We start from the raw sequence: 135,899 nt of genomic DNA, 5'->3' as shown, positions 1-135,899 counted from the left end.
TTTTTTTTTTTTTTTTTTTTTTTTTTTTTTGAGACGGAGTCTCCCTCAGTCACCCAGACTGAAGAGCAGTGGCATGACCTCGGCTCACTGCAACCTCCACTTCCCCCGGGTTCAAGCAATTCTCCTGCCTCAGCCCCCTGAGTACCTGGGACTACAGGTGCGTGCCGCCATGGCTGGCTAATTTTTTGTATATTTAGTAGAGACGGGGTTTCACCATGTTAGCCAGGGTGGTCTCGATCTCCTGACCTTCTGACGCACCTGCCTTGGCCTCCCAAAGTGCTGGGATTACAGGCGTGAGGCACTGCACCCAGCCTGGCTTTGTTTTTTTGTTTTTGTTTTTTGTTTTTGATTTTTCAAATGGAGTCTCGCTCTGTCAACCCAGGCTGGAGTGCAGTGGCAAGACCTTGGCTCACCGCAACTTCTGCCTCCTGAGTTCAAGAATTTCTCCTGCCTCAGCTTCCCGAGTAGCTGAGATTACAGGCGCCCGCAAACGCCTGGCTAATTTTTGTATTTTTAGTAGAGGCAGGGTTTCACCATATTGGCCAGACTGGTCTCGAACTCCTGCCCTCGTGATCCACCCGCCTCGGCCTCCCCAAGTGCTGGGATTACAGGTGTGAGCCACCATGCCTGGCCCCTTATCTGTTTTTTTTTTGTTTTTTTTTGAGATGGAGCCTCATTCTGTGGCCCAGGCTGGAGTGCAGCAGTGCCATCATGGCTCACCACAACCTCTGCCTCCTGGGTTCAAGTGATTCTCCTGCTTCAGCCTCCCAAGTAGCTGGGTTTGCGGGTGTGTGCCATCACGCCCAGCTAATTTTTGTATTTTTAGTAGAGACAGGGTTTCACCACGTTGATCAGGCTGGTCTTGAACTCCTGACCTCAGGTAATTCACCCACCTTGGCCTCCCAAAGTGCTGGGATTACAGGCTGAGCCACCACGCCTGGCCCAGAAAATACTTCTGAAAAATATAGTTCAGTTATTTTCTGGACCACCCCTTAATATGGATTTGTCTTGTGATTTCTCATTATTAGACTGAGATTATGAGTTTTGGGCAAGAATGTCATGGAGATGATGTGCCCTTATAATCACATCATATCAGGGAGTTCATGATGTTGATAAGTCCTATTGTTAATTACATGAACATGAATCAGTTGGTTAAGGTGTTCTCTACCAGGCTTCTCCACTGGTTCCATTGCCTGCAATGCAAACTGTCCGTGGTGGAAGTGATACCCACTTCCTAAAGCAGCTGCCTGAGGCAATGTGCGCAATGCAGCCTTATACACACTGGGACAAGAGGTCCCTGAAGGAGTTTTGCTTTTTGTTTTTAAGCAAGAGTTCCTAGGAAAACCTGAGCGTTTTACCTTTTCAGCTGGTTCACACTTTGTCTCTGACTTGTTCTTGATATGTATCATGGAGATTACCCCAGCTTAACCTGATCCTGATGCATTTTTTTTTGAGACAATTTTGCTCTGTCACCTAGGCTAGAGTGCAGTGGCGTGATCTTGGCTCACCGCAACCTCCATCTCCCGGGTTCAATCTATTCTGTCACAGACTCCCGAGTAGCTGAGACTACAGGCATGTGCCACCTCGTCCCACTAATTTTTGTATTTTTAGTAGAGATGGGGTTTCACCATGTTGGCCAGGCTGGTCTTGAACTCCTGAGCTCAAGTGATCCACCCGCCTTGGCCTCCCAAAGTGCTGGGATTATAGGTGTGAGCCACCGCAGTAGACCTTGATGCAAAATTTTTGGTGGTGAAAATATAATGGTGGTTCATACCTGTAGTCTCAGCTACCCTGGAGGCAAAGGTGGGAGTGTTGCTTGTACCCAGGAGTTTGAGACCAGACTGGGCAACATAGTGAGATCCTGTCTGTAAACAAAAGAATAAAAATGAAGGAGGAAGAAAAAATATATAATAAGAGAAAAGATCTTTGTTTCTGTCTTTACTTCATACTGAAAAACTCAGGAGTAACATTTAGAAAAGTATTTGCTTACCATATAATTAAGGAAGACCATGTCCAAGTTTTTTTTTTTTTTTTTTTTTTTTTTTTTTTTGAGACGGAGTCTTGCTGTGTCACCCAGGCTGGAGTGCAGTGGCGCGATCTCGGCTCACTGCAAGCTCCGCCTCCCGGGTTTACGCCATTCTCCTGCCTCAGCCTCCGAGTAGCTGGGACTACAGGCGCCCGCCACCACGCCCGGCTAGTTTTTTGTATTTTTTTAGTAGAGACGGGGTTTCACCATGTTAGCCAGGATGGTCTCGATCTCCTGACCTCGTGATCCACCCACCTCGGCCTCCCAAAGTGCTGGGATTACAGGGTTGAGCCACCGCGCCCGGCCAACCATGTCCAAGTTTTACAAAACCAGCCATTTATTCTTTTGTTCATTCAATAATCATTAGTTGAGTATCCACTCTGTTAACAGGTCCTGCCTCCAAGGAACTCATATGAGATGGGAAAATCAGGGATTACGAATGTGTCTAAGACCTCAGACACAGAGGGCTGTAGGGAAGGGTGGTCAAACAGACAAAATGGGGATTAATTGTGCCCAGCACTACTTCCAAAATGGACTGAAGACTGAAAAAGGATTGTGAAGCATGGCAGGAAGTGAAGTTGGAGTGATGTGCAGAGGCTAGGTCATGGATAGCAGGGAATCTTAGGACTTTGCTGGGGTAATGAGGAAGTCATGAGAAGGTTATGGGACATGACAAAAATTTGTATTTTATTAAAAAGTATTTAAAAAAAAAAAGTAGAACAGCCTGGGCAACATGGCAAAACCCCATCTCTACAAAATATCAAAAATTGACCTGGCGCGGTGGCTCACACCTGTACCTGTAATCACAGCACTTTGGGAGGCCGACGCGGGTGGATCACGAGGTCAGGAGTTTAAGACCAGCCTGGCCAATATGGTGAAACCCTGTCTCTACTAAAAATTCAAAAATTAGCCAGGCATGGTGGCGCCCACCTGTAATCCCAGCTACTTGGAAAGCTGAGGCAGAAGAATCGCTTGAACCCGGGAGGTGGAGGTGGCAGTGAGCTGAGATCGCGCCACTGCACTCCAGCCTGGGTGACAGAGTGAGACTCTGTCTCAAAAATTAAATTAAATTAAATTAAATTAAATGTAAAAATAAAAAATTAGCAGGGTATGGTGGCAGGTGCCTGTAATCCCAGCTACTCGGGAGGCTGAGATGGGAGGATTGCTCGAGCCCAGGAGGTCAAGGCTGCAGTAAGTCAAGATCGTGCCACTGCACCCCAGCCTAGGCGACAGAGCAAGACCCTGTCTCAAAAAATCCCCAAAAAGTAACATGCATAAAACATACAGGGTCAATATCCCCAAAATGCAAGGAGCTCCTCCAATTCAATAACTATAAACTGCAGGAAATCCCTGACTGAAAAATAAGCAATGGACATAATCAGATATTTCATAACATAAGGTATACAGGCCGGGAACGGTAGCTCATGCCTATAATCCCACCACTTTGGGAGGCCAAGGCGGGCAGATCACCTGAGGTCAGGAGTTCGAGACCAGCCTGGCCAAGATGGTGAAACCCCATCTCTATTTATTGTAAAAATACAAAAAAATTAGCTGGGCGTGGTGGAAGGCACCACCATGCAAGGCCTGTAATCCCAGCTACTCGGGAGGCTTAGGCAGGAGAATCGCTTGAACCTGAGAGGCAGAGGTTGCAGTGAGCTGAGAACACGCCATTGCACTCCAGCCTGGGCGACAAGAGTGAAACTCCATCGCATGCACGCACGCACGCACACACACACAGAAAAAGAAAAGAAAAAAAGAAAAGAAAAAAAGAAAGAAATACAAATCACAGCCGGGTGCAGAAGCAGGAGAATTGCTTGAACCTGTGAGGCAGAGGTTGCAGTGAACCGAGATTACGCCACCGCACTCCAGCCTGGGGAACAACAGCAAAACTCCATTTCAAAAAAAAAAAAAAAGAACTAGTACACTTTGGGAGACTGAGGCAGGACAATCACTTGAGGCTGGGAGTTCGAGACCAGCCTGGGCAACTTAGCAAGACCCCCCCCCCCATCTCTCTAAAATTAAAAAATTAGCCTTGCATGGTGGTGCCTGCCTGTAGTCCAAGTTACTGGGGAGACTGAAATGGGAGGACTGCTTGAGCCCAGGAGTTGGAGGCTGCAGTGAGCTATGATGCCACTTACTTTCTCGATAAATAAGTGTCTTAGACTGTTTATGTTGCTATAAAGGAATAACTGAGGCTAAGTTATTTATTTATTTATTTATTTTTGAGACAGAGTCTAACTCTGTCACCCAGGCTGGAGTGCAATGGCACAATCTCAGCTCACTGCAACCTCTGCCTCCCGGGTTTAAGTGATTCTCATGCCTCAGCCTCCAAGTAGCTGGGACTGCAGGCATGTGCCACCATGCCTGGCTAATTTTTGTATTTTAAGTAGAGATGGAGGTTTCACCATGTTGGCCAGAATGGTCTCGATCTCTTGACTTCGTGATCCACCCACCTCGGCCTCCCAAAGTGCTGGGATTATAGGTGTGAGCCACCGCGCCTGGCCTTTGCCAGGCTCTTTTCAACAACCAGTTCTCCAGGGAACTAAGTGAGAACTCATTCACTCCCTCCCTGAGAGATCCACCCGCAAGATCCAAACACCTCTAATCAGGCCCCTTCTCCAACACTGGGGATCAAATGTTAACACGAGGGTTGGTGGAGCCAAACCATATCTAAACCATGGCAGTAAGCTTTTATGTGTTATTTGTGACAATTCATCAATCTATATGCTTATATATCAGTGTATGCGATACCGTGATTAAACAGGTTTAAAAATTCTTCTAGAGTGACAGGGAACAATAGCTAGAATACTTTGTTAAGTAGAAAAAGCAATTTCAGAAGTGTGCAGGCGACTTCTGGGGAATTGGTCACAGTCTCTTTTTTAACCTGGCAGGGGTTACACGTATATTAATTTTACAATTCATTAAACTGTTTATGTACATTGTATGCATGTTCTTCTCTATTAGTTATATATCACCATTTTAAAAGCTAGAGAGAGAAGGACTTCCAGAATGGTGGGACGAGGAGCTTGGTGGACCTTCTCCCCAACAAGGCAAGCATAACTGGTGGAAATTATTAAAAAATAAAACAACAACCCCCTGGGAATTGTCAAAGGTCATGTCGCAAATGGAGACACATTTATTCAAGAAAATAGGCTGGGTGCGGTGGCTCACGCCTGTAATCTCAGCACTTTGGGAGGCCGAGGTGGGTGGATCATCTGAGGTCAGGACTTTGAGAGCATCCTGGCCAACATGGTAAAACCTCGTCTCTACTAAAAATTAAAAAAAAAAAAAAAATAGCTGGGTGTGGTGGCACATGCTTGTAATTCCAGCTACTGGGGAGGCAGAGGCAGGAGAATTGCTTGAACCCAGCAGGCAGAGGTTGCAGTGAGCAAAGCTCACGCCACTGCACTCCAGCATGGGCAACAAGAGTGAAACTCCGTCTCAAAAATAAAAATAAAAAATAAAATAAAAAATAAAATAGGCCGGGCGTGGTGGCTCACACCTGTAATTCTAGCACTTTGGGAGGCTGAGGCAGGTGAATCACCTGAGGTCGGGAGTTTGAGACCAGACTGGCCAACATGGTGAAACCCCATTTCTACTAAAAATACAAAAATTAGCAGGGAGTGGTGGTGCACGCCTATAATTCCAGCTACTCGGGAGGCTGAGGCAGGAGTATTGCTTGAATGTGGGAGGCAGAGGCTACAGTGAGCTGAGATGGTGCCACTACACTCCAGTCTGGGCAACAGAGCTAGACTCCGTCTCAACAAAACAAAACAAAAACCCAAAAAACAATAACAACAACAACAACAAAACCTTAAGGGAAGGGGAAGGTATGATGACACTATTTCATCAAATAGAGAAGATTAACAAAGGAGTAAAAATTACAAAAAACCCACAAATTGCCAGGCGCAGTGGCTCATGCCTGTAATCCCATCACTTTGGGAGGCTGATGCAGGCAGATCACGAGGTCAGGAGATCGAGATCATCCTGGCTAACGTGGTGAAACCCCGTCTCTAATAAAAATAGAAAAAAATTAGTCTGGCATGGTGGTGGGCACCTGTAGTCTCAGCTACTTGGGAGGCTGAGGCAGGAGAATGGTGTGAACCTGGGAGGCAGAGCTTGCAGTGAGCAGAGATTGCACCACCGCACTCCAGGCTGGGCGACAGAGTGAGACTCAGTCTCAAAACAAAACAAAACAAAACCCCACAAATCTTGAAGTTGAATAGTACTGTATAATAACCCAAATGAGAAGAGAGAAAAGAAAAAAAATTCACTAGAGGGGATAACAGTAAATTAGAGTTGGCAGGCGAAAGCACCAGTGAACTAGTAGAGAGAACAATATGGATTATGCAAACTGAAGACCAGACAGTAGAAAGAATCAAGAAAAATGAACACAGCATCAGAGAAATATCGGACACCATTAGGTGCACCAACACACAAGTAACATCAATACCACCAGAAGTGGAGACATGCAAGATGAAAGGGGAACATTAAACATACATACATACATATATGAAAGAAGTGGAGACAGGAAGTATCATGGCTGCGAGTAGCTGGAGCCTGTGTCACAAGCAGTAAAGGAACTTACCAAGACAGTCGTAGCTAAAGAAAAGCAGATTTGGCTGGGCGCGGTGGCTCACGCCTGTAATCCCAGCACTTTGGGAGGCCGAGGCAGGCGGATCATGAGGTCAGGAGATTGAGACCATCCTGGCTAACCTGGTGAAACCCCATTTCTACTAAAAAATACAAAAAAAAAAAAAAAAAAATTAGCCGGGCGTGGTGGTGGGCGTCTGTAGTCCCAGCTACTTGGGAGGCTGAGGCAGGGGAATGGCGTGAACCCGGAAGGCAGAGCTTGCAGTGAGCCAAGATCACGCCATTGCACTCCAGCCTGGGCGACAGAGCAAGATTCTGTCCCAGAAAACAAAAACAAAAACAAAACAAAACAAAACAAAAAACCCCAAAAAACAAGAAAAACAGATTTAGGCCAGGCACCGTGGCTCACACCTGTAATCCCAGCACACTGGGAGGCTGAGGTGGGCGGATCATTTGAGGTCAGGAGTTTGAGGCCAGCCTGGCCAACATGGTGAAACTCCATCTCTACTAAAAATACAAAAATTAGCCGGGCATGGTGGTGCATGCCTATTATAAAATACCAGCTACCTGGGAGGCTGAGACAGGAGAATCGCCTGAACTCAGGAGGCGGAGGTTGCAGAGAGCCAAGATTTCGCCACTGTACTCCAGCCTTGGCAACAGAGGGAGACTCCATCCCCCCCCCCCAAAAAAATAAAAATAAAAAAGGCCAGGTGCAGTGGCTCATGCCTGTAATACCAGCACTTTGGGAGGCTGAGGCGGGAGGATCATCTGAGGTCAGGAGTTTGAGACCAGCCTGACCAACATGGAGAAACCCTGTCTCTACTAAAGAAAATACAAAATTAATTCCAGCTACTCAGGAGGCTGAGGCAGGAGAATTGCTTGAACCTGGGAGACGGAGGTTGCGGTGAGCCGACATCATGCCATTGCACTACAGCCTGGGCAACAACGGCTAAACTCCGTCTCAAAAAAAAAAAAAAAAAGAAAGAAAGAAAAAAAGAAAAGCAGATTTGTTAGAGAAAGTATGAAGATACATTGCAGGGTACAACAGGCAGCAGAGAAGGGGCTGTCTGCTAAGAGGTGTGGGCTGGAGGTTCAAGCTGGAGGGGCCTACCAGGTGGAATGAGGTCATTGTGCCAGCAGGTTGCTTGTGATTAGCCATCTCTCAGAACAATTGTTCATTGTTCTTCCCAGCCTGGGGCCCTTCCTGAACTAGGGCCCCTTCCTTGTTGCTTAGTTATCAGGACTCCACAGGAAGGAACAGAAAAAAATCTCCAAAGAAATAACAGCTAAAGACTTCCCACATTTGACAGAGAAACTTTTTTTTTTTTTTTTGAAATGGGGTCTCCTGTCACCAAGGCTGGGGTGCAGTGGCTCAACACAGTTCACTGCAGCCTCGACCTCCCAGACTCAAGCGATCCTCCCACCTCAGCATCCGAAGTAGATGAGACTACAGGCACACACCACCATGCCCAGGTTTTTTTTTAAAATTATTATTTGTAGAGATGAGGTCTTGTTATGTTGCCCAGGGTGGTCTCAAACTCCTGGGCTCAAGGGATCTTCCATCCAAGGCCTCTAAAACTGTTGGGATTACAGGCATGAGCCACCATGCCCAGCCTGATGGAGAAACTTGCTTTTTTTAAATTTTTTTTTTCAGATGGAGTCTCCCTCTGTCAACCAGACTGGAGTGCAGTGGCTCAATCTCAGCTCACTGCAACCTCCACTTCCCTGGTTCAAGCGATTCTCCTGCCTCAGCCTCCCAAGTAGCTGGGATTACAGGTGCCTGCAACCATGTTAGGCTAATTTTTGTCTTTTTCTTTCTTTCTTTTTTCTTTTTCTTTCTTTTTTTTTTTTTTTTTTGAGACAAAGTCTCGCTCTGTTGCCCAGGCTGGAGTGCAGTGGCATGATCTGAGCTTACTGCAACCTTCACCTCCTGGGTTCAAGCAATTCTCTGCCTCAGCCTCCCGAGTAGCTGGGATTACAGGTGCCCACCACCACACCCAGCTAGTTTTTGTAGTTTTTAGTAGAGACAGGGTTTCACCATATTGGCCAGGCTGGTCTCAAACTCCTGGCCTCAGGTGATCTGCCCACCTCGGCCTCCCAAAATGCTGGGATTACAGGCGTGAGCCACCGTGCCTGGCCTTTTTGCCTTTTTTTTTTTTTTTTTTTGAGACGGAGTTTCACTCTTGTTGCCCAGGCTGGAGTGCAATGGTGCAATCTTGGCTCACTGCAACCTCTGCCTCCCAGGTTCAAGTGATTGTCCTGCCTCAGCCTCCTGAGTAGCTGGGATTACAGGCATGCGCCACCATGCTCGGCTAATTTTGTATTTTTAGTAGAGACAGGGTTTCACCATGTTGATCAGGCTGGTCTCGAACTCCTGACCTGAAGTGATCTGCCCATCTAAGCCTCCCAAAGTACTAGGACTATAGGCGTGAGCCACCACGTGGGTCCCTGATGGAGAAACTTTAATCTACACTTCCAAGAAGTTCAATGAACAAATAGGATAAATGCAAAGAGGTCCACACCCAGTGTAGGATCCCTGAGTTCCACCTCCTTTCTTTTTGTCTTCTGACCTAAAATCAGAGTGCTTTGGCCATTCTTCCACCCAGTGAGCTGTAGGTTTTTCTCAGCAGGCTTGAACCCAAACCAAGGCCTTGAACATTCCCAGGCATTGATAAAGGTATCTGGGTTATTGCCCAAACACTGAAAGAAACTGACCCTAGCCCTGAGCAAATTCCTTAAAGCCTCATATAAACTCCATACCGTGACCCTTTGGCTGTGGACATACCTAGGAAGAACATCCCTTTTCTTTTGCTGTCCCTCATAAGGACAGAGTGTGGTCTCTGTCTCTGCAGCACTCTGCATGTAAATTCCCCCAATATGCATTTTGGGCTTATCACCCTGGCATTTAGTGCTTCTTTTTTTGGAATCCCAACTCATGCTATCTCTGGATGATTTTGTAGCAGGATGAGCCACAAGACAAAACCCCTCAGACACTGGGTTAAAGAAGGAAGAGGCTTTATTCGGCCGGGAGGATCAGCAAACTTGCATCTCAAGAACCAAGTCCCCGAAGAAAGAGTTCCTGGCCCTTTTAAGGGCTTACAACTCTAAGGGGTTTATGTGAAAGGGTCGTGATAGATTGAACAAGCATGGGGTACGTGACTAGGTGGGGGTGGTGAGCAAGGCAAGTGTTTCTCCATACCATTGTCTGTGATCTATAGATAGCACAAGTGGTTAGGGTGTGGGTTAATCTTTAACCTACAGGCCTGGCCAGTGGTGCCGATCAGTCTGTTATTTTTTAGTTTGTACTTCCTCCTTTTCTTTGGAGACAGGGGACAGTAGGAGAAATGGCCTCGCTCCTCATTCCCCCCTTTGAGAACCTCACTTACTAGTGGGAGTTCTCATTCTCATCCTCACTATCTAGATCTTCCTGTGAGACAGATCAATAGTGATTCATGTAGTATACTTGTGCTGAGGTCTTTTGATGAACTAAGGTGATAACGATGCCTCTTAGTAACTGGAGAAATACAGGTAACATACAGGGGAGTAACATGCAGGTTCCTAACACTATTATTATTCCCATTGTAAGAGTTTTAACTCCTAGAGCTGGAAACCATTTTCCAAACAGGGATCCAGGATCAAACCTATGCCAAACCTGCATGGGTACATGTGCCAGCTTTGTCATGTCTCTAACTATAGTTTCGACTACTTGTCCTTGACATCTCTTTGCAGACAGCAATTGGTCAAGTTGAATTTTTCACAGACTCCTCCTTCAGCTGCCAGCAAATAGTCTAAGGTCAATCTATTCTGATAGATGGCATTTCTCATGTGGGTTTCCTGCTGGGCTAAAAGAGTCAAAGCTCTGTCAGTTGCATTAGTGATTATTTCTAAGATGGCCTGTAACTGTATGATCCAGTTGAGCATGTAGACGATGTAGATGGGGGTACAGTATCCCCATGAGCCATCTTGTGCCCTTGTGGCAGGCCTATAGTACTATATGATCCTTTTGAGGCACCACACATCATCTTTTCAATTTCCTATAGCCATGCTCCTCTTTTCTAGGGAGGCATTGACAGGGAAACCTAGGAGCTCACCTATTTTTACAGGCAGTAGGAAAAATGATGACTTAATGGTGCCAATGACACAACTACCTGCCCATTGATCAGGTAACTGAGTGTAGGCTCTGTGCCTACATATGCAGTATAGTCCAGCAGGAGCCGTCCAGTCTTGATGAGATTCTGGATGGGCCTAAGCAGTCTGTAATTTAGGAAATTTACTGAAGGGATTCTTTTCAGTATGGTTTAGACCCCACCAGGTGACTGTCCCTGTGTCCCTGTTGTGCTGTTATACAGCTTCTGTCCTAGACAATTCAGCCTTCCTACAGGGATGGTGAAGTCTTTTCCTTTTCTAGCTATGCAGTATTGTCCAATAATTGAGGTTTTCAAGACCCAGAAGTTGCTAGTTTGGGCCTTCTGGACTGGAATTATATCAGGAACTGGATCAGTAGGCACCAATTCTTGGGCTTCCCAAGGTTATCAGTCTCCCATAGCGGTTCCCCCACATACATAACAGGAAGTAACATTGAGGGAATGAGCTACATTTTCTGCTAACTGGAGAAACAAGTTCTTTGTCCTTTTTTGTGGAGGCTCTGGTGCTGGCAGATTCAGCTCATCATAAAAGGTCTGAAACACTGGTTTGGGAGATCACTTGTGGACTTCCCCTTGGACTAAAATATTTACTTGGGGATCCAGTCCAGTTCCATCAATTCCTAGAATTACATGTTCTCCTGTTTTCCAATGGGGATGAAGGGGATTGGTAATTAGTAGTTCTAATGGGTTACAGTGACCACTAGTGCAGGAAGAGTTACTCTTTCCTTTTTGAAGGCAGACAGGGTCCTTCTCATCTTTTTTTTCCAGGTGGCCTAAATGACACAGGACCAGTAACTACATTCATCACTACACAGTCCTAATTCATGACAAACATACTTATTTTCTACTATATAGCCCCGTTCCCAATGTAGAGAGCTACATCTTATTCTATTTCCATATGGGTCACTGTTGATTGTCACACAGGCATAAAATTTTAAGATAATTTGTTTAGGGACTCCTTTATTTTCTGTTCTAATTATTACTTTACTCGTATCAGCTTTTCCCCAGCTGCCAGTCCTCAATCTTATTTCAAAAACAGAAGTCATAGGGGGCTCAGATGGGTTATAGTACACATCAGGCTGGTCATTCCTGGGCAACATACCTTGTATATAGCCTTGTATATACATACCTGGGCTATATACCTTGTATAGCATTATACAAACAAGTTCCTTTTAGAGTCCCAGTACACTCATAATAACTATAAAATAATAGGACTGCAGCAACCTTTTGTCCTACCTTAGTGACTTGATTTTGTCCTACCTTAGTGACTGGGAATAGTCCTCAGTCTGAGGAAGGTCAGTTGAAGTCCTTACTGTACAAGTCCAAACTTTAAGGAAAATGAGTCCTATGATGAGTTTTCTCACGCTTCGGCCATACGTGGACCAGTCAGCTTATGGATGTGACTGGAGCAGAGCTTATCATCTTCTTCAGAGTCACTTTGCAGGGGTTGTCTAGGCTTGGTCTCACCTCCCAGGTCTCCTGTGCTGCAGGTTTTACCCGGCTGTGTTGGATCCGGGCTGGGATTCCCTCTACCTTTGTGGCTCTGGGAGTGATCAAGACGATGGTCTGGGGTCCTTTCCACCATGGCCACAAGGGGCCTACGTTCCAATCCTTGATCCATACCTGATCACCTGGGGAGAAAGGGTAAACTGGGGAGAATAAGCTGATGGGGCACCTTTCATTTACCCAGGCTGAAATTGTTGTGTAATTTTCCCTAAAGCCTGTAGCTGTCGCTGTAACTCAATTTCACCTAATTCTCGAGGAGTGCCTGGGAGTCCCCGTAGTATGGGAGGAGGCCTATGATATAATATTTCATAAGGGGAATATCCTGTTCTTCTAGAAGGGGTACATCTAATCTTAAACAATACCATAGGGAGATCTTGTACCCACTTTAATCCTGTTTCTTGACACACTTTCCCTAAACTATTTTCGATAGTCCGATTCATCCGCTCCACCTTTCTGAAACTTTGTGGTCGGTAGGCGGTATGTAGTTTCCATGTGATCCCCAATACCTTTGCTGTCTTCTGTACCAAGTCAGCCACAAATGCTGGCCCGTTGTCTGAGCCGATTTGTAAGGGCAGTCCAAACCTAGGGATGAGATCTTGGAGAAGCACACGGGTTACTTCACGAGCTTTCTCGGTCCGTGTTGGATAGGCCTCCATCCACCCAGAGTATGTACACTCTAAAACTAGCAAATACTTGTTACCTCCACATTTGGGCATCTCGGCGAAGTCTACTTGGAGATCTTCAAAGGGTGCTGCTCCATAAGCTTGTATGCCGGGGGGACAGTTGGACCTTGCCTAGCATTGTGCTGCCGGCAGGTGACACACTGCTGCGCCACTGTTTTGGTAAGGACTGAAAGATGCAAGACGTAGAAGTACCGGCCTAACAACTTTTCAAGTGACTCTTGGCCTAGGTGGGTGGTCTCATGCACAGCCAATACGGCTGTGGGTCCTAGCAGTTGTGGCATGGTTATTCTTCTGTCCGATAACCGGATCCATCCGTCTTCTATCACCTGCCCTCCCTCTGCCTGGAGAAAGTCCTTCTCTTCTTTAGAATAAGTAGGTACAAGGTCAGGTGCCTGAGGGAGCAGGGGGGCTGTGACTGACGCCCGGTATGGGGTGGATGCTGCTTTTTGAACCTCTGAGTCAGCTCGAGAGTTCTCCAAGGCAATCGAGGTGGAAGCTCATTGGTGTCCTCTGCAGTGCATGACTGCCACCTTTTGAGGCTTCCACACTGCCTCTAATAATTGCAGGATCTCTTGCTGATACTTTATGTCTTTTCCCCCAGAGTTCAACAGGCGTTTTTCCTTGTATAATGCCCCATGCACTTGGAGAGTTAAAAACGCATACCGAGAGTCAGTGTAAATGTTTACAATCTTACCTTCACTTAGCTCTAAGGCCCGAATTAAAGCAATGAATTTGGCCTTCTGGGCTGAAGTACCCTGGGGCAACGATTTGGCTTTAATAACAGCATCCAGAGTTGCCATATTCCGCACACCTCTCTTCTTGTGGGTTGACGAAGCTGCTCCTGACCATGCACAGCTCTCAGTCTACTGCTGTCCAAGGATGGTCTCAGAGATTGGGTCTGCTAGAATAAACTGACTCCAACACCTCTACACAGTTATGTTCAACTGGGCTCTCTGATACCAGGAGCAAGGTGGCGGGGTTCAGGGTGTTGCAAACTTCAATGGTTATGCGGAGATTCTCACAGAGCAAGCTTTGGTATCTAGTTAGTCTAGCATTTGTTAGCCAATGATGTCCTTTGGTGTTCATTAGTGTTACCAAAGCATGGGGGGCCTTTATTTTTATTTTTAAGTTTTTTGAGATGGAGTCTCGCTCTGTTGCCCAGGCTGGAGTGCAGTGGCACGATCTCGGCTCACTGCAAGCTCTGCCTCCCGGGTTCATGCCATTCTCCTGCCTCAGCCTCCCGCAAGTAGCTGGGACTACAGGTGCTCGCCACTAGGCCTGGCTAATTTTTTGTATTTTTAGTACAGACGGGGTTTCACCGTGGTCTCGATCTCCTGACCTCATGATCCGCCCGCCTTGGCCTCCCAAAGTGCTGGGGTTACAGGCGTGAGCCACTGCACTTTTTCTTCTTCTTCTGTGTGTTTTTTTTTTTTCTTGAGATGGAGTTTCACTCTTATTGTTCATGCTGGAGTGCAATGGAGAGATCTCTGTTCACTGCAACCTCTGCCTCCTGGGTTCAAGCAATTCTCCTGTCTCAGCCTCCCGAGTAGCTGAGATTACAGGTGTGTGCCACCATGCCCGGCTAATTTTTGTATTTTTAGTAGAGACGGGGTTTCACCATATTGGCCAAGCTGGTCTCAAACTCTTGACCTCAGGTGATCTGCCCGCCTACGTCTCCCAAAGTGCTGGGATTACAGGAATAAGCCACTGTGCCTGGCCAGTACTTCCTCCATCTTCAAAGCCAGCACTGCATCATCTTCAGATCTTTCTCTATTACCCTTGCTTCACATTTCCTTTTCATCCTTTGTCATATTTTCTTCACTGATTCTCCTGTATCCTCTTTTATTTTTTTATTTATTTATTTATTTATTTTTGAGACGGAGTCTCGCTCTGTCACCCAGGCTGGAGTGCAGTGGCCGGATCTCAGCTCACTGCAAGCTCCGCCTCCCGGGTTCACGCCATTCTCCTGCCTCAGCCTCCCGAGTAGCTGGGACTACAGGCGCCCGCCACCTCGCCCGGCTAAGTTTTTGTATTTTTAGTAGAGACGGGGTTTCACTGTGTTAGCCAGGATGGTCTCGATCTCCTGACCTCGTGATCCGCCCGTCTCGGCCTCCCAAAGTGCTGGGATTACAGGCTTAAGCCACCGCGCCCGGCCATCCTCTTTTATTTTTAAGAACTCCTTTGACTATATTGCCCCCTCAATAATCCAGGATAATCTCCCCATTTCAAGATCCTTAATCACATCTGCAATGTATTTTTTGCCAGATAAGGTAACATATTCACAGGTTCTGGGGATTAGGAGATGAACATCTTTGAGAGCTTATTGTTCTCCCTATCAAAACGTATTTATCTAAAGCATGTAAAAACATAATTATTTATTAGGAAAATGAAAATCAACCACAATGAGATGCAACCTCACATCCACTAGGATGTTATATTAAAAAATACAGACAAGGGGCTGGGCACGGTGGCTCACGATTATAATCCCAGCGCTTTGGGAGGCCGAGGCAGGTGGATCACGAAGTCAGGAGATCGAGACCACGGTGAAATCCCATCTCTACTAAAAATACAAAAAGTTAGCCAGGCGTGGTGGTGGGCACCTGTAGTCCCAACTACTCAGAGAGGCTGAGGCAGGAGAATGACATGAACCCGAGAGGCGGAGCTTGCAGTGAGCCGAGATTGCGCCACTGCACTCCAGCCTGGGTGACAGAGCGAGACTTCGTCTCAAAAAAACAAAAACAAAAACAAAAACAAAAACAAAAAACAGACAAGGGGCCAGGCACAGTGGCTCACACCCGTAATCCCAGCACTTTGGGAGGCTGACGCGGGTGGATCACTTGAGGTCAGGAATTTGAGACTAGCCTGGCCAAAATGGTGAAACCACATCTTTACTAAAAGTACAAAAATTAGCTGGGTGTGGTGGCATACACCTGTCGTCCCAGCTACTCGGGAGGCTGAAGTGGGAGAATTGCTTGGACCCAGGAGGCAGAGGTTGCAATGAGGTGAGATCGCACCACTGCACTCCAGCCTGGGCCGGAGCAAGACTCCGTGTCAAAAAAATAAATACAGATAAAGCAGAGAGTGGTGGCTTATGCCTGTAATTCCAGCACTTTGGGAGGCTAAGGTGGGTGGATCATTTGAGGCCAGGAGATCTAGACCAGCCTGGCCAACATGGCAAAACCCTGTCTCTACTAAAAATACAAAAAAAAAAAAAAAAAAAAAAAAAAAAAGCCAGGTGTTGTGGTGCATACCTGTAATCCCAGCTACTGAGGAGGCTGAGGTGCAAGAATCACTTGAACCCAGGAGGTGGAGGTATTTTTTGCAGTGAGCTGAGATAGTGCCACTTCACTCCAGCCCGGGCAACAGATTGAGACCCTCTCTCAAAAAAATATATAGATAATAACAAATGTTAGAGATGACTTGGAGAAATTGGGAACCTCATACATTGCTGGTGGGATTGTAAAATTTTGCAGTGACTTTGGAATATAGTTTAATAGCTCCTCAGAATGTTAAACTTAGAGTTACCATATGACCCAACAATTCTACCCCTAGGTATATACTCAAGATAAATGAAAACATATGTCTGCTCAAAAATTCATACACAAATGTTCAGGGCAGCATTATTTAGAATAGCCAAAAAGTGGAAACAATCCAAATGTTCATTTACCAATCAATGTATAAATAAAATATGGCATATCCATATAAGACATATTAATTGGCAATATAAAGGAGTGAGGTACTGGCACAGGCTACAACATAGAACCTCAAAAACATAGTGCTTTGTGAAGGAAATCACAAAAGACCACATATTGTATGATTCAATTTTTAGGAAATGAGAATAAGCATATCCATAGAGATAGTGTGTTAATGGTTGCCAAGGGCTGGAGGAGTAGAGCTAAAGGTTGTGGGGCAGACTCTGTGACCATGCCTGCAGTCCCAACTATTCGGGAGTCTGAGGCAGGAGGCTCACTTGAGTCCAGCAGTTCTGGGCTGTGTGCTACGCTGATTGGGTGTTCACACTAACTTCACACTAACTTTGTGATCAATATGGTGACTTCTCAGGACCGGGGACCACCAGATTGCCTAATGAGGGGTGAATCTACCCATGCTGGAAACACAGCAGGTCAAAACTCCCGTGCTGATCAGTAGTGGGATCGCGACTATGAATAGCCACTGCACTCCAGCCTGGGCAACATACCAAGATCCCATCTCTCTAAAAAAAAGGCTATAGGGTATAGGGTTAATTCATTCATTCGTTCATTCATTCATTCATTCATTCATCCATCCATCCATTGAGACAGGGTCTTGCTGTGTCACCTAGCCTGGAGTGCAGTGGTGCAATCAGGACTCACTGTAACATCCACCTCTCCCGCTCAAGTGATTCTTCTGCCTCAACCCCCGAAGTAGCTAGACTACAGGTGTTTGCCATCATGTCGGGCTACATTTTTATTTTTTATTTTTATTTATTTATTTTTTGAGATGGAGTCTCACTCTGTCACCAGGCTGGAGTGCAGTGGCGTGATCACGGCTCACTGCAACCTCTTGGGTTCAAGTGATTCTCATGGCTCAGCCTCCTGAGTAGCTGGGATTACAGGCATATGCCACCGCACCCAACTAATTTTTTTTTTTTTTTTTTGAGATGGAGTCTCGCGCTGTTGCCCAGGCTGGAGTGCAGTGGCACGATCTCGGCTCACTGCAAGCTCCGCCTCCCTGGTTCACGCCATTCTCCTGCCTCAGCCTCCCAAGTAGCTGGGACTACAGGCGCCTGCCACCTCGCCCGGCAAGTTTTTTTTTTGTATTTTTTAGTAGAGACGGGGTTTCACCATGTTAGCCAGGATGGTCTCGATCTCCTGACCTCGTGATCCGCCCATCTCAGCCTCCCAAAGTGCTGGGATTACAGGCTTGAGCCACCGCGCCCGGCCAACTAATTTTTGTATTTTTAGTAGAGATGGGTTTTCACCATGTTGGCAGGATGGTCTTGATCTCCTGACCTTGTGATCTGCCCACCTCGGCCTCCCAAAGTGCTGGGATTAAAGGCGTGAGCCACAGTACCCGACCTTTATTTTTTACTTTTAGGAGAGACAGGGTCTCACTATGTTGCCCAGGCAGGTCTGGAACTCCTGGGCTCAAGTGATCCTCCTGCTTCAGCCTCCCAAAGTGTTGGGATTACAGACATGAGCCACTGCGACTGGCATGGGGTTTCTTTTAGGGGGACAAAAATGTTCTAAATTTACAATGGGATGATGATTGCACAATCCTGTGAATATACTAAAACCAATTGTATACTTTAAATGGGTGAATTGTATGGTATGTAAATTATATATAATATCTCAATTTATCTGTTAAAAAGTTATTAAAAGGTTACAATAGATTATCTACCCATGACCTCGTGTATTTCAAACAAAAAGTCTGAAAGTTGTTCCAGAAAAATACAGGTTACATGGTTTTGTTTTGTTGTTGTTGTTGTTCTGATTCTTAACATGAAAATATATATTTTGTTTACATTCGAGTAGCTAAGTTTTTCTTTCTTTCTCTTTTCTTTTGGTATTTTTAAAAATTTTTAGTTTCAGGGGTGGCCCAGCGCAGTGACTCATGCCTGTAATCCCAGCACTTTGGGAGGCCGAGGTGGGCAGATCACAAGGTCAGGAGATCGAGACCATCCTGGCCAACATGGTGAAACCCCATCTCCACTAAAAATACAAACATGAACTGGGTGTGATGGTGGGCGCCTGTAATCCCAGCTACTCAGGAGGCTGAGGCAGGAGGCAGAGGTTGCGATGAGCCGAGATGGCACCATTGCACTTCAGCCTGGGCGACAGTCTGAGACTCCATCTCAAAACAAGGAAAAAAAGTTCAGGGATACATGTGCAGGTTTGTTACATAGATAAACATGTGTGATGGGGATTTATTGTACAGATTATTTCATCCCCCAGGTATTAAGTCTGGTAACCATTAGTTATTTTTCCTGATCCTCTCCCTCCTCCCATCCTCCAATCTCCAATAGGCCCCAGTGTGTATTGTTCCCCTCTATGTGTTCATGTGCTCTCATCATTTAGCTCCCACTTATACTGAGGACATGCAGTACTTGGTTTCCTGTTCCTGCATTAGTTTGTAAAGGATAATGGTCTCCAAGTCCATCCATGTCCCTGCAAAGGACATGATCTCATTCTTTTGTATGGCTGCAGCTAAGCTTTTCACAAAGAGCTTAATAACATACTGAAGGTGAGGACGCTGGTAGTAGCAGTCAGACTTGAACCCAGGCTGCCTAGCACCAGAGTTTGGAGTCGTACCCAATTCTCCACATTGGCTCAGGGCTTGTGCTATGTTTTCAGCCTAGCTTTGTCCACTGCCCTTCTTCACCTTCCATCCTTCCCCATACCCTTGCAAGCCTCCTGCCCCCAAGGTTCATTAAGGCAGACTCCAGAGTCAGGTACTGTTCACAGTTCCCGAAAAGTACCCAAGGGTTTTCATGTCTGGCTGTATTTGCCATGATAGAACCTCTGCATGAAAGGTGAGGGGGTCTGTGGGGCAGGCGACTATCCATGACATTATTGTCCTTACAGCCCAGAACGATAAAGGCTAGGGGATTGAAGAGGCAGGCTAGGGGATTGAAGAGGCGGAGAAAGCGGCTGGGACTCTCCATAGAAATTATCTCAGTCCTGCCCTTTAAATTCACTTTCTAGCAGCAGCTCCTTGAATTTACATCCGAGCCACGTCTCCAATTAAATTGTCTCCGCACCCTCATCTCAAGTAATCCCCAGAGCTCCACCTCCTTAAATAATCTTGGGTCCTGCCATTTGAACACCTTACCTTCCTATCTCCCTCTAATAAAGCGCAGAAAACATTTCTCAAATAACACCTTTAGGATTATCTCCAAATATGGTCACACACACACGCAAACTCCATTCGGCCCACCCTGGAGAATGTTACTTCAAAATTTGGCTCTTGTGGGGAACATCACACACCAGGGCCTGTCGTGGGGTGGGGGGAAGGGGGAGGGATAGCATTAGGAGATATACCTAATGTAAGTGATGAGTTAATGGGTGCAGCACAGTAACATGGCACATGTTGTATGTAACAAACCTGCACGTTGTGCACACGTACCCTGAAACTTAAAGTATTAAAGAAAAAAAAAATTGGCTCCTGAACCTTCCAGAGCACACCCTTTAATTAGCCTCTAACCGTCATCCCATTCCTGACATCGCAAGCCCAGCCCCCATGGGCCCCTAGGCTCCATCCCCGTGACTCACATTTCAGGCCTGCCCCTTCGCCGCGTGCTCGCCCCAGCACTCTCCAGGCCTCGCCTCCTCGGAAAGAACCCTCGAAGCCCCGCCGGCCAGAAAGAGGATCCAGCTCCGCACTCTCAACTAGTCTGGCCCTCGCCTACTGCGATAACCCTCAAGGAATATTCTAGGATAACCCCAAGGCTCCTCCCCTTCGAAGCACCCTCCGATCTCCGCCCTCCCAAATCGCGCCCCTTGGCCCCACCCAAGGCAAGGCAGTAGCTGCTGACCCCCCAGGCCTGCTCCTCTCTGAACCCAGCTCCTCTCCGAACCTGCCCCCTTGGGAGGCCCAGTCCCAGTCACGCACCCTACTTGGGGCGCAGGCGCAATGGCCCGCCCTGTGCACCAGCGCCGCCACGTCGGTCGCAGCTTCCGCCGCCAGGAGGCGCGCGTCCAGCCGCGCCAAGCGCTGTCGGGCGCTGGGGCCTGCGGGCAGAAGGGGCCCAGGCCTGCGGGGGAGAGGGGACAGGTCAACGCCGACCCTCGGCCTCGGCCAACCCCCATGCTTCCGGACGCTTGAAGACTAGAAATGCCCCTCAGGATACCCGGCGACCCCTGGCCACTCCCTCGATAGTTTCGGAGGTCGCCGCTGTTCCTCCCCTCACGCTCCATGGCCAGTTGTCGGCCGGGTGGACGCAGGGCAGTCAGCGACGAGTTTTGTGCTCTGGGGCGCGCTCACCTGGTGATCCGCTCAGACCTTGGAAACAGGCTGGCGGGTCCCGTGCCTGGCTCCTGGATCTGCGGGGTGGCCTATCTGGCGGCCAGCAAGGAGGCCTAGCTCCGTTAGCTGAGGACGCTGGACTGGCTCCTTTTTCCACCCCAGGATGCTGTTATTCCAGCACAGGAAGGGCAAGTCGAAACCCAGAGAAATTAGGATACTGTCTGACCTCTGACAACTAAAAGCAGGGACGCAGAACTGGACCCTGAGTTTACTAGGGAATTCTGCAATCTCCACCAGAGCTTTGCACATAGTAGGCACTCAGTGTATTTGCAGGGGAGGTTTATCTCCCACTGTCCCTATTGGGAAACTGGAAATGTGTGGTGGGACTGAGTACTGTTTGAGCTTTTGGAGCCAAAGAATGGTTTGGTGCTCTGAGCATTATGAGGTTATGGGACTCAAAAATTGGAAAGGGCAGGCTGGGCACGGTGGCTCATGCCTGTAATCACACTTTGGGAGGCCAAGGCAGGCGGATCACTTGAGGCCAGGAGTTTGAGACCAGCCTGGCCAACATGGCAAAACCCCATCTCTACTAAGATTATAAAAATTAGCTGGGCATGGTAGTGGGTGCCTGTAATCCTAGCTACTCGGGAGGCTGAGGCAGGAGAATCGCTTGAACCTGGGAGGTGGAGGTTGCAGTGAACTGAGGTAGATCCACTGCACTCCAACTTGGGTGACAGAGCAAGACTCCCTCTCAAAAAAGAAAGAAAGAAAGAAGAAAGAAAGAAAGAAAGAAAGGAAGGAAGGAAGGAAGGAAGGAAGGAAGGAAGGAAGAAAGGAAGGAAGGAAGGAAGAAAGGAAGAAAGGAAGAAAGGAAGAAAGGAAGAAAGGAAGAAAGGAAGAAAGGAAGAAAGAAAGGAAGAAAGAAAGAAAGAAAGATTGCAGAGAGCAGGTCCCTTGGAGAGTGAATGAGAGGTGGGACCCAAAATCAAGGAGGCTCTGAATGAATGCATTGGAGTTAGATAGGACACTAGCTGATGTCAGTGGAGGAACGAGGCCTCTTCTGTGTCTGGAAAGGGGAGTGTCTGGAGACATAAGCCCTAAGCAGGGAGCATGCGGACACAGTGTGACTGTAGTGGAAGGAGGAATGGGATTGCAGTGAGAGAGGGCCTTTCACCACTACTTTGCCAAATAAGAAATGTAAGGTCTGAGAGGCTCAGGGACCTGCCCAGGTCCCTGCAGCAAGCCAACACCAGTTTCAGGCAGCTTACCTACAACACTCACTTGGTCAGTGACTATTTCACTATGGGCTGTGGATACACTGTGTCCTAATGTCCATTCTGGCTGGTTGTGCAGCCTCTCTGGTTCACCTTTCAGAGGCCCAGTATCCTCGTAGGTGAAAGGGGCTGAACAGTTACTGCTTTCATTCCACCTGCAGTCCCCTGCCTCTTTCACCTCTGACCTGACCTTTTCTAATGGGGGACACCCTGGACCTCCTTCACTACTCCTCCTAGTTCTTGTTGAGACTTCCACACCTGAATCTGGAGAGGGCAGCTTCCAATCTGGGGCTCCAGGTTTTAAGAACCTGTGGATGTGAGAGTGAGGTGCTTACACACTGTGAAGGAGAACTTGAGGCTCTGTAGCTCCATGAATGGGAGGGTCTTGCAGACTGGGGCATTGTCCAAGGGCTGAGGACAGATGGATGGTGAGGGGAGGCATCCAAGCACCAGGCAGAATCTACTAACATCGATCAGGGAGCTTGCCAACTGGATGGGAGACTCAAAGGTCTGGGGATGGGAAACTGCTTTCAGGCTTGGAGGTATTCAGGCTTGAGGAATCATGAAGGAATGAAGGGATCCAAGGATGTCCTCAGGGGACGTGAATTACAGGGGTGGGGGCTCAGGATGCTGGATAGGTGTTCACTGAGAGAGCTGACACCAGCAGGGCGGAAATTCCAGGGGCAGGGGCAAGGACTGGGGCGGAGAGAGTAGTGCATATGTCACCAAGGCTGCTGGCAGGGTTGGGGGTGTAGAGAGGATGCAGACATGAGGGAGGAACTCCAGCCACTGCATTGTCTGACACCTCAATGTACCCTTCTGGGAAGTGGGGGTGATGAGATATGCATGGTAAGATTGTCAAGAGAGTTCGGAACAAAGCTTCCAAATTGCTGGTGTTGTGCCTAGTCAAGCTATTTGGTAGCAGTGGAGGTGCTTATCTTTAATGTTGATTACAATCACACTATGGGAGAGCAAACTCTCACTTAGCCCTGCCCCACTGTGGATTCAAACCAATGCCCCTCTTAGCCTCGTCCATTTATGAATACAACCCAATTACCCAGCTGGGCGCAGTGGGTCACGCCTGTAATCCCAGCACCTTGGGAGGCGGAGGTGGACGGAGTTTGAGACCAGCCTGGCCAACATGATGAAAGCCTGTCTCTACCAAAACTACAGAAATTAGCCGGGCGTGGTGGTGGGTGCCTTTAGTCCCAGCTACTCGGGAGGCTGAAGCATGAGAATTGCTTGAACCCAGGAGATGGAGGTTGTAGTGAGCTGAGATCGCACCACTGCACTCCAGCCTGGGTGACAGAGCGAAACTCCACCTAAAAAATAATAATAATTATCAGCATCATTTTTTAAAAACCCAATTACCCCTTTTAGCCTCACGTCATTCAAGGATTAAGTTAATTTCTCTCACAGTCCCACCCAATTCATTAATTTAACAAAATATTGTATTTATTTATTTATTTATTTATTTATTAGAGACGAAGTCTTGCTACATTGGCTAGGCTGGTCTCAAAATTCTGGCCTTAGTTATCTTCTCACCTTGGCCTCCCAAAGTGCTGAAATTACAGGCGTGAGTCATCATGCCCAGCCTGTTTTCAGAATTTATATTTGATTTTTCAAAAGACAGGGTCTTGCTCTGTCACTGAGAGTCGAGTGCAGTGGCATGATCATAGCTCATTGTAATCTTGAAGTCTTGGGCTTAAGTGATCCTCCTGTCTCAGTCTCCCAAGTAGCTGGGACTACAGGTGCATGCCATGACACCCAGCTATTTTAAGTTTTAAGGGGTTGAGCTATAATTGACTTCAATTTTATAGGTTTTGAATATGTTTATATCAGTGAAACAATCACTACAGTGAAGATACTGAACAGGCTGGGTGTGGTGGCTCACCTCTGTAATCCCAGCACATTGGGAGACAGAGGTGGGAGGACTTTTTGAAGCCAGGAGTTTAAGACCAGCCTGGACAACATAGTGAGATCCCCCTGCCCCAGTCTCTACAAAAATGTAAAAAATTTGCCAGGCATTGTGGCACATACGTGTAGTCCTATCTGTTCAGGAGGATCCCTTGAGCCCAGGAGTTTGAAGTTACAATGAGCTATGATTTGCCTGCAATCCAGCCTGCATGTCAGAATGTGACCCTGTCACTTAAAAAAAAAAAAAGAAAGAAAGAAAAGAAATACTGAGTATAACTATCTCTGCCAAAAGTTTTCTCCTGCCCTTTGTATTTCCTCTTTCCTGCCCTCTTGGCCCCCTCCCTCCAGGCAACCACTAATCCACTTTCTGTCACTGTATATCAGTTTGCATTTTATTAGATTTTTATATAAATGAAATCATATAGCATGTGCTTTTTTGGAGGGTGGGTCTGGCTTCTTTTACCATACTTATTTTTGAGATCCATCCAAATCCTTCATTGTTTTTTATTGCTGAGTTGTATTCCCCTGTATGAGTATACCATAGTTTGTTAACTTATTCACCTACTTTTTTCATTGAAAATTGTTTTCTTTTTAAGAGATGGGGTCTCACTATGTTGCCCAGGCTGGTCTTGAACTCTTGGGCTGAAACAATCTCCTGCCTCCACCTCCAGCCTCCCAAAGTGCTGGGATTACAGGCATTAGCATTTTAAAAATAGAGACAATGTTTCTACGTTTTAAAAATAGAGACAATGGTTCACTATGTTGCCAAGGCTGGTCTCCAACTCCTGAGCTCAAGAGATCCTCCCACCTCAGCCTCCCAAAGTGCTGCAATTACTGGCCTCATTCAACTATTAATGGGCATTTGGGTTATTTCCAGTTTTTGGATATTAACAAATATTATGAACTGAATTGTGTCCACCCATAAATATGTATATATATTTTGTTGTTGTTTTGTTTTTTTGAGAGAAGTCTCACTCTTATCCCCCAGGTTTGAGTGCAATGGCTCGATCTTGGCTCACTGCAACCTCTGCCTCCCAGGTTCAAATGATTCTCCTGCCTCTGCCTCCCAAGTAGCTGGGATTAAGTCACCTGACACCATGCCCGGCTAATTTTTGTATATTTTAGTAGAGATGGGGTTTCACTATGTTGGCCAGGCTGGTCTTGAACTCCTGAACTCAGGTGATTCACCCGCCTCAGCCTCCCAAGGTGCTGGGATTACAGGCGTGAGCCACTGCACCCAGCCATAAATATATATATGTTAAAGCCCTAACCTCCAATGTGACTGTATCTGAACATAGCTTCTTTAGGAGGCAATTAAGGTAAAATGAGGTCATTAAGGTGGAGCCCTAATCAGACAGGACTGTGGCCTTGTAAGAAACAGAAGAGAGAGATCTCTGCCTCTCTCTGTGTGTGTCTCTCTCATGCCTTTACTCTCCTTCACTCTCTTAATTCCATGTGAGGACACAGCAAGAAGGCAAGCATCTGCAAGCCAAAAGGAGAGACCTCAACAGGAAACAAATTAGCTACCACCTTGATCTTGGACTTTCCAGCTTCCAGAACTGTGAGAAACTTATGTCGTTTAAACCACCCAGTCTATGATATTTTGTTACAGTAGTTCTAAATGAATAAGACAAGAAATAAAGGTGCTATGAATATTTGTAAGACAAGGCTATGTAAATGTATGCTTTCTTTTAGATAAATGCGCAGGAGTGGAATGGCTGGCTCATATGTGTATGCTTAATTTTTAAAGACACCACCAAACTGTTTTCTAAAGTTGCAGGCTGGGCGCAGTGGCTCACGCCTGTAATCCCAGCACTTTGGAAGGCCAAGGCGGGCCTTGCCTGTAATCCCAGCACTTTGGGGAGTTCGAGACGAGCCTGACCAACATGGAGAAAACCCCTCTGTACTAAAAATACAAAATTAGGGGGGCGTAGTGGTGCCTGCCTGTAATCCCGGTTACTCAGGAGGCTGAGGCAGGAGAATCACTTGAACCCTGGAGGCAGAGGTTGCAGTGAGCTGAGATCGCGCCATTGCACTCCAGCCTGGGCAACAAGAGCGAAACTCTGTCTCTAAATAAATAAATAAAGTTGCAATATCATTTTACATTTCCACCGGCGGTATAGGAGTTCCATTTCCTTCATATCTTCAGCAACAGTTGGTATAGTCAGGCTTTTAAATTCTAACTAGGACCTTCAGCTGACAGAGTGCGGTGCCTGCAGCAGAGTGAGGCCAAGCACTCCTGCTGGCTCCCACAGCCAGGCCTCCTTGCTGGCCGCCAGGTAGGTCATCGCACGGGTCCAGGAGCCAGGCACGGGACCTGCCAGCCTCAGCCTCCAGGGCCTGGGCGGGCCGCCAGGTGAGCGCGCCCCAGAGCTCAAAATTCATAGCTGGCTGCCCTGTGTCCACCCAGCGGACTACTGGCCATGGAGCCGCGCACAGGGGACGCCGCGGACCCTAGGGGCAGCAGAGGAGGTACAAGGATCAGAGGTGTTGGGGAAGGACAGGGCGAGTCGCCGCCACCTCTTCCCGCCTGTCTGCTCCACACCTTTTCCTTCTGACAGGTGGTAAACAGAGCGGCTCTGGCGCCTAAGTGGCGGTGGCAGGGGGAAGGGGCCCAGCGATGGAGGCTGGGCTCGAGGTCCCCAACCCACACGCACACCTGAGCGAAAGGGCCGCGCACCAGAGCAGGGGAGGGGATCTCAGAAGTCTCCAGGGAGATGTGCAGATGTGCGGGGAGGGGTCTGCCCGTGGTCACTGGGGACACCTGGGCACTCAGGGTCTGTAGTGAACTGGGAGGAGGGGAACTGGGGTCCCCTGGGGACCTGTGGAGGGGACTCTGGAGGTACGTGGGCCATGGGGGAACAGGCCCTCTGAGGGAATTCATGGGGGAAGCAGGGGTTGCCTAGGATACTTAGAGGGAGAATTGGGGGTTCCGGGGCTACGGGGTCAGGCCGTGTTCTCCCAGGATATCTGGGGAAACGGGGTCCCCTGAGATATCGTGGGCAAGGAGTTGGGCATCCAGGGTGATTGGGGGCAGTCGAGGACCTCACATGGTGTTCGGAGGAGTCCAGGACTGTTGCAGTCAAACAGCGATCTCCAGGGACACCGTGGGAGCAGGCGGGGGTGCACCGGCTACCCGCGATGGTAGGGGATCGCGTGAGAAGGGAGGGACAGCAGTGACCTCCGGAACTAACGAGGGAGTGGTCAGGGGTCGCCGGATATCCTGAGGGCATTTCTAGGTCTTCGAGCGTCCGGAAGCGTGGGGGTTGGCCGAGGCCGAGGGTCGGCGTTGACCTGTCCCCTCTCCCGCGCAGGCCGCGGCCCCTCCCGGCTCGCCGGCCCCAGCGCCCGGCAGCTCCTGGCGCGGCTGGACGCGCGCCCCCTGGCGGCGCGAGCTGCGGTCGATGTGGCGGCGCTGGTACGCAGGGCGGGCGCCACATTGCGCCTGCGCCGGAAGGAGGGTGCGTGACGGGCGCTGAGCCTCCGCTGGGGGAGGGTTCGGAGAGGAGCTGGGTTCAGAGGGGCAGGCCTGGGCGGTCAGCAACTACTGCCTGCCTTGGGTGGGGCCAAGGGGCGCGATTTGGGGGGCGGGGATAGGAGGGTGCTTCGAGTGGGAGGAGCCTTGGGGTTATTCTAGAATATTCCTTGAGGGTTATCACAGTAGGCAAGGGCTGCATTAGTTGAGAGTGCGAAGGTGGATCCCCGTTCTGGCCGGCGGGGCTTCGAGGGTCCTTTATGGGGAGGCGGGGCCTGGAGAGTGCTTGAGGGGTGGGGACGCAGCGAAGGGGCAGGCCTGAAATGTGAGTCACGGGGGTGGCGCCTATTGTGACATGGGGGCGGGGCTTGAGATGTCGGGAACGGGATGTGGGTTAGAGGCTAATTAGAGGGCTTGCTATGGAAGGTTCAGGAGCCGAATTTTGGAGTAGCATTCTCCAGGGTGGGCCGAATGGTGTTACTTGAGGGATGTGTTCTGCGTGTTGTTAGAGGGAGATAGGAAGGCCTGGAAGATTATTCACATGGCTGAGCCCAGGATTGTTTGTTAAGAAGGTGGGGTCAGAACAGTTATTTGTTTGGGCTGAGAGCCTTTAAGATTACTTGAGGGGATGGTGCGTAGTTAAATGGTGGGCCAGTTTGTATATGAGCTGCAGGGGCGAGGCAAGTAGATGGGGCTAGAATGTTAACTCAGGGAACAGGTCCTAGGTAGTTTCCATGGCATGTCCCCCGACAGCCCTCTCCACCGCTTTTTTCCCCCAGTTGTTAGCGTGCTGGACTCTGCGGACATAGAGGTCACAGATAGTCGCCTGCCTCATGCCACTATTGTGGATCACCGGCCCCAGGTAACATCTTATCCTTCTATTGGAGGCAACCTGCCTCAGGGCAAACTATGTACACCAGTGTCCTTTATTCCAGCACCGTTGGTTAGAGACACGTAATGCGCCTCCCCAAGTGATCCAGGGTAAGGCACGTAGTGCTCCGAAGCCATCCCAGGCCTCTGGTCATTTCTCTGTGGAGCTGGTCCGCGGTTACGCAGGCTTTGGCCTCACCTTAGGTGGGGGCCGGGATGTTTCTGGGGACACTCCACTGGCCGTGCGCGGGCTGCTAAAGGATGGTCCAGCACAGCGCTGTGGTCGTTTGGAGGTGAGCCCTGAAGACTCTTCCATTGGTTGGTGCTATCCCTGCCTTTGTTTGGGTGCTCTCCTTTTGCTTTTCCAACACGACTGCGTTGCACTCTTCCAGGTCGGGGACCTTGTGCTCCACATCAACGGAGAGTCAACGCAGGGCCTCACCCATGCCCAGGCCGTGGATCGGATCCGAGCTGGAGGCCCCCAGCTCCACCTGGTTCTTCGTCGGCCTCTGGAGACCCACCCTGGCAAGTCTCGAAGGGTGGGAGAGCCCCAAAAAGGAGTTGGTGGGTTTCCCAGGGGAGAGAAGTCAGAGATCAGTGAGGAGAAGAGAGAGGTTCACAGAGTGGAGAGGCTGAGATTCTGGGTGGGAAGGGTTTGGTGATCTCTTTGGGGAGGGTCTGCAGGAGGTCATGGTATTCTCACAAGTAGGGGCAGGGAGGGGCACAGGGTCCCAGGATAGGAATAAAGCAGGGGCAGGGAGGGGTGTCAGTCTCAAGGATAGGAATTTCAGAGGGTGGGCTTTCCAGGTACTGGGGAGAGAGAAGGGAAGGGGTCTAGGATAAAAGCAAGTGTTTGGAAGGAAGGGTCTTAGTTCTCAGAGGGGAAGGCAGAATGGATCTTAGCGTTCTGATCCACTGGGGTTGGGGGGGGAACTGGATGGGGATCCAGAGGGTAGGGAGTCTAGTTCTGAAAAACAAAGGGTTGGTGGTTTGGGAGTCAACGGAGGTGGGATGAGAGAGGAGAGAGCAAGGGATCCTAGATGAGAGGCGTTTGATTTCCTTTGGAGATTGTGGGAAATGATTTCTGAGGGGCATGTTCTGGATCCAGGAGGGGAGGGGTCTCGGGAAAGGAGGTGTCGGCGTTGTGAGGGGTGGTGCCGATCCCAGAAGGCCTCGAGGGGAGATTTCTCTAAGGGCCAGGGTCTCATCTCCCGCAGCCTTTGGGTTCTCCTGTCTACCCTCCGCCAAAGGCCCGAATTTCCCTTCCCTACTTCACCACCCAGTCTAATCCGTAGTCCCGTCATGGCTAGATCGCAGCCCAGATCCTGGAGGGCCGGAGGTAACGGGGTGTCGCAGCAGCAGCAGCACTTCCCCAGTTCAGCACCCTCCATCCCGGACGACGCTCAAGAAGACCCAGGGCAGCCCAGAGCCTAGTCCAGAGGCGGTCGCCGATGGCCCCACGGTTTCTCCTCCTGAGCGCTGCACTGAGGATCCCAACGACCAGATCCCGGGTTCCCCGGGGCCCTGGCTAGTGCCCAGCGAGGAACGGCTCTCGCGGGCCCTAGGGGTCCGGGGGACAGCGCAGCTCGCTCAGGAGATGGCAGCCGGAAGGCGGAGGCACTGAGCCTACCTCTGACGGCGCGGGGCTCACTAGTTACCGCCCAACCTGGATCCGGCGCGTGTGGCCGCCGGGCACTTGGCACTTCCCCAAGAGCTTCCACTTGGTCTGGTCCCCCCTCCCGCTGCGCAGTGGCTCTGCCCGCACTCCCCTTGCAGCGTCAGTGGTACGACCCTTCCAGCCCGGCTAGCCTGCGCTTCTGGTTCTGGGAGGGAGAGGTAATAAAATGGTTCGATCTGGTCTTGACTTGCCAGGCGCTCGAGGCGGGGTGGGGCTGCCCAGGCCACTCTGTAAAGGAGCAGGTGGGTTGATCCTGCTTCGAGTAATCGCTAACTAGCTTCATGCTGCTGCTTTCCTGCTTGCACATGGATCTTTGCTTCCGCTGGTCCTCAGCCTGGCGTGGTTTGTTTTTCTCTTCCCCGTCTCCTGCTCCTCTCCTTATTCATCAATTTCACCTTTTTGGAGGTGTACAGGGTCTCACACATAAATTATTGTGCATGGCATGGAGAATGCAGAGGTGAGCCTGTCGTGGCGGGACTGCACCAATGTATCCACAGTCCTGTCTCGGAATCATCCAGACCCTCAACTGACGTCGGGATAGCAAGGCTAGAAGCCTAGAAGCAGGGCGGCTTCCTTCGCCAGGGACCTCTGGTCTCCCATTTCCGGCCTAGTCTGCCAGCTTTTGCTGGCACGTAGGCTACCACTCTCCGGGCATCGGCTGGGGCCCTGGATCCCCCTTTGGGGCGGAGCGGGGAAGGTGTGAGTCAGCGCCCCTGGGCGGGCCGGGCTAAAAAAGGTTATTAGAACCTTTGGGCCGTGCCCCCATTTTCCGTACATGGTGAAGAACTGCAGCCGGGCTTGTGTGCACTCGCCACATACTGGGCGTTCCCCGCACGGGAGAGGCCCAGAGTTTCCTTCACCCTGCGAACAGAGCCCCGCAGCCAGGGCTTATATGGCCAGCGGGACTCCAACCGGGGTAGCCGCAAGGAAGGCACTGGCAGAGGACAGAAATGTCCAGTCACCTCCGCTGTCACCACATCCTGAGCACTCAGCCCCATCCCCCCCCCAGGAGGGAAGCTGTGGTCTGACGGAATAGGCAACTTTCGCCCCTGTGGGGAGGGGACGGGGAAGGAAGAAATAATTTAAAGGATCCGAGTGCGAGAGTCCAGGTGGCCTTGGAGAGGAAAGAGGAACGGTGAAGACAAGCTGCGAGCTGGAGAGTGAAGAGGTGAACACTTGAGTGGTTAGAGCTGTAGATAGACATTGTGGGGAAGTGTGCCAGGGTGGCTTCCAGCTACCCCTGACTTAGAGCCTGGTGGAGATGTGGTTCTTCAGAAGTTAGCATAGGGCTCAAGAGCCCCAGTCCTATAAATACAGTCACACCCAAGAGACTAATAATAGTAACCCCGGCCACCATGTACTTAGTTTTATCCCTGTTACTGGCTCTATTGCAATATTTATTTTCATCTACAATAGTTGCACATCTACTCAACGATCCGAATATGTCCATTTCACAGAGGAGGAAAGTGAGGCCCAGGGAGTGCAGATAGCTTGAGAGAGGAGGATCAAAGCAAGATTTAATCAAGGCCTGATTCCCAAGTCTGTCCTCTTAATTTCACCTGCATTGAAACCCAACTGTATACATTGCACTGTGCTAGGTACTGTGGAGATGCTGGAGGAACAAGACATACAATTTGTCTTTGTGTAGCTGATGTATGTAATGAGGGTAGACAGATGTCAGACAAAAAAGACAAGAAAATGAATAACTAAAAAACCAGGTCAGTCATGGTGGCTCACACCTGTAATCCCAGCACTTTGGGAGGCTAAGGCTGGTGGATCACAAGGTCAAGAGTTCAAGAGCAGCCTGGCCAAGATGGTGAAACACCATCTCTACTGAAAATACAAAAATTAGCCGGGTGTGGTGGCAGGTGCTTGTAATCCCAGCTACTCGGGAGGCTGAGGCAGAGAATTGCTTGAACCCAGGAGGTGGAGGTTGCAGTGAGTCAAGATCACGCCACTGCACCCCAGCCTGGGTGACAGAGCGAGAATCTGCCTCTAATAATAATAATAATAATAATAATAACAACCAGACATGGTGGTTTGTGCCTGTAATCCCAGTACTTTGGGAGGCTGACGCGAGTGGATTGTTTGAGCCTACGAGTTTGATACCAGCCTGGGCAACGTAGAGAGACCTTGTCTCTACAAAAAGCTTAAAAATTATCTGGGAGTGGTGGCTCATGCCTGTAGTCCCAACTACTTGGGACTCTGAGGTGGGAGGATCACTTGAGCCCCAGAGGTCAAGGCTGCAGTGAGCCATGATTGCACCACTCCACTCTAGCTGGAATGGCAGTGAGACCTAATCTATAAAAAAAAAAAAAAAAAAAAAAAAAAAAAAAAAAAGCCAGGCATGTGGCTCATGCCTGTAATCCCAACACTTTGGGAGGCCGAGGCAGGTGGATCACCTGAGGTTGGGAGTTCAAGACTAGCCTGACCAACATGGAGAAACCCCGTCTCTACTAAAAATACAAAATTAGCTGGGTGTGGTGGCGCATGCCTGTAATCCCAGCTACTCAGGAGCCTGAGACAGGAGAATCGCTTGAACCCGGGAGATGGAGGTTGCAGTGAGCTGAGATCATGCCATTGCACTCCAGCCTGGGCAACAAGAGCGAAACTCCTTCTCAAAAAAAAAAAAAAAAAAAAAAAAANAAAAAAAAAAAAAATTAAATAAATAAATAAATAAATTCAGAGAGAAGTGAGAGTCATGAAGCTATGAAGCTAGCAAAAGGAGGTTATATTGTGGGAGATAATGGTGGGCTTCTGGCCTCTGAAAACATAACTCTTGAGCTGGAACCTGAATGACTAGAAGCCAGGTATATGAAGCACTGAGCGAAGGGCATTGACAGCAGGGGGAATAGCAAGTGCAAAGGCGTTGAAGCGGAACCAGGTTTGTCTTGTTTCAGAAATTCAGACGTGTCCTCGCAGAGTTGGCAAGCACATATTTATCACTGGGAAAAGTATGTTTCATCCCTTCCACTATTCATTCACTCTTCAGGCAAGCGGGGCTGAAAGAGGGGAGCTCTTTCCTTAGTTTTGAGGGGCCTTGTGTTGGCAGAGAGAGCAGGCAGGCCCTTGGGTTGAATCCTCCTGGCCATCCAGTTATGATTCTCCCCCACATCAAATGAGATGAGAATAAAAACAACATCTAGTCTGGAGAGTGTGTCCCTCAGGGTAACTCTGGGATCCTGATTCCAGGAGACCAGATGCATGTCTTAAATGCAGAAATTAAGGCTGAGCTGGGGGAAATTACTTGCTCAAAATAACACACTTAGCCAGGTGCGGTGGTTCACACCTGTAATCTCAACACTTTGGGAGGCCAAGGCAGGAGGATTGCTTGAGATCAGGAGTTCAAGACCAGCCTGAGCAACATAGCGAGACCTTGTCTCTACTAAAAAATAAATACAAACAAAGTGTCTACAAATGTCACTCAGCCTTGCACCCCAGGAGCCATCCATTCATCTTGCCAGTCCCCCAGAAATAAACTTTCCTATTCCTCATGTACAATTGTGCTGACTGGCCCCTCTCTTCAGAACCAGGAAACTGAAGGCCAACATTTAGGGCTAGGACTTCCTTGGGATTGCAGAACACAGAATCAGACCTTGGGCTCTCTGGGCTCTAACACTATTACAAAAAATGTTTTTTTAAATAGAGACAAGCTCTCACTACGTTGCCCAGGCTGGTCTCAAACTCCTGAGCTGAAGTGATTCTCCCACCTCGGTCTCCCAAAGTGCTAGGATTACAGGCATGAGCCACTGCTTCTGGCCTCGGGCTCTAACACTAGAAACAATGCTTGCCCTATTTCTGAGCAACTCAGTGCTCACCAATCCCTGTTCTCACACAGCCTTTACACTGGCAGGGTCTTATCCTTATCACTGCTCAGAGGTTTATTCCACTGTCCGCAATCCATTATCCAAAACTCTGGAGAACAAAAAGCTCTGGAAACTGATGGTTTTCCCACAAGATAGACACTATTTGGTTGCAAAACCTGACCTGATCTAATGAGGAACAATTTTCTTTCTTTCTTTCTGTTTTTCCTTTTTTGGAGACAGGGTCTTACTCTGTTGCCCAGGCAGGAGTGCAGTGGTCTGATCATGGTTCACTGCAGCCTTGAACTCCCGGGCTCAAGCAACCCTCCCACCTCAGCCTCCCGAGTAGTTGGGATTACAAGCACGCGCCACAATGCCTGGGCTATTTTTTTTTTCTTTTTTTCTTCCTTTTTTTTTTTTTTTGAGATGGAGTCTTGCTCTGTCACCCAGGCTGGAGTGCAGTGGCACAATCTCTGCTCACTATAACCTCCACCTCCCGAGTTCAAGCAATTCTCCTGCCTCAGCCTCCTGACTAGCTGGGATTATAGGCGCGCACCACCACACCCGGCTCATTTTTTGTGTGTTTTTAGTAGAGACGGGGTTTCGCCATGTTGGTCAGGCTGGTCTCGAACTCCTGACCTCGTGATCTGCCTGCCTCGGCCTTCCAAAGTGCTGAGATTACAGGCGTGAGCCACCGTGCCCGGCTGCCTGGGCTAATTTTTAAAATTATTTGTAGAGACAAGGTCTCACTATGTTGCCAAGGTTGATCTCTAACTCCTGGGCTCAAGCGATCCTCCTGCCTGAGCCTCCCAGAGTGTTGGGATTACTGTCATGAGCCACTGTGCCCAGCGGAGGAACACTTTTCAATCCTTACCCAGTTATTGTGAACATTCATACCTTTTCTTGAAGACATACCATTTTGTTTCTTTGTTTGTTTTTGCTTTTTGTTTTTGTTTTTGTTTTTTTTTTGAGACGGAGTTTCACTCTTGTTGCCCAGGCTGGAGTGCAATGGCGTGATCTTGGCTCACCGCAACCTCTGCCTCCCAGATTCAAGCGATTCTCCTGCCTCAGCCTTCCAAGTAGCTGGGATTACAAGCATGCATCACCATGTCCGGCTAATTTTTGTATTTTTAGTAGAAACGGGGTTTCTTCATGTTGGTCAGGCTGGTTTCGAACTCCCGACCTCAGGTGATCCACCCGCCTCAGCCTCCCAAAGTGTTGGGATTACAGGCGTGAGCCACGCGCCTGGCTTTTTTTTTTTTTTTTTTTTAAAACGCGACAGCTCCAAACGCCGCTGAGAGTATATGCACGGGAAAACTTTCTGAAATCAAAAATATTCTGAATTCTGGCAACACACTGGGCCACAGGTCTTTCGGATTTAACTCTGCCTAGGCCGTTTTATTCAGTTAAGGAAACTGAGTCACTCCCTCCCAAAGCCAGATTCCCGCGGTTCTAAGCTGAAGCTGTCTCGGGTGCATTTGCATTCCAAAAAGGCGAGGGGTCCCTCTATTACTACTCCTGGTACCTGGAGCTGCCAAGTACCCTGGCGACGGGGCGCCTCGGGGGCTGTGCGCCGGGCTGGGAGTATCCTTGGCGGGCGGGGCGAGGGGGCTTCCGGGGCGGCAGCCACCTGGCCCGGCTCCGGCCCCGCCCGCGTCATCTCTGCGCGGTGATTCACTCCCTCCTTCGCCCCGGGGCCCCCTTCCCGGCCAGACGGCGGGCAAGACAGCTGGGTGTGCAGCGTCCTCGAAACCACGAGCAAGCGAGCAGATCCTCCGAGGCACCACGGACTCCAGCCCATGCCATGGCGGATTCTGAGCGCCTCTCGGCCCCTGGCTGCTGGGCCGCCTGCACCAACTTCTCGCGCACCCGAAAGGGAATCCTCCTGTTTGCTGAGATTGTGAGCGACCTGGGGCAGGCGCGTGGGCAAAAGCGGGATGGGGTGGCTGGACCACGCGGAACTGGATGGTCCGGGTGAGGCAGGCACTTGGCCGGGGCGCTCGGCAGTGGGGTGCAGGTGGGTGGGTTCACGGTGAAGGCCTGAAACCCGGGGCGCAGGGCGAGTCGGTGGGGTTTGACGAAGGTTGTTGAGATCTGGTAGCCCCCGGGGTGAGGCAAGGAGCCTATAACGCATACGGAGGGCTACATGGGGGGAGCTGCGTTAACTCATCAGTGGACTCATCGAAGGGGTCCCAGGGTGCTGGGAAGTCGGGGCCTCCTGCGGCAGGGCGTGGCGCGGCCTGGACACAGGAGGGCGGGCTGGCAGCTCGCCCAGGGGCAGGGCCTGTTGGGGTGGGGCCCCCCCTCGCGCTAGTCCCGCGGTGTAGAGGGCCCCGCCCTTCGCCAGTTCTTCCTTGCCCTTCTGAGGCCGGGCGGGATGTCCTTAGCTTTTCGGGGTTTCCACCCTTCTCAAAGTGGGCGCCGCCTTTGAGTCACTTGTAAAAGGGGTGCGGCGCCTTTAACGGAGTCCTGCCTCTCTGGTGTCAGTCTCGCCGCTTCCCAAAGGGGTTGCTGGGGGAACCGCGTGTTCAGCCCGGGTCAAGGCCACAAAGCCGGCGTCAGCGGGGCTCACAAAACACCTGGCAGCGCCACTCCCCTCAGGCTGCCCATATCCTAGAAGGGAAAAGGGGAGGAAACTGAGGCACCCAACTCTACTTCTTACTTGCTGGGTGACCCTGGCCAAGCCATTAAACCTCTCTGCACCTCAGTTTTCTCATCTATAAATTAGAGAGAGTAATAATAGTACCCAGAACATTAGATTGTCGTGATGATTGAATTTGGAACACAGTGAGCACATAAAAAGTGTTTAGCTATTATTGCGTGTCATTTCCCCAGCGCTCATAGTCATTCGAGTACGGGACTCCTAATTTAAACCAATCTCCTCAGCCCTGGTTGCTGATTGAGGTCCCCTTTCCCATGTCACCCTTCCAGATATTATGCCTGGTGATCCTGATCTGCTTCAGTGCCTCCACACCAGGCTACTCCTCCTTGTCAGTGGTTGAGATGATCCTTGCTGCTATTTTCTTTGTTGTCTACATGTGTGACCTGCACACCAAGATACCATTCATCAACTGGCCTTGGAGTGTGAGAAGGGGTCCACAATGGCAAGGCCAGGGAGGGGTCTGGGCAGTTAGGATTGTCTGGGAACTGTGGATGCTGACTTCCCTCTTCTCCCTACACCTCACAGGATTTCTTCCGAACCCTCATAGCGGCAATCCTCTACCTGATCACCTCCATTGTTGTCCTTGTTGAGAGAGGAAACCACTCCAAAATCGTCGCAGGGGTAAAGGCCATGGGAGCAGCTCTGAAGCACAGAGGGAAGGGTTTGAGGAGCCAGGGGCCATTTCTGCCTTAGCTTCCAGCAGAAATCGTGTGGCCCACAGCAAGTCACACTTGTCCTCAGGGCATGGAGGGAAGTTTGGCACAGGACTTGCTTTTGCCTCCCAGGGTCTTCATTTGCTGTGAAGGGCAGTCCCTTGTCAGACACAAGGACCTTGGTGAGAAGTACAAACAGGTGGCCCCTTTGTCAACGCACTGGACTACCATCTGCAAGAACTTTGTCCCAAATGTAGTAGGAATTGGGGCTGGGCGCAGTGGCTCATGCCTGTATTCCCAGCACTTTGGGAGGCTGAGGCTGAGGCAGGCAGATCACTTGAGGTCAGGAGTTCAAGACCAGCCTGGCCAACATGTCGAAACCCCGTCTCTACTAAAAATACAAAAATTAGCTGGGTGTGGTGGCAGGTGCCTGTAGTCCCAGCTACTCAGGAGGCTGGGGCAGGAGAATCACTTGAACCCAGGAGACAAAGCTTGCAGCGAGTCAAGATCATGTCACTGCACTCCAACCTGGGTGACAGATGGGTGACAGAGTGCGACTGTGTCTTAAAAAAAAAAAGTATGAATTGAATTGTGCCCCCTACGTGTAAGGCCACAGTGTGGCCTCCCTGTGTTGAGGGGTATAGGAGGAGGGAGAGTGGGGTAGGATGCATTCTCTTGGCCTTTCCCTGGGGTTCTTTGGCTTCCCAACCTGGGGCTTGAGTCCCGTCCTGTATGGGGCAGGTGCTGGAGGTGGTAGATGCAAGAAGATAAGAGACTGAGTAACCTGACTACCTAATCTAACCCTCCTCACTCCTATCCTGTCCCCCAGGTACTGGGCCTAATCGCTACGTGCCTCTTTGGCTATGATGCCTATGTCACCTTCCCCTTTCGGCAGCCAAGACATACAGCAGCCCCCACTGGTAAGGGTGTGTGTGTGTTGGTTGGGGGTAAGGGGGTTGCTGAGAGGGCAGAGGAGAAAAAGAAAGGGATCTCTTAAAGGCATGAATGCCAACTCTGGTCCCGTATTGGTACTGATGGCTTTTGTACCAATAGGTACCATAAGCTTCAGTATTCTTGTGTGTAAAATGTTCATAGACTTTGGATCTTGTTTTTAAAAAATGGGCATATAGATTCAGCCAATGCTTTCTCTCTTTTCCTCACCTGCAGACCCCGCAGATGGCCCGGTGTAGGCGAGCTCCCTTCATTTCCCTCTGCAATCTGCAAATAACTCCTCCATTGAAATAACTCCTCCCCACCCCAACAACAATATTCCCAGCCAACCAACTCCCACCCTCTCATAGAGGTAAAAGTGCCTTAATTGGGAGACTTTTGTCTTCCAGCCTGCCAATCAACCCTCCTGGGTGTGGCCACCATACGCCTGTGCCTAGGTCCTCCTTCTGCAGGATCCAATAGGAGACATCAGTTCTGCCTGAACCATGCCCCCACCTAAGTCACAAAATGAGGGAAGGGGGGAGTTAGATTTCAGAGTCAAGTCCCCAGGTTGGGACCCACTCCAAATAATCTCCTCGGTGTGGGCGGTGGTTCTGTAGAGGGATAAATGAATAATAAACATTGTTAAAATATATGATAATGAAATGATAATGAATAAAGTAATCCTTTCATCAAATGTGGATAAATTTCAAGCATCAGGAGGGGGAAATGGAGTGGAAACAGCTGGGGCAAGGAGGCAAAGAAGCCAGGCCTGTTTTACAACAAATATTAAATTACTTCAATAATACAAACGAAAGTCCTGGTGCGGTGGCTCATGCCTGTAATCCCAGTCCTTTGGGAGGCAGCGGGAGGATTGCTTGAGCTCAGGAGTTCTAGACCAGCCTGGGCAGCATGGTGAAATCCCATCTCTACCAAAAAATTAAAAAATTAGCTGGCACGCTGACACGAGCCAGGAGTCCCAGCTACTTGGGAGGCTGAGGTGGGAGGATCACTTAAGCCCAAAACTTTTGAGGCTGCAGTGAGCCGTGATCATACCACTGCACTCCAGCCTGGGCAATAGAGCAGATCATGTCTCTAAAACAGAAACAAAAATAGAAACAAACAGACAAAGGAGGGAGGAAGAGGATTTATGACTTGGGTTGTGGGGGCGGGGTGTGGGGGTGAGGGGCATGGGCCTCATCATCTACTCTGACTGGAGAATGGAGCCCCCTCCAGGAAGGCCTGCCTTCAAGCCACGATGCAGTTCTTGTCTCGGGTCTGTCGGGTCTGTCGAGGCATCCCTGGGCGAGAGTCCCTGGGGAGCGATAAAGATGGGGAGTTGAAGGTCTCCGTTGCATTGTCCTGAGCAGGCATGGGCCTGCACAAATGCGGGGGCAGAGGGATGCGCTCTCCTAGGAAGAAGCCATCATCCTCTGAGGATTCGGAACTGGAACTGGAGGGCGAGCTGGAGCAAGATCCCGAGTCTGACCCTGATCCCGCGTCACACTGATAGTGGCGACGTCTGCTTGGGTGGCGGTGGTGGTGGTGGTGATGGTGATGGTGATTATGACGGTGGCGGTGACGGCTGGGGGCCCTGGGTGGGGGACTGCGTGGCCTGCGGCGCTGGGCCGGGGGTGCACTCAGGGTCCGGCGCGGACCTCCTTCAGACACGAGAGGGTCGCGGAAGCTGACGCGTGGGGTGCTCTGGCGACCGAAGGCACTATCATCTGGGCGCAGGTTAGGCTGGCCGGGGGACTCTGGGGGCGGCTCGGGGGCACTGCGGAGCCCCAGCTCCGGCATGGAGTGGCGGTGGGGAGCCCCTCTCAGAAAGCGGGAAGGCTCCTCGGGGCCTGTAGCTGTTAAAGGGGAGACAGAGCGACTCCTTGTATCTGCCCTCCCACTGGCCCCCTTCTGAGGGGAGGCCTGCGAAAGGGCCTTCTTTCCTCCACTAAGACTGGGAAAGTGGGGGCAGGGGTCGGAGAAGGGCAGGGAGGTGGGGAGTCTGGGAAGTGTGAGGCCTGGAGCAGGCTCTGGGTGGAGAGAGGGTTGGAAGGAAGAACACGGAGCAAGATGGGACTGGTGTGGGGGGCGTGGCCAGGGCACGGGGCGTGGCCAGGACACCGAGGGTGCCTTCGGATGGAAGCGGTGTGGCATAGTTTGGAGTAAATTTGGTTTGCGATAAATGGAGTGGGGCCTGACTGCAGAGGATGAAGAGTGACCAGCTGGAGAAGAGGAAGAGGAACTTGGGGTCAAGCAGAGACAAGTTGAGGTAGGGGACCGGCCCTGTATTGACAGGGTGGAACCAGGGTTCACGAGGCAGGTGTAGTTTGGGATGGAGACCAGGCCTGGAATGGTGTGGGGAAGGAGGATGAGCTGAGAAATGGGCGGGCCCAGGGATGCAGCAGGTGAAGGGTCTGGGCCAGTCAAGGAGGAAGGGCCAGGGTTGAGGCAGGGGCAAGGAGGTAGGGTTGACTGGGCTGTGGCTGGGTGTGGCTGGAGGGTTAGCTCACCTGGCGCTGACTCCGTGCAGGTGCCTTTGGTGGTGGTCTCTGATGCCCCCTCTGCAGCAGAGAAAGAGGCTGTGGAGGCTGCAAGTGGGGCTGTAACAGTGCCGGCACTCCAGCTGCGGCGGCCCGGTCCTGGAGCCGTGGGCTCGGACCCAAGGCTGCAGGCTCGAGAGCAGAAGATTAGGCCTCGGCGTGGCAGGAATGGACGGCCCAGCAGGGCCCGCCCACAGCGACTACAGCAGAAGCAGCGGTCTGAGGCATGCCAGTGCTGGCCCTCGTAAGCCATCTGGCCTTGGTCCAGGCCTGTGGGGAACCACCAGGGGGAAAAACTGAGGCAGAACCCCCAGGCATACCCCCACCTCTTGTGAATGAGTCCCTTCTCAGGAAGAGGTGGAGAATCCCAGGCAGGGCACCCCTAGGTGCCTTCCTCCCTCCTCCAGAATGGGGCCCTTTTGGAGAAAGCAGGAAACAGGTTTTGGTTCTCTCCTGGAGACTGGCTGGTGAACCTCTCTCTCACTCCTCCCTTTCTTTCACAGGGTGCTCTCTCCCAGAGCCAGGTGGGCATTGGACTCTAAGATTCGGGCCAGGCTTAGACATTAAGGGGTGGCTCCAGGCGGAAGGAGAATGGAAGGCTTGGCCTGAACAGGAGGCTTGGCTGGTAGGGGCAGGGCTTAACAGGTGGGGAGTGGCCCTAGTGAGAAAGGAGTGGTTCTCAGAGGGTAGGGTGTAGCTGGAAGCTAGGTCTGACCTAGGCTGATACAGGAGAGTGGAGGAGAACCGGGCACAGCTTGGGGTGGTGGAGGCTAGGGGTAGGGGGAGCCCTGGGGCTGGAATTAGAGCACGAGCACCCTCTGGAGGTGGGTGTAGACATGTGGTGGTGGCCTAGCATTGTGTAGGTGGGGTTTAGAAAGCATGGCATAGTGGGGACATTGGGAGTGGGACTTGCAGCCAAGCATACAGGCCTATAGTGTTGGGGCTGGACAAAGTACAGGGCACAGTGGAGGATGGGGCCTGGAGGACAGGAGGAGTCCTGGTGGGGTAGGGCTGTGGCCCAGCTGTCCATCCATCCCTCTGTCCAGTCCCACCGCATTCACCCACCGATGTGCTCCCCACAGCCATCACAGTACTCCGCATGGCGGGCCTCGTAGCAGGTGCAGCAGTGGGGGCGGCTCTGACGCATGACGTAGCGCTGCCCTCCTAGGGAAGCTTCACACTCAAAGCAGCAGAAGTGATCCATGTGCCAGTGGCGGCCCTCAGCCTCCGTGCATTCAGGGGAGAAGATGATCTGCGGGACGCAGGCCATCTGTGGCTGTCAGATGAGCCTGCTCCTGGCCCTGCCCACCCACCCTCCACTCCCACCCCTGGGCAGGGAGGCCCAAACCTCGTCACAGGCTTGGCAGCGTGGACGCAGGCATTCGGCATGGTGACGCCCGCAGTAGACCTTGCCAGCATGGTAGAAGTAGATGAGGTCAACCAGCAGTTCCCGGCATGTGGTGCACACGAAGCACTGTGGGTGCCAGCAGGCACCCAGGCCTGCACGGCTGGCAAACACTGCAATATCTCCACCTCCAATCTGCTTCCCACACTGCCACGAGACAAGCACCAAGATGGTTACCATTACCGTCACCAAGATGGTCAGATGGATGGGGTCAGCCAAAGTATGTTACACTTGGGCCTTTCCCACGGTGAACCTTTGTGACCAGCCCCACCCACGGGGTAACTTTGACACAGGCCCTGCCTATACCAGGGATGGGGTTGGGTGGTACCTTAGAGACTGACCCTGCTCATGGGGGAAGCCATAGAGACAGGCCCTACCCATGGTGGGTGGCCTTACAGGCAAGCCTCCCTCATCAGGGGTGGGGAAGACAGACAGGCCAGGCCTAATGGGGGAAACCACAGAGACAGTCTCCACCCACTGGGACCTTAGCAATAGATCTCACCTATCAGTAGGATCTAAGGACAGGCCCTGCCCACCACTGGGCCCTGCAGACAGGCCCTGCCACTGTGGGTCAGCTCTTGAGGACAAGTTCTGACCACAGGAGGGCCAAAGAGACAGCCCATGCCCCATGTCCACTGCACAGAGGGGGAGAAAAACACACTAGGTCCTCCTTACAGATAAACCCTACACGACAGTGGGATCGATGAGACAGGTTCCTGTCCACCAGGGGTTGCCTTAGAGGCAGTCCCTGCCCAACAGTGAGATGTGAGGAACAGACCCCGCCCACAAGAGGGGACCCTAGAGACAGCTCACTGGGGCTTAAGGTGCAGGCCTCATCTTCCCAGTGCTTGGAAGATGTGTCCTGCTCCCCAGGGCTTGGACCAGAGGCACTGCTCACTCGCTGAGGCCCTCCACAGCTCACCTCCTCACAGATGGCCCCAGTGATGGTCACCGGGAAGATGCGCACGATGCCACGCCCCAGATTCTCCCGCTTCCGCTGCTGGCTAAAGGCTCGGAGCTCTTTCTTTTCCTCCTCTTCCAGTGCTGTGCAGTACTGTGCCTGGGAGGGGAAGGCATCTCCCAGGCTCCTCCCTTGATGCCTGTTCCTGCCTCTCTTCCAGACTTCATCCATGTCCCGAAAGTTTACTTCTAGGTCTTTCTATAGATGGTGCCTCCTGCCTGAAGTACCCACCTCTACCCAGCTGTGGTTTTGTCAAAGAATGTCCCCTGATGACCCTTGCCTGTCTGAACCACTCACCTCAGATCAGCTCACCCTTCCTCCTCTGACCCTGCCCTGCACTGGCCCAGGCTATGCCCTGTGCCTGGCATGCCCTTCCTGTCTTCTCTCTCCTCACCTCACTGTCGTGTGGGGGCAGCTGGTGCAGCAGCTGCTTGATCCTGTATTTCTCTCCAGGACTGTTGACGTAGGGGACCTTATCCTCTGGGAGGCAGCTGAAAAACTGATATACCTGGGAGGACACAGAAGTGGGAGAAAACAACTTAAATGAGAGGTGAGTTGGGATACAGTGAGATGGCGGGTCCCTATTTCTCTGAGAAAATGAAAGGCATCAGGAGAGACCTTCTGACTTCCCCATCTCTCCTTCCTAAATGCAGATCATTTCCCTCAGCTCCCAGCTCCCAAACACGCTGAGGGTTCCTGCATGTCTTGACCTCACTTCCTCCTCCAGCTGCTGATCCACTTTTTTTTTTTTTTTTTTTTTTTTTTTGAGACGGAGTCTCGCTCTTTGCCCAAGCTGGAGTGCAGTGGCGTGATCTAGGCTCACTGCAACCTCCGCCTCCTGGGTTCAAGCGATTCTCCTGCCTCAGCCTCCTGAATAGCTGGGATTACAGGCATGAGCCACTGCTCCTGGTCTACTGGTACACTTTTCTTTTTCCCTTTACAGGAAAATTCCTCAAAAAGTTATGAGCACTTGTATTCACTCCACTTCCTCTCCTTCCAATCTCTCTTGAGCCTACTCGAGGCAGGCTTCCGTTCCCATCCCTCTTCCAAAGCTGTCAAGGTCATCGATGACTTCCCCATTGTTAAAATAATAGTTCAGGTCTCAGTCGTCATCAGACTTGATGATGGCAGCACTGCACCAGGCTGACCACTCTCTCTTCCTGGAAACACTTTCTTCCCTTGGCTTCCAGGACACCACACAGTTCAGGTTTTCCTTCCACCTTATTGGCTGCTCCTTCTTTGCCCCTGTTTTGTCTTCTCCTCAACTAGCTGACCCCTAAATGCGGGAGGATCCTAGGACTCAGCTCTTGGTCCTCTTGCCTCTGTCTACATTCAGTTTCTTGGGAATTACACTCAACCTTATGGCTGTAAAAATCATTTACGTGGCTAATGTGTCACCTCCAGCCTGTGACACATAATGACAAACACATACGTCCAGCTCTGTAACTTATCCCTTGAGTTCCAGGCAATGTGGCTATTTAGAAGTCTAACAGGCATCTCAAACTCCAGATGACCAGAACTAAACTTATGCTCTTACCCCTTAAACTCGCTCCTGTCTTGGCCTCCCCCACATCAGTTAATCTACCTATCCTCAGAGTCATCTTTCACTCCTCTTTCTCCCACCCCCACAAGCAAATCCTCTGAGCGCTACTTCCAAAATATAGGCTGAGCACCGTGGCTCACACCTGTAATCCCAGCACTTTAGGAGGCCCAGGGGGAAGATAGCTTGAGCCCAGGAGTCCAAGACCACCCTGGGCAACATGGCAAAACCCCATCTCTACAAAAAATACAAAAATCATCCAGGCGTGGTGATGCATGCCTGTAGTCCCAGCTACTTGGGAGAGAGTGAGACTCTCTCTCTCTCTCTTTATTGAAATGGAATTTCACTCTTGTTGCCCAGGCTGGAGTGCAATGGCATGATCTGGGCTCCATGCAACCTCTGCCTCCCGGGTTCAAGCAATTCTGCTTCAGCCTCCCGAGTAGCATGTGCCACCACGCCTGGCTAATTGTTTTGTATTTTTAGTAGAGACCAGGTTGTTTCTCCATGTTGGTCAGGCTGGGCTCAAACTCCCGACCTCAGGCGATCTGCCCGCCTCAGCCTCCCAAAGTGGGGGGATTACAGGCGTGAGCCACTGCGCCCAGCCTTTTTTTTTTTTTTTTTTTTTTTTTTTTGAGACAGGGTCTTGCTCTGTCGCCCAGGCTGGAGTGCAGTGGCGCAATCTCAGCTCACTGCAACCTCTGCCTCCTGGGTTCAAGGAATTCTTGTGGCTCAGCCTCCTGAGTAGCTGGGATTACAGGCTTCTGCCATCATGCCAGGCTAATTTTTGTATTTTTAGTAGAGATGGGGTTTCACTATGTTGGCCAGGCTGGTCTCAAACTCCTGACCTCAAGTGATCCACTCGCCTTGGCCTCCCAAAGTGCTGGGATTACAGGTGTGAGCCACCATGCTGGCCTCTCTCTCTGTCTGTCTCTCTCTCTCCATATATATATAACTCCTTTCACTGCCAGCGCCATCATCATCAGGTTCCTCACTGGTCTCCTGATTCCACCCTTATTCTTCCAGGCTATCCTCTGCTCACAACCCTCTTGCGACTTTCCCTTCATTCACAGGCAAAATCAAAGTCCTCTCCATAGCCCCTGCCACATCTCTGACCTGATCTCCAGCTGGTCTCCCCCTTGCTCACTCTGCTTCAGCAGCACTGGCCTTGCCGTCCCTTACATATGCCAAGCACACTCCTGCCTCAGGACCTTGGCATTAGCTATGCCCTTTGCCTGCGTGAGTCACTGTAACCTTAGATATCTGCATGGCTCACTTCTCACCTCCTTTCAGGCGGCTCCACCATTACATTCTCACAGAGGCTTATTCTGGGCACCCTATTTACAATTCTAGTGTCTCTCTCCCTCCCTCCCTCCCTGTTCACCCCACATTCCTTGCTTTTTAATTCCATAGCCCTTATACCATTTGACATATATTTACAGGTTTGTTTATTGGGTGTTCCTCCTTTCCAGAATCTACCCTCCACCTGGGCAGTTTTTTTTTTTTTTTTTTTTTTTAAGGAGTATCACTCTGTTGCCCAGGCTGGAGTGCAGTGGGACGATCTCAGCTCACTGCAAACTCTGCTTCCTGGGTTCAAACAATTCTCCTGCCTCAGCCTCCTAAGTAGCTAGGATTACAGGTGTACACCACCACACCCAGCTAATTTTTGTACTTTTAGTAGAGACGGGGTTTTGCCATGTTGGCCAGGCTGGTCTCAAACTCCTGACCTCAAGTAATCCACCCGAATCAGCCTCCCAAAGTGCTGGGTTTACAGGCGTGAGCCACCACGCCTGTGGGCAGATATGTTATTTTGTGTTTTGCTCACTGCTGTGTCCTCAGTGCCTATAACAGTGTCTCACATGCAGTAAGTGCCCCATAACTATGTGTTGAATGACTCAATCAACGAAGTCATGTGGTGAATGAAGTGCTGGGAGGGTAGAACAGGGAGTGGGACCAGGCATGGTGGCTTGCTCTTGTAATCTCAGCACTTTGGGAGGCTGAGGCAGGATCACTTGAGCCCAGGAGTTGAACACCAGCCTGGGCAACAAGGGAGACCCTGTCTCTGCAAAAAATTTTTAAAAATAGCCAGTCATGGTGGCATGCGCCTGCAGTCCCAGCTATAAGGGAGGCTGTGGTGGGCAACAGAGTGAGGCCCTGTCTCAAAAACAAACAATCAAAAACAATAGGATTGGGGTGAACAGGCCCTGAGCAACTGGTCCCTCAGTCACCCAAGGTATGGGGGGCTGATCACTCCTCGATCACAGACGGGCCAGAAGGACCCTCGGTCTGGCTGCACACTCTAGCATAGCCCCAGAAATAGGTTCCCACCTGAGTGTGTGTGTGTGTGTGTGTGTGTATGTGAGCATTAGTGTGCAACCACTGGACAGCAAGAGTGGAGGGCTGGCCTCTGGTCACCTGCTCCGGCTTAAGGCCTGGGGGCACCCAGGCATACTCCTCCGATGCACAGCCTGAGTCGTCGTCGGAGATGGAGTGGCGCTGGAAGTCCGAGATTAGCCGGCACATGATGCGTTCCAGGTCCACAGGCACCGCGTGCACTGCGTGCTCCTCCCGCGGGCATTTGCAATGCTGGCAGATCTTTCTGAGAGGGCCGGGATGGCGGTCAGTTACTAAGGGGTCGCCCACCTGAACCCCTCGGCAGCCCAGGTCCAACGGAGGAGCCGGGACATGCAGATTATCACCACCAAAGGGCTGTGAGCAGGGACGGGGATCTGGGCCTGGGGGCGGGGCTGCAGGAGGTGGGCCTGTAAGCCAGGGAGTGGCTGGGCTGTGAGCCAGAGGACAGGTCGTGGGGAGTGGGACGCTTTGTGGGGAAACTTTCACTAGACACAGGCATCTAACCTGTGGTGAGGCTCTGAACTTGTGGGCTCTGAGCCTGTGGGTAGGGCCTGAGTCTGGGGGCTGTAGGCGCTGTCTATTGGGTGCAGGGCTCCAGCAGGAGGATAGGACGCTGGGCCTGGGAGAGTAGGTCTGAGTCTAAGAGGGGTGCTAGAGGCCAATGGGCAGCGCTCAGCGCTAGGGACGAAGAATCTCCCTAGGGATGCGACTCAGCGGCTACAGTAGAACTCTTCTAGGGGCGGGGCTGCATGGTGGGTGGAGCCCTCCTGGGAACCGGACTTTTGGGAATGAGTTAGGGGGCGGGGCTCTGAATCTGAGCCTGAGGCTCTTTTCCCAACTGCGATCCCTCTGTAGGCGGAGCTCAAGCGTAGGGGCGTGGCCTAAGCCTCCTGGATTCCCCCCCGAAGGCGGAGCTCTGAAAAAGGCGAGGCCCTTTAGGGGAGCCACTTACCTCCAGCCGTGGAGCAGGAAGCCGGGGCACTGCTCCCTGCAGGAGTTGCAGGGCTGGCCCCGGTCTGGGTCCTCTGCCTCTGGAGGCTGCAGTGGGCGGGAGCAGATGCAGGGCCGGGTGAAGCGCGGAAGCAGGGAAGGAGAAGTCAACGCCCGCCCCTCCACTTCATTGCCCGCGACCGCACGCTGGGGCCTGTCTTACCTGGGCAGCGCTGGGCAGGCTGGGACAGCGCCCAGAGTGCGGGGGAGCGGGACACAACCGAGGCAGAGGCGGGGCAGTTGAAGCCACCTCCTTATATGTCCCCTTTTCAGGGAATTCCCCTCCCTAGGCTGGCCTCGAACCCCCCCTTCCCATCCGCCCCTAGCCTCAGACACCTCCCACCAGCCTTAGATCCTTCCAGGGCTCAAGCATCTCCCCGAGAATTCAGAGTACTCTCCCCACTAGGGCACAGAGCCCCTACTCTGGGCATCCTCTCCCAGGCTTCATCCTGGTTCCCTCTCCATCTACGCCGCCAGCAGCACTCCAGTTCCACAGGGTAGGAGATGAGACCCCATCCTTCCTTGAGATCCCCACGTGAACCCCTGCCCCTCTCTTCACAAGCTCAGGAGCTCCTCCCCCAAACCCTGGCCTCATGCCCTGATACCCAAGGAACTGGGGACCCTTCCCCAAGATCTCAGGAGGTGCCTGCTGAGAAACCCCCATCCCAGTAAACCCCCATCCCAAGAAACGTTGGCCTTTACCCCGCCTATCCTAGGGCTATTTATTCCTTCTCTGGACCACCAAACCCAGACCCCACATTCCCAGGTCAGAGACCCACTCCAAAGGAAGTGAAAGACCGTCCTGTCTAAGAAGTCAAAAACTCCCTTGCTCAGGCGGAACCCTGGAAGCCTTGTTCCCCCAAATCCCAGTCTCTTGACCGTCAGCATTTCGGCATCCCAGGAGTGTAGGACTCCATCCGTCCGTCCACATTCCTCCAAGGTACTGTGTCCTTTAGAAACTGAGGAGGTCCGCCGGGCGCGGTGGCTCACGCCTATAATCCCGGCACTTTGGGAGGCCGAGGTGAGCGGATCACCTGAGGTCAGGAGTTTGAGACCAGCCTGACCAACATGGTGAAACCCTGTCTGTACTAAAAATACAAAAATTAGCCAGGCGTTGTGGTGGGCGCCTGTAATCCCAGGTACATGGGAGGCTGAAGCAGGAGAATCGCTTGAACCCAGGAGGCGGAGGTTGCAGTGAGCTGAGACAGCGCCACTTGCACTCCAGCCTGGGTAACAGAGAAAGACTCCGTCTCAAAAAAAAAAAAAAAAAAAAAAAAAGAAGCTCAGGAGGTTCCTGCTCAACCTAAGTCCCCAGGACCCAGTCCTCTGGCCCTCAGGATTCCCTCCCACAGTTCACAAGAGAGGGGTCCCCACCAGCTCCCAGGAGTGCTGATGAAAGTGTGCGGAGAGGTGATTAGGGGGTTTGGGCCACCAGATCTACACCTTCCTCCATCCATTCGCCTCCAGCAGCCCCAGCCCCAGGTCTGGGAATGCAGGGGATGGGATTCCAAGACCCTCTGTGGGGCACCTATTCACTATGCCTATCAATTGCCCCCTCGCCCGGGCCTCAATTTACCCCCGACCCCCACCGCTGCCCTGACTCCCGCTCACCGCACGCCCGGAGCGGCGCCTCCGGGACCCACGCGCGAACATGGCGCGCCCGGGCAGGGTCAAGCCAGGCCGGGTCAAGCGAATGTAATCCTTGGGACCGTCAGGCCACCGCGCGTCCGGCCTGGGAGCTCGGTTCCGTAAACCTGACACCCTCGTGGGAGGAGCGCGCCCCGCAGGGCCCGCCCTTGGGCATGTGGTCTCTCCGCTGCCACGGCGCCCCCTGCCTAAAGGTGAGCTGCACGCAGCCCCGGGTGCCCCGCGGGAAAGGCCCCTGCCCTCCCGCTCTGGGCCAGTGCGGGGCGTCACAAGGCACGACCCCCAGAACCCCGGTGTGCCACGTAGCCTCTCACGGGACCTGGGGCTTGAGGGCTCTGTAGTGGAGGATGGGGAGACTCGGAGGTGGCCAACTGGACTGAGAGGGGTGGCGCGCTAGGGTGCTTGTGTTGACATTTTGTGTCGATTTATTTCGGATGCTTATTTGGGAGAGGGGTTAAAGACATCTCTTGGCTCCTCCCCACTGGTGAGGCTCCGAGGGTCTCCTCGATGAATGCTGTAACAATGGCCCCCAACCTCACCCGCGGCCCCAGCTGGTGCTCGCTGGGAACCTGGGAACCTGGCCCTAGCCACTAGAGAGCTAGATCTTATAGGCACTCCTCCCTTCTCATTCCCCTCTCAGAGCCAGGCCAGGTTCCAAAGCCCTCCTCCCCTCTCTCCCCTCATCCTTATAAGCCTAGCTGTCCAGCCCCGCCCCCGCCCCCAAGTCCTGAGAAGTACCTCTTAAAGCCTTCCCTCCCTCACCTCCATTTTTCTCTCTCCAGTTATCCTCTTCCCCAGCTCAGTTCCAGGGCTGGGAGCCTCTCCTTCGCGCTCTCAGGCTTGGCTGTGCCTCAGGGCTGGGAGGAGGGAGTCCCATGGCCTCAGTCAGAACTCGGGCTCCTGGCCCGGGTCTCTAATTAGGCACGGAGGCTGCAGCGGCCAGGCCTTTCATCGCGGGCGCCAGGGACCTCTTCCCGCCCCCCATTACACATGTCCCTGTCACTTCCCGTGGAGTGGAGAGGTAAAAGAGAATAATGAACTAAGGAGTCACCTCGGCGCCCCACCTCCTGGCCTTGCCTAACCGGTCTCCCATTTCTCCAGCCTGGGCTGAGGCAGGGAAAGGAGAGACAGCAGGGTCTGAAGATTAGGGAGGGGGTCAGGCAATGTGAGATTTCCTTCTATTCGGATCCCTTGGGGATTTGAGGAGAGGGTTCCACGGGGGCTCGGAAGGGGCTTGACTAAGGGACCAGAATTAGAACCAAATCCTAGAAAGACCGGGCATTCGGTGGCTAGTATTGGGAGGGCGAGCAGGGCTATTCAGAGAGTGACAGAGTGATCCGCAGGAGAGGCTTTCTAGAGGATGCCGCTCTGCCTAACACTTTTGAAGGGGCCTGAAATGGTGCAGCAAGCTGAACTGCGGTCGGTAGGTCCGGGCGGAGCTTGCTCTCACAACCTCTCCTTTCTTCCCTGGCTGACCCCCTCCCCGGCACCCGAAAAAGACACACTGAGAAACCAGAGCCGGGTAGACTAGGTGGTTAAGGAGTTTATTTGGGAGAGGAGAATCATATTTGTTCTTCCTTGGGGAGGGGGGGGGGTTCTTCAAACAATACCGAAGGGTTTGGGAAAGGGTAGGGGTCTGGAGGGGAGAAGGAGGGGCCACAGCCAGACAAAATGGCAACACACGATCACAGGCACTACTGACATCACAGACACAGCAGAGGGTGCAGGATAGGGGCTCCAGACCGGGCCTCCAACCACCCCAGGACGGGTGGAGGTGTGGAGGGAGGGAGGGGGCAGGGGAAGGGGGAAGAGGGGTGGGCCAGCCCCACAGACCCGTTGGTTCTGTCCTCTGATTAACCTAGCTGTTTCATCACAGGAGTGGGGAAGGGTGTGTGTGGTGGGGAGCTTCTCTCTGGATCCCACGCCTCACCCTACAAGCCATATCACTTGGCTCTTCTCAGGCCACTTCCGTCTCAAGCTGTAGCCAGAGCCATTCTCCTCCATCCCTAACAAAACCCATCTGGAAGCTCCTATCCAAGTCCCCTCTCCACTGCCCAAACCCAGCCACTGTAAAACATTTTCTTCACTGCACCATGGGGAGGGGCTGCCCTTTCTGAAACCACCATGGAAGCTCCATTCTAAGCCCCACCCTGTCTAGAACCCTGGTTTGGCCCATTCCTGAATCCCACTTCTTGCCTTGCTCAAGATCTGTCCCCTTTATAATCAAGCTCAGTCTCCCAAATGTTCCAAGCCACACCCTTTCCATAGGCTCTGGTCCCAGTCCAAGACCCACCTACTCTGGAGCCCACAATTCTGCCTTGCTCAAAGCCCCGCCCCTTCTAGAACCCTGCCCTCAGCGTCCTTCCAAGCCCCACCCCAGAATGCTCTAGCGCACTCCTCTCCTTCAGACTCCAGATCCACTCTGTCTGGAACCCAACCTCCCTGCCGACCCCTCCACTCCACAGCTCCTCTCCAAAACCACCTTGGGTCCAAAATGTTCTCTCTACCTGAAGCCCCCCCAATCTCTGTCCTTCTCTCACCCTGGAGTTGGATTTCCCTAATGGCCTTTGTTCAGGCAGGCATTGCTGGAGGAACCAAGGCCAGAGCTGGGAGGAGGGGAGGGGGAGAGAAGAGAGAGTCTGAAGCCACACCCACCCTCCCCACACAGCCGAGGTCTGTTCTCTCCCTGTCCTTTCAGATCCCCCTAACCTCAGGGGACAGGGAGGGTAAACAGAGAGGGGCCAAGGGATGCAGGGAAAGGGACAGGGGTAAGAGAGGAGGCCCACTCAAGACTGGGCACCTAGTGCATGAGGGGAGTAGAGTGAGGGCAGGGCTCAGACAGATAAATAGATATTTATATATAATATATATATATATAAACAACAAAGACAGTTAGGGTCTCCTGGCTTGAGGGGTGGAGACCTAGGGTGTAAGGGTGGGAAGGGGGGCAGGCCTTCTCCTGAGCTCTTGCCCCCCATGGGTCCTCCTGGGCTTCACTGACCTGTAGAGACAAAAGACACAGAAAGGAGAGGGGGTCTGACATGGGTGGCGCCCTCAGATAGGGGTTGGGCTGTTATGCCTTTTTCCTGGCTTTATGTCTTTTCTTCTTTCACTTACATTGCTGGAGACAACTTCATCCCAGCTGCCTCTACTGAGAAGATATACCTGACCTTGCCCCCACTGGGTTAGGTACCAAAGAGATTACAGTCTCCCTCCCCCAACCAAAAAAGTAGTCCCTTGACAGGTACTGTTCTAGCCATTTGTGCTAAACTATATTGAGCAAAACAAAGATCCCTGTCTTTGTGCAGCTTATATTGTAGCAGAGGGAGATAGACTTCGCACAGCGAACATGATGCATGAGTGGATTATATCGTATAACACAGGGTGACAATAAGAAATGAAAAAAAAAAGTGAGGTGGGCATGGTCGCTCACACTTATAGTCTCAGCTACTTGGGAGGCTGAGGTGGGAGGATTGCCTGAGCCCAGGAGTTCAAGTCTAGCACTCCCAAAGTACTAGGATTACAGGCATGAGCTACCACGCCCAGCCTGCGACAGGGCAGAGTTCTGCACAGGAGGACTGTGGCCTAATTTAGGATTTAACAGAATCCCTCCAGATGCTATGAGTAGAACAGAATGGAAATGGAGACCTGAGAAGAGGTCCGGGAGAGATGACAGTGGAAGATGATGGATATATTTTTTGAAGGTAGGACCAACAGGATTTTTTGATGAATTAGATATGGGATGCCCTTTCCATCCTGGCTAACCCAGTGTCAGAGGCTACCTCCAAGTATTGCCACCTTCTGCCTCCCCCCACTTCACGCCACCCCCTAGCCTTTTCCTTCTGCCTTTCCTCCCCTACATCCTCCCTCCTATCTGAGGGAAATCTCACTTCTCTTTTTCTTTTTCTTTTTTTGAGACAGAGTCTCGCTCTGTCACCCAGGCTGGAGTGCAGTGGCACAATCTAAACTCACTGGAACCTCCACCTCCCAGGTTCAAGCTATTCTCCTGCCTCAGCCTCCAGGGTAGCTGGAACTACAGACGTGCGCCACCACGTCTAAAATTAAAATATTTAATTTTAATATAAAAATTAAAAATAATTTTTTTTTTTTTTTTTTTTTTTTNTTTTTTTTTGAGACGGAGTCTTGCTCTGTCACCCAGGCTGGAGTGCAGTGGCCGGATCTCGGCTCACTGCAAGCTCCGCCTCCCGGGTTCACGCCATTCTCCGGCCTCAGCCTCCCGAGTAGCTGGGACTACAGGCACCCGCCACCTCGCCCGGCTAGTTTTTTGTAATTTTTAGTAGAGACGGGGTTTCACCGTGTTAGCCAGGATGGTCTCGATCTCCTGACCTCGTGATCCGCCCGTCTCGGCCTCCCAAAGTGCTGGGATTACAGGCTTGAGCCACCGCGCCCGGCCTAAAAATAATTTTTATATTTTTAGTAGAGACAGGGTTTCACCATGTTGGCCAGGCTAGTCTTGAACTCCTAACCTCAGGTGATCCGCCCACCTTGGCCTCCCAAAGTGCTGGGATTACAGGCATGAGCCACCTCGCCTGGCCTCTCTCTTTTCTTTTTTTTTTTTTTTTGAGACGGAGTCTCGCTCTGTTGCCCGGGCTGGAGTGCAGTGGCCGGATCTCAGTTCACTGCAAGCTCCGCCTCCCGGGTTTACGCCATTCTCCTGCCTCAGCCTCCCAAGTAACTGGGACTACAGGCGCCCGCCACCTCGCCCGGCTAGTGTTTTGTATTTTTTAGTAGAGACGGGGTTTCACCGGGTTAGCCAGGATGCTCTCGATCTCCTGACCTCGTGATCCGCCCGTCTCGGCCTCCCAAAGTGCTGGGATTACAGGCTTGAGCCACCGCGCCCGGCCTTCTCTTTTCTTATTTCTTTTCCTTCTCTTTTTTTTTTTTTTTTTTTTTTTTTTTTTTTTTTTGAGACACAGTCTCGCTCTGTTGCCAGGCTGGAGTGCAGTGGCAGGATCATAGTTCACGGCAGCCTCAACTTCCTAGGCTCAAGTGATCCTCCCACTTCAGCCTCCCAAGTAGATGGGACAGATGCATGCCACCACGCCCAGCTAATTTTTGTATTTTTTGTAGAGGTGGGGTTTCATCATGTTGCCCAGGCTGGTCTCGAACTCCTGGACTCAAGCGATCCGCCCGCCTCGGTCTCCTAAAGTGCTGGGATTACAGGCGTGAGCCACCGAGCCTGACCCTCACTTCTCTTTTAAGGCCCAGCAAGAAGGCTGGCAAGCCTTTCCAGGACCCCACCCCGTCCCTCTTCCTCCTTTGAAGATCCACACTACTTCCCTCCCCTCGAGCGTTGGGGAGAGGCGGCAGATCTATCCCCTCCTCCCGGATTGGTGAGCTCGTCTGACCTTCAAGATCCACGCCCATTTACCCTCACCATCTATTGGCCTTATCACCTATTGGCTTATCAGTCACCTCTAAGACCCACCTCCTCGTCGCTTCTGTGACTCTTGCGCTCCGCTGACTTGCCATTGCGCAAGTCCCCCGATATTCCCTCCCTTTATTGGTTGCTCTGCTTCTCTCCCCCCGCCTTTCCCCAGAGTTGCACTTCTACCTCCCTCCTATTGGCTCTTCGTTCTGTCCATCTTGAAGCACCGTTCTTCTTTTCTCCATTCATTGGCTAGTTTTTCAGCTCTTAGCAGGTAGCTCTGCCTCTTGATTGCCTCCTTCAAACTTCAGTCCTTACTTGCCCCAGTAAATGCCTTACGTACTCTTTACCCCTGACTCTTATTGGTTCACTGACCCGCTCGTCTCCTTTCTTGTACCCTCCTTGGCTGCACCGCTCGCCGGTCACTCACCAGACTACATCTGATTGGAGAAGGAGGTGGGTGCACCCTGCGGGCCGTAGCCTTGCTGCCCATAGTCGCCCTGAGGCCCGTACCCACCGCCACCGCCGCCGGCTGGTTGACCGTAGTCAGGCTGGTAGCCGCCCTGAGGCCCGTAGGAATCCTGGGGCCCGTACCCGCCGGGGCCCTGCCCGTAGCCCGCATCTCCGTAGGCGTCCCCGGGTGCCGGTTGTTTCTCGGGGGCGCCGGGAGGCGCGCGCAGGAACGGGGCGGCCCAGCCTGTCTCCTTAAACACGAACCACAGGTTGCCGACCCAGAGCACCAGGTTCAGGAAGCCGAACACCTGCAGGGAGACAAGGCTCGGCTGTGGTACCCCGCCCATTGCCTTGGCGGTCCTGCGTGCAGGAATGAGCATGCGGGGAATGAATCCATAGGCTCCGCAGGGTGGGGGGTTTCTGAAACCCAGACTCTCTGAGTCCCAGTGCGAGAACATCGATGTGCAGAAAAATCACCTCTGGCGGGGAGGGCGTGTTAGAAGAATTTGGAGTCCTGGGGATGCTGCGATCTATCAGTATTACATATACAATTATTTACATATTTGCACATATGCACATTATATACACGTTTATGCATGTATAAAATGTAAATTTGTAATATATTCATAGTAAAATGTAAGGATACAAACTTATTAAATATAACTATACCACTAACATGCATCTAAATACATACATGTAGATATAAATATATGTATAAGTGTACATGTATAAAATATATGAAACTTGCATAATTTTTTTTTTTTTTTTGAGATGGAGTTTCGCTCTTGTTGCCCAGACTGGAGTGCAATGGCACGATCTCGGCTCACCGCAACCTTCGCCTCCTGGGTTCAAGCAATTCTCCTGCCTCAGCCTCCCGAGTAGCTGGGATTACAGGCATGCGCCACCACACTCGGCTAATTTTGTATTTTTAGTAGAGATGGGGTTTCCCCATTTTGGTCAGGCTGGTCTTGAACTCCCGACCTCAGGTGATCTGCCTGCCTTGGCCTCCCAAAGTGCTGGGATTACAGGCGTGAGCCACTGCGCCCGGCCACATAAAGTAATTTTAAGACATAAAACACTTTATGTATCTTTTCCTATATGCCATGCCCTCTTCTAAGAGCTTTACATGTTATAAGTTTACTTAAAATTCAGTTTTGGGCGGGAAATACTATCTCCATTTTATAGTTGAGGAAACTGAGGCCCTAGAGGCTAAGTTACCTGAAGTCTCACATCCAGCAAGTGACAGGAAAGAAAAGTTGTAATCTTAGCATCTGTAATCCTTGTATACGACTTACCTTGTGCTAGGCCCTTTTCTGAGCACTCCGTATTATTAGTTCACTAAATACTCAACTTTGGAGCAAGACCCATTATTAGTTTTCTATTATACATGCTCAACTGAACCCTGAGAGGCTGTGGCTAGTTTCAGGTCAGGGAGTTTGCAAGAGGTAGAGCTGGGATTTGAGCGCAGACAGTCTGACTCCAGCCAGCAGGGGGCATCCAAGTGGGGAAACATTTCAAGTTTTTCCTTCGTTTTGCACATGAGGAAACTGAGGTCCCGAGAGGGTGCTGAGTTGCCAGAAATTCTACATGTCTAGGCTGGGTCTGGGATCCAGGTCTCCCAAACCTAATCTGGACAGAAGCTGTCATGTTCCCCCTTTGGGGACAGTCTGTGGTGTCACAGTGGTTACAATTGCTAGCTCATCCTTCAATGTTGTTGTTGGCACGTGTTCTCCAGGGACACCCCTTGGATCTCCCCTGACTCTCCTCTTATTCTCCCACTCCACTACTCCCCATGCCGGACTGTACTGTTTTCCACTCTCCCTCCTCCAGCCAGCACTTAGGGCTTACCACCGAGGTGTTGAGTCCCGAGGTCACAGGGTCTCTCAGTTCCTTGCATGTGTTCCCTGTCTGGCGGCAGACGGGCATCTCCTTGATAATGTTCTCTGGGTCTGTGGCCATCTTCACATCTGACAGCCCCTTGGCCCATGCCGATGAGCTAACTAGCCACATGAAGGCAAACACAGCCGTGGCCAGAAAGTCCTAAGGCAGGCAGGGGTGAGGAAGACGGCACTGTGAGTGGACTGCTTCACACTAGGCCCTGGGGCCTCCTCGGATCACAGGCTTTCTTTGGGGAAGAGACCCCCAGAAGAGGCCTGTCTCTCCCCTGCCTTTTCAGCTTTCAAGCCCACAGCACTTTCACCTGAAGGTGGCCCTCCCAGCTTGAGCTTGTGTGTATACATGACACAGAGGATGTGGGAGTGTGATTGTGATATGTGGCTGTGGGTGTTGGGGGGAGGGGAACTCTGTGGGATGATTTCCGAATCTGTGGAAAGTAATGTGTCTTTCCACTTTTGTCTGCATGTGGGAATTTTTGTCATTTTGTGTCTAGGCTGAGGGTGTGTGAGTACAGCAGTGTAGGAATCAGTGTGTCGGTGTGGCATGATGACAGGCATGACTGTCACAGTGAACCTCTGTGGGCCTCTTCCTTTGATCTAGGCTGTGTGGTTGTGTGAGAGCAGGAAGGTTCTCAGGTGTGGGCCTGTCTGGGATTCTGCATGGGCTGTATGGCTCTGTGACTCTATGACTCTGTGTCCCTGATGCCTGGTGTGGATTAATAGCAGCGGCAGCTATATGTGTGGCTGTTATGGTGGCTGTGTGCCTATGGGCCTGTCTGGGATTTGGTGTGGTCTGTGAGCATGGCTGTGTCCCTGAGGTTCCGTGTCCCCATGGTCGCTACATGCAAGTGGTTGTGGGGACTCACCAGCATGGGCCCTTTGTTATTCTCTCGGTACTTGTTCTGCAGGAAGATGTAGGTGGCCAGAGCCCCCATGGAGTAGAGGAAGGCAAACACAGCCACGGTGACAAAGAATTCGGCTGACGAGGAGTAGTCCCCAACTAAGAAGACCTTGGTGGTGCCCCCTCGGCAGGTGGGTGCATCAAAGTACACTTGGTGCAGCCTGCAAACAGAGGTGGGCAGGTGTGGCCCAGTCCCTAAGAACCCCCTCAACCCTCCAGCCCAATCATGGGTCCCCCCGATTCTGACAAGGCCCCAGGAAGAGGAGGAAATAACCATTCATCGAGCACCTACTATGTACCAGTCACATTTCACTGATTGCTCAAAACATCCTGGTGAGATAGGTGTTATTCATCCTTCACTCCAACCCAAGCACTCTGGTCTCTCGATTATTTCTAGAACTTGCCAGGCATCCTCCCTCCCCAGGATCTTTGTTTGTACTGGCTGTTCCCTTTGCTGGGAATGCTTTCCCCCTAGATAGCTTCGGGTCTTACTCCCTCATCTCCTTGAAGCTTTGCTCAACTGTCACCTTCTCATTGAGACCTTCCCTGATCTCCCTACTTAAAATTAAATGGAAACATTCTCACAACCAGCACTCCTTAGCCTGGCTTCCTTGCTCCACTTTTCTCGATAGTAGTGGTACCCATCTGACATACCAGATATTTTATTTTTTTTAATCTTGTTTTTTGCTGTAACTACAAGAGGGTGGGGCTTTTTCCTCTGTTTTCACCACTGTCTCTCCAGGCCCTGGAACAGTGCTGGCACCTAGCAGGCACTCAAGAAATGTTTATCAAATGAAATGTACAGAGGCGGAAACAGAGGCTCGGGGAAGTGCATTAACTTGCCTAAAGTCACACAGCTGGCAAGGGAATGTCAGAGTTGGGATCTGAACCTTGTTTTCTCCCTTCCTCATGTTGACTTTCCTCTCCCACCCCAGTTCAGGTCCCCTAGAGAAAAAAATGTATGCATAGCAGAGGAGAGCCCAGCGACTACACAACAGGTAAAGACAGACAGAAAGAAAGGAGGGTAAAGGGATCCTGGAACAGGGTGTGTGTATGTGAGGGAAGAGGGGAGGTGTCCTGGGACTAAGGCCTTTCCTGTGGTGTGATGGAAGAAAAGTGGGGGTTGTAGAGAGAAAATGTCTGTGGGGAGAAGTACTGGAGCACGGTCTCAGATTGGAGGCCAGGATCCTGAGATTGAGCAAATGGTGCCAATGCCTTTGTGTAGCAAAGGCCCTGAGGGAAGAGGCTTGCACTTATTAATCACCTACTAAGCAGTTTACATAATTGTCTCATTTAATGACAGCCTCCAGCAATTCTCTAAAGCAGGCTTTATTATACCCTTTTTACAGATGAACAAACAGAGGCTTAGCAAGGTTGTTACTTGCCCAAAGTTGTACAGCTCGTAAGTGATGGAGCTAGGAGTTGCATCTGGGTTTGAGTTTCTGTTTCTAGTGGGCTGGGTCAGGAGAGGAGGTCCATAAGAGGGAATGACAGGTCCTTGGGTATTAGGGCAGTTTGGGAGAGATTTGCTCAGGGGGACCCAGGGCCAAGACTCTTTTTCTGGGGGACTTGTGGGTTAAAGCCTTAGGACCCAAAGTTCTAGACATGGGAGGTGTAGGGAGGGGGCACAGGGGATGGTTGAGGTCTTGTGGATCCCCAAAGGGCCGGCTCTAAGCAGTGTCCCATGCTGCCAGCTCCCCCTCCTTCCCCAAACTCTTCTCTCCCTTGCCTCTGTGAACCCATGGATACCTGGCTGCCCCCTGCCTCTCAGGCCACACTTTCCCGGCACCTCCTCTCTTTTCCATCATTGCTCAGGGCCTGTGCTAGGTTTTCTTCTATTTTCACTCTTCCATCCCCCCACTGGGTGATCTCTTGAGCCTACATTTACCCTTAGTGCTCGAAGACCCCCAGTTTCCAACTCAATCCCTGTCCTCTTTCCTGAGTTCCTTAAATTTATTTTACTTATCGAACAAACACTGATGGAGCACTTATTGTGTGCCAGGCACTGTGCTAAGCACCTGATGAGTATTAACTCATTGAATGCTAACCACAACCCTGTGAGGTAGATATTATTAGTATTCCTTTTTACAGATAAGGAAATTGAGACCCAGAGTGGTTATATAACTTGGCCAAATAGTGGAGGAGTCTCAGAAACCTGTGCAGGGATTGCGTCTGTGGGTCTCGATTGTCCCACCCTGCAGGAGGTAGACATCGTTGTGAGGGTAGTGCCCATGCCAGCTGTGCTCATTCTTGTGCACCTAGCACCCAGTGTAGTGCCTGGCACACAGTGTGAGCTCAATAAATGTCAGAATTGTTTAACTGGGTTTAATTTTTCCCTATATCTAAGCAGTGCCCCTCATTATTCTCTACCATAAAACCCTACATGAGGATCCCCTCCTTGAGTTTCTCTCAGTCTGCTATTATCCTCTTTGTTAATTTATTTGTTATAATCTAGGCTCCATAGAGGTAGGGAGTTGGGTCTGTTTTTTTTTTTTTGAGATGGAGTTTCACTCTTGTTGCCCAGGCTGGAGTGCAATGGCGCGATTTAGGCTCCCAGGTTCAAGTGATTCTCCTGCCTCAGCCTCCTGAGTAGCCGGGATTACAGACATGCACCATCATGCCTGGCTAATTTTGTATTTTTAGTAGAGATGGGGTTTCTCCATGTTGGTCAGGCTAGTCTCAAACTCCCGACCTCAGGTGATCCACCTGCCTCGGCCTCCCAAAGTGCTGGGATTACAGGCGTGAGCCACTGCGCCTGGCAGGAGTTGGGTCTGTTTTAGTTACTATCATGCTCCCAGCACTTTGAGTAGTACCAGATATACAATAAGTTCTCAAAAATGTGTATAGAATGAATGAATGAATGGGGATTAAATAATAATATTGGCTAACATTAATTGAGTACCTACCGGGTTAAGGTATGTATATACACCTGTCTTTTATTTTTGTATCTTATTTATTGCCTGTCCTTTACCCCTTCGCTGGAACAGAGCCAGAGGGCCACAGCCTATGTCTGCCTTGCTCACCACATAGTCCTAGAGTCCAGAGCAGTGCTGGGTACAAGGCAGGTGCTCAGTGATCCCAGTGGATGTGGCCTCTTGAGGTGGGAGCTGGGCAAGAGCTACTTGGGGGGGAGGTATTGGCCGGTTCCACCCTGCCCCTTCCTCTCCCAGGTCTGTTGGGATCCCAGGGTGGGAGCACACCTGAAGGGGTACTCGAACTCGACCTCGATGCTGAGGTCACTCTCGGTCTTGTTGGCACAATCCACGCTCAGCTGGAGCTCCCCACTGTAGCTGCCGCATGTGGCAAAGGCGAAGATGGCGAAGACCTTGGGCAGCAGGGATGGGGATGGCCACAGTGAACCTGTGTGCATGTGGGAGGGAGGTGCCCTCCTCTGGACAGACTGGGGGCCCAGCACAGGCAGCAGCAGATGGAGCAGTCCCCACCCCCAACCCCTAATCAGGGCTCATCGGGACCAAGGACAAGCTGATTACAAGGGTATGGCTGTCTCTTCCTGTTTCTCTCTCTCTTTGTGTCTCTCTCTGTCTCTGCCTCTCCATGCTGACTTCCCTCTTCTCTGTTTGTCTCTGTTGTTCTCTGTGTATCTCACTGTGTCTCTGTTTCTCTCAGTATCTCTGTTTCTCTATGTGTCTTTGTCTTTCTCAGATGTCTCTTTGTCTCTCTGTGTCTCTGATCCTCTCTGCCTCTGCCTGTCTGATCTCTTGGTGTCTCTTTTTATCTCTTTTTTCTGTCTGTGTAAGTGTATGCCTGTATGTCTGTGTCTTTCTGTTTCTTGGTCTGTTTGTCTCTGTCTTTCTGTCCTGTCTCTCACTCGGTCTCTGGATGGCTCTCTCTCTGTCTCCCTCTTGCCTCTCTGTGTGTTGGTGTCTCTTTTTTCTGAGTGTCTCTTTCTCCCCCACCCTGTTTTCCTGCCTCTCTCCCTGCGTCTGTTTCTTTTTGCATCTGTTTTCTGTGTCTCCCTTTTCTTTGTTTCTGTTTGTCTCTTCTCGTTATCTCTGTATCTCTTCTCATCTCCATATTTCTTTATTTTCCTCAGTATTTCCATCTCTGTCTTTATCATTCCCTGTCCCTCATTCTCTCTGTCACCTTCACTGTCTCTGGGTTTCTCTGGCTTTGCATAGCTCACCCAGCATCTGCTACAGGCTCCACCTCCCCCACCCCTCCCTCACTTCAGGAGAGGAGGTAGGACGTCACAATCTCCCACTTCACAACGGGGGTACCCTCAACCCTATGTGACGTCACAGCTCATCTGTTTTCTGGCTTCAAACCCCTGAAACCTCAACCTGGAGCCTAATTCCCCCATCCCCTACAACCCCCACACTCATCTCTGGCTATCCATCCCTACTCCACCCCTGCTCTTCTGGACCCCATGACCTCCCTCTCTCCTTGTACTCTCCCCCAACAGCCCAGACCACACTCACCCATTGCAGCACCTTCACAAAGCCGAGGGGCTCCTTGACCACCCGGAACTGACCCCCAGCCACCAGCTGAGGAGAGAAACAGTGGGGAAGGGGTGGGGTTGTTGGAGGTAGAGAGGGAGGTGAGTGGCAAGGCTGCCTATCAATGACCCCTGGGGATGGAGCATGTGACCTCAGGGAGGGGGTGAAAAGGAGAAAGTGACACCTTGGGGAAGGTGTGAGCCCCAGGGTCTCTGAGAAAAGACTCCCGGGGTCCAAGGACTGGTGGGAAGGTCTGAAGAGATGGTGAGTCAGATGGCAGAGGAAGTCGGGAGTGAGGGAGATGGGGATGAGGTCAGGACTAGTTAAGGAGGGGAAGCAGGTCTGAAACATAAAGGCGAGTCAGATAGGGAAGGGGTTCGGAGGGAGAATGGGGATGGAGTGGGGTGCATTCTGGTGGGGGATTGTGATGGTGAAGGTGAGTCATAACAGGGCAGGAGTCGGTTTGGCTCAGGTGGGGGAAGGGTCTGCAGCGGTAAAGGTGTGTCAGATGGCAGTGATGGTGGAGGTCTGAGGTGATGGGGATGGGGAAGGGTTGGGACTGATTGGGGGTGAGTTTCTGAGGTGGCGAAGAGAGAGATGGCGGAGAGGGTCTGGACTGATTAAGGTGGGGGAGGGCTGGGACATGGCTTCAGTCGCTATGTGCTGGAGGTGAGGAGACTGGGGGTTTTGGAAGGAGTAAAACCAGATTGTCCCCTAGGTGTGCTCTGGGGGAAGGGGTGGTCGCCTATGGGGGTACAGTCTCTGTTTGGGAGGGGCGGGTGCCAGTCCTCTCCCCCCCCCCCCCCCCCCCCCCCCCCCTCCCCCTCTTTCCTTGCTTATCCGCAGCACCCCCCATCTTCCTTCCACTCTCCCCTCCCCTTGTCCCTTGCCCTCACTCCAGCCCCCGGGCCCCTGTTCCTCCCCTCGCGGTCGCCAGTAATGAACTGGACTCCGGGGCCCCTGCTGCGGCAGTGAGGACGGCCCTCGCTGCGGCAAAGAGCGCACTCCTTTCCTCCACCTCCCCTTTCCTCCCCTTCACCTGCCGCAGACCCCAGCCCCAGCGCCGGGGACCGGGTCTCCGCTGCCAGACCCTGGCCACCACCTCCCAGAGTCGGCGGGCCTGAGCGACCCGGCTCTGGCAGCCGGGCAGCGGCGGGCTCTGTCCACGGTGCTGGAGCGCGTACCTGATTCACCACGTCCATGTCTGCCAGCAGCAGCATCAGCAATGCAGGGGGCGGGAGGCGCCGGCTAGCAAGGGCGGCGCGGGGCGCGGCGGGGGCGGCGCGCGCTCGTTGGAACAGCCCAGGCGGCTGCAGCCCCGCCCCTCGCGCCCCCTCCTTGCCCGCAAAGCGCCTGCGCACAGAGGGTTGTACCCCAGTCTCACCGGCAGCCATTCCGGGCGGGAGACTGGAGCCGCGAGAGCGTGCTGGAATATGCCTTGGGAAAACACAGCTCGAGGGCTCGGGAGAGGAGACCTCCCCGTTCGGTCCTACAGTGTGACAACTTTGCCAGGCCCTTTTCTGAGTTTGTTAAACGTGTTCACTCATTTAATGCTTACAAAAGTCCTATGTCGTAGGGACTATTCCGCCGTTTTTACAGATGAGGAAAATGATTCCCCAGAGAGCTTAAGTGACTCTCACAAGGTCAGCCAGCTACTAGCTGGCAGTGCCCAGAGTCCCTGCAGTTTAAACACGGTTCAAGGTCTTCCAGGTTCCTTTTTCGTAGTCTGCATTTTAAGCATACCCTGAAACTCTCTCCTTCCCCCAGCTAACCATCTCCCTTATTTCTCTCTTCCTCTTTGTCAAATTAATGCCTACTCTAACTCTACCACTTTACCTGCTATTTATTCCTTAGCTCTCTCTTAATTGGAATAACCCTCCTTCCTGCAACTAAAACTAGGCCCATCAAGGTCAACAGTGATGGCTATGATACAAAACCCAAAATACAGTTGGGGCTTAAGATGCTCAACTTCGGCCAGGTGCGGTGGCTCATGCCTGTAATCCCAGCACTTTGGGAGGCTGAGACAGGTGGATCACTTGAGCTCAGGAGTTTGAGACCAGCCTGGCCAACACGGTGAAACCCCATCTCTAGTAAAAATACAAAAATTAGCTGGCTGTGGTGGCAGGCGCCTGTAATCCCAGCTACTTGGGAGACTGAGGCGGGAGAATAGCTTGAACCCAGGAGGCAGAGGTTGCACTGAGGCGAGATCGCACCACTGCACTACAGCCTGGGTAACAGAGCGATACTCCATCTCAAAAACAAAACAAGCAAACAAACAAAAAAAACTACTGAGATACTGTTTTTCATCTTTCAGGGTGGTGAGTATCAAAAAGTTTGATAATGTTGCATATTGGTAAGTTGGCCAGAAACAAGCATTCTCATAAATCGCCTGTGGAAGTTTCATTGGTATAACATGTGTAGAAGGCAATTGGGCAAAATCTAAAAAAATAAATTCATTTACTGTTTGGTTCAGCTTCATACTTCTAGGAATTCATCTTANAAAAAATAAATTCATTTACTGTTTGGTTCAGCTTCATACTTCTAGGAATTCATCTTACAGATAGACTCACGCATGTGCTAAAAGATAAATGTATAAGATAATGAAACTTCCACAAGCGATTTATGAAAATGCTTGTTTCTGGCCAACCTGCCAATATGGAACATTATCAAACTTTGATACTCACCACCCTGAAAGATGAAAAACAGCATCTCAGTAGTTTTGTTTTGTTTTGTTTTGTTTTTGAGACAGAGTCTCGCTCTGTTGCCCAGGCTGGAGTGCAGTGGTGCAACCTCAGTTCACTGCAACCTCCGCCTCCTGGGTTCAAGCGATTCTTCTACTTCTGCCACCTGAGTAGCTGGGATTACAGGCACACACCACCACCTCTGGCTAATTTTTATTTTGTGTGTGTGTATTTTTAGTAGAGATGGGGTTTTGCCATGTTGGCCAGGCTGGTTGTGAACTCCTGACCTTAAGTGATCCACTGTTCACTTCAGCCTCCCAAAGTGCTGGGATTACAGGTGTGAACCACTGCATCTGGCCTACCTTTTGAATTTTGAACCATCTGAATGAATATCCTTTTTTTTTCTTTTCTTTCTTTTTTTTTTTTGAGACAGGGTCTCCCTGTGTTGCCCAGGCTGCAGTCCAGTGGCATGAATATGGCTCACTGCAGCCTCAACCTCCTGGGCTCAAGTGATCCTCCTGCCTCAGCCTCCTGTGTAGCTGGGACCACAGGCATAAGACACCATGCCCAGCTAATTTTTAAAATTTTTTGTAGAGACGAGATCTCACTTTGTTGCCCAGGCTGGTCTTGAACTCCTGGGCTCAAGTGATCCTCCCACCTCAGCCTCCCAAAGTGCTGAGATTACAGGCATGAGTCACCATGCCCAGCTCAATACCTGTTTTTTTAAACATGAACATTCACACAAATATGTAATGGATACTTCCCAGTTGTTGCCTTATTGGGGAAGCAGTACACAGGAAGGGTTAAAAGCATGGATCTTGGCATCAAACTGCTTGAATTTGAATCCCACCTCTGATAGTTCTTCTTGTTTGACCCTGGACAGGTAAAATGGTTTAAAATGATACCTATAGGGTTGTTGCACTGATTCAACGAGATAATCACTGTAATGCAGTTAGCACAGGGCCCAATAAATGGTTCATTTTACCTCCTACACATCTCTGGAATCCACTCACTTCTCACCATCTCCTCTGCCACCTCCCCTGGCTAAGGCGACCATCATTCCTGCCAATTTTAGCATCTCCAGTCTCTTCCCCCTCCCTTCTGTTTTCAGCACAGCCGTCAGAACATCTATTTAAAATGCAATGTTAACTATGTCACTACCCTACTCAAATCCCTTCCATGGCTCCCCACTGCTTATAGGAAAAATCCCAGAGTTTGGGGCCTGGCATTCAAGGCTCCGCCTGATCTGGCCTCAGTGGTTTCTCCCACCTCATCCCTCAACAGTCTCCCTTCACTCTCTATGACCTGCCCATGACTTGCTGTTGCCACCTAACTCCAGCCCAGCCACTTTAAGCCTTTATTTCAAGGCCTAATGTAACTCAATCTTCTCAGTCCTAGTCTCCAATTCTGGCTTCCCTCAAATTTCAGTCCTGGCTTGATTGGCACAAATTATACAAATGAGAAACCCCTACTCTGAGAGCTGGGAAGAGCTCCTCCCTGCCTGGTGGTCTCATCCTGCACCACTGCCAATGCTACTTTCAATTCCTCTGGAGTGGGGCTGACTCCCACTTTGGATGAGACCTGTCCCATGTTTCAGCCAGCTCAGTTTGTCCCGAGAGAATCCCAGAGCCGGTGCCTGGCACACAGTAAATGCCTGATAAGCCTTCACTGAGCGAATGTAACCCCAAAGGCTGGGTGAGGAGTAAAGCTGGGGCAAGAAGCAGAGAGGACCTCTGGGATCTGTGTGGGATAAAAGTAGGTTACTCTTAGGTGGTCTCAGGAAAGCCAGGTGGGCCCTGAGTGGGTTCCCCAGGGCTGGGAGCCCTGCCCTTTGCTGTCACCTATGTTGTCTACTGATGGAGGATTTAGGTTTTCTTTTCTTTCTCAGGCAGAAGGTGGGAGATGGGAGACAGAGCGATCTCAATTTAGCCGCCCTAAAATTCCTATTACTGTCAGAGGACCCCTCTGCCTAAGATGCATCACATACCAGGACGATTCCAACCTCTAGGACTCTTCCCTGGCAGGACTCTCCTCTGGGTTTCCTTCTCCTTTCCTTCTCATCCGTCTACCCTTCCTAGTTTGACCTGGCTAAGCCCTGGTGAAATCTCTGCCTTTCCTCCTCTCCGGGTCCAAGCACCTTTCACACCCTCTCTCTCCCCTTTCCTCCATCTCTGTCCAACGCCCTCCCCCTCCCCCTTCCCCCTCCTCCACTCTGCCTCTAGCTTTTTTTGGCTGCTGTCTCTTCTTCCTCCTCCTCCTCCTCCCTCCTTCCCTGACGCTGAATAATCAGGCCTGGCTGTCCTGGTTTCTGGAAATACCCGTGTGTGGGCAGTGGCTCAGGGTAGGAACAGGGGATGGATGGATGGGGGCCCCCAGGCAGCCCTGTCCCCCAGTGCAAAGACAACAAAATCCAGGGGTGTGGTCCATGCCTGTCTCCTGCTGGGGAGGGGAGGGCAGGAGGTTTATTGAGCAGTTGGGGAAGGGTGAGAATTCAGAGGGCATGGACGCAGGCCATCTCGTCTCCCAAGTCCTCCTCGTCGAAGCGGGAAAGGATGGACTCCTCGTCGCTATAGAGCGAGCTGGTTCCCTGTGCCAGCAGGTCACTGGCAGCACTGTCCATCTCATCCAGTGTCAGGCGACATGCATCTGCAATCTCCTGCTTGGCCAGGGCCACGAAACGTGGGTCTCGAGCAAAGAGGCCCAGACCCTCCGATATGAGCACCTGGGGGCACAGGTGGGATCAGTGTTGACCGAGGGCACAGTGTGCACAGAAGGTTCAGTGTGGATAAATGACGTGCCCATGAGGGCATGTAGGGAAGTCAGTGGGGGACAGGGGTGAGGAGAGGTCGTAGGGCAAAGGGATATCTACATGCACAACGTAGGACCCGGGGACTCCTTTCCTTCCTTCTCCAGTACCCACCTCCTCCCCTTCTCCCCCAACCATCTTGTCTATATGCCGTCTGGACTCACAGCCTCCACCAAGCTGTCGGCACTGCCCCTCTTCCCATGGCTGGGGTCCGAGTGGGTTCCAGGCACATGCAGACAGGTGAAGGTGCGCAGTGGGCCACTGGATCTGCCGAGGTACCCCTCCCCCGCTGCACCCTCTTCCACCAACAACAGCGGAGCATACAGGAGCCGACCCCGCTGAGGCGGTGTTGCCCAGGAACCCTGAGCCGGAAAAAACATCAGAGGGGCAGAGATGGATAAGTAGGGTATGAGGGTCTAGGACTCACTGCTGTGCCTACTCCTTTCCTTCAATATACAACTGGAGTGAAACTGAATGGGTATAAGTCAGGCTTGAGTTTATTTATGTAAGAGCGCAGAAGGTCTGGGTTTAAATGTCAGCTCTGCCACTTACTACCTGCATGATCTGGGGTAAACCTCTCTGGGCCTCAGTTTCCTCACAAGTACAGTGAGCATTGTGTGCATTCATTCATATGTGTCCTGTTCTTCAGAAGGCTCTGAGGCCAGGCACGGTGGCTTACGCCTGTAATCCCAGCACTTCGGGAGGCTGAGGTGGGTGGATCACCTGAGGTCAGGAGTTTGAGACCAGCCTGGCCAACATGATGAAACCCCATCTCTACTAAAAATACAAAAATTAGCCAGGCATAGTGGCGGGCACCTGTAATCGCAGCTACTTGGGAGGCTGAGGCAGGAGAACCGCTTGGACCCGAGAGGCAGAGGTTACAGTGAGCCAAGATCTCAACACTGCACTCCAGCCTGGGCAACAGAGCAAAACTCTGTCTCAAAAAAAAAAAAAAAAAAAAAAAAAAAAGGGCCTGATATGTGCTGTGTTTGAGAAATTCAGCCTAGGCTGCCCCCACCTCTCCAGACCCCAGACCCCAGCACCACCTCCACAGCCTCACCTGAGCCCTATTGGGCCCTGAATTTCGCCCACGATGATAGGTGCCTGGGATGGGTAAATCCTCACAACTGCCCTGGCGCTGCAGACACTGGATGGTGAAGGAGGGCTTCCGACCTGGGGGTGGGTGGGGCACCAGGGGCAAGTAGCAATGTCAGTGTTTCCCCAGATCTCTGTCCTGCATGCCCTTGGGGGCCCCTTGGATCCATCCCTGCTCTCACCTGCAGGTGTGGGGGGCAGCAGACGGCGGCGTGGTGCAAGGTGCCCATCCATGTATCTCTGAGCTCTGTGAGGTGGCAAAAGGACTGGGTACGGGGGAGTCCCTGCCTGCTCATCTAGGTAGGAGAGCCTGTGTGGGTGGGAGGGCCAGGGGTGAACTTGGGTCTGGGTCTGGGCCTGGGAGATGGGGCACCAACAGTCCTCCTCGACCAAGTTCCCACCCCTCCCCCACCCCAGCTCATGGATTCATCCCATGTGGTGTGGCCAGTGTACCGATCAGGGACTTCCTCATCCTCATCCTGCTTGTCTTGACCTCTGGTTCCCTTGGGCTGAGAATTTCCTTCTTCTGGGATGGTGAAAATGAGAGCCCCAGAGCCTCTCCTGGGGAAAGTGAGGCACGTTAGGCAGACCAGATCCCTCAATATGTGGCCCTGGGCCACTGGTTCCTCTCATACCATGCCCCAACCCTTACAGAAACACTGGGCTTTTGGATTTTGTTGTTGTTGTTGTTGAGGACAAGTCACATAAAATTAGCCATTAACCATTTTAAAGTGACCATGGGCTTTTGTTTAATAGATGTCCATCTCATCAGAAGGACCGAAAGTTTCAAAAAAAATCAAAGTTGACCTGTAGAGAGATGCCTTCAACACAAAACTGGCATGTATTAGGAGTGGAGGGAGCCTGTAAAAGCTAGGCCCTTTATTTTTTTATTTCTATTTTTTATTTTCTGAGACGAGGTCTTACTCTGTCACTCAGGCTGGAGTGCAGCGGCATGATCTTAGCTCACTGCAGCCTCAACCTCCCAGGCTCAATTTATCCTCCCACTTCAGCCTCCCAAGCAGCTGGGGCTACAGGCATGCACCACCATGCTCGGCTATTTTTTTATCTTTTGTATGGACGGGGTCTCATTATGTTGTGCAGGCTGGTCTTGTACTCCTGGGCTCAAGCGATCCTCCCACCTTGGCCTCCCAAAGTGCTGGGATTACGAGTGTGAGCCACCATGCCTGGGCAAGCTAGACACTCTAAAAAAGTTTTTAAAATTTTTTCTTTCAACTGCCTGTGTATTGTCTAAAAGCTAAGTGCTCAACATGCATTACCTCATTTCATCCTTTCTTTATCCCTGTGAAGTAAGTGCTTTATCATACCCCTCATACAGGTGAGGAGACTGAGGCTTATAGAAACGAAGTGACGGCCGGGCGCGGTGGCTCAAGCCTGTAATCCCAGCACTTTGGGAGGCCGAGACGGGCGGATCACGAGGTCAGGAGATCGAGACCATCCTGGCTAACACGGTGAAACCCCGTCTCTATTAAGAAATACAAAAAACTAGCCAGGCGAGGTGGCGGGCGCCTGTAGTCCCAGCTACTCGGGAGGCTGAGGCCGGAGAATGGCGTGAACCCGGGAGGCGGAGCTTGCAGTGAGCTGAGATCCGGCCACTGCACTCCAGCCTGGGCGACAGAGCGAGACTCCGTCTCAAATAAAAAAAAAAAAAAAAAAAAAAAAAAAAAAAAGAAACGAAGTGACTAGGCCGGGGACGTGGCTCAAGCTAGTAATCCCAGCACTTTGGGAGGCTGAGGTGGGCAGATCACCTGAGGTCAGGAGTTCGAGACCAGCCTGGCCAACATGGCGAAACCTCGTCTCCACTAAAAATACAAAAAAAATTAGCCTGGCGTCATGGCGCACGCCTGTAATCCCAGCTACTCTAGAGCCTGAGGCAAGAGAATCACTTGAACCCGGGAGGCGGAGGTTGCAGTGAGCTGAAATCGTGCCACTGCACTCCAGCCTGGGCGACAGAGCGGGACTCTGTCAAAAAAAAAAAAAAAAAAAAAGTGATTAGCCCAAGGTCACTTAGCAAATGGCAGAGCCAGGATTTACACTGAAAATCTTGGTTTCAAATAATGTGCTTTTTGCATTAAACCTTTGTATTGCCTTTCTCGTATGAATCTCTTATCACCCTCTATTCTTACCTGAGCCCTTGAAACACTTCCATTCTTCCCAAATTTCTGCTTGAAGGCCTCTAGGCCCTCCCTCCCACCCTCCTCAACTTCATGCCTCCTGAATTGCCTCAGTCCAGTCTCTAGTCCTTGCCTTCCCTCACAATCTACCTCCAGACACTTGACAATACCTGTGGGTGTTGGATCCAGCCTGGGGCACACTGGGCTGACTGGAGGTGGGAGTCCCCCTATCATCATCACTGGGCCCAAGGGAGAGTGAATCTGGAAGTCTGTCCCCGACAGGCAGAGACACAGAAATCCTGGAGCCCCGGCGAGATGGGGGCTGGGAGACCATCGTGGCCTGTGGAGAGTCACAGGACTGAGTGTTGCATCCACTTTTTAGCTAAGTTATTTGGTCATATAGTGTGTCTCCCCCACAGGTCCATGAATGTGGGCCTTGCCCTCCAACAGCAGTGGTAAATATCAAATAAATAAACAAGTAAATAAATAGATAAATATTTGCGATAGGGTCTTGTTCTGTCACCAGGCGGGAGTGCAGTGGCACGATTACAGCTCACTGTGGCCTCAACCTCCCAGGTTCAAGCAATCCTCCCGCCTCAGCCTCCCAAATAGCTGGGACTACAGGCTTGCACCACCACTCCTAGCTAATTTTTAATTTTTTTGTAGAGAGGCGGTTTCATTATGTTGCCAGGGCTGGTCTTGAACCTTAGGATTCAAGCAGTTCTCCCACCTTGGCCTCCCAAAGTGCTGGGATTATAGGCATGAGCCACCATTCCCAGCCTCAAATAAATATTTTTCTATTGCAGAGGGGGCTTCTCTGGGGTGGGGTGGCTTCTTCCCAGAAGCAGTGTCGAAATCACTCAGGGGATTGACGAAGTATTTTACAATCAAGTTCCTGGGAGAGTGAAAACTTGTCCTCACTTTGTTAGTTTCCAAGTCCTTCTCATCTTCCTCCTCCACTCTCTCCTGCCCCTCTTCTTCCTCCTCCTCACAGGTGAGGGCCTGCCGCATCTCAGGACCCAAGTCCTGCAGGCTCCGCAGACCAGCCTGTGGAGGTGGTGAAATAGGTAAGCAGGCAGCTCAGGGTCTGAACCTTCCCTCTCTGTTTCCCATGCAGGCGAGTAGGGTGGGGGAAGGAGTCCTTCAGCCACCCTGGCCCTCTGTGAGGCCTGGGGCCTCAGTTTCCTCATCTGTGGCATGGGTTTCACAAGATCAAAATGGGGGTCAGCGTCAGCCACAGCACTGTCACACATGCCCGTCCACACCAGGCCCTGTCCCGAAGACCTGAAGGGCGGAGGAGGTGCTAGGGGCGGCCTCGTTGCCTAGTAGCCCTTTTTCTTTCCTCCTCCTGAATTTGCGGAAATAGTCCTGGATCAGAAATGTGGCGTAGAATTTGCCCACGGTGACCTCCTCCTCTAGGGGCAAGGGAGAGAAGGCAAGATCACACGGGGGCCCTCTGACCCAGCCCGCCTCCCCGCTCTCTACCCACCAGCATGGACTTCCCCTTGCCCTCTGCCCAGCGCTGGTTTTGTGGTGGAGAGCGATCATCTGCCATTCAGGGACTGGCGCGGGGAACTGGGGCGGGGATAGCTCACCGTCTGGTGGGGGGATGACCTCATCTAGCAGCTTCTGCTTCATCCGCTTCCAGATCTTTTTGATGACAATCCGCAGCTCCTGGTTGGCTTGCTCCAGGTTCCCTGCGTTGGAGGAGGATGTGGGGCATGAGCCAATAGGAAGAACCTCCACAGCTGCCCCCTCACTGTTGGAGGGGTGACTTCACAAGCTGCTACCGCAGATGCACACCGCCCCCATTGGACATGGAGGGTGGGGAAACAGGCCTGGAGAATCCGGTCACCCATTTTGAGGTTCAGAGCTAGGAGAGGGGCCCATGATTCAATGAATTTACTCCTTGCACCCTCCCCAGGAACGATGCCACTCCTGCCCCTCCCCTACACCTTCTGTCTTGATCTTCAGGGATGTCCGGACCAGGGCAAAGAGTGTGGCGTTGAATGTCACCGTCCCATCTGAGTTGAGGGGCATGTTCATTGCCACAAGTCTCTGTGAACACCAGAGACATGAAACCCACTCTGGGAAAATGCTGGGTATGCAGGAATGAATGTCAAGGGGCAGAAACCTCTGAGGATGCGATCAAACACCCCTCCCCACCCAAGGCAGATCCCTTCCCACCCTTGCCATGTGATAGCTCTCTCAGGGGCCTGGGGGTGGGCAGGTGCACAGACCTTGCAGGCTACTCGGTGTGGGCACAGCTTCCCGAATCCCAGAGGGGGCTGGATACGTCTCAGCAGGGCAACCACATCCAAGTGTTTGATGTGGCCCCTGGAGGAGGTGGGGAGGTACCACTGGATTGGCGATACCCCCTCTAGCCCTTTCTCAAGGCCCCACCAGCTCATCACTACCTCCCCCTACCAGTACCCCAGAGCTTGCCAGGGAAGAACTGGAGGGCAGTCAGAGAGGGCAGAGGATGGGGCAGTGGAAACCTTGGGGCATCTATTGACTGGGTAATGGGATGCAGAGGTCGGAGGTTTTGGGGCTAGGGGACTGTGTAGGGCGGTGCATTGTCCTCTGGATTCTAGGTAAGGGGATAGAGGGCATACTTGGCCCCAGGGTCATATTCAGACCAGATCCTCTTGAATTCATCAAGGTGATGGGGGCCCAGGATGGACCAATCTCTGGTGAGATAATCAAAGTTGTCCATGATCACAGCCACAAAGAGATTTATGATCTGTGGGCCATTGAGCAGGGGAGCGGTTAGGTGAAGGGCAGAACAGTGTCATGGAGGGATGGTGGTAGGCTGGGGTGGGCTTTTATGGTCATGAGTCTCTGGGTTGGTCTTGTCATCAGACCAGCCCTCTCACCCACTCTGAAGATCTGGGCTGCCCATGTCACATCCCTGAGCCCCTCAGGGCCAGCCCCCATGACGGTGGTGGTGGTTGTTAGGAAATGGTTCTCACCAGGAAGGCACAGAGCATGAAGAAGCTGATGAAATAGGCGATGGCAAAATTGCTACCACAGGTAAACTCTTCACCAGGGCCGAAGTCAGACTCAGGATCACACCGATTTCCGGGAAGGCTGGCAAGCATTATCTCCTGCCATGCCTCACCAGTGGCACACCTGGTGGGGGTCACACAGGGGTAGCATCCTGAAGGGAAGGCTATGAAGTCATGGCAAATGGAGTTGGGAGAGGACTGGGGAATGAGGAGATGACCTACTTCTCACTAGGGGCTACATCTGGCACAGATAACATTTCAATATTTTAACAGCCAGTGTGGCCATGTTGACGACAGTCGTGTTTGCATCTTACAGATGAGGCACTGAGACCTGAGAAGGGGACGTGTCTTACAGACAGAAAGAAAATGGCTGAGGCTAGAATACTCTAACAGACTCCTCACATCATAGCCAGGAAACATCTCGGGCTGTATGGAGCCCCATGCTGCCGTGTTATTCCCATAGCTCAAGCAGTCTGAGGCTCAGAGAGGGTGTGTGGGCACCCACGGGCATGAGGTGGCAGGGGAGTGAGTAGATGTCACCTGAACAGAAGCAGCACAGCCTGTGGAAAAGTCTGGAAGTTGTTGTTTCGGTTTATCTGTGTGCCATCCTGAAGAGCCACCTTGCCGAACATCTGTGGACACACCAAGGCTATGTCAGTGGGGTGAACCCATGCCCCACCCATTTCACACCTCCTAATACCTAAAGGAGCCTCATAACCCTGACAAACAGGGCATCACTGCTGATCTCATTTCACAGATGTGTAGATTGACCCAAGGCTGTCCAGCTTGTCTGTCTACCCGCCACCCCTACTTTGGGGCTATTCCTACCCCATCCCCTGCCAGCAGAGGAGTGCCTAAGGGATGCTTCCTAGGGTCCCCACTTGCCTGCATGCCAATGACGGCATAGATGAAGAATATCATTGCGATGAGAAGAGCCACATAGGGCAAGGCCTATAGGGATGGGGGAGCGGGGCAGAGAATAGATGCACAGGCTCAGGCAGAGAACTATGAGCCCCAGAATGCACTGCTTTCCCTGGCCTGGGCCTACTGGGAGATACAGTCCATCTCCAAACTGCCCAGGACTGCGGTGTCTCTCAAATGTGAACATAGTGTTAAGTAGATAGAGTAAGGTCAGTGAGGCCAGAGGTGTGTTGGAAATTGAGAGCCCCGAAAAGAGAGAAAATTGGAATGATAATTTGGAAATGGGTATGGCATGCTGGGAGATGTAGTTCTGAGGGTTGTAAAGGGGCAGGCTGAGAAGTGTGAAATGGGGGAGAAGTATGGTCAAAGGGATGGGGTGGGGAATTACCTGGAAGGACTTGATGAATGTCCAGAGCAATGTGCGGATCCCTTCACCCTTACTGAGAAGCTTGACCAGCCGCATGACTCGGAAGAGGCGAAAGAAGGTGATGGAAATGCGGGAGCTGTCCTCAGAGCTCTGGGGTGAGGGGTGCAGTAGGGATGCTCAGTTTGCATTTACTCCAGCTATCTCCCTATCTCATTCTTTGGCCCTCCCAGTACCCAAATCACTCAGGCCCCAGGGTAATCCGGAGGGATGGAGGGACAGAGGGACATGGGAAAAGAAGCAGAGAGTCCTTGTTATGAGGGTGGGCTACCTCGCCAAGGTGGCCACCATTCTGGAGGGAGATATGACCAAGAAAAAGGTGATAGGGGAGATGATGACATCATAGGCCCAAATGAACAAGGCAAGAAATGATGGAGCAGATATAGGGGGTGATGGTGGGGTCATTATATAGGAGACAATGGGAAAGTTTATATGGTAGTGGATTAGGATGGTTGTGGAAAAAGTTGGTAATGGGAGTGGAAGGGAGAGGAGAGAGTAAAGGAGGTGATGGATCAGAGACATTGGAGCCAATAGAGGAAATGATGGATCCAGTGGTGTCATGGAGATGATGGAGATGAGAACCGATGGAGGAGCCAATGGAGAAGCCAGTGATGGAGATAGGGAACCAGCAGCATTGTCAGTTGAGGCGACAGAACCATGTAGTACCCAATGGAGGTGATGGAGCCAATGATATAGTCAGTGGTGATGACAGAGCCATGAAAGAGCCAGTGTCAGAGACGATGAAGTTGGTGGAGAAATGAAGCCAATGAAGTCATCAGAAAAGATGGAGCCAAAGCAGGAGTCAGTGGACATGACGGAGCCAATGGATGGGGAATGTAGAGGCAATGAAAGAGATAACAGAAATAACAGGAGAGGTGTTTTAGGAGATGGTGGAGCCAGTAGATAGGTTACAAAATGGAATGAGGAAGCCGGTAGAGGGGGACTTTGGCTGAACCCAACAGGGACTCAGAAGAGATAGAGCTAGAATGAGAAGCACTGAGTCTCCAGGAGTAGGGAGGATATGCGTGGGAACCACCTACCCACATGAAAGGGAGCCCCAGGATAGAGGTGAGGGAAGGTGTGTAGGGTGAGAGTGGATTAGTGGAAAGGCCAGTTCTCACATTGACTTCAGTGACGGCAATATCTACTACGCTGCCCACCACGATAAGAGCATCAAACGTGTTCCAGGCGTCAGTAAAGTAATGCTGCAGGCAGGAGAAAAGTAGTGCCCTGTCTTCTCAAAGCTTGCAAGCCAGGGTAGGGGGCCAGTAGTAGTAGGGGGCGCTGGAGGAGGGCAGGGCTTGGCTTGGATCACACGATGGGCCTGCACCTGAATCCTTCTCACTTCCTAGACTCACTCCCTGGTTGCTGCCCACATCCCCAACCCCAGAGCTCTGCAATACACTCCACTCCCAAGGAACTCATCCACTGGTGGGTGGGGCTAGAGCAGGGGGGCCACCTTGGGCTTGAAGGCGATGATTTTGAGCACCATCTCAATAGTGAAGAGACCAGTGAAGACCATGTTGAGGATGTCCATGGCGTAGTTGAAGGGAGCAGTCTGCTCATAGTGCTGCAGGAGAAAATCAGGTTGAGATGGAACCTGAGGCAGAGACCCCCCACACCCAACCAAATATTCCCTGGCCTGGGCTGAGGCGAGTCTGGGGACATGATTGCACTGTGGATTGGTCAAACCCCTTGCACTGTCTGCCTCCCATTGTGGATACTGGAAAGTTTAGTTCTTTGATTCCTAGCTTTTCTTGTAGCTAGGCAAGGCCAGGTTGACTAATGAGACATAAACATAAATCTGCTGTTGGTTAGCAGCTTCTGTAAACAATATTTTGCTTTCCAATGAAAGGATCAAATAAGGAGAGTCCCCAGGTACAACTCTCCCTGCCTTGAGTGTGGTTTTGATGCCTGGAGCTGTGACCATGAAACAACAATCATGAGAATGAATGCCAACTTGCTAAGAATGGTAAAGCAGAAAGATAGACAGAGCATGGGTCCCGGATGAACAATGAACAAACAGCCTACCTCTGCACTTCTCGATACCTGAGATAATTACCACAATTCATTGACTCCAGGATGCACATCTTTTTACATTTTAGAATATCTGAAATTGGGGTGCATTTTATAATAAATGGCAACTTGCAATGGCCACTGGCTACCTTTTTTTTCACATTCTTACATCTCTGAAATCAGGATGTAACTTACAAGTACTGGCCATGGACTTGAAGAAATATGGCAAATGTCTTTATAGCTTAAGTCACTGTTAGTTAGCAGGGGGTTTGTTACTTGCAGCCTTAAGTGTTCCTAATGGTTCCCAAGGGATTGTGTGGAGATAATAGGGTCAGGAGTCTGGCGGGGTTCAGGCAGGGATCTCAGACCTGCATGGCTAGGGCAACTGTGTTGAGCAGGATGAGCAGGAACATCAGGTACTCGAAGGCAGCAGAATTCACAGTGGCCCACACACGATACTGATGCGGGTTCTTGGGGATGTAACGACGGAGTGGCTGGGCCTTGAGGGCATATTCCACACACTGACGCTGCATACCAGGGCAGGGCATGAGTGAGCAGTGGGGTCCTGAGGCAAGGAGGGAAGGGTTGGTGACCATCCACAGGGGGTCAGGGGTCAGAGGTCACCTGGTTCTTGTCCAGCTCACAGTTTTGATACTCCTGCTCGCCCTGGGCACGGAAGGTGATGATGACGAAGCCCACGAAGATGTTCATCATGAAGAACGCAATGATGATGATGTAGACAATGAAGAACACTGAGATTTCCACACGGTAATTATAGATGGGGCCGTGGTCCTCTGCATAAGCATCAATGGCCTTGTATAGCAGTCTGTGGGAGCCAGAGGAGGGTAGAGGTAGGGGCAGGTGAGGGGATATCCCAGCCCCTTCAGACCTACCCCCAGTCCACTTATCAGAGACACCCCAGAGTTTCCTGCCCGGCACCCCAAAGACCCCTAAATCTCCTGACCTAACCACCTGAGACCTCCATACATACTCTAAGAGACCCCTGCCAGACCCTCAAAGAGTCCAAATCCTCTGTCCCATGCCCTCAGAAACCCCCATACAGTCCTCCAGAGAATCTCCATTCAGACCCTCAAAGACCCAGAAATCCCCTAAGTTTCCACAGACCTTCAAATCCCCTTCTCCAACCACCTGGAGACCCCCATGCACCTCCCCAGAACTTCCACACAAGCCCCCAATGATCTGTAAATTTATCCCTGTCCATCAACTTGAATCCCCACTCCATCTTCCCACAGAGCCCCACAATGAGTATCCCAAAGACCTGCACAGCTTTCTAGAAATCCCTGAATCCCTGCTTCATCTCTTCAGAGACCAATCCCAGTCCCCTCAAACCTCCACTCTGTCCCCCCAAACCATCTCCAATCCTTTCTAGGCTTCTATCTAGCTACCTAGTCCCTTAGAGACCCCTGTCTAATTCCTGGAGATCCCTCACTGAAGTCCCCAAAGAACTCCCACCCAGCTTCTGGGAACCCCACCTCTACAGTCCTCCGATACACTCACCACTCTTTAGAAAAACCCTACCCAGTCTCGAGAGACCTTCGTCACATCCCCAAGATACACTCCCACCCATTCCCAGGAGATCCCAACCCAATCCTGCAGAGACCCCTGCCCTATCCCCTGATAACCCCAGGGCCCTGTCCCTCACGCAGGCCAGCCTTCAAAGGTGGAGACAGTGAACAGGGCCATCATGGCTGAAAGGACATTGTCAAAGTTGAAATCACTGTTGACCCAGAGCCGCTCCCGGACCAGGGGCCGTGACACATCTCCATCTGGGTACACCAGGAAGGAGCCCCTATGGATGTTGCAAACAGGTTAGATGGGTGAGGAGGGGAGAGGAACTGGGGAAATGTTCTGGGGTCTCCAGCATGGAGGCAGCAGGACATAGTGGTGGAGCAATATGGTCTGGGTTCAAATCCTGTCCCTCCATGTCCTGGCTGGGTGATCTTGCACATTTACCCTTTCTGTGCTTCCATTTCCCCACTCTAAGAAATAAGGATAATAACAATTGATTTCCTGGCTTGTCACAAGGATTAAGAAATGTCACAAGTCAAGACATGAGACTAGTGTCTGGCACATAGTTGGCATCATTTCATCATCACCATTATTCTCATCATCGCCTGCCAGGAAAAAGTAAAACAAATAATAGCCAACGTTTATTAGCACTAACTGTATGCCAGGCACTGAGCTAGATTTTCTTTTCTTTTCTTTTCTTTTTTTGAGACAGAGTCTCAAAAAAGACTCCACCCAGGCTGGAGTGCAGTGGCATGATCTCGGCTCACTGCAACCTCTGCCTCCCGGGTTCAAGCGATTCTCCCTCCTCATCTTCCCGAGTAGCTGGGATTACAGGCGCACAACATCAAGCCCAGCTAATTTTTGTATTTTTAGTAGAGATGGGGTTTCACCACATTGGCTAGTATGGTGTCAAACTCCCAACCTCAGGTGATCTGCCTGCCTCAACTTCCCAAAGTGCTGGGATTACAGGCGTGAGCCACAGCGCCCAGCCCAAGCTAGGTTTTCTGTTTAGCAACTTTACATTGTACAAAGTACATTTTCCATGTAGTAGCTCATTTACTCTTCACAAGAGCCTTGTGAGATAGCCCTGTTTTTCAGTTGAGTGAAATGGAACTGAGTAAGTTTAAGAAATGTAACTAAGTCTCATGAAGTGGATTTGAACCAGTAATGTCTGACTTCACAGCCCAGGCTTTTAACTACCCTCTACAGGAGTCTCAAGATGGAAGCTGGGGGCTCAGGGTGGGGGTGGTGATTGCTAAGGGTCTGGAGTGGAATGTAGGTCACTTGGGGAATGTGGAGAGGGATTTGGGGGAGGTATCGGGGGACCTCCGAAGACTTGGTGAGATCTGAGGGCCTCTGCAGTTCTTGGGACAATTCTGGGACTATATCTTTGGGCCTTGGTGAGATCTAGGGGCTGTATAGTCTTTGGGAGGGGTCTTGAGCTCCGTGGAGGGCAGGGCCTTGGGCACTCACTTGCATTCTTGAGGGGTGTGTTTGGCCTCGTCCGTGCAGGTGTAGAATTTCCCCTGTAGGGAGGATGTCTGTCATATAGGTTCACCCTTCATCACGCTCCCGCCCGGACCCCTGCCTGGCATTCCCTTCAGTGTTTGCCCCACCTTGAAGAGCTGCACCCCGATGCAGGCGAACATAAATTGCAGTAGTGTGGTGACAATCATGATGTTCCCGATGGTCCGGATGGCCACAAATACACACTGCACCACATGCTGCGGGCACCCAAGCATATGGCTACTGAACACTACAGGCCACAGTGGTCATGAGGCAGGGACTCTGGATGCAGCTCAGGGACTTGGGCTGGGGACATGTGGTGATGGGTCAGAGATGTATGGTTAGCAACATGTGTTCAAAAGGCAGTGTTAGGGGCTAGAGATGTGTGGGCACCCACCAGGAATAGGTGTTTGCCGGGTGGGGATCTGTGGCCACCTGTCAGGGAGCTGGGTCTGAGAAATGTGGCCACTGGTAGAAACATATGGTCACTTGGAAGGAACACGGGTCAGGCCACATGGCTAGTGGTCAGGGATGTGTATTTATGTGTCAGGTCCAGGCTGTATGGTCACGCATCAGGGGAAATGGTCAGTCTGATCAGTGATCCTGGCCCCAGGGGCAGGGCAGGGCCTGGGTCCTGTGGGTTTGGGTGCGGTGGGATTACCTTGAGTCCCTTGGCCCTGTTGATGGCTCGGAGGGGCCGCAGTACTCGAAGTACTCGCAGAATCTTCACCACTGAGATGGCACTGGAGCTGGGGAAGGGGCAATCCTCAGGCATTGGCCCTGGCTGGGCCCCGGCTGTGAGAGGAATAGGGTGGGCTGGGGAGCTGTCACTTACTGGATCCCAAAGGAGATGAGGGACACACTGACCACCAGCAGATCCAACATATTAAACCAGCTACGGCAGAAGGAGCCGCGGTGCAGGAAGGCCCCAAACACTGTCATCTGGGGACGGGACATGAGGCTAGACTCCAGACCTGGAGGTGGTGGGGGTTGGGGGAGGTGGGGATGGGGACAGGAGAGGTGGGCTGCAAGGACCGGTGGGGAGAGTGCTGGGGCAACTGAGGGTAGAACTGGAGTCCCATTAGTCACCTTTAGTAGAATCTCCACAGTGAAAATGGAGGTGAAGGCATAATCGAAGTAACCCAGAATCTGGGGTGTGAGAAAGAGCGGGGAGCCACTGAGTCACGACTGAGGGGGATCCTAGGTGACTTCTCAAAAGGCTTGGCCATCAGAAAGATTAGGGTTTAAATTTGGACTCTTCTGCCTCTACCCAGCTACATGGGCACCCTTGGCCTGCTTAACCTCTCTGAGCACAGCTTCCTCCTCAGTCAAATATTGATCTCGCCCCTGGTGCTTCCCCGTGTGTTGCACACACCGTAAAGGCTGGTACTGCATCAGCTGCCATTAACGAGCCTCTCTCTAGGCTCACCTAGGGCTCTTCTCCTTATCTCCACCCTGCCCCAGCTTGCGCCCACGAGGACACCCCTAGGAGTGTCCCCTCAGTTCCTATCTCCCAGCCAAAGGCTCACGTGGTTGCGGAAGGAGTGGGCTCGGATGGGGTCCTCAGCGGCCAGGGACACACTGCTGAGGATGATGAACACCAGGATAAGATTGGTGAAGACATGATGGTGGATGAGGGTGTGGCAGCCCTTCCTCAGCCTGTGGAGAGGGAGTGGGCCATGGTCAGAACTCAGGACCACAGAACTGATCAGGGATTCCAAGGGATACAGCTCTGGCCCTGATGCAACACCCATGCCCCCACTCCCACCTTGGCTGCTCCATGGTCCTCCACCTGCCCTAGCCCCTCCTGCCTTACCCCCTGCCACTTCCAGCACTCACGGGTTGGTTTGGCTGAGGCAGAAGAAGGCGCTGCCCTCAGGGATGGGTACCACCTTCTCCTTGGGTACAACTTCCTGCAGGAGTTCCACACCGCCTGCACCTTCTTCCTCTTCTTCCTCTTCTTCTTCCTCCTCCTCCTCCATGTCTGGCACCAGAGAAAAGCAAAAAAGAAAATTAATTGAGCAAGTTGATGTAAAACACCCAGAAGAGTGTTTGCCACATGGCCAATTCTTCCCATTTCCCTGCTAGAATGTCAGCTCCTCCAGGAAGGTATTTTAGTCTGTTTTGTACGCTGCTATGTCCACAGCACTTAGAACAGTGCCTGGGACACAGTAGGAGCTCAGTAAATGTGTGTTGAATGAATGTTGTGTACACAGACTATTTTATAATAAAGGCTCTGAGAAGTTCAGCAGTAAACAAAACGTGTTTCTCTTCTTCTTACTTTTCTTTAGAGACAGAGTCTCACTCTGCTCCCCCAGGTTGGACTTCAGTGGTGCCATCATGGCTCACTGCAACCTTGAACTCCCGTGCTCAAGCAACTCTCCTACTTTAGCCTCCCGAGTAGCTGGGACTACAGGCTTGCATCATCATGCCTGGCTAATTATTATTATTTTTTTTTAAGAGATGGGGTCTTGCTATGTTGCCTAAGCTGCATTTCTCTTCTTTAACCTCAATGTTCCCAAACGTTGCTGACCACATACCAAGTCTGTTATTTTCAGGATGATCTCGGAAAAGGCCGATCTCTGGAGAGAAGGGTTTCAGGGGTCAGGAGCTGTCTGCCTGAGCTCTGTCCCCAGGGTCCCACACCTGCTCCACCTGGCCCTGCCTACTTGCCTGCTCCTTCCCTCCTTGTACCCTCCTCTTCCTCTTTCTCCACACCAGGCACCTGAGGACAGGAAGACGGGGGTCATCAATGGTGAGGGAGACACAGGGAATGGACACAGGGGAAGCATGGAAGAAATGCAATAATAGGGGAATGAATAGGCAGAGGATGAAGGTTAAAGACATGCACATGGCTGGGCGCAGTGGCTCATGCCTGTAATCCCAGCACTTTGGGAGGCTGAGGCAGGTGGACCACTTGAGGTCAGTGAGTTCGAGACCAGCCTGGCCAACATGGTGAAACCCTGTCTCTTTCAAAAATAACAAAAATTAGCCGGGTGTGGTGGCGCTCGCCTGTAAATTCCAGCTACTCAGGAGGTTGAGGCAGGAGAATCTGTTGGACCCAGGAGGCAGAGGTTGCAGTGAACCGAGATGGTACCACTGCACTCTAGCCTGGGCGACAGAGTGAGACTCTGTCTCAAAATAAAACAACAGGCCGGGCGCGGTGGCTCAAGCCTGTAATCCCAGCACTTTGAGAGGCCGAGACGGGCGGATCACGAGGTCAGGAGATCGAGACCATCTTGGCTAACACAGTGAAACCCCGTCTCTACTAAAAAATACAAAAAACTAGCCGGGCGAGGTGGCGGGCGCCTGTAGTCCCAGCTACTCGGGAGGCTGAGGCAGGAGAATGGCGTAAACCCGGGAGGCGGAGCTTGCAGTGAGCTGAGATCCGGCCACTGCACTCCAGCCTGGGCGACACAGCGAGACTCCGTCTCCAAAAAATAAAAAATAAATAAAAAATAAAACAACAACAACAAAAAACCAGACATGCACACATAGACAGGTAGTGGTGGGAGTAGGAGGTGTAGACAGTGCCCAGGCATCTAACTCACCAGGCCTTCATTCTCCGGTGGGAGGTCCTTCTCACTGGTCTTCTCCCTGTGCGAGGAAATAGGGGTGATTGCTGCAGATGGGCAAAGGGGGATCGATACAGTTAGAACAGACCTTTCTTGAGTCCCATAGAACCTTCTTGCTTCGCTCTTCCCCATTGCCCGTCCCAACAGTCTGTTCTCAAAGCAGCCAGAGGGAGCCTGTTAAACCCTGTCTGGGACATCCCAACTCTGCCCACAACCCTCCCACGGCTCCTTAATTCAGGAAAAACTACAGTCCTCACCCTGGCCCAGAATGCCCTCAATCTGGCCCCCCATTTCCTCCACTGACCTTCACTCCATACCACGCTCCTCCTTCCTCACTCCATTCCAGCCTCACTGTTTTTATTTTTATTTTTTTGAGATGGAGTCTCACTCTATTGCTCAGGCTAGAGGGCAGTGGTGTGATATTGACTCACTGCAACCTCCACCTCCTGGGTTCAAGCGAGCTTGTCTAACTAATTTTGTTTTGTATTTTTAGTAGAGACTGGGTTTCACCGTGTTGGCCAGGCTGGCCTCGAACTCCTAACCTTAGGTGATCCACCCTCCTCAGCCTCCCGAAATGCTGGGATTACAGGTGTGAGCCACTGCACCCGGGCATCGCTGGTATTTTTTTTGAAAGTGCTAAGAATGCGGCCAGGTGCGGTGGCTCATGCCTGTAATCTCAGCACTTTGGGAAGCTGAGGCGGGTGGATCACCTGAGGTTAGGAGTTCAAGACCAGCCTTGCCAACATGGTGAAACCCTGTCTCTACTAAAAATACAAAAAATAAAAAAAAATTAGCTGTGTGTGGTGGTGTACGTCTGTAATCCCAGCTACTCAGGAGGTCGAGGCAGGAGAATTGCTTGAACCTGGGAAGCGGAGGTTGCAGTGAGCTGAGATGGCACCACTGCACTCCAGCCTGGGTGACAAGAGCAAAACTCCATCTCAGAAAAAAAGAAAAAAAAAGTGCTAAGAACATTAGCACCCCAGGACCTTTGCACTTGCCACTCCCCTTTTGAATACTCTTCCCCCAGATATTTGCATGGCTCACTCCTGCACTTCATTCAAGTCTCTGGTGAAATGTCACTTCCTCATAGAGACCTTCCTTGCCAACCTTAACCCCAAAGAGCAATCTTCATTTCTTGCTGTCCTTTCATTCTGTTTTATTTCTCTTTATTACATATTATTAACATATATTATATATTCATTTGTTTATATTTTTCTTGCCTTCCTCAACTAGAATGTTAGTTCCATGAAGGTGAGGACTCTGTCTGCCTTGACCCCTGTTGTCTCCTTAGCATCTAGAACAGGACCTGGCACACAGTAGGCACTCAATAGATGCATGTTGAATGAATGAGGACTGGCAGATGGTATCTGGAGATGGGGATTACCAGGGTGTCTAGAGGCATCTCTGGTGGTGGGGGTGTCTGAGGGGTTCCCAGTTAGGGATTCCAGAGAGAGACTGTGTTAGGGGTGGAGCCAGATCTCACCCGCCCTTGTCCTTGGCAGTGCCTGCATCTCCACTGGCCAGGTTGTCCACAGCAATGGCAAGAAACACGTTCAACAGGATGTCTGGGATGAGCTTAGGCTGCAAAGGATGGAGAAGCACCCTGCCTGTAGACCACCCAGGTCCCCCTACCCACCCCCACTCCACCATCATCCAGCCCCACAAAGCTCCAAGGATACAGTTGCCACAGATGAAGAGAATGATGAAATAGATGCACACCAGCATTCCTGGGAAGAAGGGACCACCGTATGCCATGATACCATCATACATGACCACATTCCAGTCCTCACCTGTCAGGATCTGGGGGTGGAAAGTCACCATGGAGCTCTTGGACCCCCTCCAACTCCAGGGTCTCCCCGACCCACCCATCCCATGGTCTCCAGATCCCACCTGAAAGACAGTGAGGAGGGCCTGGGGGAACGTGTCAAAGGTGCTTCGCTTGGTGTGGGTCTGGTCAAAGTTGAACTTGCCCCCAAACAGCTGCATGCCAAGCAGGGAGAAGATAATGATGAAGAGGAAGAGAAGCAGCAGCAAGGATGCGATGGATTTCATTGAATTGAGCAGGGATGCCACCAGATTGCTCAGAGATGCCCAGTGTCTGCAACAGAAATGGGAGGCGGAAGGGTTGATGCCATGTCCACTGGATGTGGCTGGAGCATCAGGAGCCGGGGCAGGGCTCCAGCTTGGGATGCACCTGGGAAGGTTCGGCTCAAATAGCTTTGGTGTCAGGGTGAGAACTGATTTTGGAGTTGGGGTGAGATGAGAGTAAGAAGTGGGGGAGGCTGGGCACGGTGGCTCATGCCTGTAATCCCAGCATTTTGGGAGGCCGAGGTGGGCAGATCATGAGGTCAAGAGATCGATACCATCCTGGCTAACATGCTGAAACCCCATCTCTACTAAAAATACAAAAAAAAAAAAAAAAAAAAAATTAGCCGGGTGTGGTGCTGGGCGCCTGTAGTCCCAGCTATTCGGGAGTCTGAGGCAGGAGAATGTCATGAACCCGGGAGGTGGAGCTTGCAGTGAGTCAAGATCACACCACTGCACTCCAGCCTGGGCGACAGAGCGAGACTCCGTCTAAAAAAAAAAAAAAAAAGTAAAGAAGTAGGGGAAAGTTGAGAGTTTGGTGTTAGAGTTGGTGTTGGGGTGTAATGGGAGATTGGGAGATAAGGTTACTATGGAGGGTTTTTTTCTCTTTTTCCTTTTTCTTTTTTTTTTTTTTTTTGAGATGAAGTCTCACTCTTGCCCAAGCTGGAGTACAGTGGCACAATCTCAGCTCACTGCAACCTCTACCTTCTGAGTTCAAGCGATTCTCCTGCCTCAGCCTCCCAAGTAGCTGGGACTATAGGCACGTGCCACCACGCCCGGCTAATTTTTTTGTATTTTTAGTAGAGATGGGGTTTCACTACTTTGGCCAGGCTGGTCTTGAACTCCTGACCTCGTGATCCACTCGCCTCAGCCTCCCAAAGTGCTGGGATTACAGGCGTGAGCCACCGCACCCAGCCTAGGATGGAGGTTTAATGGAAGTTGGTGAAGCTAGAATTGGGCTTCAGGTTGGGACTGGGCCTGGTGTTGGGGATGGGGTTGTGATGTATTTGGGGTTGGAGATGGAGTTAAGGACAAGTTGTGGTTGAGGGCTGGGATAGAGGAGGGGATGGGATGAGACTGGGGCTGAGAATGGAAATGGAGTTGCAGTTGAAGATAGGGTGATAGGTAGGGGTCAGGGACATGGGGGTTCTGTTTGGGGAATGAGGATGGTATTATGGTTGGTGGTTAGTGACAGGGATGGGGCTGGGAGTTAGGGATGAGGTGGGAGATGGGGTTGGGATTGGGAATGGGTGTTAGGGTTGTAAATGGGCTCATAGGTGACCTGTGGTTGGGGTTTGGGATCAGAGATGGTATTGTGGTTGGGGTTTGGGATGGGGTTTGGGTTGGGAATGAGTATGGCATTGAAATCGGAGATGGGGTTGGAGAAAAACGTTAGAGCAGGAGTTGAGGTTGAGGAAGGCGATGGAAATGGAGTAGACATTCTCCTCAGTGGATGAAGACAGGAACTTGTGTCTGCCTGATTCCTGGTGTTTCCCTAGGGCTTGGCAGGGTGCCTGGCACGCAGCAGGCACTCAATGGATGTCTGCTCAATGAATGGTGAAGCAGATGAAGTTATCATTGGAGCTTGGGTGGGGGCTGTTGGGGCTGTGTTTGGGGACCTAGTCTTCCCCCTCCCCTGATACACACCTGGTGACCTTAAAGATCCTGAGGAGGCGCACACATCGGAGCACTGAGATGCCCAAGGGCTGCATGGTGCCCACCTCCACCAAGGTGGTCTCCAGGATGCCCCCACAGACCACGAAGCAGTCAAAGCGGTTGAAGAAGGAAGAGACATAGGCAGAGGGGCCCAGACCATACAGCTTGAGAAGCATCTCCACCGTGAACAGACAGAGCAACACTTTGTTGGCGTACTCTGTGGGGAGATGGGCAGGGGTGATTGGGCTGGCCAGTTTCCATGGTGACATGTGGGGAGGTAACTAGGGACCATGGGGTGACCTAAGGTAGCTGGTATCAGGCCAGGTGCTGGCTGAGGGAAAACTTAGGGCTAGGGATTGGGGTGAGTTTGTAGGTCAGAGTAGGTGAAGTTTTGAGGGGCTTGGAGATGGGGATGTGGGGCAGAGTCGGGGTGGGGGCCAGACTATGAATCCAGAAGACCCAAATTCACAAGTAGAATTAGAGTCTAGGGTTTCTTTGGGATTGGGGCTGGTTTGTGGGCTATGGATTAGAAATGTGCTCAGTATTCAGGCTGGGGCTGAGATTATAATGAATAATAGTAAGAGCTGACACTTATAAAGTGTTAGCTCTATGGTGGGCTATGTCCTAAGCACTTTTCACTTTACATCATTTACTCCTCTTCGCTGCCTCATGAAGTGGATACTATTATCTATCATCTCCATTTTGTAGATGTGGAGAACTTGTCCAGACAGTGTGATGATAAGAGCCTGGATTCTGGAGCCAGGCTGCCTGGGTTCTAATTCCGGCTCTGCCACTCACTAGCTGAGTCCCGAGATTAGTCGTTTAACCCCTCAGTGCCTTGGTGCTCAGTGTTCTGTGCCTTAGTATTTAACTCGCATAAGGTTGTGGTGAAGAAATTGTCAGTACACATAAAGAAAGGTGCTGAGAAAGGAGCTTGAGGCACACAGAAAGTTCTACCTGTGTAAGCTACAAGGTGGGATGGAATAGGCTAAGGGCTCTGGATTTATTTGGGGGGAAAGGCAGTGTCTTGGGGGCTGAGGCACCCTAGAGGTCCTGGATTTAAGCTTCTGGGGTAGAAGGAATAGGAGGCTGGGGGAGACGACTGGCAGGCTGGGGGTGTACCCTGGATCTGGGTGAGCCACACAGGCTGCCCGTGGTGCTCAGAGGCGATGGTCAGTGTGTTGAGGAAGACGAGCAACAGTACAGCCCAGTAGCAGGCATTGGACTTCACAGCCCGACGGCAGCGTGCCCGAAGGACCCGGTTGGCTCGGCGGAGGCGGCGGCTGGGGGAAGGGGAGCCCACAGGCTGAGATCACCTACCTAAGCCCGCCCTGGGGGACTCAGGTGGGGGGTCTCAAAGGTGATGAGGGCTTGGAGGTGGGGGGTTTCAAAGTCATGGAGTCAAGGATTCACACAACTTTCCCAACTCACCAGACCCTGGTTTTCATGATCTTGTTTCTGAAAAAGAGGGGGAATGGGAGGTGGGTGTCATAAAGGGCAAAAGGGGAGTCAGTAACTGGGGCCAGAAGTCAAGGACTGAGGTTAAGGCTTGAGGCTAAAGAAAGGACTGGAGTCAGGGTTTGGACTGGTTTCTGGGCTGGGTCAGGGTCTGGGGGCCCTCACAGGCAGCGTGTACAGCTGGCCAGAGCCCCCTCCTCCTCATCCTCATCGCCTTGGGTCTCTGTCATTGAACCGGTGTCACTGGCTGGGAGGCTGGCTGTAGGCAAGGTGGGGATAGTGGTCAGGACCTTAAGACCCCAAGGTCCAACCTTTGGCTTTCACCTCTGCCTACCCACCCCCACCCCAGCCTGGCTGGACCCCCACCATGGCTGCTGGTGGAGTGTGTGGAGCGAGTGGAATGACTGAACCAGCGCAGACGTCCACGCCTCCTATTGGTCAGCTCGGTCAGCTGTGGCCCTGCAGGGAGAGAAAGGACAATTAGGGAGGACATACTGGGGGCAGGGTTAGAGCCATGTCTAGGGTAGGGGCGTCATTTGGAGTCTTTATAGCTGAGGTTGGTCTTGATTCTGCATTTTGACCCATAATTTGGGAGGGGGGAGCTGGGGCTAGAGTTGTTGCAGATCAGGCCTAGGTGGGTCTCAGGATGGCAGACCACATCTAAGGCATGCAGGGAATGAACCAGATTGGAGTTGCCTACGATGGCCCGCCCGGCCCTCTTAAGCCATAGAACCAAGGTTGCCATCGGCGGAGGGGTCCTCCATGTCCAGCTCTTCGGCTTGAGTGATCCAGTCCAGGTAGCCCTGCAGGTCCTCCTCCATCTGCTGCTTCTCCCGCTGCTTCTGGAAGTCCCCGCGAGCTTTTGCTTTCTCTCTCTCCTTGGAGAACTCCCTGAGGGAGGAGGATAGAGGGCTAGGGGGAGGAGCCAATCTGAACACCTTGCTTTCATCTCTCCAGCCACACTAGCCTCCTGGCTACTCTTTGAATATGCCAAGCACATTCTAGCCTCAGGGCCTTTGCACTGACCATTCTCTTTGCTTGGAATGCTTTTCCCTCAGATGGTGCACCTCATCTCTCTTTTTTTTTCCTTTTTCCCAGAGACAGGATCTCACTCTATCACTCAGGGTGGAGTGCAGTGGTGTGATCATAGCTCACCACAGCCTCGACCTCCTGGGCTCAAGCAATCCTCCCACCTCAGCTTCCTGAGTAGCAAGGACTACAGGCGTGCGCCACCATGCCCAGCTATTTTTGTTCATTTTTTGTAGAGATGAGGTCTCACTATGTTGCCCAGGCTGGTCTCGAACTTCTGACCTCGAGCCATCCTCCCACCTTGGCCTCCCATAGTGCTGGGATTACAGGCATGAGCCACTGCACCTGGCTTCTTTCACATTTTTACTCAAATAACACCTTGTCAAGACAGCCTTTCCTGACATCCCTATTTATAATCACAAGATCTCTCCATTCTTATCTTTTATCTTTCCTTTCTTTCCACAGTACACATTCCATATAAAACACTACATATATGTGCGTGCCAATATATAAATGCACACACTTATTTTATTGCATATGTTGCTACTTTCTGTCTCTCCCCATCAGAATGTAATACCAGGAAGGCAGAGATTTTCGTCTTTTGTTCCATTCCTAAAATGGTGCCTCACATACAATAGATGCTCATGATTGAATGAAGGAGTATTTCAGATCGGTTTTGAAGGATGCCTAGGAGTTTGCCAGGCACAAAGAAGCGGGCAGTGGCTGAGGGGTGGGAAGCAGGGAGTGTCTAGATCCCTCACCCACTCAGGACGCCAAGCACAAGGTTGAGGACGAAGAAGGACCCAAAGATGACAAGGCTCACAAAGTACACCCAGGGCAGTTCATACCCCATGGCATCTTGCATCTGGGGAGAGAAAAGGCATGCATCCCTCAGGGTAGGCAGACACTCCTGCGTGAGTGTCAGGGAGGAAAGGCAGGTGCAGTCTCCGAGCTCTGTGCCCACAGTCCACCTCACCCAGTAGAGCACATCGGTCCAGCCTTCCATGGTGACGCACTGGAAGACTGTCAGCATGGCGAAGAAGAAGTTGTCAAAGTTGGTGATGCCTCCATTGGGTCCTGGCCAGCGCCCGCGGCACTCAGTCTGGTTCAGCGTGCATGCACGCCCCGATCCCGAAGAGGCACAGGGCGATGGGTCCTCCTCCGCTTCCACGTCTGCAGGAAGACTGGAGCTTGGGGCTTGGAAGCAGGCCCACTCTTAGTCGCTGCCACCCTGCAGCCCCGCCCACTTAGGAAGTTCGACTTGGGTACTAGATTTTTCTTTTTCTTTTTCTTTCTTTTTTCTTTTCTTTTCTTTTTTTTTTGAGACGAAGTCTCCCTCTGTCGCCCAGGCTGGAGTGCAGTGGCAGGATCTCGGCTCACCGCAACTTCCAGCTCCCGGGTTCAAGCAATTCTCCTGCCTCAGCCTCCTGAGTAGCTGGGATTACCCGCGTGTGCCACCACGCCCGGCTTATTTGTTTTGTATTTTTAGTAGAGACGGGGTTTCACCATATTGGTCAGGCTGGTCTCGAACTCCTGACCTTGTGATCTGCCCGCCTGGGCCTCCCAAAGTGCTGGGATTACAGGCGTGAGCCACCGTGCCCGGCCAGTCCTAATTTTTCTAAGGCAACACTTAGCTCCACTTCTAGGGCAGAACCCTGCGAGCTCCGGAGCTCCGTATTCTGAACCACTGGCAAGCTAGGGATCCCACCAACAGGGATTTAAATCCTGGCGTGGAGTCTTGTAAATAACAATGAGGCAAGAGCCTGGGGGCGGAGTCTTGTGAATTTGGACGAGTCTCTTGAAAAGAGGGGAGGGTCAAGGCATGGGCCGGGGGTTGGGTAAATGGTCTGAGTGTATGAGGTATGAGACCAGTCGTGGAGAATATAGTTTTTTTTTTTTTTTTTTTTGAGACCGAGTCTCACTCCTTCGCCCAGGCTGGAGTGCAGTGGTGCGATCCGATCTCAGTTTACTGCAACCTCCGCCTCCCAGGCTCAAGCGATTCTCATGCCTCAGCCTCCCGAGTAGCTGGGATTACAGACGTGCACCACCACGCCCGGCTCATTTTTTGTATTTTTAGTAGACATGGGGTTTCACTATGTTGGCCAGGCTGGTCTCGAACGCGTGACCTCAAGTGATCCATCTGCCTTTTTTTTTTTTTTTTTGAGACGGAGTCTCGCTGTGTCGCCCAGGCTGGAGTGCGGTGGCACGATCTCGGCTCACTGCAAGCTCCGCCTCCCGGGTTCACGCCATTCTCCCGCCTCAGCCTCCGAGTAGCTGGGACTACAGGCACCAGCCACCTCGCCCGGCTAGTTTTTTGTATTTTTAGTAGAGACGGGGTTTCACCATGTTAGCCAGGATGGTCTCGATCTCCTGACCTCGTGATCCACCCGCCTCGGCCTCCCAAAGTGCTGGGATTACAGGCTTGAGCCACCGCGCCCGGCCGATCCATCTGCCTTAGCCTCCCAAAGTGCTGGGATTACAGGCGTGAGCCACGGCGCCCAGCTGAGGATAATTTTTTTTTTTTTTTGAAACGGAGTCTCGCTCTGTCGCCCAGGCTGGAGCGCAGTGGTGCAATCTCCACTCACTGCAAGCTCCGCCTCCCGGGTTCACGCCATTCTCCTGCCTCAGCCTCCCGAGTAGCTGGGACTACAGGCGCCCGCCACGGCGCCCGGCTAATTTTTGTATTTTTAGTAGAGACGGGGTTTCACCGTGTTAGCCAGGGTGGTCTCGATCTCCTGACCTCGTGATCCGCCCGTCTCGGCCTCCCAAAGTGCTGGGATTACAGGCGTGAGCCACCGCTCCGGGCCGATAAAGCTTTTAAAAATTGTTTTTATTTTGTTGTTATTATTATTATTATTATTATTTAGAAACTGGAGCTCACTATTTTGCACAGGCTGGTCGCGAACTCCTGGGTTCAAATGATCCTCCCGCCTCGGCCTCCCAAATGCCGGGAATACAGGCGCGAGCCAAGGCGCAGGGTCTTGTCTTAAGTGCGGGTCAGGACCTTAGCCTGTGGGTACAGTCTTGTGATGGGGCGGAGTTATAAGCGAGGTGGGGTTGTAGTCTGATTTAGGGCAGAGTCTTGAATATATGGGTGGGACTTGGTTATCTGGGGATGGAACCTGAGCCTAGGGGCGGAGTCTTGTGAATTTCAGCGGGTTTCCCTGAGTGCAGTATTGGATCTAGAAACCAGAGGAGGGGGCATGTTCTGCCTAGGAGGGGCGGGCCGACTAACCGGATCCCAGGAAGTAGCACGTCTTGTGCATTCGTCCAAGGAACAGCTCGAGCCCAATGATGGCATAAATGATGATGACGAAGAGCACGAGCAGTGCAATGTGCAACAGCGGCACCAGAGCCTTCATGATGGAATTCAGCACTATGTGCAGGCCTGCGGGGAGGGAGGGGTAGGCAGAAATAAGGGCGGGGTCAGCTCAGCCCCAACCCCACCCTCCACCTCCGACCTCGGGGGATGTGCCACTCACTCGGGACCCCAGACACCAGTCTCAGTGGCCGCAGCACCCGAAACGCCCTCAATGCCTTCACATCGAAGCCTCCTGGCTTTCCCCCGGTGTGCGGGGCGTCGCCTGGCCGTCCGGGGCCCTGCTCCAGCAGCACGCTGAACAGCCTGATGGGGGAGCACCGAGCAGGGAGGCGGAGGTCAGGCCTTGGGATTCCCCCCTCCACCCTAACCTTCTCAGAAAAGCACAAGTCCCTGTAACTAGAAATAGAAATGGGTTTTAATAATATTCCTGATTCTGGCTGCCGAATGGGGGCGGTCTGAAAGAGTCGCTTTCCTGAGCCCAGAATTCAGCAGGCCTGAGGGTAGGAAGGCGACTAGGGTGGGGTGCCCCCCGCAGACGCGCACCCGACAACGACGATGATGAAGTCGAGTAGGTTCCAGCCATTGCGGATGTAGGCGCTGGGGTGGAGCACCAGCCCATAGGCCACGATCTTGAGCACCGTCTCCACAGTGAAAATCACCAGGAATACGTACTCCACCTGCTCCTGGGGGGTGGGACCGGGGGCGGGGCGGGAAGTCGGGGAGTTATTTGAAGGCGGGGTTTGACGGGGGCATGGGGAGCATAGTCAGGACCGAGGGTGGGGCTGGGCCAGGCAGGGTCATCCGGGTCAGAGAGGGGGCGGGGTCTGGCTGGAAGGAGTGAGCTCTACTAGGTCTCTAGCTGGCTGGGAACGGGCTGGGGCGGGGCGGGCCTTACCAGATTGTGGTTGGCAGTGTTGGAATCGTCCTCAGGGAAGGGGATGTAAACTCCCAGGGCCACGCAGTTGGCAAAGATGGTCAGCAGGATGAGGATGTCGAAGGGCCTCAGGTGGACACAGTCAAGGACCCTGGCAGAGTGGCACTGGAACCCCCACACTCCCTTGGGGACCTCCCACCCAGCACTGACCCTTGACTCCCAAGGCGACAAGTCCTGACATTCTCGACCCCTGCCCTGACAAGGCCTTGACTTTGTCCCTCCTGGAAATCTTAGCCATCCCCAACTCTTGCTGTGATTCAGTCCTTGACTCTTGAACCCCGGTGACCTTTGCCTTTCTGAACCGGCCCCCCAATCCAGTTCTTGACTCTTGACCCTGATGACCTCGGCCCTCCTCCATTCCAGCCCTGACCCAATTCTTGACTTCTGGTACCCTGATGACCCTTACCCCTGGGCCCCGCCACTGCCTTCCAGGATGCTTCCACTCCACGATGCTGATGCAGGACCGTCGCAGAGGATTGGCCAGGGTGAGGCAGAAGAGTGCCCGAGGTGACCGCTGGGCACTGGCCACTGCCACTGTCTTGTGCTTGCTGTGCTGGTTTCTTCGCTTAGGGGTCCCTAGGCCTGATGCCCCACTGCTTTCACCTTCCACAGCTGGGGGCCCGGGGCACAGCCCCCATTCGGGACCAGGGCCTGCCCCATTGGCTGGACTGGGCTCTGGGGTGGTGTCTATATGGAGAAACTGCGTCAGGGAGGGACAGGGTATTGGGGCAATTGTGGCTGCTTCCTACCTGATCCTGTCCTTCTGTTTGAAGGAAGGAGAGAAGAGCATGGAAAATTAGGGAGAGCTGGGAGTAGCTGGGTTAAGGACTGGGAAGTAAGAGTGTTCGAATTAAGATTAAGGCTAGAGTGAGAGTTTATAGGGGAGTGAAGGTGAGATTACATTTCCAAATGCAGTAGGGTTTGGTGTTTGAGTTGGGGGTAAAGTTTAAATTGCCATGCGGTGGGCAAATTTAAGGTTAAATTTGAGTAGTGGATTTTGGGTTAGGGTGGAGATGGGTTTAAATATAGGTAGGAGTGGAGCTTTGACTAAGGGTTAGGACTGGGTATTTGAATGAATTGGAATTAGAATTAGGATACAGGTTAGGGTCAAAGGTGAGTTTTGAGTGGGACTTGAAGTTTGCATTGGGGTTTTCAGCTAAGACCACTCCCAGTTCCCATGGTCTCATTTTCAGCCTCAGAGCGGCAGTAGATTGGCCTGGTTAAGATTCTCAGCTTTGGAGGAAACAGGCTGCCTGAGTTTAAATCCTGACTCTACCACTTGGTAGCTATGTGTTGCCTTGGGCAAATTATGTAATCTCTTTGAGCCTCAGTTTCCTTATCTGTATAAAAAGGATGATAATAAGACTACCTACAATATATCGGTGTTGTGAGGATTAAATGAGTTCAGAATCAAAAGAATGCCTGGCACAGAGTGTTATTCCCATTTTGCGGATGAGAAAATTGAGAAGAAAAGGTTAAGCGACTTGCTGAAGTGCCTGAATGGGGAGTCACACCCAGTCTAACTCTAGAGCCCTCATGGCTTACTACCACCATCAAGTATGTGTTCTCTCTCTTTTTTGTTTTTGTTTTTTTAAAAGGGTCTGTGTACTTTCTGGAAAGTCAGAGACTGCACTCACTAACAGTATTGACATCCCGGGGTTGAGGTTGAGGTTAGGTGACTTTAGGTCTGTATCGGGGGTGGGGTTTGGACTCTAACAGGGGTTTGCCTTCTGGTTGGTAGACTTTGTGTTAGGTTTCAGGTGGGCGTTCGGATAGGGGTCAGAGCCAGGATTGAGGTTGGGTTTCCTTTGGGAACTAAGGCTGTGGATGAGGCTGAGAGGCCATGGGGGGCAGTGTCTGGGTGAGGCTGAGCATTAGGGCTCTGGTGGCAGACAGGCTGTTTGGGGCTGGCTGGGACGGGGAACAGGGTGATGTGGTTCTGGTCACCTAGAGGCTCTCTGGGGGTGAGGTCTGGGTGGGCAATGGGTGGGTCAGAGGGGCTGAGGGTGGAGCTCCACCTTGCTCCAAGGGTCTGCAGGGATGGAAGGATTCTCTCACCTTGCCTGCCTTCAGATTCCGACATCTTCCTTTCGAGATTGAAGGGCCATCTGCACACAACCCCCCTCTCTTCCCCCAGCTTTGGAGGGATTAAGGCCACAGGGCGGGGCGATAACAATGTCGTATGGGAGGGTGGCAGTGGGGGTGCAAATGGGACGTTTGTGGGCCAGAGCCTGGCAACAGATGAAATGTTTACCAAATATACACCTGCAGCAAACAGTCAAACTAAAATAAGAAAAGGATGTCATTTTCCAATAGTATATGGAATTCGAAGTATGTAGGAAAAACCTAATATATGTGCAATATCTCTATGGAAAAAAGATCAAATATTATCAATTATTATTATTATTTTTAGAGACAGGGTCTTGCTCTGTCACCCAGGCAGGAGTGCAGTGGCTTGATCATAGCTCACAGTAGCGCTGAATTCCTGGGCTCAAGTGATCCTCAGGCTTCAGCCAGTTGTGCCTCACCATGCCCAACTAATTTTTTTTTTTTTTAATTTTGGGTTGCTTCAAACTTTATTTGAGAAAAACAGAAGATAAACGTATCAAAAGAACACACAGGTGGGTGCGGGGGCATGTCTAGTGGTGGCAGCCGGGGTGGGCATCCGGGCTAAGGCTTTTACTTGACTGCAGACTGGTCGGATTTCGCAGCTTCTAGGCCCCCAAGCTGGGACCGCGACTCTAAGGAGATCTAGTTGGACTACGTGGCTAGCTTGGGCATGGGGGCCTCCACGGTCAGTGTGCCCTCAGGGGACAGGGAGGAGGAGACCTTGGTGGGGTCCACACCATGGGGCAGCGTGTATTTCCGGATGAAGCAGCGGGAGATGTAGCCATGCTTGTCCTGCCGCCCTTGTGCTTGCCGGTGATCTCCACCACACCACCCTTGGTCTTGACTGTCAGCTCGTCAGGGGCGAAGTGGTTGACGTCCAGGGATACGCGCCAGCGGTCCGCCGTGGGCCGGTTCTCCGAGACCCCGCTGCTGAGCTGCCGGCTGAGCGCGCGGCTGTAGGCTGGCGGTGGTGTGCAGGGGGCTCATGTAGCCTGGTCAGCTGCTGGTGCCAAACCACTGCGACCAGCCCGAAGGCCTGGTCGAAGAGGCGACTGTGCGGGTACCAGTTGCGGAAGGGGTCCCAGCTGGGGTCCGGCAGGAGCCATAAGAGGACGCGGCGCTCGGTCATGCTGCCAGGCTCTGCTTGGGACGTCTGCTTGGACAGGTGTCATTTTTTTTTTTTTTTTTTTTTTTTTTTTAAAGAGACGGTGTCTTGCTGTATTGCCCATGCCAGTCTCAAACTCCTGGCCTCAAGCGATCCTCCAGCCTTGGCCTCCAAAACTGATGGGATTGCAGACGCGCCTCAGCTGTTCAAGAAATGGTTACATAGATTTCTTTTGCTTTATTTATTTATTTATTTATTTAGAGACAGAGTCTCGCTCTGTTACCCAGGCTGGAGTGTAATGGCACAATCTCAGCTCACTGCCACCTTTGCCTCCCCAGTTCAAGTGATTCTTCTGCCTCAGCCTGCGGAGTAGCTGGGACTACAGGCATGCGCCACCATGCCTGGCTAATTTTTCTCGTTTTAGTAGAGAGGGGGTTTCACCATGTTGGCCAGGCTGGTCTTGAACTCCTGACCTCAGGTGATCCACCCGACTCAGCCTCCCAAAGTGCTGGGATTACAGGCATGAGCCACTGCACCTAGCTGGTTACATAGATATTTGCTGTGTAATTATTCTTTGGAGTGTACAAATGTGTATCATATTAAAGCATTTATTGAATGCATGAATACTAGTAACTATAACTTACATAGTGCTTTCTTATGTGTCAGGCACATAGTACAACATGCTTTATATAAATTAATTCTGTTTTAATCCTAAAAAGCAGGTACTGTCAATAGTCCCATTTTACAGATGAGGAGACTAAGACATAGGGAAGTAGTCGCTCTGTGTTAAAATTCTGCCCTTAATGTGTACACTTTCATAGCCTAGAAGCTAAATGCCGCCTTAAACGAATGAGTTAAGAAGCCCCTTTCTGTCCGGCCCCTCCACTCCCCACCACACGGGTTGTTCCTTTTTCCCTTGGAAGAGCCCACTGGACTGCAGGTGGAAGAACTACAACTCCCAGCAGCTATTGCAAGCTCAACCTCCGTGCACACTCACCCCAGGCCTCACATCCGGCATGCGCCGTGCTCGCTCTCAGAACTACACTTCCCAACTCTCCCCACACGGCCCGTGACACTCTGGACCGCGAGCACGGAGCAGGGTTTCTACAGCTGCTCCCCACTTTCTCGGACCCGGCCCTGGACCCAGCCCCCGACTCCAACACGGCTCCACCATGGAGGAGGCGGACCGAATCCTCATCCATTCCCTGCGCCAGGCCGGCACGTAAGGACAGCGCCCCCGCCCACCCGCGAAGCCCACATCCGGGACTCTAAAGCCCAGGACCCCGTTTCCCGGGAACCTTAAAACCCGGGACCCTGACATTCAGGGCTCCAACTCAAGGATCCTAAGACCCTTACCCCCTTAACACACACACACACCCCGCCCTCCCTGACACCGACGTCAGGGGCCTTCCAAATCCTTTGACCATGATATTTAGTACACCCAAAGTTCTGGGACCCAGACACCTTGAGACGTTACAACCTTGAAACCTCAAGACCCGGGACCCTGTAATCTGGGGATCTTAACATCAACACCCTGAGACCCTGTTATGTGGAGACCCTAAGACCCCTGTGCCCTAAGAACCAGGGAGCATAAAACCCCAGGACCCTGGCACTCGGGGACTCCAAAAAAATCCCTGGACCAGATACTTGGGATCCTTCAAACTCCAGTTCCCCAAACACCTGGGGCTTAAAAAACACCGAGGATTCTTTTTTTTTTTTCTTTTCCGAGATGGAGTCTTGCTCTGTCTCCTAGGCTGGAGTGCAGTGGTGTGATCTCAGCTCACAGCAGCCTCCGCCTCCCGGGTTCAAGTGATTCTCCTGCCTCAGCCTCCCAAGTAGCTGGTATTACAGGCGTGTGCCACCATACCCGGCTAATTTTTGTATTTTTAGCAGAGACAGGGTTTCACCATGTTGGTCAGGCTGGTCTCCAACTCCTGACCTCAAGTGATCTGCCTGCCTCCACCTCCCAAAATGCTGGGATTACAGGTGTGTGAGCCACCGCGCCCAGCCAGAAAACCCCAGGATTCTAAAATCTGACATCAGCATTTGGTCACCCTGATGCACGAAGACTCCTCCGTTCAGGGACCCTAAAAACCCAGGATGCCAACATCTAGGGAGTATGATTTTTGTATTGCTTGAAACTAGGTGGTCTTGATATTCAGGGATCTTTATACCCAGGGATCCTGACATTTGGAACTTCTGAAAACAGCAGCCTCCTAAAATCTAGTCTTCTCAAAACTCTAGCAGCTCAATATGTATGCAAAGAACATACTATCTGGGAACCGAGAAACCCAGAGATTGTGCCACCTGGACCCTTTAACCTTTCCAGACCCCCAAATTTTGGTATTTTTCTAAACTTAGTTCTCTTCTATCCACCGTTCTCCTACTCCAAGATCTTAGGACCTGAGGATTTCCCTAGTTCCTGGTTTTCCAAATGGAAGTCACAGTCACCAACATCCAGGATCTGTCTGAACTGTAGGCATCCTCCCTGCCTCTACCCTGGTACTAGTGTTTCCAAAAGGCTGCAGGGCTCAGCCTGATCCCTCTTGCCTAACTGTTCCCCTGATCAAGCCGGTCCCATTCTTCTTCAGGGCAGTTCCTCCAGATGTGCAGACCTTGCGCGCCTTCACCACTGAGCTGGTTGTAGAGGCTGTGGTCCGCTGCCTGCGTGTGATCAACCCTGCTGTGGGCTCTGGCCTCAGCCCCCTGCTGCCTCTTGCCATGTCTGCCCGGTTCCGCCTGGCCATGAGCCTGGCTCAGGCCTGCATGGTGAGTGGCCCTCCTCCCAATGCACACATCCTCTTCCTTCCTCTTTTACAAAGTAACCAAGCTCCTCTGCAACACTTGCCTTTCCTCTGCAACACTTGCCTTTCCTCTGCAACACTTGCCTTTCCTCTGCAACACTTACCTTTCCTCTGCCACTTTTCCAGCGGCTTAGCTTTCATTAGTGGTTAAGGCTGCTGACTGTAGGGTCAAACTGCCTGAGTAGTTTAGATCCTAGTCCCACCACTCTGTAACTGTGTGACCCTAACCCTCTGGGCCCCAGTTTTCCTGTTTGTGAAATGGGGATGGTAAATGTAGGGCTGTTATGAGGAGCAAATGAGTTTATCCAGTTTGCACCTGGGCTGCTCCTGGCTTCTATGTTTTAAATTTAGCTGCAAAACACCACCCCCACCCCATAGTATTCATTTCCTAGTTCCAGAAAACACCCTGTCTGGGTCATATACTCCTAAACTAATCACTCTCTCCTCTGGCCCAGTCTGGATGGTCATTCCTTTTTTTTTTTTTTTTTTTTTTTTTGAGATGGAGTCTCGCTTTGTCGCCCAAGCTGGAGTGCAGTGGTGTGATCTTGGCTCACTGCAACCTCCGCCTCCCGGGTTCAAGTGATTCTCCTGTCTCAGCCTCCTGAGTATCTGGGACTATAGGCATGTGCCACCACACCCAACTAATTTTTGTGTTCTTAGTAGAGACGGGGTTTCACCATGTTGGCCAGGATGGTTTTAATCTCTCGACCTCATGATCCACCCGCCTTGGCCTCCCAAAGTGCTGGGATTACAGGAGTGAGCCACTGTGCCCAGTCTTTTTTTTTTTTTTTTTTTTTTTTGATATGAGGTATCTCTCTGTCACCCAAGCTGGAGTGCAGTGACGTGATCTCCGCTCACTGCAACCTCCATCTCCTGGGTTCAAGCGATTCTCCTGCCTCAGCCTCCCGAGTAGCTGTGACTACAGGCATGCACCACCATGCCCGGCTAATTTTTGTATTTTTAGTAGAGACGGGGTTTCATTATGTTGGCTAGGCTGGTCTCGAACTCCTGACCTTGTGATCTGCCTGCCTTGGCCTCCCAAAGTGCTGGGATTACAGGTGTGAGCCACCGCGCCTGGCCGACACGGTCATTCCTATAGGACACTGTGATTAGCCGCTCCTTCAGGATCCCATGGAGTTGGGATAAGGATGATTACCCAAAGGAAGTCATGCTGGTTACCTAAAAGAGTGTCTCTGCTACCTTACCTCTGTGGGAACCACACATCCTGCCTCTGCTGACAGTAATTCCAAAAATGTCTCTGTGATATAATAAATAAAGTACTTTTCTTTTTAAAAATACTTTAATTTTTTTAGAGGTAAGGGTCTTGCTATATTGCCCAGGCTGGTCTTGAACTCCTGGCCTCAAGAGATTCTCGTGCCTCTGCCTCACGAGTAGATAGGACTATAGGCACATGTTACCCTGCCCGAGAATTTTTAAATTTTTCATAGAGATGGGGTCTTGCTTTTGCAGAGATGTTGCCCAGGCTGGTCTCAAGCTCCTGGCCTCAAGCAATCTTCCTGCCTTGGCCTCCTGAGTAGTTGGGACTACAGGCATGCACCACTGTGCCTGGTAAAGAGCCATTCTGATGAAGCACTCATGCATCCCCAGTATAGAGCTGAGTCCAGTGCCTGTATTCAAGAGCTCCAAGTAATGCTACCCTCCCGGCTCACTCACTCTGTGACTTTGGGCCAGTCTCAACTTTTTTTTTTTTTTTTTTTTGAGGCAACAGTCTCGCACTGTTGCCCAGGCTGGAGTGCGTGGCGCGATCTCAGCTTGCTGCAACCTCCTCCGCCTCCCGGGTTCAAGCGATTCTCCTGCCTCAGCCTCCCGAGTGGCTGGGATTACAGGCGTCTGCCACCATGCCCGGCTAAGATTTTTGTATTTTTAGTAGAGATGGAGTTTCACCATCTTGGCCAGGCTGGTCTCGAACTCCTGACGTTGTGATCCACCCACCTCAGCCTCCCAAAGTGTTGGGATTACAGGTGTGAGCCACCGTGCCTGGCTCTCTTAACCTTTTTGAGGCTAAGTTTCTACATGTGTAAAATGGGTATAAGAATTGTAGCTACCGTATAGCGTTGCTGTGAGGATTAAACATGAGTTAATGTGTGAAAAGCTGGTTATAATAAGCTTTGCATAAATGGGATTACTATTATTGGACAGGTCTGATCTGGAACCTGTGGCTACATAGTGAATGGAAACACTTTGAACTGACCCGGGAAGTACATGGTGGTGGAGGGACGATAGAGTAACTACCGTGAAAACTTTCATTTAGATGTAGGGGACTGGGTGGCTAGAGCTGTTAAATTTGGGCCTTGCTTGTGCGGTCTCTGTCTCTTAGCAACAGGTCTCAGAGCTCCCTCCACCCCTTGGCTCTCAGGTTCACCCAGCTCTCAGGAGTTGTCACGTTCTTCTCTCTGGGGCTCTTGGTGGCCTTATGAGGCAGGCAGTCTGTCCCCTGGCCCAGGACTGTATGTATTCTTGAGGTTAGCACTTAATAGGGGGGAAGTTTTGTCTTCTGTTTGCAGAGGAGAGTACACAGGCTCAGGCTTCCCACAGTTCTCTGCTCTTCTCTCAGTGCTGTCTCTCTTGGATTTTGTTTACCTGCTTTTGCTTACACTGATGTTAGTGAGGGTTAGTAACTATGGCTTTTCCAGTGGCCAGGAAGTACATATGGGCTGGGCATGGTGGCTCTTGCATGTAATCCCAGAATTTTGGGAGTCCGAGAGGGGAGGATCAGTTGAGCCCAGGAGCTCGAGATCAGCCTGGGCAACATAGTGAGACCCCCATCTCTACAAAAAAAATAAAAACATAGCGGGGCATGGTGGCACACGCCTGTGGTCCCAGCTATGTGGGAGGCTGAGGTAGGAGGATTGCTTGAGGCTGGGAGGTCCAGGCTGCAGTGGGCTGTGATTGTGCCACTGCACTCTAGCCTGGGAGACAGAGTGAAACCCCATCTCCAAAAAAAAAAAAAAAGACTGAGGACGGTGGCTCATGCCTGTAATTCCAGCACTTTGGGAGGTGGAGGCGGGCAGATCACCAGAGGTCAGGAGTTTGAGACCAGCCTGGCCAACATGGCGAAACCTCATCTCTACTAAAAATACAAAAATTAGCCAGGTGTGCTGGCACGTGCCTGTAATCCCAGCTACTCAGGAGGCTGAGGCAGGAGAATCACCTGAAGCCAGGAGGTGGAGTTTCCAGTGAGTCAAGATTGCACCACTGCACTCCAGCCTGGGCGACACAGCAAGACTCTTGTTTCCAAAAAAATAAAAAACAGGTATGTATGGTTGTCTGGCCCCCAGCAGCCTTGGTTTACCTGCAGCAGGCAAAAGGGGTTCTCTTAATCCAGCTGTGTGCTGTCCCTATAGCCCCCCTCTTCATCTCAGCACTGCCACGTTCTGGCATCTTCATTTTCATATGCCCTGCTCCTGGCAACAGTTTCTGCACCTTAGCCACGTCCATATTTTGGCACCTTTCCCACTCCTGGAATGAGTTTCTGTATCAGTCACAGCTCTTTGATTGCATATGTTAGAAAAAATCCAAAGTAAAATACCTTTTTTTTTTTTTTTTTTGAGACGGAGTCTCGCGCTGTCGCCCAGGCTGGAGTGCAGTGGCGCGATCTCGGCTCACTGCAAGCTCCGCCTCCCGGGTTCACGCCATTCTCCTGCCTCAGCCTCCTGAGTAGCTGGGACTACAGGCGCCCACCACCGCGCCCGGCTAATTTTTTGTATTTTTAGTAGAGACGGGGTTTCACTGTGGTCTCGATCTCCTGACCTTGTGATCCGCCCGCCTCGGCCTCCCAAAGTGCTGGGATTACAGGCGTGAGCCACCGCGCCCGGCCCATAAAATACCTTAAAAGCCAGTGGTTTTCATACTTATTTGACCTTGAGCCTCCAAAATAAATATATCTTGCATTGTGACCCACTATACTCCTAAGTATAGAATAATGATGGCTTCTAAGTGTACCCTGTGCCAGGCCCTGTGGTAAATAACATGGCGTTAACTCATTTAATTCTCAGGACAACCTTCTGCTGTATATACTGTTGGTATACCCTCTTTCAGATGAAGAAAGTGAAGCACAGAGGGGTTAAGTGATCTGCCTGAGGCCATATAGTTGGTAAGAGGCAAAGCTTGGGTTTGAATCCAGGAAGTCTGCTTTCAGAGGCTATGCAGTTCTAAAGCAGTGGCAACTCTGGAAGAAAAAGGCTTTTGTAGGCTGGGTGTGGTGATTCCTACCTGTAATCCCAGCACTGTGGGAGGCCGAGGTGGGCAGATTGCTTGAGCCCAGGAGTTTGAGACCAGCCTGGCCAATATGCAAAACCCTGTCTGTACTAAAAATACAAAAATTAGCCGGGTGTGGTGGTGTGCACCCGTAATTCCAGCTACTCGGGAGGCTGTATGGGAAGATCACTTGAGCCCAGGAGGCAGAGGTTCCAGTGAGCCAAGATCACGCTATTGCACTCCAGCCTGAGCAACAGAGCAAGACCCTGTCTCAAAAAAAAAAAAAAAAGAAAAAAGAAAAAGGGAAAAGGCTTTCTTTCTCTCCTGGCCTGCTTCCTCGGTCCCCATCCAGAACCCTCATGAGTCCTTTTGCTCTGAGCTATTGTGCATCTGGTCTTTTTGGCCTGTTTATTTTTAGGCACTCTTTCTATAATAGGTAGATTTGCTCTTTACCTATGATATGGGCTCCAAATATTTTTTTTTGACTTTGCTTATTATATTTTTCTTTAAATATTTTCTTTCTTTTCATGCATTCAAAAGTACCCATCTTTTCTTTTATGGCCTCTGGATTTTGAGTCATAGAAAGGCCAAAGCTTTAATCTTGTTTCTTGTTCTCTGTAGCGTTGACTGTCTTCACTCTGTGGCTCCCCACAGGGCCCAGAGGCCTTGGGGAGCCGGGGGAGATTGGGAGGGTGGTGGTTAGTGAGAGAGTGGGAGTGTTTTCAGCCTAGGCCCAAGTCTCCCAGGGCAGGAGGACCCTGCCTGCTTCCTGATGGCCCCCCACCAACCCTCAGGACCTGGGCTATCCCTTGGAGCTTGGCTATCAGAACTTCCTCTACCCCAGTGAACCTGACCTCCGAGACCTGCTTCTCTTCTTGGCTGAGCGTCTGCCCACTGATGCCTCTGAGGATGCAGACCAGCCTGCAGGTACTGGGTGTCTGGGGTGTGGGTTGGGGTGGTGAGGGGAGAGGAGGGCCTTCTGGGGGCTGTAGGGCTGAGAGAGGTAGAGGTAGTGAAAAGGTTGATGAGTAGGGATGGCGGTATGTGCCTTCAGGAGAGCTAGGCAGGAGGATTAGGCATCAGAGAGGGGCTACAGGGCAGGGGGCAGGGGGCTGAGGTTGAGCTGACCCCGGTGGTGCATTGGTGCTGGGAGGGGCCTCCCTGACTCAACCCCTGTGCCCTCCCTCTCTCTCACTCTGCTTTAACCACTTGGGCCTCCTGGGTCCTTCTCAAACACACCTCAGTACACTCCCGCCTCTGCACCTTTGTATCATGGGTTACCCTTCCCCTAGGTATCCTCATGGTTCACTCCCTTACCTCTTTGAGGTTAGCCTCCTCTCCAAAGCCCTCTCCTGATCCCCGCCTGGCTGCAGTCTGGATGGTACTCAGAATCCTATTCATGATCTCTTTCCTCTGCTAGCTTGCCAGCTCCCTGAAGGCAGGGACCTTTATCCAGTTTGTTCCATGAAGTAGCCCTAGTGTCTAGAACAGCGACCTGTACAGAGTAGGTGCTCAGTGTTTGTTGAATGACTGAACGTGAGAACGCAAGCTGGATAGATGTGTATCTCTGGATGGGGGTCAGGAGTGGAGGCTGGTCTCCTAGGGTATACCCTTTTGGATTTGCAGCATTGTCACCTGATTCACTTCCTTCCCATCCCCCATAGGTGACTCAGCTATTCTCCTCCGGGCCATCGGGAGCCAAATTCGGGACCAGCTGGCACTGCCTTGGGTCCCGCCCCTCCTTCGCACTCCCAAGCTGCAGCACCTCCAGGTGGGACCCCCGATTCCCGTGGATCTTCTCTTGTCCCTGTCCGGGTGCCCAGGGTTTTGGCCCCCTACCCCTGGCGACCCTCTTCCCACTTCATCCTGGAGGTTCTGAGCCTGCTCTCCCACCAGGGCTCAGCCCTCCAGAAGCCTTTCCGTGCCAGCAGGCTGGTCGTGCCCGAATTGAGTTCCAGAGGCGGTGAGCATGAGGCTGTGGGGAGGGGTGAGGAGGAAGGTGGGGGGGACCCTCATAGCGTTGCCATGCGGCAGGGCCAGCTGACTCTGTTCCTGCCTCCAGAGCCACGGGAGTTCCAGGCGAGTCCCCTGCTGCTTCCAGTCCCTACTCAGGTGCCTCAGCCTGTTGGAAGGGTGGCCTCACTCCTCGAACACCATGCCCTGCAGCTCTGCCAGCAGACGGGCCGGGACCGGCCAGGGGATGAGGACTGGGTCCCCCGGACATCCCGCCTCCCACCCCAGGTACAGCCGGATGCTTGGCTCCCTGCTGTCCGGGCTGCTGCTCACTGATGCTCCCGCTGGTCCTGTGCTCCTCTCCTTCCCTACTTTGTCCCTCCCTTCCGTTGTTTCCCCTCTGTGTGCACTTACCCAGCTCCCCACCTGAAAGAACACTGGAGTCAGAAAAAAGGAGAACCTGGGACAAGTCAGTATCCCTCCTCAGAGCCTTGGTTTCCTGTGCTAAAAAATCGGATAGTAATAGTGCTCTCCTCTCAGGGTAGTAGTTAGACTGAATAATGTGCATGAGATTCCTGGCAACTGGAGCAATCCGGATACCTGCCTTCATTCATTCATTCATTCATTCATTCATTCATTTATTTGGAGTCTTGCTCTGTCACCCAGGCTGGAGTGCAGTGGCATGATCTTGGCTCACTGCAACCTCCATCTCCCGGGTTCAAGTGATTCTCCTGCCTCAGCATCCCATGTAGCTGGGATTACAGGCTTGCACCACCACACCTGGCTAATTTTTATATTTTTGGTAGAGGCAGGGTTTTGCCATGTTGGCCAGGCTGGTCTCGAACTCCTGACCTCAGGTGATCTGCCCACCTTGGCCTCCCAAAATGTTGGGATTACAGGCATGAGCCACCGTGCCTGGCCCTACTCTTTCTCTGTTTCTGCACTTGTCACTGATGTTCATTTTTCCGGTTTCTAGGTTTTTGCACTATTTCTGCCTGTCCCCATTATTCTAGTTCTGTGTTTTTGCTGCTTCTCTTTCTTACCTGTCTCCTCATTTCTGTACTGAATTTCTCTCTTGCTCTCTTTACCTATCTGTTTTCCCTTCTCTGTCCACTTTATCTGTTCCCTCTTCTTCTCTGGGCACCTTTGTATCTGTGTCCCCTTCTGCTCTGTCCACCTCTGTATCTGTCCCCTTCCTTGCTGTCCACCTATATATCTGTCACCCCTCTGCCTCTGTTTACTTCTTCATCTCTCTCCTCTTCCTCTCTGTCCATCTCTGTATCTGTTGCCCATTCCCTCTGTCCACTTCTTTATCTGTCCCTTCTTCCTCTCTGTCCACCTCTGTATTTGTCCCTCCTTCCCTTCTGTCCATCTCTTTATCTGTCCCTTCTTCTTCTGTCTTTTTTTTTTGAGATGGGGTCTCGCTCTGTCACCCAGGCTGGACTATAGTGGCATGATCAGGGCTCAAGGCAGCCTCGAATTCCCAGGTTCAAGCAATCCTCCTACCTCAGGCATCTGAGTAGCTGGGACTACAGGTGCATGCGCTCAGCTAATTTTTGTATTTTTTTTAGAGACGGGGTTTTGCCATGTTGACCAGGCTGGTCTCAAACTCCTGACCTGAAGCGATCCGCCCACCTTGGCCTCCCAAAGTGCTGGGATTACAGGCATGAGCCACCGTGCCCGGCCGCCTCTTCTCTATCCACCTCTTTGTCCCCTCTTCTCTATCCATCTCTGTATCTGTCCCCTCTTCCCCTCTGTCCATCTCTGCATCTGTCCCCTCCTTCTCTCTGTCCACCTCTCTGTCACCCCTCTCCCTCTGCCCATTTCTTTATCTGTCCCCTTTTCCTCCTGTCCACTTCTCTTTCTCCCTCCCCGCATTCTGCTGTATTTCTGTCCTCTCTTCCTCTTTGTACACCTGGGTATCAGTACCCCTCCCCTTCTGTCCACCTTTATATCTGTCCCCTCTTCCTCTCTGTCCACCTCTGTATTTGGCCCCCCTCTCCTTCTGTCTGCCTCTTTATCTGTCCCGTCTTCCTCTGTGTCCACATCTCTGTCTGTCCCTCTTTTTTTCCACCTCTGTGTCGGCACCCTCCTGGTCTGTCCACTTTCTTATTTGTCCTTTCTTTCTCTGTCTTCACCTCTGTGTCTTATTTATTTATTTATTTTTATTTTTTTTTTTTGAGATAGAGTCTCCCTCTGTCGCCCAGGCTGGAGTGCATTGGCGCAATCTTGGCCCACTGCAACCTCTGCCTCCCAGGTTCAAGTGATTCTCCTGCCTCAGCCTCCCAAGTAGCTAGGACTACAGGTGTGCACCACCATGCCCAGCTAATTTTTGTATTTTTAGTAGAGACGGGGTTTCACCACGTTGGCCAGGATGGTTTCGATCTCTTGACCTCGTGATCCATCTGCCTCAGCCTCCCCAAGTGTTGTGGTTACAGGTGTGAGCCACCACGCCCGGCCATCTGTCTCTGTTTTTATAATCTATAGTAATTTTCAAACATAAATGTGGAGAGAATATTCTAGTGAATCCTATGTGCCATTTTGCCAACTTTTCTTCATCTGTTCTCTCCCAAATTTTTCTTCGTTGCTGTATTATTTTAAAGCAAATCCCAGACATCATGTCATTTCAACTCTAAATACTTAGGATTACATCTCTTAACTCATGAGGACATTCAGTTTTCAAGGTAACCACTGGACCATTTTCATGGCTAATGAAGTTAACAATGATATCTTGTGGTTTTTGTTCTTTTTTTTTTTTTTGAGACGGAGTCTTACTCTGTTGCCCAGGCTGGAGTGCAATGGTGAGATCTCACTTCAGTTCAACCTCCACCTCCTGGAGGTGGAGTGCACTAAGTTTTGTATTTTTAGTAGAGTTGGGGTTTCACCATGTTGGCCAGGCTGGTCTTGAACTCCTGACCTCAGGTGATCTGCCTACCTTGGCCTTTCAAAGGGCTAGGATTACAGGCATGAGCCACTGCACCCAGCCAACAATGATATCTTAATACCATCCAACACTGAGTTCATAATCAGATTTTCCCAGTTATCTTGAAACTCTCTGTTCTTGTCCCTCTCTTGCCTCTCTCTCTTTGCCTCCTTCTGTACCTGGTACCTTTGATTCCCTGTCTCTGCTCTGTCCCCTGATAACCTGTCTATGATTCTCTTGGATTTGGGGGCTCTAGGCTCACCCCGCTCTCTTCCCACATTCTTCTCCAGCATGGGGATTTAGTGGGTGGAGAGAAGTACGTGAGCAAGAGGAGACCCCTTTCCTCAAGGAGATCCCGGGCTGGTGGAGCAGTAGAGCAGAGCAGGGCCTGCCTTAGTGGGAAGGCTGGAGGGTGGGGATGACTTGTTTGTATACTCTTGTCAGGGGGTCCTTGGAGGAGGCAGGGCCTTGGGTGCTAGGTGGGCCCCTACATCCTTCTGCTTCCCCTGCCTTTTCTCCCAAGGAGGACACACGGGCTCAGCGGCAGCGGCTGCAGAAGCAACTGACTGAGCATCTGCGCCAAAGCTGGGGCCTGCTTGGGGCCCCCATACAAGCCCGAGACCTGGGAGAGCTGCTGCAGGCCTGGGGTGCTGGGGCCAAGACTGGTGCTCCTAAGGGCTCCCGCTTCACGCACTCAGAGAAGTTCACCTTCCATCTGGTGGGTGCACCTGAGGACATGGGATGTGTGGCTGGATGTGGCAGGCTTGGAGGGTGGCTTTTTGTGTCAGCGCCACACCTTTATCCACACACAGGTTCTTGTGTTCCCACTGGACAGGCCCTTGCCCACTGCGGGTGGGTACCCAGAGGTCCCCTAGCTTCTTAGGGACTTGACTGGAGAAAATGTGAATAGGTGGGAACCATGCAAGGGTGTGGGGGTGTTCTTGGGGCAACACCCCCTTTCCTCAGGCAGTTTCCTTTGAGCATATCTTCTGTCCTAAGATGTTCACTCTGAGGGCCCCCCCATCCTTCTCATGGGCATTTGAGGCTTGAGAAATGGGCAGGTGGGTAGGAGCTGTGTCAGGGTCAGGGAGCTTTCTCCATGAGCAAGCACTCTGGCCTGAGGTTGCAGATGGTGCCTTTACCCACATAGTCACAGTCTAGCCGCCATCAGTGCTTAAGTGGGCACGCATGCTGCACTGGGGGCAGTTCTCAGGGGAGGCTGAGGCTGGGCCACGTGAGGAAGGGCCTTCCCCGACAACCAGGATGCCCCCGTCACTCCCCTAGGAGCCCCAGACCCAGGCCACTCAGGTGTCAGATGTGCCGGCTACCTCCCGGCGGCCTGAACAGGTGAGCAGAGTGGGTTGGAGGGGGGGTGTCCCAGGCCCTTGCTTGTCTACTGGGCCTGACACCCCAACCCTGACTGGCCTGGGCCTCCCAGGACACATGGGCAGCTCAGGAACAGGAGCTCGAGTCCCTTCGGGAGCAGCTGGAAGGAGTGAACCGCAGCATTGAGGAGGTTGAGGCCGACATGAAAACCCTGGGCGTCAGCTTTGTGCAGGTGAGGGGAGGGGGAGGGGCTGCACGTTGGGCTAGGTCAGAAGGAGGGTCTCAGGGTGTGAGGGACTAGACGGGACAAGAGGTGCTCTGTAGAGGTCTGCACATGGCAGAAGGGTTCCTGAGAGCCGTTGGGGATCCGTGGGCCTCTTGAGGGTGGCTGTGAGAATCAGGCCGGGGTGAGGGTCTGTGGGCATCTATGGGGCACCGTGGGTCTGCATGGGCAGGGGATTGAGGGGTCCTCAGAGGGTCTGTGGGCATCTGTGGGGCAACACGGGTCTGCATGGACAGGGGATTAGGGGGTCCTCGGGGTCCTTGGCACCAGCGTGGAGCTGTCAGAGAGGCCTGTGGGGGCCACGGGGGTGTACAGTCATCTGTGGAGCTCCATGGGGGCTGTGGCATGTGACTGGGTGTCCGCGGGCCAGGCAGAGTCTGAGTGCCGGCAGAGCGAGCTCAGCACAGCGGAGCGTGAGCAGGCCCTGCGCCTGAAGAGCCGCACGGTGGAGCTGCTGCCTGATGGGGCTGCCAACCTTGCCAAGCTGCAGGTGGGGTTGGGGATGTGGCTGGGGGGGGAGAGGCAGGGCGTGGCTGGGCGGGGTTGGAGGGCCCAGCCTGTGTGACACATACCCACCCCCCACCAGCTTGTGGTGGAGAATAGTGCCCAGCGGGTCATCCACTTGGCGGGTCAGTGGGAGAAGCACCGGGTCCCACTCCTGGCTGAGTACCGCCACCTCCGAAAGCTGCAGGATTGCAGAGAGGTAAGCAGTGGGGCACTGGGCTGTGGGCAGGCCAGGGAAGACTCGTTCCCTCTCTAGGGGGCCATCCCTGTGCTCTGCTCACTGTCTTCTGCCTGTGGGCTCCTGGCAGCTGGAATCTTCTCGACGGCTGGCAGAGATCCAAGAACTGCACCAGAGTGTCCGGGCAGCTGCTGAAGAGGCCCGCAGGAAGGAGGAGGTCTATAAACAGCTGGTAAGGCCTGTGTGAGGGACCTGGGTAGCTTAGGAGGGTGGGGGGCAGGTCCTGGGGCAGTGCCTGCTATGTCCCTGCCTAGGTGTCAGAGCTGGAGACTCTGCCCAGAGATGTGTCCCGGCTAGCCTACACCCAGCGCATCCTGGAGATCGTGGGCAACATCCGGAAGCAGAAGGAAGAGATCACCAAGGTACGCCGCCAGGGCCACGGAGGGTGGGTCATGTGGGCTGTCAGGCATAGTGTGGCTGCACACAGGGACCTCACACCCTCAGGCGGAGCTGTCCAGTCGCACTCTAACACAGAATAGTCACACACAATCCATCCCAGTCACCCCTGACACAGTGACACAGTCCCTGTCTGGTGCACATGAGGACCCTCCACTGCAGCCAGCCTGCCCCAGGCAGGGGCTCATGGCCACCATGGTGTCTGCCAGATCTTGTCTGACACGAAGGAGCTTCAGAAGGAAATCAACTCCCTATCTGGGAAGCTGGACCGGACGTTTGCGGTGACTGATGAGCTTGTGTTCAAGGTGTGGGGCAGGTTGGGCTGGGGTGAGTGGGGTGAGGCTGGGCTGCTGCCTTGTGCATCTGCTAACGGGCTGGCTGGGGTCCAGACCCAGGCCCTGTGCGAGGCTGGAGGTGCACTGATGCCCAGGGCTGGCTTTGTTTCATGGAGGATGAAGCTAGTGGGGTGGTGGGAGAGGGTGGCCTTCTTAGGGCATGGAGATGGTCAAGGGCAGTCCACTGATACCTTTGAGGTCCCTGTGTCTGGTCAGGATGCCAAGAAGGACGATGCTGTTCGGAAGGCCTATAAGTATCTAGCTGCCCTGCATGAGGTGAGGGGAGACATGTGCCTGGGGTGGGGCTGCTGGGGGTGGGTGGGGCGGGGTGCAAGCCTTCTGCTCCTGTTGTCCCCAGAACTGCAGCCAGCTCATCCAGACCATTGAGGACACAGGCACCATCATGCGGGAGGTTCGAGACCTCGAGGAGCAGGTAAGGCCTGGGGGCAGGATGGGGAGCCAAGGCAGGCGGGGGGACAGTTGCTCAGGTTATGCTGAGAGAGGCCGTGGAGCCAGACACAGCCTATGGCTGGACACCCAGCCCTGCCCCTTAGTGCCTGTGCCTGTGACCTGGGACAGGCAAGTGGCCTACTGTGAGCCCCAGCTTCCACCCCAAGGGCCCTCCTTCCTGCCTCCCAGGGCCATGGGCAAAGGCTTCAGTTTAAAGATGTAGGGGGAATCCTGCCACATGGCAAAGGATGCTTTGGGTAGAGGGAACACCATGTGAGTCCTGGCCATGGGACAGAGCAGGCTGTTGTTGAAGGTGGTGGGAGGGGCCCAGAGTAGCTGTGATGGGGGCTGGCGAGCAGGAGCTGGGAAAGGGGCTGTGTGTGCGCTGAGGGGGCATGTGTTCACGTTGCCTCAGATCGAGACAGAGCTGGGCAAGAAGACCCTCAGCAACCTGGAGAAGATCCGGGAGGACTACCGAGCCCTCCGCCAGGAGAACGCTGGCCTCCTGGGCCGGGTCCGGGAGGCCTGAGGAGCTGCCGGCAGAGGTCTCTCCCCAGCCTCAGGCAGGGATTTGGGGTGCTAGAGGCAGTGGCCAAGCACATGCCCTAGCTACTTCCTCCACTGCCCAGTTCCTCCTGCTGCAGCCTTGGACCCAGACCCCTGCCCACTGACCACAGCCCTTATATGGGGTGATAGTCCAGCATGTGGGGAGCTCGGCTGCAGTTTATTGGGGATGGTACTGTGGGTTGGGGGCCTTGAATCCCAAATAAATGAGTAGTTCCTCTGCAGTCTAAGCTGAGGCATGGATCAGGGCTCAGAGAATGGGAGTGAGGTGAGTGGCAGGGGAGACAACGGGATATTTTTGGCAAGTCAGTGTGTGTGGCTGTGTATGTCTGCATGGGACTCGAGACCCACTGTGGGGCTGTGCGTGTGCACATGCGTGAGGTAACGCAGGTGAATTCTAACAGGCCGTGTGTGTGAGTGAGCACGTGTTGGGACCTCAGATCCTGAGAGTACTGACGCTGCTTCTGTGTAGGCCTCTGGGCACACCCGTGTGACAGTGCCCTTATGGGTCCTGAGGCTGGCTGTGGGTGTGCGCCTTGGGGGATGTGGGTTGTCAGGGCTGTGCTTGTGTGTGATTGTGTGACGATGCAGCTTTGAGGTTGTTTGAGTGTACTGAGGCAGGCTCTCTGTGTTTTGGGGTTTATGTTGAGTGAGGGACAGGATTGTGACATTTTGTGTGTCTATGTGACTTTTCCAGCCCTGAAGTCATCTGTGCCAGCAGCTGAGGCAGGCTGTGTGTGGCTGGTTGTGAAGGCTCTTGTTTGGCTGCAGGGCTCGACTGGGGGGTGTGTCTGGGGCAGAGGTCGGGGCTGGGGCCAGGAATGAGGCCCCTCTGAGCAGCCTTGGGGCAAAGGATATGATGGGGGAGGGATGGCTGCCAATGGGGGAACAGGGGCCCTGGCAGGCAAGACAGTGGAAATCTCACTTCTTGTTCCCTGTGGGCACATCCAGGGCCTGTCATCTCTGACCCCACCACCTCTGCCTCCCACCAGTTTGGCCCCTGTTCGTCCGTCCTCCTTTCCTTGATCTTGAGGTCAGGGGCCAGGTGTAGGGTTGGAACACCTGCTTGGCCTCTGGCTCCGTTTCTTGCGGAACTCCAACTCATCCACGGTCCACACAGCCCCCTTCTCGCTCTCCACCCGCACAAAGCACTTGTGCAGGCTCAGGTTGTGGCGGATGGCATTCTGTGGAAGGCCGGGGACAGGGAGCAGGTGGGCGTCAACCTCTGAGGCCAGCAGCCACCACCAGCAACCCACATCCCATTCCTCCCCAATATGCCTATAAGCCCAGCCCCAGGCCTGCCCACTTCGAGCTGCGGTGGCACTTGAGGCCATCCCAGCCACCGCCACCTCAGAGGAGCTCACCTTCCAGGTGGCAGGATGGTTTCTGAAGAAGGCGAACATGCGTGTGAACCAGTGGTAGATCTCATTGAGTGTCCGCTGCTTCTCTGGAGCCTCCAGGATGGCCTGGAAGTTGGGGGGTGGGATAAGGGGCACGTTCCCCAAAGTTGGGGTTTAGAGGGGCTGTGACCTACCCTGAGCCATCTGACATGGGGGTGGAATTGTGGGGGCAGATAATCAGGGACAGGACTAGATGTGGGGTGAAGCATGGGGTCAAAGATGGAGTTAGAAAAGGGGTGAAGTGTCGGGTCGGGCAGGGTTAGATGTGGGGTATGGGTATGGTTGTTCTGGGATTAGGTAACGGATCAGGACTGAGGTTGGGAGTGGGGTCTTGTTCAGGGCTAGGGCTGAAGTGAGGTGAAAGGTCTGGGATGGAGTTGGAGTTGGGGTTCTCTGTGGAGGTGACATTTCAGGGTTGGGGAAGGTGAAGGGTCAGAAGTGGGGTCAAGGATTTGGAAGGGGTAAAGGGCGAGGCCAACTTAAGGGTCAGGGAAGGGGTGGGTTAAGAGTCAGGCTGGGGGTGAACTCAGGTGGGTCTAGGGGTGAGGGATGGGATGACGTGGCTTTAAGTCAGGAGCCAGAGATGGGTTGAATTATTGAGTATCTTACATGTCAGGGACGTGGTTAGGTGATTAGGCTCGGGGCAAGGATGAGGTTAGTTGTGGGGTTCGGTGTGGAGTGAGGCTGAGGGTCAGGGAATTTGATCAGTTTGAATTCAGGAATGGGATTACAGAGTCAGCGATGATGATTGCAGTGAGGTTATCAGTCAGGATGGGACTAGGTCAGGGCTTCAGTTCAGAGATAGTTGGGGAATGTCTGGTATCATGTAGGGGTGAGGTTCAGGTTTGGGGTTAGGTGTGGGGCTAGGATGAAGGTTCTGAGAAGGCATTGGGGACGCTGAGATGAAGGAGTTGGGATGGGGTGATGAAGTTAAGGGTCAGATGAGTGTTACAAGGAAAGGCTGGGAATGGTGCCCAGCTGGGGGTGTATTGACATACTGGAGTACGTTGGGGCCAGGGAAGGAGATGGGGTTGGGTTGGCATAAAGGCTGGGGAAGGAGTTAGAGTAAGAGCTGGGGTATGTTTAGGGCAAGGTGCAGAGATGGGGTTAGCTTTGGGCTATTTTATAGGTCCAGGAGAGGGTTAGGTATGGGGCTGAGGTGGACATCTGGAAGGGGATAGGTTTAGGGTCAGAATTTGGCATGCTCTGGCCTGGATAGTGGTTTAGGTTTGGATTCGTGGACAGGTTTGGGGTGAAGCTAGCATGAGGGGTCACATTTGAGGCGTGGCTTGGGGCTCCTTGGGGCTGGGGCTTGGGAATGGAGGAACCCACTCTGAGGGCGCTCAGAGGGAGACAGGAGTTTGGGAGGCAGGTCCCCCACCCCATCTTTGTCTTCCTCCTCCTTGGGGCCGAGCTGCCCTGCTTACCCAGCGGATGAGCGTGGCATAGGTGAAAGGGGGTCGCATATTGTGGAACTTGAAGTAGTCCATGTTGTGAAGGAACTCTGTCAGAGGGTGGGGATGAATCAAGCCCCATGCAGGACCTCCTAGCTAGCTCCCTGTCCCCTCTCCCTACAAGGTGAGTCTACAGGCCTGAGATCTCACCGTCAACACCTGTGTCCACGGGCACAGGTACTGTTTGCTGAGCACCTGACATAAGTTGTATCATTTATTCTTTGCACCACTTCTGCCAAAATAGTTCTCCCCGAGGTTGCAAAGAAGCGGAGTAACTTGCATACCAAAGGATGCAAGAGGTTAAATGGCAGAGCCAGGATGACAGTCAAGGTCTCTCATCCCTGCTAAGCCTACAGGCCAGGCCTGGTGGATAGCAGTGGATAGGTGAGCTCGGGCGAATCCACCCCGATTTTCCTTGGTCAGGGGAGGAAAGGAGGTGCTCCTGGAATTACTTAGCAGGGTCCCTCCCTTCTGATGGCCGAATGTAGTAGCTGGAGTCCAGAGTGGGTGAGGCATGGCCCCAATCCCCAGGGGAGTCAGAGCTAGGGGCCAGACACTCGAGACCATATGGGGGACTTTCAGGCCACGAACATTCTGAAAGGAAGCTTTTGTGAGCGGATGCATTTTCCCAAAGGCTGAGTGGTGGTAGCTGCGGTGGTGGTGGTGGTGGGAAGGGGCAGCATGGAGCTCCTTTGCACCCTCCTCCCAGAGCCTGTCAGGATTAGGAGCTTGGGAGCACTGTGTAGTGCAAGGACCATTCTTACCTGGGAATGTGCTGTTTCCATGGCTACCCCACAGGTGCCTCCGCACAGCAAACAGGCTGTCAGGGGCCTCCCGGGGGCCAGACCAGGCTGGGACGGCACTGCCTTGGCTGCCAGCAGCTACAATGCAGCAGGAGCCCTTGTCAGATGATGCCTGGGGGAGGGGTAGAGGCTGGTGACCCAGAGGCTTAAACTTCCCACTTTTTACTTTTTATTTTTTTTGAGACTGAGTCTTGCTCTGTCGCCCAGGCTGGAGTGCAGTGGTGCGATCTCGGCTCACTGCTATCCCCCGACTTTCCGGGTTCAAGCAATTCTTCCTTTTTTTTTTTTTTTTTTTTTGAGTTGGAGTCTCACTCTGTCACCCAGGCTGGAGTGCAGTGGCGCGATCTCAGCTCACTGCAAGTTCCGCCTCCCGGGTTCATGACATTCTCCTGCCTCAGCCTCCCAGTAGCTGGGACTATAGGCACCCGCCACCACGCCCGGCTAATTTTTTAGGTTCAAGCAGCCTCAGCCTCCCGAATAGCTGGGACTACAGGTGCCCGCCACTATGCCCTGCTAATTTTTGTATTTTTGGTAGAGACGGGGTTTCACCATGTTGGCCAGGCTGGTCTCGAACTCCTGACCTCATGTGATCCACCTGCCTCAGCCTCCCAAAGTGCTAGGATTACAAGCGTGAGCCACACTGCACCCGGCCCCACTTTATTTTTAAATCAGTGTTTTCCAAAGCAAAGACGCCCTCTTCTAAATTCCAGTCTGAAGTGGAATCCCACAAAACAGCATGAGCCATATTTGTTACAGCGCAGGTGTGGATGTCGTATGTGGCCACTGATGCTGAGACCATGAGCTGGGGTTGAATAGGGCTCTTTACCACTCAATCGTGACCTTGGGAAAGTCACCTAAACCTCCCTGGCCTCAGTTTTCCTCATCTGTACATTGGCATCATGAGAAATAAACTACCACCAGCAAAGCACTCAAAAACAGTGCCTGGCCTCCAGGGCTGGGTTCATGGGTGTGTGACCTGTGTGGTTATGTGGCACCCTGTGCTTTGTTTAATGCTCTGTGGTCGCCATCTTGAAATCTGAACAAGGGGCCCTGCAGGTTACATAGCTGGTCCTGCTGGCGCACAGCCTGCGCCTGGAAAGTCTTTGGCTATTTGCATTTGCTTTGACAACTCAGGATCACAGTGTTTGGGGATCTTGGGGTCAGAGGGTTTGTAAGTGGAGGGGGACAGATTTCTAGGTCTGGGCATGTTTGGAGCTGGGGACAGGGGACCCTAGCTCTCAGGACCTGCATGTGAGGTTAGGTTCCCTGCACCCTGCAGACCTCCTCCCTGCCCCCCAGCGGTCTGAGTCTGCCACCACCAGTCCTGGGGTCGCTCACCACAGATGAAGCCTTGGTCAGTGCCATTTTCCCAGCCAGGTGGGCCTGCATAGCACTCAGCTTCTCCTTCTCCAGCACCAGCTGTGAAATGGCACAAACATGAGGCCTCAGCCTGGCCCTTCTCTGCCACATCTTTGCCCAGGCTACGGTATTCCCTGGGAGTGCCCACTCCTCTTCCTTCCTTTATATCAGCCCTCGTCCCAGGTGAACTTGGTTTCTGGCACATGGTGGACAGAAAGTTTTGTGTACTATCCCTGTCCCCTACCCCCCACTGCCCTGGCATTACCTGCTGCTCCAGAGACTGTACCATCTCTCTCTGGAGGAGACATTGTGCCCTGCCCTTCTCATCCAGAAGATGGTCTGCTTGGCAGTGCCTAAGTAGGGAGAAGATTCCATGCAGGTGACCATGACAGGCCTGGCCTGGCTCAGTGCTCTGAATGGGGAGGGCCCAGACCCTCTGGGAGGTCTCTTGTTTGAGCCCCAGCTCCTCTCCCCTCTCTATCTCAGTCTCTGTCTCATACTCCTCATTCCCTTAACACATGCCACTCGGCACCTACTGCATGTCAGGCCTGAGCTCACCACTTGAGCCTGGCCAGGGTGCTGGAGATAATATTGGAAGTGTGGTGAGCTGAGAATGGGCCAGGGAGGTGAGAGTGGGCAAGGCATTCCGGGTGGAGGGGACGGCCTGTGCAAAGGCCTGGCTGCAAGGAAGACAGGACATGCGGGGTTGCTGCTAAGGGTTGTGTGCAGTGTGTGTGTGAGAGAGAGAGAGAGAGAGAGAAGAGAGAGAGAGAGGCATGGGGGGACTGAGGGGAGGCAGCAGCAGCCATCTAGAGGAGCTAGAACTTTGGGGACAGTAGAATAAGGCTGGCATGTTGGCATGAGGAGTAGCAGGGCAAAGCAGTTAGGAGTGCAGAATCTGGAGCCTGGCTGCATGGGTTCAAATCCCAGATCTGTCACTCAGGAACTGGGAGATTTTGATCAAGGCACTTAACCTCTTTGGCCTCAGTCTCCTTGTCTGTAAAATGGGGGTAAATAACAGAACAAATGTTTCTTATTATACATATGAGGAAACTGAGGTCCAGAGAAGCTAAGTAATTTGTCCAAGGTCACACAGCCAGTCAGGGATGGAGCTGGGATTTGAACCCACAGTCTCAGAGTTTAGCTCTTTCATCTTACTACTTATTGGGATTAAGCCTGGGCTGAGATCTGTACCCCAGACCTCTCCCCACAAGCCAGGGCCAGTGGACTGGCACAGGCCTGGGCCACTCACTTGAGGAAGTCCTCTGGCTCTTCGAAGACCTTCTCACATCCGGGCCACTTGCAGACACCATTTGCCAGCAGTGGGTAGGAGCTCTGGGGCATGGCCGAAAGGGTGCTGGGGGGATAGAGGGTGTCAGGGGAGGGGATAGGAGGGTGAGGATCCTTCCCAGCCCTGTCCACTGACCTGTCCTTCCTGGGTGCACCAGGATTTGGGAAGGTGCAGAGCAGTGCTGGCTCCCTGGACACCCATTCCAGGCTGGCCACGTTGATCCCTGTGGGTGGGGACAGGGCATCTCTGGAGGCTGTGGGCTGGGCTCTGGAGCTTGACCCACAAGGCCTCTCATTTTGAGCTTCCCACCCTCCTGAGCCTCAAAAACCCTGACTCCCAGGGGGCTCTGCTGGCCCCAAAGTCCCAGGCTTCTGGCAGAGAAGCTTAAAGACGGCCATTCGCAGGTGCTGACATTTTGACTAGCTTTGTAAAGCTCTGTGGTTTCGTGATTTTGACATTCTGCATCTTTAAGGTTCTGCACCTGACATTTTTTTGGAGGTTGGAGTTTCCAAGCCTCTGAGACCTGACACCTTTGACCCTCAGAGGACTGCAATTCAGAATAGCCTACACTGCTCACGGCCAAGGATCTGGGGACCCAGGGGTTCTGTGAAGCCATGGGGTATGGGCTGAGGTGTTACCAGGTGGGAGGCCAGGCCGGGCCTTGAGGGAGAAGACCCCAGTGGCAGTGGTGGGTGGTGGGAGGCTGATCATGGCTGGGCTCTCCAGGGGGTGCACCTGCAGCACAGGGGTCCGGGCGTGGGCATCCACCGTTGAGAGCTGGGGGGCACATGTGGGCTGTGGTTCAGCTTGGCTTGGGGTCCCTCCCCACAGTTCTCCCACCTGCTCCCTCCTCCCTGCCCATTCACCGTCCATACCTGGTGCATGAAATGTGGCCTGTCCTGGAGGAGTGCCTGTAAGTGGGGCAAGGGGCCCAGCCGTGCCCCGGAGGGTGCCACCATGACTAGGGGCAGTGTGGGCAGCTGGGCAGAAAGGCAGGTGGGTGAGAGGCCATCCTGATCCTCAGTGTTCTGTGTCTAATTCATATACTCTGCACTGCAAGCCCACATGGTAGATGCTATGATCGTCCCCCTTTTATACGTGTGGAAACTGAGGCTTATGGAGATCGAGTAACTTTTTAAAGATCAAACAGCTAATAAGTCGCAGAGCTGGCCTCAACCCTATCACCTCACCTCCTTGGCCCCAGTCCTCTCCTCTTGTCACATGGGGATGGGGACACATAGCTATGCCTATGGGACTATAATATGGCCTCCTCTTCTCCTGAGACAGGGATTGGGAGGTTGGGGAGAGCCTCCAATCTCTGAGGCCTGGCAGGTGGGGACTTTCTTGGCCCTGCAACATCTGCATAAGTCACAGACTTGCCTGGGACCCAGAAACCACTTCCTGTGCCCCAGCCAGCCCCCCTCCCGCCCGGTGCCACAGTAAAGGTCGGCACCTGTAGGTCCAGGTACCCCACCCTGCCTGCCCCATCCTGGGCCCAGGGCCTCACCTGCAGCTGCGATGGTGGCATAGGGTTCAAGGAGGAAGAGGAGGCATGAGCCCCGCCTCGAAGATCTCGGCCCTGGAAGATTCCCCCAGGGCCCCGGGCCCCCAGCAGGTCTGAGGCTTTGGGCGCAGCCCTCCAGCTGGGCGAGGCTCCTGGGGATGGGCCAAGGGCCAAGGAAGGGGCCGAGGGCTTGCCTGGCCTGGGGTTGGGCATCGGGTCCTTGTCCAAGGGCAGGCTGTGTAGACAATAGGGGAAAGGAGTCACACATGTGCTAGGGCGGTATAAGATACTCAACCACCTGAACCACGTGGACACCCCTCTGGTCAGAGCAGGCATTGGCTGGGACATGTCCCGAGGGGTCCCACAGCTGCACCCCAGCTCTGGACACACACACATACACAAACACACACACACACACACACACACACACACACCCAAGAACACAGGTACACATGCATACCCACACACGCCCCACGTGCAGAGGTCCAGCACCTGGCTTGCCTGCCCACGCTAGCACAGCCCTGGTGTAGATGTGTCCTCTATGAGGGCAATGGTTGTTTCTCCCTCCACTTGAGAGCTGTTTCAAGCCTCAGGCCTCCGGCCCTCCCGCACCCTGCACAAGCTGTGTTTGCTCATGTTGCCGGAGCTGGGCTTGGACTTTCTCCTGGGAGTCCTATTTTGCCCCAGTGACTAGGCACGGACTCAAAAGATTCATCTGGCTGCTGTGAGTGGAGCTAGTGAGAAGGCTATTACAATAGTCCTGGCAAATGATGATGCTGGCACAGAATGGGCTGGTGGCAGTGGAGAAGGTGAGAAGTGGGTAGATTCTGAGACTTAATCTGCAGCTGGATCAGGAGCAGTGCTGGCAGCTTGGATGTAGTGGGTAAGAGGGAGGGTCAAAGTAACATGGGTTTTAGCTTGAGCAGCTGGAAGGACCGAGCTGACATTACCTGAGATGGGGGACATGGCGGGGAGTTGGATTGGGGGCAAAAGTGCAGGTGTGGATAGACATGAAGAGTCTGGCATTAGATGTGTGAGTGGAGGAGCTGAGGGGGCAGCTGAATACGGGGGTCTGGATCTCAGGGCAAGGAGGCGAGTCCAGGAGTGTGATCATGCACGGATCCAGCATGGCAAGTGACAGAGAGGAGGAGAGACAGGGTCTCTTGAGCTGGGGCCTGTAGAAGCTTCTCAACCCAATCCCCACCAGAGTTCACTCCAATTTCTGGCCCTCGAGCCTGGCTCATCCTACTCACCCTGCCTCAAATGCCCACTCCTCCTCTTCCCCTGTCCAAGCCACGCAAGGCCTGCTCTTCTATTGTCCTCACCTTGAAAGCCCTCCACAATGGCTCCAGGCCCCTCTATTGAGCCCCAGAATCTTCCACTCCCCGAGGGAAGCACTGGCTTTTCAGGATCCTGTAATCCTGGTCTGAGAGGAAGCAAGAGCTGGAAGGGACTGCCCAGCCAACCCCATTATTACAGAAGGGGATGCTCAGATGCCGAGTTCCATAGTCCCATAGTGACTTGAGAACTCCACTTCTTTCTTTAGGAAGTGTTTCTGTGTACACATTTTATAAACTCTCTGGTGTGTGTATGTGTGTGTCTGTGTGTCTGTGTGTCTCCGTCTCTCCGTTCCACCTCACAGCACTGAGTTGGGCACACAGCTGCTGAGAGCAGCCCGGGGGAGTATGGAAGGGTTCTGGGGGAGCAGTTGCTCCTTCCTTTCTTTGCTGTCACCTCCTGGGGGTTGACAGAGCTGTGGTGCTGAGGGAGATGAGTGTGAGAATCCAGGTATTAAGTTCTTAGTCTCCTGGGGGCTTAGAACATTACTTCGTGAGAAACAGAAGTGTGGGTCTGTGGAGGCTCCAAACAAGGGCCTGGGAGAGCACTGGTGAGATGAGAAGGTGAGTGAATGAATGAAGCCAGAGATGGGGTGATGTTCCTTCAAGCCGAGGAATAACAAAGATTGCCAGCAACCACCAGAAGCTGGGGGAGAGGCCTGGAACAGCTTCTCCCTCATGGCCCCCAGAAGAAACCAACCCTGGCAACACCTTGATCTTGGACTCTAGCCTCCAGAACTGTGAGATGATCAATTTCTGTTGCTGAAGCCACTCAGTTGTGGTACTTTGTTATAGCAGCCAGAACAAACTAATACCGATTTTGGTGCAAATGGATATTTTCCACCATTCTGGCCTGGCCCATGCGGCTGGCCTGCGGTCACTTCTGAAGCTGCCTGGACACTTGGCCAGAGCTAAGAATTCTCCCCAAACACATGTGGGATGGCCTGACTCAGTGAAGCATAGATACATTTTCAGACAGGGATGTGGAGATGATCTGTCTGGGGGTAGGGGACCTAGAGGGCCGGGCTGGGCAGCCGGCTTCCTGCACTGTCTGTTGGGACATCCCTTTCTGACTGGGTTTCTCAGAAGCTGCATGGGGGATGTTTCTGGGACGCAGATTATGTTTTCATATCGGGGTCTGCATCTGGGCCCTGTTGTCACAGCCCCCGACTTGCCCAGATTTTTCCGCCATTGACGTCATGGCGGCCGGATGCACCGGGCTTCATCGACACCACGGAGGAAGAGAAGAGGGCAGATACCCCACCCCACAGGTTTCGTTCCGAGAATTGGCTGCCCTGTCCTGCAGCAGGCTTGGCCCAGGTGGGGTGACGTGGGTGCTAGTGGATGTGGTGTCCATCTGGCCACCGTGACAAGCCTCTAGCTCTGTAGACCTGGCCCTTCTTGGGTTGTGGAGAGGACCCAGGTTTGAAGCTCTGAGAGTGCCAGGCAGGCTCCACAGATACTGGGACCCCTGGGGTCTTCAAATAGTATAACACCAGGACTTCAGAATTATAGAGCAGCATTTCTTAGATTTAAAGGATCCTAGAATCTCAAAACCACAGACTGTGGGGTCTATGGTCCCAATGTCTCAGTATGTGTAGGGCCAGTGTCCCTGGTATCCAAACTCCCTGGAACCACCTGAAAGTCAGGCAGCTTGCTGCTTTATAGGGCCTCTTGCCTACCAGACCTGGAACCACAGCTAGCCTCCCCAGGGCCTCAGTCTCCCTGTCCACTCTGGAACAACATTCCCAAATACATGGCCACTCCGCCAGAGATGGCAACGGGGAGGAGGTGGTTGAGGCTGGTGTGCCTTTGGCCTGGGCCTCATCGGGGGAGCTGGAAAAGTCTCGGCCTTCACCAATACAGAGCCCATCACCAGACTCTCTGGAGGGGCCCCACAACCAAGGTTTTCAGGGACCAGCACCAGCTCTGGGGACACACAGCCTGACTGACTGACATTCCTCCATCATCACCACGCTCTGGCCAACTAGGCCTCCTGACCCATGGAGCCCAGGGCCTCACCTAGCCCAGCTCTTGTGAGGCTGGGCCCCACACTGTGATCGTGGATCGTCCAACCTGTGAGAAGCTGGGGTCCAATGTGTGAGAAGGCAGAAGGGGGAATGGTAGCCCAGGTCCCCCTTCCCCCTTCTGGGTGCTGAGGGATAAACTGAGGCCTGTAGTTGAGGAGAGAGCCAGAGCCAGGGTCCTACCTAGAGTCCTGAGATCTAGGCTTGGATTGCAACTCTGCCGCTGCATTTTGGCGAGACCCTGGGATCTCTGGTCCTCAATTTGCCCTTCTACACTGAGCAGGGAGAGGCGTGGAGTCGACGAGGGCCAGGGCCCTTCTACACTGTGTCTGGTTAAGTCATTAGGTGTCTGCAGGGCTTCAAGTTGACAAGTGCCCCTCTATCCAGGGGACTGGCTGAGAGATAGGGATACATAGAGACAAAGAGACACACACAAAGAGCGAGCAAGAGAGAACAAGAGATAGAGACACTGAGAGAAATGGAGACATACATGGAGAGCCAGAGTGCATATGCGCGAGAGGATTGCCTCAAATAAGAACATTTGCTGGTCTCTGGCTGGTTCAACTGATGCTGCCTGAAATAATCAAGAATAAAGAAGGACAAGGTGCCAGGGACACCCATGGCTGGGTATTGAATTGTATTGCAAAGCAACAATCAGCAAAACAATGTGGTCCTGGTATAAGAACAGATACTGGGGAAGAGAACAGAACAGAAAGCTTGGACATGGACCCACGTATGGAGAGAACTGAGTTTGTGATGAATGTGACATTTCAAACTGGGCAGGGAGGGGTTGTTGGGATAATGGACTGATTATTCATTCAATAACTTTATCTTCTCTGTAATTATCTCAGACACATTCGTTAAACAATCCATCCTCCATGGTCCTCCAGTTTGAAATGTCACCACCATCATATACCCTAAAATACCCAGATCCATTCAAGATATAAGCTTTAATACCTAATGCTGATCTTGGGTTTATTGTGTGTCAGGCCTTGTGCTAAGTATTTACTGTGGTTAAAAATTTTAATCTAAACAAAGACTCCTGAGGAAGGTACTATTATAATCATTGCAGTACATATGAGGAAATGGAGGTATGGAGAGGTTAAGTGCCTGGCTAAAAATCACACATATGGCTTGGGGTGACGCTGGGTTTGTCCCAGACAGTCTGGCTCCAGTACCCACACTCTTAACCTCTATAGTAAATGGAAAAAATGAAGCCATAAAAGAGACTAGAAGCCAACATAGGTGAACATTTATCTCATTTTCAAGTGGGAAAGGACTTTCTAAGCACAAAACCAGAGACAGAAGCCACAGAAAAAAAGACTAACCTATTTGACTATATAAAACCATCATAAGCATCACAAAAAAACACCATAAACAAATAGAAAAAAACAAATGATGAATTGGGGAAAATATTTGCTATATATGTATGGCTGATGAAAGGTTAATAACCATTCCAAATAAACAGCTGTGGCAAATCAATAAGAGAAAAATAAGATGAACACCCTATTAGGAGTAAGGACGTAAGGACGTGACCAGACAACCAAAAAAGAAAAAAAAAAATAAGAAAAAAGCACAACTGGCCAACAAACAGTAAAAGTAATCAAAAGATGCAAATTTCAACAATGTGATAATGTGTTTTCCTTACCTGTAATGTTGGGAAATAATTAAAACATAGTAATACTCACCCAGGGTGAGGTTAAGTAGAGGGAGCATAAAATAGGACAATCTTTTGGAAGGAGAATTTGCAGAGAGGGTCATAAACTTTAAAAATGCATGTTCCCTTTGCCCCAGCAACTCCCTTTTCAGGAATCCAAGGAAGCAGTCAGGGAAGTTTATAGAAAAAAACAAGAAACAACTGGAATGTCCAACAACTGGCACTTGGTCAAATCAATCAAAGTTCATGCTGATGTGAGGACAGTCTTATCCCTCAGGAAAGATCATGTATTCAAACAATTTTTAGTAAGCTTCAAAAACACTACTATTAATTGAATAAAGCAGGAACAAAACCAATATATAGCATGATTCTAATTTGGTTACAGAGATACTAATAGCTAACACTTCGTGAGCACTTATTGTGTGCCAAACGCTATGCTAAGCCTGCAGAATCGAGCTCATCCCAGCCCTGAACAACCTGCTCGCTTCCTAAACATGGACTCTGGTCACACACATGCAGTCCTGGGGTAGGTCCACACAGCTAAACCATGGTTGACAATGGCGTGAAGTGCTCCCTGCCCCCACCCCCACCCCAAGGGTCTCCTCTAAAGTGATACACGCAAAGTTCAGTTAAGTGCTCAGCTTGCCCAGGCACCTTGCAATCCTGCTACCAGGGTGAACAGAACTGATGCTCACTCTCATAAAATGTAAAGGTCCTCAGTGACATTACTATTATTAAGCGCCAGCTGTGTACAAAGCTCTAGGCTGGATGCTGGCTGGGATGGCGGGAGGGTCGGGGGAAGGCAAGAAAAGAGAGTGGGAGAGATGGAGGAAAGGAGATCGATGGAGTGTAGTCAAGATGGAGGAGACAGAGACAGGGGAGATGGTCAGAGGCCAGGAGAGATGCGGGGAAAGAGAGTCTGAGTGTAGCAACAGACAGATGGCGGGAGAAAGAGAGGCAGAGAAACACGTAAAAGAGCGAGACAGGGTGAGCAGAGAGACAGAGAAGGATGAGAGGCATCAAGAGCTAAGAGACAAAGAGATGAGAGAGATGCAGTTGAAATTTTCAGTTGCACCTGGACAGCATTTCAAGTTGTTCAAAGCTCTGAAATCCATAAAGACTGGCAGCTGACATATTTTTAAAATCCTATCCATCTACGTATCAATTGATGAATTCATTTATCTTTGCCCCTGCCCATGCATTAAGTACTTCACCTTTAAGTCTTCTGCCATTTATTCTATTATTATTTTTTTAAAGACCTTACCTGGCTGGAATCACGGTAGCTGGGTACATCCCAATGTACCAGAGGGCCCCTGACCCCCCGGTGCCTACCTCCCTGCCATCTCCTCCAATGCGGCCCACATCTGGTAGGGGAGAGCGGGGACACTCACCTTGGTGAAGTGGACTGACAGAAAAGGATCAGCCTGGCTTGTGGGAAACTGTCACGTATCAAAAACAACTTTGCTTTTATACCGAGAAGAAAAACCACGCTGTACGGTGTGGAAGCCGCAGACCTCTCTCTTCTAATAATCCAAATTTTTTTTCGATGAGTGTGTACGCTGATAATCACGGGGTGGGGGGGGGTTCTCATAGTTTTTTTTCTCTCTCTCTCTGTGTTTCTCCTTTTCTTGATTATGAGACTTAAACGGAAATTTTGAAATTTTGGGTTTTTTTCTTTGCCCTTTACGAGTCATCTGAAAATATGATTTCTTCCCCTCACCACAGAGGTGAGAGGTATCAATGAGATAATAGGGCTCATGAGAAACCACAGTTTTTAAAACAAAAGTGTGTAAAGTGTGAAAAAAAAAAAAAAAAAAAAAAACAAGGGAAAAGAACTAAAATAAATCACAGGGCCAACCCGAGGCAGGCAGAGACACCGTTCTGTGAGTGAGAAGATATTTGAGGGTCTCTGGGGGAAAGAAAGAGAGAATCTGAAGCTCTATGTGTGGATGGGAAATGCCAGTGAAAGAGACAGAATAGGGCTGGGTTCCCAGAGGCCTTGCCCTGCTCCAGGCCTCAGTTTCCCCATAGATGAAATTGATATGGTCCCCACTGCTCAAACTACCCAGCGAGGGGAGTTCTGGACCCCCTGCAACACCCCTCCCACAGAGGGTGAGGGGCATGTAAGTTACTTCATGGAGAAGAAAGTGGAGAGTCCACCGTCATCCCCTACAATTCATGGAATCGAAGAGTCGGAGAATCCCTGGCTCCCAGAATCTACTGATAGTTACTGAATGAGGAAAGAGAGAAAAGTCTTGCCTCATCACGTTTTAGGGCTTGAGTGCCCTGACCCAGCCACTGTCCCACTGGGAAGGTCCCTAGCAGGTCCCCAGTATTAATGCATCCATCCTCACGAAGAAGCCCAGAGGCCCACTGGGACCCTGACCCTCTTGTTTCAGGAACATCATGGCCTGATCCTTCTGAGGCCCTCAGCCTTTGGGATCTTTTGCTTTGAAAAGCCCCAGATTCCAAGGATTTAGGATTCCAAATATCCGCCATCATCTCAGTAGCTGATGTTTATCTTGAATTTTCCATGGGTCAGATACAGTGCTGAACATGTCTCACAAGTGATCATGTTCAAACCTCACCATGGCCCCTTGAGCTCCATCTCATTATTATTGTATTGCTGTTATACAGATGAGGAAAATGGAGGTATAAGTAGTCAAGCAACTTGCCCAAGATCACAGAGCTGGCGAGTGTGGGTCCTGCTTTCTTTGGTGCTGGGCTTTGAAATCCCCAAGTTTTCCTGAACTCGATGGTCTCAGGTTTTAAATTCTAGGATGTGATGACAGGGAGATCCTGGGATTTGGAGAGTCCTTGGAGACTTGAAGCTTGTGAGGTTTTTAGGTTGTCCGGGAATTGGCAGCTGCATTTCTTGACCTCAGCAGGCACTCTATCCAACCACTGGTCAGCATGGTAGACCAGCCCCCAGGGGCTTCTCCTGACAGGCCATGGTGGAGACTTCCAGCTGCCAGCACCCTGCAAAGCCCAGGGTTCTAGTTGTCCAACGTCCACTCCAGCCCTCTACAAGACTGGCTTCAGACCTGGGGAAGAGAAATTGGAAAGGGCTTTTTATTTATATGGTACAAATCTGGTGGCCAAGACCCACCCCTTCACCCTTTTGCCCCCTTTCCTCCCCCAACCTTCTAAGCCCTCATAAAAAGGAGGGCCTCTTTCCTCAACTCAGACTCACCCTTCTGGAAAAGCCCAGAGTGGGCCTGATGGCCTGGCTTTGTGAAGACAAGAAAAAAAAAAAAAAGAAAAAAAAAAGACCTTAAAAAAATCAGCCAACAACAATTAAACCAAGAAAAAAAAAAAAAAAAAAGTACCCAACCCTCCCTACCATTAGTTCAAAACAAAACTTTCACTGGTTGAGACTTCTGAGTTGGTGGGACACATCTGAGACCCAGAAATGGCTTGGGTGTGTTGGACAGCCAGGGGAGGCACCCACCAAGGTGGGATGAGGTCCCCTGCTTGGAGGCCTGCAGGGACCCCGTGTACAGCAGTTGTTTAACAGATGTCACAGCATGTGGGAGGGAGCAAGGGAGGAGGTGAGGAGCATGCATGTCAGGAAGAAGTCCTGGGGAGCTGATTCTAGTGATGGTCCCAAGGTTAATGACCCCTTGCAGTGATGGTCCCAAGGTTAATGATCCCTTGCAGTGATGTTCCATGGTTAATGACCCCTTGCTCCCTGCAGACTTGGGTCGGAATGTTCCCTACACCTCCTGTGTAATTATAAACCAGGCCAGTTCTATCAGTGGAGGCCTTGTTCCCTGCCCCAGCACCTGTCCCCTCCTGGAAATGGGGGCTAGTTTTCTCTCTCAAGATCAGAGGTGTGGGCTGCATTCTCCTTACACCTTCTCCAGACCATCTGTCCCTTACTGTCACTCACTCCATGAAAGAGAGTGGCCAGAGAGATAGGAGGCAAACAGAGTGAAGGTGGTGGCCGGGAATGTCAGCTGGCCCCTTGGGCAGGGCCCAGGGTGTGAGAGGGAAATGCTACGGCTGCTGAAAGCCAAGATCCTTGCAGAATGGGGGCTGGGGTCAGAAGGGCAGAGAGGGGTAGAGGTCGCTACCTCCTCTCTATACTGGACTATATCCTCTCTCATGGAGGGCTTCTCGGGGAGACTGGGAGGGTTGGGAGTTGGGGGTGACTGGGCAAGATTAAACGGGTCAGGAAAAGTCCCCAGAGACAGGGGCCTCTGACAAAGACTTGAAGGAGATGAGGGAGGCAGCCAGCTAGATATCTGAGGAACTCCAAAGGAAACAGCCAGGGCAAAGGTCCTGAGGTGGGAGTATACCTGATTTGTTCAAGGTCTACAAAGAGGCTGGTGTGGTTAGTGTGGGGAGAGCAAGAAGAAGAGAAGTTGGAGGTGAGGTCAGAAAGGGGACTTGGAGGTTAGACCACACAGGACCTTGTAGGCCATGGTAAAGACTTTGGCTTCAACGCTGAGGGAGGACGAAGGCATGACAGGGTTGTGAGCAGAGGAGAAACATAAACTGTGTTAGGATTTAACAGGAAACCCCTGAATGCTGAGTGTACAATGGAGTCTAGGGACTGAATGTGAAAGCAGGGGACCAGCAAGGAGCTGGTTACTGCAGTAGTCTAGGTGACTGGTGATACTGCTGCTAGTGGAGGTGGTGAGAAGAGGGTGGATTTGGTAAATATTTTTAATAGACAGCCAGAAGGATTTGTTGAAGACTGAGGGTCTTGGAGCCAGATCAGGACAGGCAATGCCCAAACCAGGTGGGCGGGAAGGAGTCCCTGGACTATTTGCCAGCTTGAACTTTTAGGTGAGAAAAAAAATAAAGTTCTATCTTGCTTAAGCCCCCATTATTTTATGATTTTTCTGTTACTTGCAACTGAACATATTTCTTTCTAACTCATGGACATCCTGGACATGGAGACCTGGGGAGAGGGGCTGCTGGAAGGATCACCTCCCTCCTAGGATGCTGTGAGGTTCTAATGAGGTAACAGCATGCTCAGAACCTGGCACTCAGTAGGTGTTCAGTAAATCTTCCCAGGATGGAGAAGGAATGTATGAATGGATGTATTCAGCAGACAAAAGCTGCAGGTGAGTTCCCACAGAAGGTGAGACTGCAAAAGGAGAGTGAAAGGAGTTCACTAGATGGAAGCAGCACAAGGAACAGCACTCTTGCGAGAGGGAACAGTAGCAGCAGAGATGGGCGGACAGAAAGAAGCGAGGTGAGGCCCCTGTGGGGTGTGGAGTATCAGGCTGGGCAAGAAGGACAGGGCTTTGATTGTGATTCCATTGGTCAGAAGCTACCCATATGCCCAATCGACTTCTGGTAGCGGACAGTCAGCCTCAGTGTTTGCTAAGCTGAAATTTTAAAAAGTGAATCCTTCAGAAAGTTAAATATCCTATTCGGCCATTCATTCAACAATACTACCAAGTCCTGGAGCGTGCTTGCGGTTGACAATCAGGGGCATTCTTGGCTTGTGGCACTGCTCAAGCAAAGGTTGGAGTTGGGCAGGGAGGACCCAGTAAGTAACTAACTGCAACAGGAGAGTCCTTTTCTCTTTCCTAGGTCATGCACCAGGGTGTGGTCTAGGCCTTCAGAGGCTCTGGGTATTCCTGGGACCATGGGGAGTCACGGAGGATTAGGGAGAGGGTAACTCCATCCCTGAGAGGCACATTTTTCCTAATGGCTGCCTGCGTTCTTTGGTCCTGCTGTCCGGCCACCCAATAGCTCAGACTATGCCTACACAGCGTCCTCCCCTCCGGCCTCCTCATTGGCTACTCATGCCTCCCTTCACACCACCTACACCGCCCCCGTCGGCTCTGCTGTTTTCGCGTCTTGCCTCCAAGCCCTCCCTCCGTCCCCGAGGCACTTTCTAGCCTCGACATTGGTTCATCCCATACTGCTCTTTATGGTCTCACCGCCTTCACCCTGGCTCCCTCATTGGCTATCCGCCATCTCTCGTCCTCGCTCCCGCCTTCAGCCTCCACCTCCATTGGCTCGACCCCCTATGGTCCCACCTCCGTGACCGCTGACACACCCGCCTCTTGGTCTCCTTTTAGCCTTCCTATTGGCTAGCTCCGCCTTGGCACCGCCCTCAAAGCCGTAGTGCACGCTCACAAGCCTTCCCATTGGCTTGCTGCAGCTATAGCGTCACCCCGCGCGCGGCTCTCCATTGGCTGTTCTCTGTCTCTAGCTTCTGTTCCACCGCCTACGCAACCCGCGGGATCTCCCACTTTGTGGGCCTCTGCGTTCGTTCCCGGCTGCCCTCATCGCTTGTAGCCATTCCACTTTTCCCACCGCCCACATGTCGCTCTCGCTCAGACTTCCGCATTAGCTGTCTCCTCCTGCTTTCTTCATCCTGGATTCCGCACCACCCCCATTCCGGCCTCTCCATTGATTCCTCGATCATCCCGCCCCCCTACACCGCCCACTCCCGGGCATTCCCATTGGCTGTGTGCTTCTCCGGCCCTCAATTCGCTGCTACGTCATCCGCGTATGGCTCCCTATTGGCCCTCTGCTATACCTGTCTTCATCTCACCGCCTACGCCTCCGTGAGCCGTACCCCTCCGCGCTGGCCTTCCCATTGGCTGCCCGCCCCTTCAGGCCCTGCCCCCGCCGGTCCCGCCGCCGGTGCCGTCGGTGCCGCCGCCGCCGCCGATATGGCGCGTACGGCCCCTGTGGAGCCCCCGCTGCGGCATTCCGCGCCCCCCTCGCCGGCCGCGGGTGAGCCCCGCACCTCGGTCGAGGCGGCGGTGGCCCCGCGAAGGGTGCTGTTCGCCGACGAGGCCCTGGGGCTGCCGCTGGCGCAGCTGCGCCGCTACCGGCCGTGGGGCGGGCCCGGGGCGGGCAAGATGGCGGCGGCGGCCGGGCAAGATGGCGGCGGCGGCGGGGCCGACGAGGACGACGATGGCGAGGATGGGGATGAAGGGGAGGAGGAAGAGGAGGCTGGCCCTGAGCCCTCGCCGCTGTGCCCTGTCCCCGCTGACGGGGGGTTTTACCTGGTCCCCACATTTTCGCTGCCGCCCGCGCCGGGCCGTCTGGAGCGCTTGGGGCGCGTCATGGTGGAGCTGGAGGCGCTGCTGCCGCCTCCCGGAGCGGTTCCCGGGGGTGCCGGGGTGTGGGTGCCGGGGGGGCCGCCCGCCGGTGCTGCGCGGGTTGGTACGCGTGCTGAACCGCTCCTTCGAGAAGGCGGTGCACGTGCGGGCCTCACACGACGGCTGGGCTTCCTTCTGCGACCACCCAGCGCGCTACGTCCCGCGCAGCCCGTCGTGGGCAGGAGCGGGAGGAACAGGAGCAGGAGATCCCATCCTGGATCCGGGGCTCGGCCTGGGCCCCGGCCAGGCGTCTGCCTCCTCGCCCGACGACGGCGGCCGCACTGACCGCTTTGCCTTCCAGCTGCCCTTTGCTGAGGGCGCGGGCGATGGGGCGCGCCTCGACTTCGTGGTGCGCTATGAGACCCCCGAGGGCACTTTCTGGGCCAACAACCACGGCCGCAACTACACAGTCCTGCTCCGGATCGCACCCGCTCCCTCACCCGCTGATGCGGAAGGGCTGCCCCAGCAGCAGCAGCTGGAGCCACAGCCCGAGTGCCAGGGTCCCGTGGAGGCTGAGGCCAGGCAGCTGAAGAGCTGCATGAAGCCGGTGAGGCGCAGGTAATGTCAGCCAGCGCCACCTCCGCCAACGCAGGGCTGTGTCTGGGATGGAGAACAAACATTCCGGCCCAGGAACCCCTCAGGCCTGCTCTCCAGAACAGGGAGGAGGGTGCATTGAGTCAGTTAGTCCAAGAGTGATGGAGGTCAAACATGTGCTAGGCACTGTTTTAACTGGGGTTTTATTCATTCATTTATTGAGTTCCACTGTAAAGCCCTGAACAAGACAGACATCTACCCTGCCCTCAAGGATTCATACAGGCTCCTATGGGAGACAGTTTGAAAAAACAAGGGAGGAAGCAGATAGGATAAATAGGGACAAAGCTGCTGAAGGGAGTAAGGGGATAGATTGGGAGGGAATGACTGTATTAGACATGCTGTTAAAGGGAGGGCCTGTGAGGAGGTGAGTCCCGAATGATGATAAAGAAGAGTTATGCAGATACGGTGGGGAGGTAGGGTAGAGTTTGTAGAAGAAGGAACAGGGAGGATTTTTCTGAGGACGTTTCATTTAAACTATCATTTAAACTAAGTCCTGAATGATGAAGAACAGTTATGTGCATATATGGAACAAGGGTGTTTTAGGTAGAGGAAACAGCAAGTGCAAAGGTCCTGGGGTGGAAATGAGGTTGGTGTGAATGATCAGCAGTGTGCTGGGAGTGGAGAGAACTGCAGTGACATAGTAGTGTGGACTGAGGGCTTTGCCAGTGGGGGATAGAGCAGATTTTCTTTCTGACAGAGCAGGAAACCAGGATTCCAGAGGTGGAGAAACTGGTTGAGGCAGTGGTGTCAACCTGGCTCTTCCAGTTCACCCATGTCTGACCTTGAAGCCTGTGCACTCTACTCTTATGCTGTAATCTACTTTGAGTCCTCCTGTGGAGGCGAGGAGCTGAGCCCGTGCTCTCACAAGAAAGCAGTGGCTTTGGCAGAGAGACAGAACCAGATGGGTACTGGACTTGAAGTTTTTGTCCCTTGTTTTTTTGCCACACTACCTGTGATCATTCAGGGACAGGGAGAAATAATCAGTTATACCCCAGGGGGCCCCGGTAGAAGATTTCCCTAGGTTTCTTCTATCAAGCTATGAGTTCTTTAAGGGCAGCAGCTGGGCCTGATTCTTTTTGCGGTCACCCTAAGTCTGGCCCAGGATCACTAGATTCTCCCTAAAATCCATACATTTCCCTGTTCCTGGGAGGACTGGAAATGGAAATGGGAAAATGCTTTTTAGACCTTGTATGTATATGCTCGGTCAGAAGCCCCTGGCTGCAGTGAGACATTTGTGGGTTCTGCTGGTTCTGGTAAGGCCTTAGGCTGTGAGTAGTTCAGAAAGGTCTAACTCCGGGCTGGTGGGCAGATGTTCCTGG

At 52.2% G+C, this 135,899-nt stretch overlaps 8 protein-coding genes and 1 pseudogene across 16 annotated transcripts in view; 4 read left to right on the top strand and 5 right to left on the bottom strand.

Annotated features, from left to right (window-relative positions):
- The first annotated feature begins 26,439 nt into the window (after window positions 1–26,439).
- Window positions 26,440–31,797, top strand: MAGIX (MAGI family member, X-linked). 3 transcript variants are annotated; one of them, XM_025372659.1, is made up of 6 exons: window positions 26,465–26,560; window positions 27,403–27,549; window positions 28,343–28,425; window positions 28,499–28,726; window positions 28,826–28,997; window positions 29,729–30,291. In XM_025372659.1, the coding sequence occupies exons 1-6, from the start codon at window positions 26,512–26,514 to the stop codon at window positions 30,055–30,057; spliced, it is 1,008 nt and encodes a 335-aa protein (XP_025228444.1). In that variant the 5' UTR covers window positions 26,465–26,511; the 3' UTR covers window positions 30,058–30,291. The 3 variants fall into 3 exon arrangements, with proteins under 3 accessions (XP_025228445.1, XP_025228444.1, XP_025228446.1); XM_025372660.1 differs by lacking the exon at window positions 28,499–28,726 and having other exon boundaries at window positions 26,440–26,560; XM_025372661.1 differs by lacking the exon at window positions 28,499–28,726 and having other exon boundaries at window positions 29,744–31,797.
- Window positions 31,798–35,560: 3,763 nt separating this feature from the next.
- On the top strand, window positions 35,561–38,818 carry PLP2 (proteolipid protein 2). The gene is made up of 5 exons (XM_025371629.1): window positions 35,561–35,814; window positions 36,846–36,998; window positions 37,102–37,197; window positions 38,059–38,149; window positions 38,397–38,818. The coding sequence occupies exons 1-5, from the start codon at window positions 35,719–35,721 to the stop codon at window positions 38,417–38,419; spliced, it is 459 nt and encodes a 152-aa protein (XP_025227414.1). The 5' UTR covers window positions 35,561–35,718; the 3' UTR covers window positions 38,420–38,818.
- On the bottom strand, window positions 38,530–49,697 carry PRICKLE3 (prickle planar cell polarity protein 3). 5 transcript variants are annotated; one of them, XM_025371624.1, is made up of 10 exons: window positions 49,559–49,697; window positions 47,910–47,995; window positions 47,018–47,201; window positions 43,460–43,573; window positions 43,027–43,164; window positions 42,048–42,251; window positions 41,765–41,951; window positions 40,670–40,969; window positions 39,406–40,015; window positions 38,530–38,675 (listed from the first exon to the last, which is right to left on the bottom strand). In XM_025371624.1, exons 1-9 carry the CDS (start codon window positions 49,598–49,600, stop codon window positions 39,408–39,410), a joined length of 1,863 nt encoding a protein of 620 aa, XP_025227409.1. In that variant the 5' UTR covers window positions 49,601–49,697; the 3' UTR covers window positions 38,530–38,675; window positions 39,406–39,407. The 5 variants fall into 5 exon arrangements, with proteins under 5 accessions (XP_025227409.1, XP_025227408.1, XP_025227411.1 ...); XM_025371623.1 differs by having other exon boundaries at window positions 38,530–40,015; XM_025371626.1 differs by lacking the exon at window positions 49,559–49,697 and adding an exon at window positions 48,111–48,172 and having other exon boundaries at window positions 38,530–40,015.
- A 1,422-nt stretch (window positions 49,698–51,119) lies between these two features.
- On the bottom strand, window positions 51,120–63,977 carry SYP (synaptophysin). The gene is made up of 7 exons (XM_025371628.1): window positions 63,874–63,977; window positions 62,672–62,737; window positions 61,433–61,557; window positions 58,198–58,393; window positions 57,285–57,476; window positions 55,414–55,744; window positions 51,120–52,595 (listed from the first exon to the last, which is right to left on the bottom strand). The coding sequence occupies exons 1-6, from the start codon at window positions 63,907–63,909 to the stop codon at window positions 55,418–55,420; spliced, it is 942 nt and encodes a 313-aa protein (XP_025227413.1). The 5' UTR covers window positions 63,910–63,977; the 3' UTR covers window positions 51,120–52,595; window positions 55,414–55,417.
- A 3,810-nt stretch (window positions 63,978–67,787) lies between these two features.
- On the bottom strand, window positions 67,788–97,006 carry CACNA1F (calcium voltage-gated channel subunit alpha1 F). Its single transcript, XM_025371622.1, has 48 exons — window positions 96,926–97,006; window positions 95,305–95,554; window positions 94,829–94,934; window positions 94,477–94,616; window positions 94,094–94,236; window positions 93,847–93,999; window positions 91,588–91,784; window positions 91,373–91,476; window positions 90,316–90,473; window positions 89,949–90,041; window positions 89,748–89,841; window positions 89,556–89,582; window positions 89,247–89,407; window positions 88,116–88,341; window positions 86,274–86,481; window positions 86,063–86,183; window positions 85,867–85,948; window positions 84,360–84,405; window positions 83,482–83,533; window positions 82,648–82,792; window positions 82,338–82,467; window positions 81,898–81,957; window positions 81,644–81,750; window positions 81,470–81,557; window positions 80,919–81,026; window positions 80,776–80,828; window positions 79,436–79,582; window positions 78,397–78,598; window positions 78,141–78,299; window positions 77,216–77,326; window positions 76,878–76,961; window positions 76,028–76,048; window positions 75,721–75,849; window positions 75,297–75,362; window positions 74,952–75,043; window positions 74,376–74,535; window positions 74,019–74,146; window positions 73,644–73,740; window positions 73,359–73,461; window positions 72,999–73,100; window positions 72,688–72,818; window positions 72,325–72,450; window positions 71,574–71,743; window positions 69,725–69,832; window positions 69,454–69,581; window positions 69,237–69,349; window positions 68,341–68,538; window positions 67,788–68,092 (listed from the first exon to the last, which is right to left on the bottom strand). The coding sequence occupies exons 1-48, from the start codon at window positions 96,948–96,950 to the stop codon at window positions 67,862–67,864; spliced, it is 5,883 nt and encodes a 1,960-aa protein (XP_025227407.1). The 5' UTR covers window positions 96,951–97,006; the 3' UTR covers window positions 67,788–67,861.
- A 540-nt stretch (window positions 97,007–97,546) lies between these two features.
- On the bottom strand, window positions 97,547–98,105 carry LOC112614998 (annotated as a pseudogene).
- A 980-nt stretch (window positions 98,106–99,085) lies between these two features.
- CCDC22 (coiled-coil domain containing 22) lies at window positions 99,086–114,305 on the top strand. Of its 2 annotated transcripts, none has more exons than XM_025373469.1 (17): window positions 99,086–99,303; window positions 100,673–100,850; window positions 105,898–106,030; window positions 106,768–106,874; window positions 107,000–107,066; window positions 107,166–107,344; window positions 110,503–110,697; window positions 111,264–111,326; window positions 111,418–111,537; window positions 111,959–112,078; window positions 112,175–112,291; window positions 112,401–112,502; window positions 112,585–112,692; window positions 112,936–113,031; window positions 113,278–113,337; window positions 113,420–113,494; window positions 113,927–114,305. In XM_025373469.1, the coding sequence occupies exons 1-17, from the start codon at window positions 99,254–99,256 to the stop codon at window positions 114,038–114,040; spliced, it is 1,884 nt and encodes a 627-aa protein (XP_025229254.1). In that variant the 5' UTR covers window positions 99,086–99,253; the 3' UTR covers window positions 114,041–114,305. The 2 variants fall into 2 exon arrangements, with proteins under 2 accessions (XP_025229254.1, XP_025229255.1); XM_025373470.1 differs by having other exon boundaries at window positions 107,000–107,063; window positions 113,927–114,299.
- On the bottom strand, window positions 114,215–128,563 carry FOXP3 (forkhead box P3). 2 transcript variants are annotated; one of them, XM_025373471.1, is made up of 12 exons: window positions 128,299–128,563; window positions 121,890–122,121; window positions 121,258–121,362; window positions 121,021–121,159; window positions 120,518–120,605; window positions 120,344–120,448; window positions 119,357–119,444; window positions 119,071–119,151; window positions 117,694–117,844; window positions 116,903–116,979; window positions 115,440–115,541; window positions 115,065–115,259 (listed from the first exon to the last, which is right to left on the bottom strand). In XM_025373471.1, exons 1-12 carry the CDS (start codon window positions 128,496–128,498, stop codon window positions 115,110–115,112), a joined length of 1,518 nt encoding a protein of 505 aa, XP_025229256.1. In that variant the 5' UTR covers window positions 128,499–128,563; the 3' UTR covers window positions 115,065–115,109. The 2 variants fall into 2 exon arrangements, with proteins under 2 accessions (XP_025229257.1, XP_025229256.1); XM_025373472.1 differs by lacking the exon at window positions 121,258–121,362 and having other exon boundaries at window positions 114,215–115,259; window positions 128,299–128,457.
- A 4,970-nt stretch (window positions 128,564–133,533) lies between these two features.
- PPP1R3F (protein phosphatase 1 regulatory subunit 3F) overlaps window positions 133,534–135,899 on the top strand; it is an 18,523-nt gene continuing 16,157 nt past the window's right edge. The window contains 2 exon segments of the mRNA XM_025372336.1: window positions 133,534–134,019; window positions 134,021–134,544. Of these exon segments, the coding sequence (XP_025228121.1) occupies window positions 133,552–134,019; window positions 134,021–134,544 (992 nt within the window). The 5' untranslated portion in view covers window positions 133,534–133,551.

The sequence above is a fragment of the Theropithecus gelada genome, chromosome X (genome assembly GCF_003255815.1).
Source record: "Theropithecus gelada isolate Dixy chromosome X, Tgel_1.0, whole genome shotgun sequence".
Classification (NCBI taxonomy): domain Eukaryota; kingdom Metazoa; phylum Chordata; class Mammalia; order Primates; family Cercopithecidae; genus Theropithecus; species Theropithecus gelada.
This window is presented reverse-complemented; position numbering and strand designations above follow the sequence as displayed.

Bases quoted from the DNA above. Each gene is read 5' to 3' on its own strand.
- MAGIX (XM_025372659.1), top strand. From the start codon at position 26,512: ATGGAGCCGCGCACAGGGGACGCCGCGGACCCTAGGGGCAGCAGAGGA. The intron at 28,426-28,498 runs GTAACATCTTAT...CCTTTATTCCAG, and splicing joins TTGTGGATCACCGGCCCCAG to CACCGTTGGTTAGAGACACG. The intron at 28,727-28,825 runs GTGAGCCCTGAA...GCACTCTTCCAG, and splicing joins AGCGCTGTGGTCGTTTGGAG to GTCGGGGACCTTGTGCTCCA.
- PLP2 (XM_025371629.1), top strand. From the start codon at position 35,719: ATGGCGGATTCTGAGCGCCTCTCGGCCCCTGGCTGCTGGGCCGCCTGC. The intron at 36,999-37,101 runs GTGAGAAGGGGT...TACACCTCACAG, and splicing joins TCATCAACTGGCCTTGGAGT to GATTTCTTCCGAACCCTCAT. The intron at 38,150-38,396 runs GTAAGGGTGTGT...CCTCACCTGCAG, and splicing joins ACATACAGCAGCCCCCACTG to ACCCCGCAGATGGCCCGGTG.
- PRICKLE3 (XM_025371623.1), bottom strand. From the start codon at position 49,600: ATGTTCGCGCGTGGGTCCCGGAGGCGCCGCTCCGGGCGTGCG. The intron at 47,996-49,558 runs GTGAGCGGGAGT...CGCCCACTGCAG, and splicing joins GGCGCCGCTCCGGGCGTGCG to CCTCCAGAGGCAGAGGACCC. The intron at 43,574-47,017 runs GTGACCAGAGGC...GTGTCCTCCCAG, and splicing joins CAGGCCTTAAGCCGGAGCAG to GTATATCAGTTTTTCAGCTG.
- SYP (XM_025371628.1), bottom strand. From the start codon at position 63,909: ATGCTGCTGCTGGCAGACATGGACGTGGTGAATCAG. The intron at 62,738-63,873 runs GTACGCGCTCCA...TTCTCTCCTCAG, and splicing joins ACATGGACGTGGTGAATCAG to CTGGTGGCTGGGGGTCAGTT. The intron at 55,745-57,284 runs GTAAGCCCTAAG...GTCTCCCTGCAG, and splicing joins CGGGACTCAACACCTCGGTG to GTGTTCGGCTTCCTGAACCT.
- CACNA1F (XM_025371622.1), bottom strand. From the start codon at position 96,950: ATGTCGGAATCTGAAGGCAGGCAAG. The intron at 91,785-93,846 runs GTTAGTCGGCCC...GTCTTCCTGCAG, and splicing joins GTGCTACTTCCTGGGATCCG to ACGTGGAAGCGGAGGAGGAC. The intron at 89,583-89,747 runs GTGAGGGCCCCC...CCTCTTTTTCAG, and splicing joins GCCAGCTGTACACGCTGCCT to AAACAAGATCATGAAAACCA.
- CCDC22 (XM_025373469.1), top strand. From the start codon at position 99,254: ATGGAGGAGGCGGACCGAATCCTCATCCATTCCCTGCGCCAGGCCGGC. The intron at 107,067-107,165 runs GTGAGCATGAGG...TCCTGCCTCCAG, and splicing joins CGAATTGAGTTCCAGAGGCG to AGCCACGGGAGTTCCAGGCG. The intron at 107,345-110,502 runs GTACAGCCGGAT...TTTTCTCCCAAG, and splicing joins CATCCCGCCTCCCACCCCAG to GAGGACACACGGGCTCAGCG.
- FOXP3 (XM_025373471.1), bottom strand. From the start codon at position 128,498: ATGAGAACCCCCCCCCACCCCGTGATTATCAGCGTACACACTCATCGA. The intron at 122,122-128,298 runs GTGAGTGTCCCC...TTGTCTACACAG, and splicing joins TGTCAGTCCACTTCACCAAG to CCTGCCCTTGGACAAGGACC. The intron at 115,260-115,439 runs GTGAGCTCCTCT...GGCCTTCCACAG, and splicing joins ACCATCCTGCCACCTGGAAG to AATGCCATCCGCCACAACCT.